General features: G+C 38.8%; 2 protein-coding genes and 1 long non-coding RNA gene across 5 annotated transcripts; 1 reads left to right on the forward strand and 2 right to left on the reverse strand.

Moving 5' to 3' along the window:
• Positions 1 to 51,769: 51,769 nt before the first annotated feature.
• On the reverse strand, positions 51,770 to 84,268 carry Cav1 (caveolin 1). 3 transcript variants are annotated; one of them, XM_047560264.1, is made up of 3 exons: positions 84,127 to 84,268; positions 82,583 to 82,747; positions 51,770 to 53,990 (listed from the first exon to the last, which is right to left on the reverse strand). In XM_047560264.1, the coding sequence occupies exons 1-3, from the start codon at positions 84,154 to 84,156 to the stop codon at positions 53,649 to 53,651; spliced, it is 537 nt and encodes a 178-aa protein (XP_047416220.1). In that variant the 5' UTR covers positions 84,157 to 84,268; the 3' UTR covers positions 51,770 to 53,648. The 3 variants fall into 3 exon arrangements, with proteins under 3 accessions (XP_047416220.1, XP_047416219.1, XP_047416221.1); XM_047560263.1 differs by lacking the exon at positions 84,127 to 84,268 and adding an exon at positions 83,596 to 83,712; XM_047560265.1 differs by lacking the exon at positions 84,127 to 84,268 and adding an exon at positions 83,420 to 83,568.
• Positions 61,745 to 120,836, forward strand: LOC124990335 (uncharacterized). Its single transcript, XR_007109748.1, has 4 exons — positions 61,745 to 61,838; positions 69,088 to 69,228; positions 71,730 to 71,871; positions 120,530 to 120,836. It is a non-coding gene; the product is annotated as an uncharacterized LOC124990335 (long non-coding RNA).
• On the reverse strand, positions 101,463 to 109,185 carry Cav2 (caveolin 2). Its single transcript, XM_047560266.1, has 3 exons — positions 108,839 to 109,185; positions 108,334 to 108,521; positions 101,463 to 103,867 (listed from the first exon to the last, which is right to left on the reverse strand). Exons 1-3 carry the CDS (start codon positions 108,986 to 108,988, stop codon positions 103,717 to 103,719), a joined length of 489 nt encoding a protein of 162 aa, XP_047416222.1. The 5' UTR covers positions 108,989 to 109,185; the 3' UTR covers positions 101,463 to 103,716.
• Positions 120,837 to 121,896: the final 1,060 nt, after the last annotated feature.

Consider the following 121,896-nt stretch of genomic DNA (forward strand, 5'->3'; position numbering starts at 1 on the left):
TTTTTCATACATTACTCATTTTATGATTTTTTTTTGTAAGAAATGGACTAAGAAAACTTCTTACAAGTTTTTTGCTTGAGTGATTGGGTTTATGTGGATGCTTTTCAATAAAAAAGAAATATCAGATTGGGGGAAGAGTTTGATGGATTTGTGTCAAATTTGGGGAATCAATAAGATTGCATATGCAATGAAAAGGGGGCATGACTAAGTTCAAACCTTTTAGGGTAGGTAAGAGACTCTTGAGAAAGAAACGGAGAGGAGAAAGGTTATAGGAGGAAGTTAGAAGGGTTATAGATGCCAACAGGAGAGTTAGGGAGAGAAAACAGTGGTGAAGAGTGCCTGATGGTGCAGAGAGGTCAAGCAGAAATAAGAGCCGAAATGTGTCAGTAGGAGCCAGGAGCCGGGAGATCTCGTGTAGAATCTTGTCACATACCATGTGAGTGTTGAAATGGATAAAGGGCTAAGGGCATTGGACCATATGGGATGAGCACGTTTCCTGGAGTTTTGTAAGATGAAGAGATTTGTACTAGGCTCTATTTTCTACTTTGAAATTGGAGGCAAGGCATTCTGAGTAAACTCTAGTACTGCAGTGAATGTTTCATGAACTGATGGAGGAAGTGTTATTGGAAAGCAAGGGAGGAAGAGCCTGTCTCAGGATAAGAGTATTCTGAGATTTGATGTGGGAGGATGCATTTCAGTTGGACTTTGTATGGTGAGCAGTTTCAGGAGGCAGAGAGTGGAACAAGTGAAGACAGGCACAGGCAGGTGAGAAGAGCGTGAGGCTCGACCTCTGTGTGAAATGTCCAATGGAAAATACTGAGGGTACTACTGGAAATGGCAGTACAAAGAAATGGACATTCGTATGACTTTTGACTATTTAGCAAGTACTCTGGCAATGAAAGACCAGTAAATGCTAAATTAAGACTTGGCCAGCACTGTGCTTAGTGAGATTTCTGGGGGTGGCGGGGGGTTTGGGGGGTGACTACATGGAGGACTGATTGGTTGAATTATAAACTAGAAAGAAAAAAAACAGATCAGGAGTCTATTGAGGAAGGCAAGGGACTAACTCAGTCCAGAATCCAAGAGCTTTAACTGGGGAATAGCTGAGAAGATGGCTTAAAGGGGAACCACAGGGGTTTTACAAAGAAGTGACAAGAAATAGAGTTGAGATATCAGGGAGAAAAAAAACAGAGTTTACACAAGCTGATTTGAGGGTAGTGACCCCATTATTAGAGAACTATGGGTAATTTAAGTTTAGGAGTATTTTAATCAGCTTTTGTGTGACCTAAATACCAAATTTGAACAACATAGAGGAAGAAAAATTGATATGGGGTGCATGATTTCAGAGGTCTCAGTCTGTAGATGCCCGAGGCCATTCCTCTGGGCCCAGGGTGAGACTGCATATCATGGGGGATGGGCCCAGTGGAGGAAAGTTACTCAGCTCATGGAGGGGTCAGGAAGCAGAGGAGGCAGGAGAGAGCTGCAGGAAGAATAACCATTCCAGGGCAGCCCCCAAATGACCCCCTCCTTCACCCACACCTCACCTGCCTACAGTTACCACTAGTCAGTCCATTCAAACTAGGGTGGACTGATGAGGTTACAGCTTTCACAATCCAGTTATTTTAGTTCTGATAAGTCATGCCTTAATATGAGAGCTTTTGAGGGACACCTCTTATCCAAACCATAACAAGGAGGAACTTTAGTTTTAGACCATTAGAGCAATCTTAGAAGATTATAAACTATTGATTCTCATCTCTTAAGTCTCTAACATAGTAGTCACAAGTCCTGGGTACTTTATATATGCAAACTACTATGTGGTGGGCTTTAAAATGGGCTCTTGTCTAGGTTCAGGACCGCTTCTGTAACCAGTGTTTCTGTTCTGCTTATAGAGAAATAGAGGCTCAGAAAATCTGTCCTATGGCAGAGGTCCTACAACCTTTTTTTTTTGGTGGGGGGTAATGGGGATTAAACTCAGAGGCACTCGACCACTGAACCACATCTCCAGCCCTATTTTGTATTTTATTTAGAGACTGGGTCTCACTGAGTTGCTTAGCACCTTGCTTTTGCTGAGGCTGGCTTTGGACTCAGGATCCTCCTGCCTCAGCCTCCTGAGTTACTGGGATTACAGGCATGTGCCACCGCTCCTGGTCTCAATTGACTATTTTTTAAAATATATATATTTTTTAGTTGTAGATAGGCACAATACCTTTATTTTATTTATTTATTTTTATGTGGTGCTGAGAATCTAATCCAGTGCCTTACATATACTAGACATGGACTGTACCACTGAGCCACAACCCCAGCCCTCAACTGACTATCTTGTAATTTCTGGTGACCAATGACCACATCTTGCGCTGCTCCACAACTCTCAAACACCACAGGATAAGACTTGCTCAGTTTAAGTAGTCAATTAGAATTTGTTGAATGAATTGATGCTGAGGTCTACTTAATGGTCCCCAAGGGGCTTGAAGAAGTTGAAACTCCTATATTTACCAAATAAATATGTGCTTGAACTTAAGAAAATACAGCTGGTTGCCTCGGTTGATTTCAACATGAAATTAATGAGGTCAAGGTCATAGGTATAACTCCCTCGTGGGTCAGTTCACTTTGCACTATTTTCATGTTCTCAATCTTAAACAGACTTTCTGGCAAATGCAAATACATATACTTGGTCCCAAGAGAACCAGCAAAAGAAAGGAGAAGGAATGATTCACTGCAAATCCGTCACCACTGTTGGAAAAACACCTTGAATTCTGGTACTTACTCTGGTAGGGTAGATGTCATTCACTTTTACATGTGAAGAATTGCCCATAAGTGTGATGTATCCTACTTGAATTTGTTGGACTGAAGTTCAAATTCAGATATGTACCTTAAGTAAAAGAAGATTTAAAGCAAAATATTAAAATTATTTGCCTAAATATTAAATTCATTTGCCTAAGAATTTACAGTGTTTAAGGGAAAATAGTTCACTTAAAAATTAATTCAATTTATGCACAAGAACACTTTTCCTAAACTAAGTGATATCCTTCTGAATATCTCCCTAGTCATTGTAATGTAAGAAATTTGCTTTTGGAAAACAAAAGAAAAAAATGAAGAAATAGAAACTCAGAGTATAAGGCATGGTGGTGGAAAAGTGACAATGGCTTTTCAGGCAGATATTCCTGGCTTCCAATCCTGAATGTAAACTTTATTTTCTATGAAATGAGACGACTTAGTTTTTCCGAGTCTCAGTTTTTTACCTGATAGATAATACCATGGACCTACTGAAAGGACGTGTGTGAAGTACCTCATATCCAGGTAGTCATTAAACAACTTGTTCCCTTCCCTCTTTATTTCACAAAGCACCTCTGAGTTTTTTCCTTTGAATTGTAAGTGTTGTGAATAATTAAATAGTTGTGAAACAAATAGTAGCCCTGAAAAATAAAACCTGTGTTTTTATATTAGCATCAAATATATCTTTGAAGTGGTTGATTTTTATTTTAGTTGGTTCATGTTCTCTGTGTGGGCAACATTTGTTTAAGAAATAAGGAAGTACAATTTCCTGTATTGATTTTTACCTTTCCTTATGGCAAAGGGGAATTTTATTTTTTCTGATGTAAATATAAATTGTAAGTAGGAAGAGAGACCTTTCGAGAAAGAACACGTTTCATGGCACTAGTTTTAGAAGACTCATCTTTGTGAGGCATCCTATAGTGCAGGGTTTAGATCATTCCATGTTTATGAAGAACAGACATCAGGACTCAGCATTAGTGTCTGCTGGAATCAACCACGCATTTGGAGTACCAATATCATTGTCTTCAACAAACAGGCAAATTAGTGTCTTTGGAAAATTAGATTGGTCACCAACTCCAAAGAAAAACATGTTGACTAATATAAGACACAGAGCTTGCTAAATAAAGTATTTGGAAACAACCATAGAAAAGCAGGGATCTGCCACAGTAACCTCTGGTGTCCACTTTTCTGCATGTTCAATATGCTTCAATTCTTCAGCACAGAACACACATGTTCTGAGCCCTGAGGCTCTAAGTGGTTTCTATTAATCTCTGTTACTCATATTCTCATTTTTCTGACTGATGCTGCTCTGTCTAAGAACATTTAGCAGAAGAAAGAATAAAAATGTAGTCTGTCAGGGAGGGATGGGGAAAATGTATAAAATAGATGGAATAATCAGAAAAAAAATCAAAGGGGAAGCATTAAGATGAAGAATTTATGTGGCACAATTTTTCATGAGTTGTATTGACCAATAAAGAAAATGAAAAGTTTGTGGATTAATATTTTAAACTCATACCCTGAATTAGAAGCCAGCAAATCAATGCCAGGAACCAGAAAATGTACTTAGCAATTAGCAGGAAGGGGGGGAAAAAAAGTGAGCTAGTTCATCAGCTTTAGAACCTACCTTGGTTCAATTTTGCTTTCTGACCAAACAGTTTCAAACTAGTTGTCATTTACTTTTAAATTGCTGGTACAAGGAGTTTGCTGTAAATAGAAGTACTAATTGCACAGACTGGAGCCAAGCACACATACTGCATGCCGTGTATATTTGTCTTTCTCTGCACAGCTCTGCCAACCAACCTGTTCCTGCTGTTCTTACCCTTTCCTTTCTTGGACACAGCACACCCATTTACTAAGCTCTCAGTGTGATTGTAGGTATGGAAGAATGGTGTGTGTGTGTGTGTGTGTGTGTGTGTGTGTGCGCGCCTGTGCATTCCTGTGTGGTTGGTTTGTGGGTGTAGATTCTTATTAATGAATAATAACATAAGCTTTCAAAACAATTCTTTCCATTTGCTCCAGCAGCTTCAAATCTATTTCCTTAAATGGGGAAGCCTACTGGGTTAGCCTCATGGGTCACCTATATCCGGTTGCCATTTTCTTTCTTTCACAGAAGCCTTTTGTTTCTCCTGTTTGGTTTTCCATAAAAAGTATAACCGATTAGCCATTATACTGCTCTGTGTTCTCTCTCAAGCTGCTGCTTGTCACTGAATCACTGAGCTATATACCAAGAGAACCCTTTATGTCGACTTGATGGAATTGCTGATAATCAGGGGCTGGAATGTCAGGTCTCAGGTTTGGACAAGCCTGAAAGCTGTGCAGAAACTGAAAAGGGTATGATCATCTCCACCTAATTGCATCCATACATCTAGGAAATTCTTGGAATGTGATTTGTTAAGTTGTGAAAAGAATTGTAAAGAAATGGTCGATACACGCCAGGTACCGATTGGCAAGGGTGACATGGCTTTCTATTCTTCTTTTGTCTTTACATCCAGCTTACTGACAATATCTTCATAATGTGGACTAATTGCAGCCCAAGAAGAATAAGCAAGTCCATGAATGAATTAACAGCAAACCTTGTTTCCACGGTGGCAGGGAAGGTGCCATGAAGGGAAAGGTTAAACCTACAAAGTTAGTGCATTAATTACTGTTTATTTCAAAAGTACTCTATTTTGTTATGATATGCAGTTTTCATCACCCAGACAATCTGCTCCTTGGGAAGGCTGTGCCAATAAAAGAAAGTCAAGGCTCAGAAGTCAATATTGAGAGTACAGCATTCAAACTCAAAGCAATGCCTCCAACATTGCCCACTATTTGGCTTGTGTGTTGTGTACTTCTCAGACACTAGGGTACATGACATCACAGAGATTTTATATATATATAAATGAACTGGGTCCAGAATTAAGCTCTCTCTGAATTGTTAATAAACTCAAATCTTTGACACTACCTTCATTATTCTAAATCAACTCCAGGATTATAGAGGAGACTTCTAACAAATGAATTCTGTCTGAACACAAAGGAAAAACTGGGATTCTAAGATGTCTTGTTACTTCATTCTCTAGTTGCTGTTAGTGAGCATCCTGAGCACCTGCAATCTCTAGATGTAGAAAACGGAGCATAGCCTTTCCCATTTGTTACTAACCAACAATGAAAGATCTGCTACTTGGTCATCAATGATTAGGCAAATTGATCTTATGAATCACGTATTTAGCAAATCCAATATAGCCTTTTCTCGTTTAATTAGGACTCTTTAGGTATCCTTTTTCATGCTCCTGTCTCCACTCTAAATAGAGATTGAGAAAATCAAGTATAGAGAGTAAAGAATTTAAGGTTGAAAATTTAACTCTCTCATCCAAAGTTTATATATATTGTGGACACGACCTCAGTCATTGGACATGGAAGAGATGTACTGCATCTGTCCCACTGGACAAACCACCAATTATTAATGATCTTCTGGCTTACGTTTTAGTTGCACTAAGGATGTCAGCATTTCAAAAAAAACCGAGGCTGCAAAGGAGAAAGACATTTAGAAGAATGTGTATTTAGGGGTACACTGTTTTATAACTCTGAAATTAGAAAGTAATTTGAAAAGAAAAAATATTTTCCCCTTAGAAATTCACATTTGTGATCAATGTGTACGGATCAACCAGTCTTAAAATGAAGAGGATGTATGTAGAAATATATATTCAGGAAACTGTCTTGTTACCCCTTCATTTTGTAGAGTTGGTTTCACATTGATGATTTTAAATGTGCAAACTCAGACTGAATGATTGAATGAATTAATAGCCCATACTTTATAAAAGTGAAAGCACTTAATTTTTACAACTTTTTACTCTTTCTTTCAAAGATTATAAATAATATTTTTAATTACCTACTAGTTTAAATAATCCACAGTTAACATCCTCATTTGCAAGCAGTTCTTTCATTGCTACCCATTAGCTTTTTATACATAATATATCTTTTGGTCATCATGATGTACTTATATAGAGAAATTAGGAAATAGTCTCAGTCCTACCATCTCAGTAGCATTTGACACAGAAGATACCACCCTCTATTTATTTAACGTTCATATCATCCCTCCATTGGTCATGTACATTTTTGGCTCTTTTCTTCCTTTGTAAAATTATTTTGCCCATCTTCTGTGCTTTCTTACTTAATACAGAAGTCTAGAGCAGAGGTGGGTTGTAGAGTCAAAGACACAAAATAGCTATAGAGCCTTACTAAGGTCCTTATCATGCTGGAGTTGCCAAGGTCTTATCATTGCCCAGAGTCTCATAGAATTAGCTACCTGATAGTTTTCATCTTCCAAAATTGATTGTGTGATCTTTAGCCTCATGAAAAATTGCACCAGAAGCTGATGATTATAAACTACACTAAGTTAAAATGACTGTGAGATAGGCAGGAGCCAAAGGGACTGGATATTTCCATCTTCTGGGAAATGCCTTCTCTCTTTGTGGCCAGTGGGAAAGCCAAGCTACCACCAGCGAGTTGTATAGTGAACACAGGGCAGGAAAACAAGAAACGGGTTCTGCAATTAATCTTCACAATGAGGATGCTTGTTCTTGATATGGATTTGGGAAGGGTGTGTTCTTGGGCCAAGGTTCCTTCTCCTCTGGGGTAGTACTTGGAGCTTGGATGAGCATTCTACTATTTGCTTCTTCGGATCTCTTTCATCTCTGCTCCATTAGCTGATTTTCATCATACCCGCTCCTACTTTATGTCCCCCTCACATCTTGCTCATATCCTCGCACCCTCAATGATTCTTATGAATGGTGTTATAACAGTTACCAAGAATACTTCTATCCTCTGAATTATAAGAAACAGATTGTATAAAGGATAATTAATTCCATTACGTAACTCTCATTTGCAATCCTAAATCCATGATTTCCAAAAGAAATTATGCTTGCCATAGGTATACTCCCTTCTCTTCTTTCTTTGTGCTACCCCTCCTTATAGTCACAAGATGTTGCACTCACAAAATTTCAGAGGCAGATCTTCTCTCTGCCTCTGGCCTGCTATGAGATCTTGGGGGAATTATTTATACCAATTGGCTTTGTTTTTATTAGCAAACTGAATAATAATAATAATAATATTCATCTTTAAATGACTTTGGCAATGTTGCTAATTTCCAAGGTCTCATTTGTAGCCACTTATTCTCTTGAGGTCCTAAACTTTGTTACCAATTGCTTACTTAGAAACCACACCTGATGGCTCACAAGGAATTTAAACTCAAAATGTTCTGAAAGTGAATCTTTTCTCTCTTCAACTGGATGCTTCTTCTCTTTAATGGGATGATACAAGGTATTGTGTGGAATTATTTCAAAATTGTGATTAAGATTCAAAGCTATAAACAAGAGATGCTAATTAGTCCACATTCTAAGAGTGGAGAGCATACTCTTGGAGTGGGGTACTTCCCCTTGAGTTTAATGAACCATTTCTGCAGTATCTGCTCTCTTCCAAACCATATTCCACATTCCCAATTTTTCACCTGCCTTCATCTCTCTCTTATTATCCTTTTTCTGTTACTGTTACAAAATACCCCAGGCTTGGTAACTACAACAACAGAGATTTGTTTAGCTCACAGTTCTGAACATTAAAGGGCATGGTGCTGGCATTGACTTAGCTCTGGTGAGGACCTCATGGAAGATAGCATCACAAAAGCAGGACTGCATGCAGGAGAGAGAGACATGCGTGGCCGGATAGGAAGGCAGAGAGCAACTGAGGTCTCATGGTCTGGAGCCATTCTGTAAGGATACTTCTGCCCCTTCTGTCCCTCCTCCTCACCTAAGACCAGAAGGAAAGCATGCTCAATGAGGGTGGGGGACTTGTGTGAAAGAAGCCAGGTCTCCGTCTTCCATGCCAAACTGCTAGACCTGCAACTCTCAAGTGGCACAGTGGAAAAGCAGTGTTCAAAAGAGAACTTTAAATCCACATGACGTTGAGATTTCTAAACTATCAGGACTAAACTTAAAGAAACAGAATCAGACTGTTCTGAGAGTAAAAAAGCGTTAGAAAAAAAGTCAACAGTACTTTGGAATTATCTTGCAATGGTGAAGATATTTAGATCCTATGACCCAGTAATTTTATTCCTAGGCATATATTCATGATAAATTTGTGAATCTGTATATTAGGCCACTGGGACAAAAACATTTGTAGCAGCTCTATTGGTAGTACTGAAACCAAACAAAAACCTGGAAATAAGCAAAATGTTCATGGCAAAAAAAAAAAAAAAAAAAAAAAAAAAGAAAGAAAGAAAGAAAAAAGGTTAAAAAATGATGCATTGAACTATTAAGCAAGAGAGGAAAGTGAATGAACTACAGCTATATTCAAAGATTTGAATGATAGTGTAACTGTAATGGCTTCCATCTGGAATGTTCTCCAAAGGCTCATGTGTTGAAGGCTTGGTCCCCACAGCAGCAGTGTCCAGAGGTGGGGCCTTTCGCAGACTGATTGGACCATGAAGGCTCTGACCTCATCAGTGCATTAAGTTCATAGCTGATGGCATTATTGGGAGGTATAAAAACTGAAGGTAGTAGGATGACACTGTAGTAAGTAGGTCGCTGGGGGTGCCTTGGAAGGGTATGTCTTGTCTCTGGACCACTCTTCTCTCCCCTCTCTGTTACCTGTCATGAGCTGAGCAGCTTTTCTGAACCACTCCCTACCACCATGATGTTCTGCCTCACCTCAGACCCAAAGCAATGGAGCCGGCACTATGGACTGAAACCTCTGAAACTCTAGACCAAAATAAATCTTTCCTCCTTTAAGCTATTCTTCTCAGGTATTTGTCACGATGAAAAGTTGACTAACACAATAATGTTGAGGAAAAAAAATTCCTGTTCTAATAGCTTATAAATTTATCACTGTTTTAAATTAACATTTGTAATAAATTATTTTTAAGAAGGAAGAGGATGAGAAACATAATTTGGAAAAATTGACATGTTAGGTAAGAGATGACAAGAGAGAATGGGGAGGGGAACAAAAAAAGGATGTAATTTCTATTACTATTCTAACTATTTTGTTGGATTATTAATTTATGAGTTGATTATATTGTTAATAAATAAAAAGAGCCATGACTGATGGAACTATGTAATAAGTAAATGTTCATTCTTTGTTCCATGTTGTTCTCCTAAAGTCTATTAAAAATAAATAAAAATAAAAGTTATGTAGCTGAGTGGGGATGAGGTGACTGAGGGAGCATAGATGAAGGTAGTTACTGGGAAAAAATAAGTCCTGATATGTTTATTCCTCAACAATATGATGAAATATTAAAGAAATGTTTTCAGATGCACAAAACTACCATTCTTCCAATTGTGCAACCTGGCGACTGAGTCACCCTCTTTATTACCACTATTCAGTCCAGTGTTTTTAAACCACAGGTCATGACCCAATAGATTATGAAATCAGTTTAGTGGTTTACCCTCAGTTTTTACATAAAGCAAAAGGAATAAAAAATAGATAATACTAGTGGGTATCACCATAGTAAGAAAAGTGTTTTTTGAGACTTTCATTTCAGTTATTTATGTGTAGGTGTATATGTTGAGTTGTGAGGGAAGTAGAGGTTAGATTTTTTTAAAAAGTACTTGGTAGCCAAGTTTGATAGCTTTGTTTGTAATGAATCTATTCCCTCCCCCCTGTCTCACTGCCCCACCTGTGGGCAGGTGCTCATTATTCCACACCCACGTATCTCAATTCCAGGTTGTCCTCTCCTCAATCTGCCACAACTGCTGGAAGAATCTAGCTGAAACACTGTTTGATTGTTACTGCCCTGCTCAAAATCTGACAATAGATTGATCTCCCTTTTGTCATCTGTTGAAGTCTAAAGAGAGTCACCATAACCCTGCTGTTAAAAATCTGCAACTTATAGTCCAGACCCATTTTTCTAGGCTTGTCTACTGATTCCTTTCTAAAGCCTCTCCAGATACACTCAATTACACACAATCATTGTAGCACTTCTAATTTTTACAATAGTAATTTGCACACCTTTTGTTCTACTATTTGAATTCAAGTTCCTTGACATGAGTGCCTAGAACGGGCTTTGCACATAGTAGCTGTCCAACAAATATTTATTCACGTGAAGAATGGAACTTGCAAAAAAGTTCTCAGAAATTTATTTAACTAAGACAGGGAAACATTCAGAGCAGTTTTGTTTAGATCCCAAACAGCCTAGACATCCATCAACAGAAGAATGTATAAAAATCCTGTGGTAAGTTCATGCAATGAAATGCTTCTCAACAGCAAAGAAAATGACAGATACATATGATGATGTGAATGAATCATTAGGTAGAAAGATATTAAAGAGTATATGATCTATGATTCCATATTTATGAATTTCTTGGATGAGTAAAACTAATCTATAGAAGAAAAAAAATAATATCAGTGGCTGCTTTTGGTGGGGTGAGACAAGGATTGCCTGGGAAGGGACATGGAGGCCTTAGGGTAATGTCAACATAGACTTCACAGAGAGGTGGATGCATCTGTTAATTCATCAAATGATGCACTTAAGATTTGCATATTGTATGAAAATTTCCCCCCAAAGTATAAGAAATGAATACAAATTTTAATTAATTAGTAAACACTGTGAATTACTTAGGGAAAGGGTATAAATGTCTGTGATTTATTTTGAAATTAATACAAAAAGTGGATTTATGAATGAATAGAGAGATACATGGGTTGCTGGATAGTAGGTTAAATAAGAGTCATAACAAGTTACCAGTAGAAGCTAAGTTGAACATGTGTTTACTATGTCATTTTTAAATTTAGAAAATTTGTATAATGACATGTTAGGTGGAGGAAAGCCAGGTAGGACAGTTTTAAAAGCCTCTAGTTTTGAGATCTTTATTAGCAATTGATTTTACTCTTTACGTTCTGTCTGCTCTAGGGAATACTGGAAGAGGGAGGGAGGGAAAGTCCTTCCAGGAAAAAGGGGCAAGTGTCCAAAGAGAAAACGGATGGGAGGGGAAAGGGCTGGATAGCAGATGGTAAGGTGCTGAGCAGTGTATCAGTCAGCTTTTGCCCAGAGAAACAGAGCCAGTCAGAGATATATAAGAGGTTTATCAAGAAATTGACTCAGGCAGTTGCTGACTGGGCAAGTCCAAAGTCAGTAGAGACGATGCTTTAATAGTTTGAATGTGTTCCCAAAGTTTATGTGGTAGAAACTTAATCCTCAAATTTGTATATCAATGGCATTTGGAGATGGGGTGTTTGGGAGGTAATAAAGATTCGATGAGGTCATGAGGGTAGGCCCCCAGGACTGCATTAGTGCTTGCTTTCACCATGTGATGCTCTTGTCACATTAGGATGCAGCAAGAAGACACTCGCCAGGTGCTGAGCAGGTGCCAGCTCCATGTATTAGGGTTTTCCAGTCTCCGAAAGCATGAATGAAGTAAAACTCTATTCTTTACAAATTACCTGGGTCTTTGGTATTTTGTTATAGCAATAGAAAATGGACTAAGGCAGCACGTCTTGAGAAAAGGCAGGAAAACTCTAACACAGGAGCTGATACCACAGTACACCAGTGGATTTTCTCTTTCAGACTCAGAATTCTTAATGATCCAATTTGTAATTATTTAATTATAGGGAGCTGTGGGAAGCCTTCAAATGAATTTAGCCAGTTACAAATTCTGAAATTTGATCTTTACACAATTATATTAGGTGTTTTGAATGCAAATGTTATCTACATTTCTCAGTTATTGCTAATTTATAGTACATATTGCAGAAATTCTTAAAAATGAGAAAAAAATTTAAACATTTTTACAATGAAGGTTTTCTTAATATAGAACAAAGACAAATAGCATTTGTAGTAATGAATTTGATTCTTTTAAACTTATCCTGATTGGCTATCTGATTAAGGTATTTGAAAATCACCTTCATTCATTTTGCCTGAGTAAAAAAATAACTGTAATTTTCCATCTTAAGAAATTATTTAGCCACCCTGTTTTTATTGTGTCTTTTGAAGAAGAATAAGCATTATGGAATCCATTGGCAGGTATTTTATACAGACATTAAATTTTTTTTCCAATTCTATTTTATAGGCCAGCTATAAGTCAAGTTATTTTAGTTAATGAAATTTGCTTTGATCAGAGGAGGGCAATCATCCTTCAAAGCATTGTTGTGTTTTGAAATGCAAGCAAGTGCCTAATAAATTGAGGCTACTGCAGCAGTAACAGATCAAAACAGAAGTTGATGTTTCATTAGATCACATTAATACCTGACAAAAGAATGGCTACAAATCAGTGGGGACGTGCTGTTACCATGTGGGTCAGCACAGTCGGAAGACAGACTTTCTCCCTCCACCCCTTTCCTCTGTCCCATTCTTCTTTTCCTGTCTCTTTTATTCATTCCACGGTTTTACAAAAGCATTTACACTACAGAAGTAGTGATTTAAGGCCTAATATTCTTTATCTTTCACTAGGTGTTCACAATACTAACTATTGCAGAGGGTTATAAGACAATGATAAAGAATATGTAAAAAGAAATATTTTGATTGATTTTTATTTTTATATAAAATCTTTATAAGTTCCCACCAAATACACATATATTTTTTTCTCTTGAGGAGAGTCTTTCCTAAAGATGCCTACTTAACTGCTTATGAAAAATTTCAAATATGCTTTGTATAATAAAATACAGATATATTTTCTCATTCAAAATAGTAATAGATGATTGAGGAAAATTCCCATATTACATTTTTTTTTTTTTTTGATACTGGGAATTGAACCCAGGGATGCTTAACAACTGAGCCCCAGCCCCAGCCCTTTATTAAAAATACTTAATATTTTTAATATTACTCAGAGTCTTGCTGAGTTTTTTAGGGCCTCACTGAGTTGCTGAGGCTTGCTTGAGCTCGAGATCCTCCTGTCTCAGGCTCCTGAGCTGCTGGGATTACAGGTATGTGCCACTGTGCCCGGCCCTATACTACATTTTAAGTAAGAATTTTCTGTTTCTTTTTTCTAATGACAAGAAACAAGTTACCTCCAAAGCTGTAGGGAACATTATGCCATTCCTACCTAAAATTATCCATCTTTCTTCTGAACTTGATTTTTAATCATTGGGAGCATGGTTCATTTTATCTTCAACAATTAATTCTCCAATTCTCTGACACCAATGGGGTGTCCTACAATTCAATTCAATTCTCATCCTACCTGGGGTTATCACAGACCCTACAAGAAGGCCCTGGTTCTAGATAGTGGCCATGAGTGACTACCCACACTTCTGACAAGCCAATTAAAAATTTGAGTGTTCCCATGACCTCCAACACCCAATCAGGTTCAACAATTCACTAGAGTGAGTCACAGAAGTCAGGAAGGTATGGTACTCATGATGACAGTTTGATTATAAAGAATATAACACAGGAACAACCAAGTGGTGATGGCGGTGGCAGCAGTGGTGGTGGTAGAGGACTTCCATTCCCCGTTTCAACTTCACTCCCCACCCACCATATTGGTATGTTCACCAACCTGGAAGCTCCCTGAGTCTCACAGAGTTTTACCGTGTAGGTATAGTTGATTAAATTATTGGCCATTGGTGATTGAACTCAATCTCCATCCCTCCCCCTGCCCAAGGTCAAGGATGATGCTAAAGGTTCCAACCTCTAAACATGTTTGGTAGTGTGTGGTGTTTCTGGTGACCATCTTCTCTCCTGAAGCTATCTAGGGTCCCTGTCCTGAGTCATCTCATTAACATAAACTCAGGCAGGGTAGAAAGTGACTTGTTATGAGTAACAAAAGACATTCCTATAACTTAGAAAATTCTAAAGGTTTTAGGAACTCTGGGCTAGGAAACCATGGCAGAGACCACCCCCTCACATTTATTTATTCATTATATTTCAAGCATATGCCCTGATTGTAGGGTTCTCCTGTCTTATTCTACCCTGTGCCCTTAGCTGGCATCACCGGAAATCAACTTATTTACAAGAGGTGAGGTTAAGATATTTCTCTGTGCACACCTGAGGTCCCTGTGTGAAGGAGAATTGACCCAGGTAACCTCACTGGGTCACGTTGACATGTGAATTACTCAGAACAGAGCCTGGCGGACAATGGCTATAATTATTTTTGTTGCTATTATCATTACCACCATTCTTCATTTTGCCCTCGCTGGCCCTTATATACTTGAAATCAGTGTCTAAATTCTACCTTCCAGTGTGGAGTTGGATGTGGCACTTTCAAGAGCTGAATTTGATTTGGGGGCCTCAATTTGGTCATGTTTTAAGCAGCCACAGAAGCCCACATTGCACAGCACTTTTTAGGTACCACATGCAGAGAGCTATTTAATAAATACCTCTTGATGATGATCATGATGGAGTTTTATGGCTGTTCTCAGCCTGTACGATGCATTGAAGTAGCATAATCACCCTGTTTGGAGCTTTGTAACGGAACAAGAATTTTCCTGCATTGCCTATTAGAGTCTCATAGAAACAGCCAGTAACTTGGACTGTGATGAAAATGAGTCTGTGATGATAGTAATTTAATGAGAAAGTTACGCTGGAAGCCAACTTGCCTTTAAGCTGCCTTAAATTTTACCTTTAATGTCTCATTGCTTTTTGCATCTGAGCTTGGCAGTTAATGGTCTCTGTAATAAATTCAGAGCAGAGTTGAAAACCGTGGGGGCTGAATTTTCCTCTTTTGTGTCTACCTGAGACCATTGAGTCATCATTACTTAGCTCCTGCCCTAATGTTCACCAAGTGGGTCTTTCTACCTTTCTGGTTATATAAATAATAATTTATTAATTGGAGTTTGGATTAGGTGCTGATAGCAGATAGCAATTTACACTGAACAATTTGGATTCCTTAGCTTGGGTTTCCTGGTTCGTTGATACTTCTCACAAACTTGTAAGACTTCTGAAAACACAAATTCAAGAAAGTGAGAGACCGTATCTGCAACCTCTTATTTTTTTATTATTAAAACTATCTTCAAGTTTGTCAAGTATTGAAAATGGAAGCTGCCTTGAACACTATTTTGCCTAATTAAGATTGCTTTAAAACTACTTATTTTCTCTAGAGGAATTGAGGAAAAGGTCTTCAGTAGTTATGTGCTAAATATCACATCATAGCTGTGTTCAGTCTGTAAGTTTTTAGCACTCTTGTTAGTCCTTTGCCTGAATTCTTTCATGCACAGCAATAAATGAAACAGGAGAAAAAAGACGATGCCCACAACTCCTTCAGGCTGCTTCTATCCTGGAGTCGTTGACCTTCGAAGAGATTATAAAGGTTTCACAGGCCCCTCCCACTTTCTCAACTGAACTATGAACAAAATGATAGTCCTAATTTAAAAAGCATTACCCAATTTACTGGAGATTGCCTCTAACTGATTCTATCTGTGAAAAAAATCACTGCAATTTCTTGTCTTTACTAGACTTCTATTTGTAAATAATTGCCAAAAAAATTAGCTTTCAACCAGAAACAATGTTTAAAATGTTTAGATTCATTGAGAGAAGCATGCTTCCATAAATCAAGCTAGTCACTACTACTTTAGGTAACAAAACTTTCAGTCTGAAAGTTGGTTCAACAACTGGAAGTGGCATTAAACCTCCACAACCTCAAAAGACTTACTGAGCACCCATCATCTGCAGGGCCCTGGAAGAGTGGCCATGGGTGGCAAGAGGGAGTGTAAAACAATCTTAGCTCTGTGAGACTTTGCTGGAGACACATAAGCAAGCTTCAACCATAACACATTAGTCAAACAGGAATTAACATGAGAATGCAAAAAATATTTTGAGTAGGTACATGATTTATCAGAGGCAGGCAGAGACTGGAAACTCGCTTAAGCAAAAGACATTAAATGGAACACATTAGATGGTTACAATTTTCCTCCATCAGCCAAGGTACACAGGGGCAAGCACTTCTGTTCATATGAACAGAAGTAAGTTCACTGACCTGATGTTTGGGTAGAGAGAGGTGGATGTTGTGAAATTTGATTGTGTTTTTAAGGTACCAGTCTGTGTAGTTGGTCTATAGCTTTTATCTTTGGGGCTATTGTTTTGTCAACATTTGAGGGGTGGATGTATAACTTGCAGAATAACATAGGACTATTGGAGCAGGCTTAGAAGAAGAAACATGGGAATTTGGAGGTACGGGTTGAAAAAAAAAACATAGTGTATTTGTGTTCTCCAGAGAAATAGAACCAATATGATACCTCTCTATCCATAATCCATCTGTCTGTCTGTCTACCTACCTGCCAATCATCTATCTTAATAAATTATTATATGATTGTGGAGGCTGGCAATTCTGTAGAGTAGGAAGATTGAAAGACAGGAGACTGAGGGAAGAGTCAAAGTTGCACCTTGAGTCTGAAGGCTGCCTTCTGGGAGAATTCCCTCTTTCTTGGGAAGGTCAGTCTTTTCTCTTCTAAGGCCTCCCACTAATTGGATGAAGCTCATCCACATTATGAAGGGAAATCAGTTTTATTCGAAGACTACTAGAAGGTACCTTCACAGAAACATCTAGAATAATGTTTGCCCTGATATCTGAGTATCTTGGCTAGCCAAGTTAACACATAGAATTAACCACCACCCACAGCAAGATCTTTGCAGGCATGGTCTGGGTTACCCAATGGCCATGGAGATCTGTGAGGAATCTGTCAATCAAGAATCAAAGTCCTAATTGGTGGTATCTCAGTCATATGTCCAGTTCTCCTCTACAGCAAAGTGAGGACAGGAGAGAAAATAAAAAGTACAATTATTTTCTGTGTGACCTCATGTTTCAGAAGTTCCTTGTGTCTAACCTATTTCTTCACTGAATACTCAGAGGCCATAGATTTTTCTATTTACTTATTTAGCATTTAATTTTCTCCAATAGAATGCAAGTTTAGTGAAGACAGTGATCTTGTTTGTTTTGTCCACTGGTGTTTTCTGCAGCACCTAGAATTAAGGCTGACACATAGTAGGTATGCAACATATATTTTTTTAGTAAATAAATACATGAATAAACATTTGATAGTCTGTGACTAAATATGTAGGTTATGTGTCCTGCCTGACTTTAACTGCCTGCTTCTATGATAATAAATAATAAAAATAGGGCTATCAGAAATTTCATTCTTATATTTTAGCACCATAAAGCCAAAATATTTTACAGTAAGAGTTCATCCATAGTCACTCACCCACTCCATACCTATGATACATGACATGCAGAAATAATTACTAAACAAATAAAACTTTCTGGTTTTGTTTTTAAAATATGTCTATACAGAATGAAAATTGATCCCATGTTTATGGGCCTTTGTCTTACACTTTATAGACCTTCCTAATTCTTTCCCACTGTTCAGACAGTATCTCATCTCTCGTGCACTATTATCTGTGCAATGGGGACTATTTATTAAGTGTTCTGAGTGTAATCCAGACCTAGGAGAAATTGTTTTTGTCTCACAAGAAAATACAAAACCTCAGTATGATACTGATAAAACTTTTTCCAGATGATCAATGTTTTTCACTAAAGAATTTAAAAAATATTTTCCATGGCAGAGAATTCCATATCTAAATTTTCCACTGTTACCAGTAAAAGGATTTCCCAGTCCCAGCATGAAAAATACTCAGCTAACAATAAACTAGTAATGTATGTTGAGTTCTGTCAGCTAAAAATTATGAGAGACTCTTGGACATGGGTGAGTTATGTGACAGAATGTACTTTCCAGCATTTTGATGCTGTTTGCTTAGGGTGACTAAAACCCTTGATTTGGGGGTCTTTGATCTCCTGTGACTCCTGATGGCCTGCCTCAGGATATCTGTTACTTCATGACAAGTCACACCAGACTTACTGGGGGTGGGACAGTGGCCATCTTATTGTGTGAACTGATTCTGTTGGCTAGAAATTCATGTAAGGCATGAGCAGGGATGGCTTCTCTGCCATTTGCTACCTGGGACATCAGCGAGGAAGACAACCAGATGAGGGGTGACTGGAATGGCTCAGGGCTGGGATCACCTGCAGAATCCTTACCTGTGGACTGGAATTATCTGGAAGGTCTATGTTTGTACCTGGGCTTTGCTGAGAGGGTGATTGAGAGAATGGGTTCAACTGAGCTATGGACAGGGCCTCTCCATGGTTTGGGCTTCCCACAGCGTGGTTGGGTCCCAGTAGGAGCACCCTGGGAAGAATCATTTTCTTTGAGGCACATGGCGTAGTGGAATCAGACATGGATTTGAGTTTCTGTTGTCCCATGAGCTAGCTTAAAGAACTGAGATAATGTTTTCCTTTCTTTCCTCTCTTCTGCCTTCTTTGTTAATAACTTCTCTGAACTTGTTTTTTTTTTTTTTTTTTTTTTTTAATCTGCTTAGATAGATTCTGGCAAAAGAGAAGTTATCTTTTTATTTCTTACTATGAGATGATCTACAATCATTTTCAGTTCTGGGCCAGGAGTTGGTTCCAGACTCCCAAAGATACTAAAATCTGTGAATGCTCAAGTTCCTTATGTAAAATTGTATAGTATTTGCATATAATTTATTCCTATCCTTCTGTGTACTATAAAACATCTTTAGATAACTTATAATACCATACGTACTATAAATACTGTGCAAATAGTTGTTATACTGTATTGTTTAGGGAACAATGACAAGAAAAAAAGCCTGTACATGTTCAATTCAGATCATTTTTGCTATTGTTGAATATTTTCTATTTGTGATTGAATCAGGGCTGTGTGTCCCAAATAGTGTCTTAACTATTTGGGAATAAGGTAGATGTGTTAGTGAGATTTTACTCACTGTGATCAAAACATCTAATGAGAACAACTTAGATTTGGGGCTTATGGTTTCAGAGGTTTCAGACCATGATCAGCCAAATCTGTGCCTCTGGGCCCAAGGTGAGGCAGAGCAGAGGAAAGCAGTTTAGGACATGGCAGTCAGAAAGTAGGGTGTCAAGTTATAATCCCCAAGAGCACACCCCCAGAAACTGACTTCTTCCAGTCATGCTCCACCTGCCTATAGTTACCATCCAGTTAGTCCATTTGGATTATTAATCCATCAAATAGATTAATCCACTCATTAGGTTTCAACTCTCTTAATCTAATCATTTCACCTCTGAGCATTCTGCATTGTTAACATGGGAGCTTTTGGGAGATACCTCATATCTAAACCATAATAGGTAGTTTTGTAATTTTGCATAAGAAGCCCAGAAGACTTCTGGAATGGAAGAGATCAAAACTACTATTGCCCTTGCAAGTCTAATCTTCCTGTGGTTCTTTAAGCAAGCTTATCAAAGTGAACCTTGAGCAGAGCCCAGGGACTGGCCTAGGTGCTGTGACTCCTAAAATAAAATAATGGAGCGTGTAGACAGAGAGGAGCAGTAGGTTGGTTGCAACCACTGGATGGGGGGAGTGAAGGAGGCATGTTTTTGCCTTGGAGGAATTTTTGTATGAACCACTTGAAGGGGCTGCAAAGTAAGGCAGGGAGGTACCTTCCATTCTTGACAGAATGTGAGGATGGAGGGGCAGTTTGGTGATGGCAGAAGTACAAGCATGGATTAAACAGGATCAGTGCTTTCAGGAGAAGCTCTTTCAGCTGTTCATCTGGTTGAGAATTGTCCTTCACTTTTGAGGCAGCACCAGGAACACTGGTTAACTCTGCGGTGATACACTTCTGGTGTCAATTATGAGATTCTTCAGGTTTAAGAAGGCACTTCTGAGTTGTAACTCCAGAGAAATCAATAGGTCTGGGCCTCTGAATGTTTTAGATACTAGCAGAAAACCTTGAGCATATCAAGAGGAGGGTGGAGGAGGTGTGGAGTAACAGGTGGGGGTTAGATCATGTACTCTGGGACCCTCGGACTTCCACAAGAAACTGCAGTTACAGATGTAAAGCAGAACAAAAATGTGAACCTTATCTGTTGTTGAAAGAACTAAATAATGGCACACAAGTGTGATCCCAGTGACTCAGGCAGCAGAGGCAGGAGGATCACAAGTTCAAGGCCAGCTTAGTGGAACCCTCAGTATCCTGGTGAGATCCTGAAAAAAAACAAACTTAATAAATGGAAAAGCTTCTCATATTGAATATATAAAAGAATGAAAATGAAAAACATATAGAATGTGCCCATCCAAGAACTTGGCCTATATTAGGAACTAAGTTAACAATTAGGTTTCCTTCCTGCTCTTTTCTATTTCTCTCCTCTCTTTTCTTCCTTACAGGGGAAAGCATAGGTTTGGGGGTCAAACACACTTGATTTTCGAACTCTGGCTCCTCTATCTGCTATTTCTGAACATGATCCAGTCTCTTAGCCTGTCTGAGACCTAGTATTTTCATTAGTGAAATTGTTTTAAAAAAAAAAAGCATTTCACTTCCTTATTAAAATTAAAATAAGACAACTGAATAAAATGGTATTTCCATCTCTTTTCTGAATCTTTTAATATCTTCTTCTTTCCTACTTCACAGAAATTCATGTCCATTTTATAGTTTCAACTTCCAGGGGAATTTTAAATGTATTCCCCTGGATCTTTCCTGGTTGGCTCGGGATTTAACAAGCACTTCTTTGGGACTATCCATATATCCTATACTGAAATTCCCCAAATCTCCTTGACTAACAATCCAAGTGGCCAAAATCACTTCCTTCCTTCATCCAGGGACAAGATCACCTCCTGTTAATTTTGGAATGTGTCCATTTGAGGCCCATTATGCATTTATGGTCACCGTTCAACCTCTACCTAAGGCTGTAAGTCACATTAAGCTTGCAGGTTTTTTTTTTTTTTTTTTTTTTTTTATCTTGGTGGCAAATGCATTGTCTTCCAGGACACTAAAACAATTAGTGCCCACAGGGGGCATCCAAGTTCTCCTCATATCCCACAGTCAGTATTAACTGGGTGACCAGAAGCTGAAGGGCTCCTTATTATCAAAGTAATTAAGCTCAAGGGCTCAGACTAGTCTCAGAGTTTCCCTTAGCCAATCCCTACCCTCCAGCATCTCCTTGAACTGAGAGCAGTTTCACTTCAGAATCAGTGTCCCATGATGCGAGAAAATCCACTCCAACTCTGAATTCTAGATCTGAAACCCTTGGTAGTTTTAGGGTTTTCCATAGCTATCCTGCCACTGGCCAGATTCATTATCTAACATCAGTTGATACTGATGGGAATTCAGCCTCCCTCCTTTGTTCTAGCTCCAGTCCGAGTGCAGCTCCCCCGACTTATGCAACAGTCACTGTCTTTTATTTGTTTATTTTGTTTTTTGACACTCTTGAAGAATTTTCTAAGTGTTCCTTGTGCATGCAAGGTGTAAGGGTGACATTGGTATGACAGATACTGCCTTGCATTGTGAATAGAAAATTCCGTTATTTGGGACGATTATCTAGATTTCTCTTATAACTACAGAGCTCAAGTATTGGAAGGACTAATTTAGGCACATGCACACAAACACAGAGACCCTTAATCAGAGACTAGGCAAGAGGAAACATACCAACTTTGCTCGTTTATTTTGCGATAGAGTCTCACTAAGTTGCTCAGGCTGGCTTGGAACTTGTGATCCCCCTGTCTCAGCCTCCTGACTAGCTAGGATAGCAGATGTGCACCATGACGCCTGACTCAATCCTATCATATTCGGACATTACGTATTAAAGAAGAGGATTCTATGGTATAAAGGCATATGCTTTAAGGGCAGTTCCCTTTATATGTTGGTCTGGAACTCTCCTGTATTAGTAATAATAATCTGTTGAAGGTCACTTAGGAAATGACCAACAGAAAGGACTAAATGGATCTTTAATTTTTCACTCTTCAAAGTGAAATTGGAGCAATGAGACTGAAATGCTGTTGATTAATAGATTACTTTTCCCTGGAAAGAGAAGTTTCATGTTGTCCCTGGAGATTTGGTTCTTTACCTGGGATCTCAGGAAAATAGGGATCTTTGGATGGGAGAACCAACAACCAGACAGGCAGGAGGAATGAGCTAAAACTCACAAGATAAAGGAAATGACAATACATGTAAATATCTGGATCTGTGCTCCAGAACCTAATATTGGGTGATTGGATTGGGCAGACATGCCTTTGCAGTGATGGGTGTGAAAAAACCTTTTGTGTCAAGAGATGATCATGTGGCAGTCAGGTAGAAAGTAATAGAGGAGGTGGGTCCTGGTCTACTCTGAATCGGTCACATGATACCTGTGATCTGCTACTCGTTGCAAACCAGGGGAAGCAAAGGGACAAGCATGGTTAAGCATGTGCAGAACAGAATGACTAAGATGGTGGCAGTTCTTGATATCATGTCATCGAAATATTGAGAATCAAGATTGATTGGGGGAAGAGAAGACACATGGGCTCATTAGTGTCCCAGCTGAGAGGCACTTAACATGGAGGTTAAACTAGACTTGTTCTTCTAGGCTCCATAGGGGTAATGACAAACAATAGGTAGAACCTTAAGATATTTGATTTAGTCAGGAGCTGTGGAGCATGCCTATAATCCCAGAGGCTCAGGAGGATCACGAGTTCAAAGCCAGTCTCAGCAAAAGTGAGGTGTGAAGCAACTCAGTGAGACTGTCTCTAAATAAAATATAAAATAGGGCTGGAAAGGTGGCACAGTAGTCGAGTGCTCCTGAGTTCAATCCCTGGTACTACTTCCCTAAAAAAAAAAAAAAAATTTGGTTTACTTTTTTACAAAGATGTTTAATAAAGGCATAATGGATAGTTTAAAAGACAGTAAATTTCCTGGCACTGGGAGTTTTGGCTCACAAGCTGAAATATCAGTTAGAGAGGGATTTAGGCATAGGAAATATGGTTGGACTAATAATTTCTATGTTCCATTGAGGCTGGAAATCCTGAGTATATTATTCACACATCTGACTGAACATTTGTTTGTTAGCTGTGAAACACTTGAATCATGATGAGGAAATCCCAAACTCAAAGTTTTGCAAACAGAAGTTCAGGTAATTTAGCCACAGAGTGTTGGTAGTTTGGAATGTGTAAGGGGATTGTATTTGACTGGAGGTTCTGAGTTCCACTTCCATCCCACATTCCATTCAGCAGTGTGCTGGAGCTGGCTCATAGCAGCTGGTGGGAGTTGACTATGAGCATCTATCCCCACCTTTGCATTCAGAGCCTTTGTGTTGGCAACTTGAAACTGACCATAGTGGGAGTATTTACACCATGGGAAGTGGCAACCACTACAAAGTGGCAAACACACAGGCAGCTGGAGAGCTGGTTGTTAAACATTTGCCAGTAGAACGATTTTTAATAAATGCATACTTTTATTCAAACTCCAGTATAAAGATATATAAAAGAAGAATGAAACTAGAGAAAGGTGGCCCTACACCAGACACATTTTGATTCTTCTTGCTACCACATGACCTTCCCTCATAAAAGATTCTGTGGCACCCTCCAATATCATGGGATTCAAAAACCTCTGGAAAATAATCCTTTTGGCTCACACTCTGTATTCTTTTAACTATTGCTTCCTTTTTCCTAGATCTAGGAATATAGACATAAAACAGCAGGGTTTCCCTCGGTTTTATGAGATTGTTTTCAAGTGGAATGCCAGAGGGATCACTCCCAGAACATTGGAAATCTGATTCCTATAAATACAAGAAGAAATGTAGGTTGGAATTGTGAGTGTCCTCGCTTTGTAAATGTTCTAAATGGAATTGTGGGGTTTCTTTTCCAGATACAGGGCCAGTTCTACGTGTAGTTGTGAGTTGTAAAGCTACCTCAAACCTTTCCATAGAGAGTATTACCCCTTTTTCTTTGTCACACTGAAAATCTGATGCCCTGAGTGATTAAGAAGTGAAAATTCTAACATGTGAAGGGGAGGACCTATAAATGGAAGCTTTAAATTACCGTCAGATCTTTGGATAGGTTCCTACAAAAGGGGTGAGGGTGGCAGCAAAATTCTCCCCAGCAGGACACTTTGTCCACTGGCTTTTTTTGTGCTGCATGGTCTGTCTGCAGAAGTTCCTGAAATGTCCCCAGGAGAATCCTGTAGACAGAGGTTGGAAGAGAAGCCCAGGCTCCATCCACCAAATGCTTGGTGGACCTGATGTTTTCAGGGTATGCAGGTGCCCAGGAGTGGCAGAACCAGGAGCACGAACAACATGATCGCTGCAAAACGAACTGAGTCCAATTGAGGTTTGTCACTGTGGAATTCCTTCTCCAGAACCGAAGTGATTTCGTGTGCACGTCCTTTATCTAGTTCGGCTTATTTTCATCGTAATTTTTCTTGGGCGCTGAACTTTTTTTTTTTTTTTTTTTAAATCGCACCTTTCCCATTTTACCGGGAATGACAACGGGTTCTTATTTTCAGTCTTCTGACGCTATCACTTCTTTTCTGGACTTTGTCCCCTGATTTCCCTTCTGTAAAGTTCTCATCTTCAAGGGAGGAGGAGTGTCGCGGCTGGCCAGCTCGCTGCCCTTATCTCTACCCACACGCCTTCCTGTTCCCTTCTCTTGCCAAGCTTCCCTCTTCACTCTGCCCTTCAGCACCGGAGCTGGCTGTGGACTCAGGCTTCTCTGCCATGGGCAGCCCGGGTCGGAGCCCCTCTCCTAATCAGTACTGCCAGAAATGCCCTCTTTCCTCTACTAAATCCTCCCCCTTACCTCCCTGGGCTTCAACCTGCTACACTGTCTTAAATCTCCATTTCTTGCCTTACTCACATTTGTGTATTTTCCCTTAAATTACCTAAAGCCAAGACTTTTTATATTCGCCCTGGAGCTATGACACCTTACAGATATAAAGCACACTTCACAAGATGAGATGTAGTGCCACTTTCAGTCTCTATAGTTGAGAAGCAATGAATATTTGTCTTCTTTTCAAATGCAAAGAAGAACAATTAAAAATGTTCCCAAATGATTACCAAAAAATCAATTAAACTTTATGAAAAGTAAATAGCCTTTCTTAGAAGAGAATCATAAGCAATCAGAAGTGGGGACCTGACTGATTATATTGCTCCAATCCACAGGGACAGCCAAGTCAAGCACAACCACCATGTCAAGTCATTTTGCAATGCATTTGGGGAAAATGGATGAAACCCACATGTAGAAACTCTTGGGTTCATCAGGTTTAACTTTTTCAACCTGATGATGTGACACCTAGTGTTAATTTTGAGTACTGCTAAATAGTTTACATATGAAGCATGTATATCGAGAGTATCCATTCTTTAAAAATTCCATTGAGTTTCTTTATATAACTTGTGAGATTTATTCAGGCTACAATATGGTCTCAGACAGATTTAGCTTACCTACTGGTGTTCAAAATGCACAATTGGACTTGAAGTCTGGATGCTAGGTTCTAGTTGTCTTCCAACTAGTTCCTGTGACCTTGTGCAGATTTTTTTCCTCTTTGAGCCTGAGCTCGCTCACTGGTAAAAGAACAGTGATGGTCAATATGGAGCATAAGGTCTCTCTCTAGAACTTTTCGACTCTGGCACCCAACATGTTATCTTTTTAAAGCAATATCTGTGTATGCCACTTCCATTTTAAAGCTTGGGAAATGTTCCACCCAATAAACCAGAAAATAAAAACAGTTGTTAATTTTGGGAGTATGGCTATTGTTTCATGAAGAAAAACTTATGTTACAAGTTTTAATGAAGAGTCCAAATAGGATTTTAATGAGTTATAGTAATACCATCAAATAGAACTTCTGTTAATATGAAAATATTTCAGATCTGACCTGTCCAGCACTAAGGCTCCAGTCACATGTGGCTGTCAGGTTCTTGAAATATGGCAAGTGGTAGTGAGTACTAAAATTTAATTTTATTTAACATAATATTTTATTAAATGTAAGATTAATTTAAATTTAAGTAGATACATGTGACTACTGGCTTCAATCTTGGACCATATGAATTCATGGGTATGGAGATATGGGGGTTTCTTGATGAATTTGGGGTTGTATTCACCAAAGAACTTAATTTACCTTCCACACCAAATGGCTTTGTGTTAAGCATTATTTCATATTCACTTCTTCCATTTTTGCCTGAATTTACCATATAAATGCTTTAGCATTTATTCTATAATTGTGTCTTCTCTCACGGATTCAGCTACATTGGTCTGATTTGTTTGGATTTTGGTAAATATGGGTTTTTTTTCTGTTTCATAAATAAGGCTCGAAACATGAAAAAAATGGAGACCACATCATGCATACTAAGGGTAAACTTCAAAGACTAGCCACTATAGCTATTTTTCTAAGCTAATGCTCTGAATATGAGAGATCTTGTTAAAAAAGAAATAGGTTTCTCTTGTGAAATGAAAATGTATTATTTTCTATTTATTATGTTGTCTATAAAAATGAAATATTTAGATGATTTTGTAAAATTTAACTTAAAATTTACCTTTCTTAAAATCTGTCCAGAAAATACTCAATAATTTGGATAGAAACCTCATTCCATTTTATTCATTCCAAATTGTTTGTCTCTAGATGTACTTTCTTTTGGGCTCTTGAAATTGAAATTAAACCACCCATTTAACTCTTTCACATAAGCTGTCGTGATTTCTTCTACTGGCTTCATCCAAGGGACTTTAACTGCTACTACCAGATGAACGATTCCTCTAATGATAACATGTGCACTCATGCACACATGTGGATAAATACACATGAACACACACACACACACACACTGCACATACACACACGTTTGTGTACATGAATATTCGCCCCTTTAAGAGTTAAGATTAATGGGCTATAACTAAGCCCAGTATCCCCCAGACTTCTATCTTATTTTAAAGCTAGTGTGTATCCCCCCAAAGAATGTCACTTCCAAATTTGCATATTAAATTTTACTAACTAGTTACTTTGTACATTTTAATGCAAAATCCATATGGTCTTCTGCAGTCCAAAGGATAATGCTTATATACCTGTAGGAACATTAGGTAGAAAGCTTAACTAACCATGTTTTTAAAATGTTATACAAAAGTATTTTTAATAATGACACAAGGTACTTCTGAAACCAAGATTGAGATTTTTATGAAAATTTCAGCATTGTGAATATTACTGAGTTCAATTCCTTAAAAATTGGTAAATTTCTGGTACTATATACAATTGTACAAAAACTTATAATGCATTTTCAGGGTATGTGATTAGACAGAATGTCCTGTTCTGCTATTGTTTTGGGAAAAACTGAAGTTCCACTTACCAACGTTTATTCCACCCCATGAAGTTCTGAATTATCTCTGTTCTTTTGCCATATCAAGGAACCACAGTTGGAAAATCATTTTATTAGCATGAATGGAATGATTCTGCATTTATCACAGTGACAAATATTGTTCTGCTAGTGGAAATACAAACTCCTTAGGAACAAGAATTTTCAAACCAGCCAGGTGCCATGGTTCACGCCTGTAATCCCAGCAGCTTGGGAGGCTGAGACGAGAGAATCATGAGTTCAAAGACAGCCTCAGCAATTTAGTGAGGTTCTAATCAAAAAGTGAGACTCTGTCTCTAAATAAAATATGAAAAAAAAAAAAACCCAAAAACTGGGAATGTGATTCAGTGGTTAAGTGCCCCTGAGTTCAACTCCCGTACCAAAAAAAAAAAAAAAAAAAAAAAATTTACAGACAAAAATTTTGTTTTCCCTGTTTATCCCATTTAGCTATCCCAAGAGTTATCTTTCTTATAAAAATTAGTGTCATTTGTAATGAGTTTTTCTTCTATAGGTCCTGTTTGTTGCCCAATGCACTTGGTCCTAGAGCAGCTTAGTGAGTTTCATATTATAAATATCCAGTAGATGGCAGTCTATGCACTGGAATTCACAGAAGATCCTCTTAAATGCTAACTGCATTTGCAGGAGGTTGAGTAACTTTAAGCTACTGCTTCATTTTTAATCTTAGACATAAATGAAACTTACATCTGCTTTTTTGTTTCATTGTTTTTGACAAAGATTTTGGGACAATAAGACAAAGGAAATCATTTCTTTAAAACATCCATAAAGATTGGAATAATAAAGACAATAATCCAAATTTCTTTAAGTTTTCTTGATTTATCAGAGAAACAGACTGGAGGATGTGATTCACAGTCAAGATGTTGCCCTGTAAATATGACCAGCAACGTACTAGAGTTTCCTCTTACATTGAAAACACAAGTCATGGGTGATATGTGAAAAGTTATTTGCTGTAGTTTGGATCTAAATTGTCCCCAGAGTCTCACATGTTAAAGGCTTTGACCCCACCTTTGAGCAATTGGGAGGTAGTGGAACCTTTAAGAGGTGGAGCCTATTGGGAGACTTCAAGTCATTGGGTAGTGCCCTTGAAGTTTACTGTGGAACCCCAATCCCCTCCTCTTCCCTCTTTCCCTTCCTGGCCATGAAGTGAGTGAATTTGCTTCTTTATGTGCTTCCTTCATGATGTGCTTAGGTTCAAAGCAACAGGATCAATCAATCATGTGCTGAAACCTCCAAGACTGTGGGCCAAGATAGTTGTTATCATTAAATACTACCAAGTGGCTCATGTACAGTCTTCCAGTATGATTTGTTCAAGAGAAAAATTTGGAAGAGAATAGAGAAGGGAGCGGCAGAGAGACAGAGACACAGAGAGAGGTCCCAAGGGGACCTTTGCCTTTAGGGTTGTTCTTATATACCTCAAAAAATTTAGGCTGGGTAAAGTACCTACCCCAACCCTCTAGAGAACAGAGAGAGGAAGAATCATTGTTTCCAAGAGCCAACGCATCCAGGGAGTTCAACAGACCAGAAACAAATAAATGTGAGAGGGTCAGAGGTGGAAAAGCTAACACATTAGAGGAAGATCAAGGAGAGACCTATTCTGATCAAAAGACTAGGAAGGTACCAGGGGATGTCAGTGACTGTTTAAAGCTAAGATGTATTTGGTGTGATGAAGAAAAGCAGGTCATACAAAACAGGGAAGGTGAGAGGAGATGAACCAAGTGTGTCTTCACACGTGGCTTTTGTTGGGCTCTGGATGCTCTTCTACCCTCTACTGGTCACCAAGTCATCTTCTTCTCATTCTTGAGGTCTCAGACTCATAATAAATATTTTTTTCAAAAAATGATGAATAGCTGAGAATGCAGAGAAAAATCAATATTCCAATATCAAGAATTTGAAGATACAAAAGAGGAGCAACTACAGTCACAGTAGGGGCAGAAGAGGGAGAACTCTTCCCTGGGAAGGTTAGCAAACTCTTGCCACTTAAAAATACCACATCGTCTCTGTGGCCCACTCCAAAGAGGCATGGAAGTCAGGATGAGAATCTAAGAAGAGGTCAAGACAATCTTACTTCTGGGTGTACACAGAAAAGAACTGAAATTGGAGTCTCCAAAAGAAGATATTGGCTCTTTCATGTTCCACAGCAGCATTCTTCACAATGGCCACCACAACCCAAATGTCCATGGAAATGGATGGATTGATGGATGGATGGATGGTGAATAAAGAACCTGCAGTTACACCGCCAACCCAATGCTGTTCAGCCTTAAAAAGGAAGGACATTCTGACACAGGCTACAATGTGGAAGAAATTTGAGGACATTGAGTCAAAGGAATAAGTCACTTACAAAAAAACAAATATTGAATGGTTCCACTTATATGGAGGTACCTGGGGCAAACAAACTTATAGAAACAGAAAGTAGAATGGTGGTTGCTAGTGGCTGGGGGATGGAGTAATATACAGTTGTTTAATGAGTATAGAGTTTCAGTTTTACAAGGTAAGAAGGTTCTGGAGACTGGTTGCTTAACAAAAGGAATATACATAACACTATTAAATAATCACTTAAAATTATTAAGAAGGTAAATTTCATGTTATGTATTTTACCACAATTAGAAGAAATACTAAAAAGGAGAAAAAGAAAGCAAGCAAGCAAAAAATAAATAAATAAATAAAGAAAGAAAGAAAGAAAGAAAGAAAGAAAGAGCTCAAGAGGAGATGAGGCAGGGCAGAGGGCTTTAGCAGAATCTGCAACACTCTGCTCCACCTGTAATTCAGCTTTGCTTTAAGTCTTAGGGGTTAAGCATTTTTAGTTTGAACCTCATGGTACCTAGGTCATTTGACCCTTGGTCTCATGTTGTCATCTTGTATTCCAGTTTTGTTAACAGGGATCTCTCGTCCCTTAATAGGCTCTGGCCAGATGCCTCTAGGGCTGGGGTCTTGCCTAACCTGCACAGACCCTTCTTCCACATCTCATACTTATCCCTGAGTAGGATTTAAACTTGTGACCCTACCTTCTTGCTAACTGACATCCCTACAGATACTTTCTGCCTGCATTGACTGCTTGGACTATCTGCTCCAATTAGGGTGATGTAATGTCTGGATTACCCAGAACTGTCCCAGCTTTAGCATGCCAAGCCCTACATCCTGGGAAATGCCTCAGCATGCTCAGGACAACCTAGGACAGTTGGTCACCCTGTCTGTTCCTGCCTTCTATCAGCATGGTCCTCATGTCCCACCCTCCCACACCTGTTCCCTGGCCCTTAGTGGACACAGCGTAAGCCTAGCTAGGGCCCAAACGCACAACCTGGAGTTTGAGGCAGTGCCCAAAGCAACATGATACAGGGTACAAAGGATGAAGAAAAATAAGTATTTGGAAGGCACTGAAGTTCAAAACTGGGAAGCCACAGAAAGGAAACATGGTACTACGAGCTGACATTTAGGAACTATGCTGAGATTTGTACATGAACAAGTTCCTTTAATCCTTATCATCTTATAAATTATACATGATTATTATCATTTTACAGACGAGGAAACTGAGACTTAGAATAGTAATTGGTTAAAATTATTAGACTTTGAACTCAGGTCTTTTTCTAGTATCCCAGTGGCCCTGGGAACTTTCAAAACACTCCTGGTCTCACACCTAGAAAGCTTGATTTAATTGCTTAAGGTATGGCCTGGGCTTTGGGAGTTTCACACACTCCCCAGGTGATTTTAATGTACACCCAGTGTTTAGAACCACTGCGCTAAAGCCTGGTTTTCTAATAGTTACCTAATTTCATCTTCCGTGAAGGTGAAGGTTCAGAAGACGGGCATTGCCGGGAAAGTCTGGATCAAAACAGAGATGGAAATAAGGAGATCAGGTTCTCAGGTGATGGCATGAGTGCAGCCCCAACTACATGTGCTGCTTCCTTTCATTAGCTGCTCACCATAGGTGGATCGGACTGGACTGCTTTAGACGTGCATGGTTAGGACCCATGTCTTTGGTCTGTTCGTTGCGTCTCAACATCTTCCCCAGATATCATGTCCTATGTGCCTACCTCCATACCTGCTTCTTGCCACTGTGCTAGATCAAAATCAAGTCCTAGCCCCTTCCAGAATTCCTGTCTTATTAAAGTTATCTTAGCTTACAAAAAAAAAAGAAAAAGAAAAAGAAAAAAAAAAAGATGCTTCTCCTATCTCATCTAACTCTTTGCTTTTTGCCCTGTGAAAAAAGTCAAACTGAGGACCTAGATTTTGAAACTTTACTTGGGATGGTAAGGGTTATTGTCTCCTTGAGGAAAATTAGCAATACATACCTCTTTGAGTTATTTATTAACCTGTGTTCTATTATCAGATTGGTAATCCTTTTGTTATTTTCCCAAAGAACCTCAACCAGGTACTGTGACCGTAGAGATGTCCATACTCCAGGGGGTGGGGGCACCACTCAACTGACCCTTAACATTGGCGCTTAGGCAAGAACAAGTTGACTACCAGGACCTCACCTCATGGACACTACCTACAGAGCTTTTATTTGAGTACTTCCAGGAGGCCAAATTCTATATCATGGCCCTGAAACACAACCTAACTATATTCAAGAAAACCAGGTCTTAACAAAGGGCACATGGTAGGTAAATTGACTAAAATTCCAATTCTTGTCAGTAGATGCAGGAGTTTCAAGAAATTACATTTTCCTTCATACTCAAACTTAAAAGAACATATAATCATTTCCACATTTCCAGTAACCTTCTTTTTCCTACAAACTTGGAGCTTGAGTTGATAATCCTGTGGTGCTGATAGAAATACAGAGAGAGAGAGATAGGTTCTCCTTCTCTTGCACAGTCTTCCCTGGCCAGGAGAGGGTTTTGAGACAGCCTGTGGGGTGAAACCCAGGATGGTGTTTGTAAGCTAGGCATCATTGACACTGGACACTAAATCAAGGATCAGCAAATTATGGGCACAGGGTAAATTTGGACTGCTACCTCCAGTACCCTCACTGCTACCTCACCTATTTTTTTTATCCCACTAAACTAGAGTTTTATTGCATGACAGCTATGCACATTCATTTACTTATTGTCTTTGTTTGCCTTATTGGGAACATGGCAAAGTTCACTAGTGGTGACAAAAATCCTATGTCTTATAAATCTCTGAAATATTTACTGTCAGGCTCTGAAAAAGTTTGCAGTGGGTTATTTACAGAATTAGCAGAGAGTTGGTTGAAGATATTCAATGTCTCTAAACTTTTTGGGGGGGTGGTCAAGACCTAAACTCAAACAGGCCACCACTTGACTTGAATGAGGTACTTGGGCATAAGTTTGGTTCCTCAAAGACTGCAGTGAGACAATGCTGGTGTCTAGTTCGCACTTAAGCCCTTTTCATTTTTCAAATATTCATTATAAAAATAGGTTTATGTTTTTTAGAACCCAGTGGAAATCACACTAGTATTGGGTATAATTTGGGACAGTGTCTAGTAAAAAAAAATAAATAAAAAGCTTATTGGAGGCCTCTTGGAAAACTTTTTCCGGACTGTTCAGCCTGAAGGAATGAATGACTAGTTTTTTCTTTTTTTTTTTTTTTTTTTTTTTTTTTTTTGTAAAACTCTTGTCCCTGTGGGTCTTATTGTTCTCTTTTTTTTTAAACTAGTGAGTCAGAGTCCTTTTGCTACAATGAGAAAACCGTTCGGTCTCATAGGCCCTTGCTGTCGTGAGAGATGGCATTGAGGCACAAAGATGTCACTGCAGGAACTAAATATAGTCCCAGCAGTGCATTCCTCCCAGGCCCAGCTATTTTTCTGTAGACAGCCTTGGCACTTGTCAAGAACCTCCTCCTCTTTCTCAGTCCTGAGCTTTTTTACACCACTCTGAGGAATCTTTCTCCTCAGGGTCGGGCTGATGAGGTGTTCCTGAATTCCCCAAGGACACAGGAGGAGAGCTGAGCCCTTTTCTGAAGGAGACAAACTGCTCTTGGACCAAGTGCAGAGCTGGGAGCCCTAAGACACCTTGCTTGAGCGCGTTATCTTTCCCAGGTCTTCTGCTGATTTGCCCTGCATTTGGGTGACAGCACTTAGTTGGCAGTATGAGGATGATACGAAGGGCAGAACTTCTCAATTTGCTTCTTTGTAGAAATGAGCTGGGCAATGTGGTTTACGGATTCAGTAATGAGAAGGAACATTTCTAATGATAGGAAAAAATTGATGCAATAACATCACTTGGAAGAGGGAGGGAGACAGCACTATATTTAAATCCAAAGGCAGTCTTCTAGCTGATTTTGTTTCCTCACTTGTCTGAGGCTGGCGTACTTGTCTTCCCAATGGTCTCCCCAGAAGGTAGGATCCTGAGCTCATGACCCTTCTTGTTATTAACCACCCCCACACAACCCTAGGAATAGCACTTAGACTGCATCTTACAAGAGGAGAGATGCCCTAGTAGAGGGAGGACAAAAATGTTGGCTTTACTCTGACTCACTGTGTGACCAGGGGAAATTCTGATTAGAAACCAAATGGAAAAGTCAATGCTTTTCCCTGGAGAAAAATCTCTGTCAGTGCTTCCCACCCATCTACTCACCCTATATTTCTGAACTGCCTCTGTAGACAGTAAAGAAGGCTAGGACCTCCACAACTGTGAGTGAGAGGGAAGCAGGCTCCGGACAGCTGGGATAACTCCCTTGGCTGGGAGCCTCGCCTTTGTCATGGATGACTGTTCCATAATGTGAGTCCAGCTGCTGTAACAGATAAACCCTGAAATCTTCATAGCTCAGCTCAGTGGCAATTTCTTACATAAAAGTCATTAGCGCTGGAGAGTGGGGTGGGGTAGGGGATAGAGCTGCCCTCTACTCCATCTTTTGAGCACCTAAGCTAAGAAGCTTTGCCGTTTCAACATATGATTTTTGTAGATGCCAACAGATACGAAGATATGAAGCCAACAGATAGAGAAGGGTGTAGGATCACATATGAAATTTTTATGGTTCAGATCTGGAAATAGAACTCATGATCTTTTCTTAAGTTCCAATGCCAGATCTTGCAGCACATGGCCAGGTCAGTAAAGGCTGGAACTGGTAGTCTAGCGTGTTCCAGAAGGAAAAATAAAAAAGTTGCATATACAGTTTGCCATTTTCTGTCTCAGTGGCTAAAGTCTATTTCCCAGCTTAGCTACTATTAATAGTTGGTCCATTACAGCTGCTGGTCTTCAGAGCAATGGGGAACCTTAGAGCCTTGAAGATGGTGATTGGTATACCTGCTTCCAAAAGAGTCTGTTTAGTTTGAAGAGTTCAGTGACAGAGGAATGGAGAGTAGAGTTCAGTGCCCTGGAAATAACTGGGAAGAACTAGGCAGGGTTGCAAGGTAGGAAGGTCGTGGCCAAATTATCTGAGCCCAAACAGGTTCCGATCCTGGGAGAATGCAGAGTGATCTCAGAATCCAAGGTGGAAACTCAGTTGGAATTGTACTTCTTGACATATTCAACCATTTAGGAGGAGTTGTAGTCTGGGCTCTAGGTAGGTGCTCAGGAACTGGAACAAGTGTTTTGGACATAATATAGTAAGTGAAATTCTGGACAATACCTCCTAATGGAGAAGGTTCTTTGCTCTTCCAGACTTTGTAAACTTAACCCTGGAGCTGAGTTAGTTAAAGGACCCCAGAATTTCCAACTGATTGGAGTGGAAGAAAGCAGAATCGCATCTACCATTTTCCTCTTTCATTGAATGTGGTAGGCATAGTGGTGGACTCCTTAAGTTTTATTCCATCATACCTCCAAACCTGTCTTGGTAACTCTATCCCATTTTCTTAATGGGTCAACTTGGCAACCTGTGAACCATGATCTCCCATGTGAATCTGCAATTGTGTGGTTGATGAGGAAGTACTAATTTTTCAGAACCCCTGGACCCTCTGGAATCACTTCACAATTATAAGTAATGTTTCCAGCAGGTGAACATTTCCCAGCATAGGATGTAGAGATGCATTGGATTGGACCATCCTCAGTTTAAGGAATCCAAGCAATCATGGATCTTTAGCAAATTTCCCTCCCTCTCATTATGACCGGTTGGAGCCGAGTTGATGCAGCTTGAGTATCCTGGGGTGAAAGTAGGAGGCAGAGTCTCAGATGGAGGGGACTATAGTTCCCTTCTTCCTAGCAAGCAGAGAAAGCCAAGTCTAGAAGAATGGGCTAATTCAGAAACTATGCAGGAGCTCATGGCTCTGAATTTCAAGCTCACTGCTGAATCTAGAAGGGACCAGAGGCAGGCACAGTGAGAGTATGTGACTGATGATTCAGGGTCAGAGAAACTAGAATAAGCGGCTTCACATCTGCCAAAATTAGGGTCTCCTCCTTGATCTATGTAGACTGTTCCTATCACAAAACAATGGAAATTTTAGAATAGTCAAAAAAGTTTCCCACTCTTCATTGTTGCAAACACTAGTGCCCCAACAATGCTTGACGTTACTCATGTTGCTTTCTGTCCGTCATCTTACCTGCGTCCTCAGTCCAGGAAAGAACTGACTCCCAGGTGAATGTGTGGGGACAAGCATGCAGAGAAACCCTGACCTTTTAGATGAGTCTCTGTAGGATCTGGTCACCTGTGCAGATGCTGTGTGTTCTGTCCATAATTCTTGGACCTTTCAGTGTCTGCATGTCAGGGCCCAAAGCCCAGCACTGGAAACTTCTCTGCCTAAGAGCAGGCAGGCCAGAAGTATCAAAGGATTAACACCTGACCCCAGCGGTACCCACCAACTCGAGAGCTGGACATGTGTACTTGTTCTCTTGTTCCTTGGGTGGGATGATTCTGCCATATGTGGTTTCTTCCTGTGTTTTCCCATGTATATGAGCTGACTGCGGTAGGTAACTGACTTAATAACTACCCTAGAGCTGATTCCCTTCATGTATCACTTTCCTAGTTCCCAACTAATACCCCCTTCCCTTCTTAAATCAACCTCTTGGCCTGTGGATCCTTGCCTCAGGGTTGGCTTTTGGGGGATACACACTAATATTCCACTTTTCCAGAAAATGGCCTGGGCTGCAGGAGGGGATCATTCTGACACTTTAGTATTTCCCCAGGTGGATGTTTTGGGATCATGATAAAATTTACTCCCAACCTTTCTCCCTAGTTAGTTATGATAGATATATGGTATTTCCCATTAGAATTTTATTACACTTTGCTTTGGACTCAAAGAAAATTTATTTCCAAATAAATTATGGTAGTGGTCTAAATTTTTTTGTTATTATCTTTCATAAGAAATGTGCTTTATGTTGCAATATTACACACACTCTGAAACCAGCCTTATTAAACTTACCCTATTACCCTTGCTAGCTGGGATCTATTCAGATATTTTTCCTCTCCCCTGTGCCTCCTCCTCATTGTTTTTTAAATCTCCTCTCCTCATTTTCAGACAGTCATTACTCACTAAATCATTTTCACAATTCCATAATAGATGCTGTGATCTAAATGTCTGTGTCCCCTCCAAATTTGTATGTTAAAATTTCAACCCTCAAGACAATGATGTTGGGAAGTGGAGACTTTCAGAGGTGATGAGGTCTTGAGAACCTCAAAATGGATTAGTGCCTTTATAGAAATGTTCCGAAAAAGCTCCCTTGCACCCTCCTCTGCCATGTGAGGACCCAGCATCCTTCCTCACAGTGACATTGTCAGACAAACTCCTGGTACCTTAATCTTGGACTTCTCAGCTTCTTATAAGTTCCTGTTATTTATATACCACCTAGTCCATGATATTTTGTCATAGCACCTGAACAGACTAAGGCCATAGGTCAACACTCCGAATTGGATCAACACTAGATGAAGAAGACACAAAACAGGGAAGACAAACTGAAATGTCAAAGAAAGAACATTTTAAAAAGGGGATTTGCAAAAGAATGATTTGTTTTCCCTCATAGATATTACTGCATAGTACTGAGAGCCATTCCGTAAGCTTTACTACTATTCTCTACTCCTAGAAGAAAGAAAAAAGTCAATACATTGCAGTACCAGGATGTTCAGCTCCCAAATGGGTATTTTTCCAAGTATTCCCATTCTGGGGGAAAGAAACTGGCAGATTGGAGGACTCTGAAGGTTTGGAATGACACCACTGGGTCTATAGTTACTCTTAAGGATGGTTGCGTGCATGTTCTGGCTGTCTGGATAAACCAGGAGCTGGGTGTGTGCAAACTGTGTGCTCACAATGATTTTGCACGTGTGGTATCTAAAGCCGGCTTCATGGCTTGTTTGTCTGGGAGACCTAGAGGAAAGACAATGACGGGAAACACTGAACTCCAAGGTCAACCTCTGTATCCTGTAAGAAGCAAGAGTTCAAACCTCTCAGCGGTTCACAGGAAGAACTCTTCTGAAGGGAAAGCAGCCCTATTATATTCTCGGTGAACTATTTTATAATCCTTTCACAGTAACAGAGGGCTGTGTGTGCATTTTAGAGTAAACCCTTTTCATAATGGCTGGCTGAGAAATTCAAGCTCCAGTGATCCTCAACCAGCGTCTGAAGGACCTTAACCAGACTTCTGATTATAACACACTTCCGATGGACACGGAAAGTTTGCTGGGTAACAATCACAGATGCTAGAAATAAATATTTATTGGTGACATGAATAGTGATAAACACATGGAGATTAGCAGGGAATATTATATAGACATTTCTGCCCTTGTGTAAACAACAGGGAGAATGAATCTAGAGAGAGCTCCCCTGGCTACCCGCTTCACCTGGGCATTTTTGGTTCATGGCTTCATTCACGAGTGCAACAGAGCGATTTGACTTCTGATCAGAAGCTTTGCTGAATTCATTAGGATATTGACGCACTGCCTTGAGGGACCTTTTCATGCATGATGTTGCCTGGGACTCCATTGTGCTCACTGTCTGGGGACATAGTTGTTTTGGAGCCTACTTTGAATGAGTATTTGAACACATGGCATCCCTGGTCTCAAATATGCCTTCCAGATAGTCTGTTAACCAGTAATAAGATTGTGGAGGAGCAGAATTCTAATTCTCTTCTGTTCCTGTCTGCTAGAGATGATCAACATCTGCCAGAGGAACCTAAGATTTGTGAATAGCAAAATTTGCTTCAGTCAGTTCACTAGGTACACTCCCTTGATCTAAGAAAATGCTTGAGAGTTAGAGAGAAATGCTCGTCTTTTGAACACAGCCTAATGAGTGCAACCAGACTTTGCCCTTGCAGTTTTGCAGCGTTGGGGGTTGTGACAAATGGTGAGTCAAACGTCCACCTCATAATGGTTCCTGTAAAAAATGTAGAGTGGAAGGCAGCCCTGCTTTGAATCAGTCATCAAGCGGCAAGCGATATGATTTTTCTTTTAAAACACAGGATATGAGTAATATTACATTTCTTTCCTTTCTCTAAATAAATTGAATATGCTGCAAACCCTCATTTGGCCTGACTGGTGGAAAGGTCAAGATTTATCATGGTGCTGTCCTTCATGGTGCCATGTGGATGCCAGTATCGGGTCCCCAAAGACCACTGTTGAAGTGCTCAGACTTCAAAGCTGAACTCTTCTTTAGGGATGGGGGATCTGCTGGGCTCCCATCCTAGAGCACGGGGGTCATTGCCAAGGCTCCATGGGAACTCTAGGTCATTGTTTCCTACTGGGGCCTCACATCTTGGGGTACAAAAAGGGATCAGGGCACAGGCTGCCAGTTCTTGTGGAGCCCACACGACTTTGCTCTCTTCCCAGTCTTGGAGGATGCTCCCCAGATTGCTTTCTGGACTTGCTTTTCCATTCCTTTTATTTCTTTGAGGGGCCTTTAGAAACACAATGGGAACCATTCCTTCCAGAAGGGTGACTGGGAAAAACAATACGTCAATACTGGCTGCGAAGAGGATCTCTACAGTGTAATTCACTTGGGCAGACAGAACTGTGTAAATGAGGTCCCAGTGCTTTGTAGCTGAGAGCTGTTTGGCAGGATGTAGGTTTATGGAGGTATTAAGCATGAGTAGTCATTCATTCATTCAGAAACATTCAAGCTACAATATGCCAAATATCATCGTAGACACTATTGCTATTCTGTCCAACATAGTAGCCATGAGACACAAGGGGTTGACTTAAACTTAAATTAATTGAAATAAAATAAAATTTGTTTCTTCAGTCACAGCCATAATTCAAATGCATTGTAACTGGTGGTTCTCATGGAACTGTATATTTATAGTCTTAAAGAAATTAACTTTTCAAAAAACTTTGTTTCCTATAATACCAACAGAGCATCTCCATTATCTTAAGAAGTTCTATTGTACAGCACCACTTCAGAGTTAAAAAGATTTCAAGGAACTGGACTTGGTCCTTCCATTTGAAAGATTTGTAATTATTGTCTGCCTATGACAGAACTTAGTGTTGTAACAGTGCCTTCTATATGATGGTAAACTCTACAATAGGGTATCAGTTTAAATTAGCAGATATTTATTCTACCAGTCATTATACTAAGTTCTATGAATACAATTATGCACAAATTTTGGTCTCTCCACCCTGGGAGTTTATAATTCAATAGAGATAAGAATAGAATATCTCAAGGCCTGGGGCGCCAGAGCAACTTTCTTTGCCTGGGAAAGTCATAAGAGGGAAACATAATTATGCCCATTTCTTCCTTCTTCTGTATCAACATACATGCCTTGTTTCTTGAACAACACAGAAAATACTTTAATAACTGTATTATGTAATAAGCAATTATTATAATTTCACATGGACATTCTCAAAGCACTGGGCTCCCTTTGCTCTATTTTCCAAATGAGCGTGGACCACAGGGTGGGAACCGTGACAACTTCCAAATTTGCTTAGCAACATTAATCATAGGGCAGGCAATTAGACCTCATGCCAATGATGTTTCTCACTGCACTCTCTTGCTTAAAGCTAAGAGAACCTCCCTTCCGGCCCTTGCCCCCACCACAGGTCAGGTGGAGGAGACATTTATGCTTCATAATGGTCCCACAGTTCTAAGGGTGCCCAACAGCAATCTTTTACTGAAACTTCTGGTGGTAGCTATTTTCTGTCTTTTCTCCCTTTAGTGTGTTTCATTTGAATTGCATAGATAATGAAATAGTTACGTCCTTTACAGTAGGATATCTCATTTATTTGTGAGTAGTGACTGAATATTAACTGTGTTTTCTTGTATGAAAGAGACATCTATTTATTGACTGAATTATGGGGTCAAGGGGGAGAGGCCCTATTGTCACTGGGACTGGGCCAAAGATTTAACCCTCAGGTTCCTTCCTCACTAGTGTAAATGTTCCTCTATGGAGAGGAAGTTGCTGAGGAGTAAAAGCAAAACTCTGTGGCAACAGAAGTCTATTTTAAGTTGGTTTCTTTCCTATTCTAGTGACCTTGGATAGTTTCTTCTTTTCTTTATACTTGTGCCACAGCATTTATCATACTTGGTATATGTTTTCAAGTTTTTGCAATCTTAGTTGTTAGAGACCAGACAGCTTAATATCTTAACTTGATATTATTCCCGTTTCACCAGTGACTCAATGAATGACCCTGGGTAGGTAGGTCATTTATCCCTGTTGACTTATTCTTCCCATCCGTAAAGGGGATTAGGAGTATGCTCCTGTTATGATTTAGGTATGAGATGTCCCCCAAAAGCTGATATGTGAGATAATGCAAGCAAGAAAGATTAGAGGTGAAATGATTGAGTTAGGAGAACCTTAACTTAATCAGTGCATTGATCCTCTGATAGGGATTAACTGGGTGATAATTTGTAGAGCAGGCCCAAAATGGTTGTAGTTATGCTCCTTTTCTGAAGCTTCCAGCAGACTGTGTTTTCAGTGTGTAGTCAAGGTCATAAACACTGATTCAGCATATGGAGTCAAGGTCAAAAACATTTGCTCATGAGCATGCACACACAGACGTAACCTGTAGGCAGTATGCCTTCTTTGTCTGGCCTGAAAATAAAAGAGACCTATGGAAATGGCTCAGGGGACTAGATGGAATAAGCTGGGGCTAAATGGAACTGGCTGGGGGCTGAAGCTATAGAGCCGGGGGCTGGCTAGGGATTCTTACCGCCTCCAAATAAACCATGTCTACTATCCCAACTGTCTTGCCTCTTCTTTCACCTTCTAAGATCCTGAATCTGTTTACTGGGCCTGAGCCCCAGTATGACATAACTGTAGGCAGGTAGGGTGTGACTGGAGGAGATGGGTTCCTGGGGTCATGCCTTTGGGTATATATTTTGTCCTTGAAGAATGAAGCTCTGTCTCTACTTCCTGGTGGCATTTTCTGAGTTGCTTTTTTTCAGCCATGATGTTCTCCCTCACCTTAGGCCCCAAATTATGGAGTTGACTGTCTATGGACTAAGACCTCTGAAATTGTGACCCTACAATGAAACTCCTCCTCCTCTAATTATTCTTTTTAGATCTTTTTGTCCAAGCAGCAAAAAAGTTGACTAAAATGCCCCCCTTCCTATCCCATGGGAATATAGGAGGAAGCATGTGGGAGAATTTGGAAGATTAAGGCCATTATGAATATTTAGACTGTAATTAGACAAGTTTTGCAGTTTTCTTGCCACACCCCTATTTCTATTTAACTTCCCCATCCTCTCAGTGCCCTTGAATGAGTGATCCTTCGAACCATGTGACTGTGCTCCCACACCTGTCACTGACTGAAACAAGGATGAACAGCAAATGTAGGAGTCAATATTTAATCTAGTCTAAGTCAATCAGATGTCCTCCGGGGGTCCCTGAAGTAAGAACACAGAGATGGAAGACAGACAATGAGGGTCCCTGAGGTAAAAGCTCATGCAGATTTTGAGAATTTTTTACTTGGGCTCATCATCCATATTGATGGGCACAAGAAGAAATCAGGTCTGCAAAGGGAGGCATGAGAAAGACTTGGATGTGTTAAGAAAAGCAGAAAAGTGACCCGGCGACTCTAGACAGTGAGTTAGGGACAAGGAGTAAAGGGCTGCCTGAAATTTTCTAATTCCCATGAGGTCCCAGTTTATTTTAAGTCTTTTCACTGGCACTGGTCTGATGAGGTGGAGGCATTATGGTCACTGAGTTGGAGAACATAGTTCTAGGTCTCATTTGGGAGCACACAGCTGGTTCTTAAGTCGGTTGGGCATTTGATGATAGGTTCCTGCTTCCAAGTTCAAAGTCTTTTCTGCTGCACAATGGCTTATTGTCTGCTTTTATTATTGTTTAAGGTTCAAGTTTGAAAGTGAAATAAGAAGATCTGAAGAAACTGTTCTAGTCCAATGTAAAGATGGAAAGCTGATAGTTCATTTGTAATTTGCCTGAGCATTGTTTAACAGCATTCCAGATATCTGTCTGAATGCCAGTGGGCTTGCTGTTAAATTTATTTTTTCCTCAGGAATGTAAATGACACTACCATGTTTCCTCTACTCTTCCCACTCAAGTCATTACTCACTTCTGTTAGAACAAGAGTGTGAGAGTTTGCAAGACTATCATGTATTTTAATTGGTATTTACTCGTGGTTTTGATAGATATTTTTTGTGTTTGGTCATCTACTCTGTTAAGCCTGTATCTTCAAAAAATATTATTAATGTGAATTTGAGTGGTAATGATGAAAGCAAGCACCAAAATTTTGTTTAAGATCCAAGCAGGTATAAAATATGTACTTATTTCCCCCAATCAGTGGCTTTCAAATTTGTTTGGCAATGGAACTGTTTAGTCAAATAAAATTTAATGCTGAAAATTAATAAGAAAAGAAGTAAAACAAGAACTTGTCTACTTGAGGAAAATTGGTGGACACCATTCCTTTGATCTTTACCTCTACTCCACCCCTGCCATCTTAGGGGATTCTGTAGGCACTGTTTTAAAGTCACTGTTTTAAACTATAAAATTTGCTGCCAATATTTTTTATTTAATAAATCATTTTCTCAGAATAAAATAGCAGAATATGAAGTCCATCTTGAAGTTACTTCATAGATGCTTCACTGACCTCCACAAAAGCAAAGGCCTTCAATTGCTCATCTTTGCCTTATTTTTATATTCCCTATAGTAATTGCTCCATGTAAGAGCCTGTTGGAGGAATAACATGAACAACTTTGTTAACAGCCCCACAGACTGGAAAATACTTTATTTATGTGACTGTTAAGCATTTACTCTTCTTTTTTCCCTCACTGATGACATATGCTGATGGTGTAATACTGCCACATGGTGCTATCCTGAGCGCCTAGTGAATGTCCTCATGAAGAGGAGATTTGAAGCTAATAATCTCAGGTGTTAAACTCATTAGGTAACCTAGAATATGTTATTTTATCTCTCTTAACTTCTATTTCCTAATCTCTAGAACAGAGCAATAGTATACACTTGACCTAGAAAATAACATATAGGACATAAGGATATAGTTAGTAATATTTGTTAAATGTTTAGCCTGGTATATGGTCTGAGCTCAATAAATGAAAGCTTTTATCATTTTGAGAGCAATATGAAAGGCAATGAAGTAAAAGAAAAAAAAATCAGTGAGAAAATGCCAAGTTTCTAAAAAGTCAAGTTATATCCATCAATGTCCATATTGTGCTATGCAGTCAGGGTGATTACTTGTGCAATATAGTCAACACAGCTTTCTGTTTTAGAGTTTTCAGGTAATTAAATCTTACCTTTTCCCAGAGATTGTGCAATGTGATAGGGGATTTAAGAAATTTCCTCTAGAAAGAATGTTGACTAATGCCTAGGATAGTTATTATCTTATTAATAGTTGGCATCACATAATAACTGCAGGCAAGGAGTAGGTTTCTGTGTTGGTCATTCATAGAGCAGCTCACACTGGCAGCTGTTGCTTTTTTTATGACTGCCTTCTTCCTGTTGCAAATACCCACCCCTTATTGTCAATTTTCACATGTTTTCCAGTTGTTTCACTGAAATTCTAGGTAGGTGTCCAGTTTTTTCCCTTTGACATGTATATTATTTAACTTTCTATAGTATCAAATCTCTCCTCTAAGTGGATTTAATTTTCAACTTGCTCCATGTCTAACTGTTCCCATTCCTCTCTCATCACAATAAAAAAAAAAAAAAATCCCTACTTCCTTAGTTGTAACTTTCTAGATCTGTGGAAGTTAGAGTGACTCATTGCATAGTGGAATTGATGAAGTCAACAGCTGCTGGAAAAAAAACATCTTTTTCCTTAATAACTGTATCAACATGTGTTTGCTATTATTCAAGTAAGAAAAATACATATATCAAACATCCATGGTAGTCCTTGCTAGAATTTTCGTTAGAGAAACTCATGCTTTGATAATAACAAAATGTTCTGATGGGTACAATAGAGAAAGCTCTGTTGAATAACAAAATCATGGAGAAATTCTGTGAAGCGGAAGAAGAAAAACAAGGGGTAGTGTGCTGTTGATAATGCTGCAACTTATTTCAGAACTGGTTAGGTGACTTTCTTTGTGAAATTATTAGAGGTAAAGTTGAAATTTGGCAGTTTGTGCTTGCATAGACCCCAGGGTGGTCTGACTATTCATATATGCTTCTGTTCAACAAATATTAATTGTCAGCTATGGTAAAATCTCTGCCTCATGGAGCTTAAATCCTAAAGGGGGACTAGACTAAAAAATGTGAACAGTCAAATAAAATAATTGGTACATGCTCTGATGGAAAAACAAAAGAGGTTAAGATGGAGATTAAGAAGGAATGACTTGCTTCAAGTAGGGAAGACCTGAAAGAACTCCCTAAGAGGTGACATTGAGGCTGGGCCTAAAGGACAAGAAAAAGGTAACAAAGTAAAGAGGACCAAATGAATTGGGCACAGAGCAAGAGTGGAAACAGACTGCTAGCACAGACCAGGATTTGAATGATGCTTGTTTACACTGAGGTAATAGCTGTAGAAATGAGGCAAAAATGTCAAAGCAAGATGTATCATGGAGAGGGAACTGATGGAATCTTCTGGGTTTACTATAGGGATTGTGGTAAGAATATTTCAGGGAAACTGCTAGGTTTTTTGCTGGAGTAACTGCATACATGGCTGAATAATTTAAAATAATGCAGAAAATTTTGCATGTTTTATTCTAATATTAGAGTAAAAAGCACAAAAGTTGAAGTAACCTAGTAGATGGCATAAATATTGACATAAAAGCAGTTTAAGGATGAATTAGTTCACTGAAACACCAAAATGAACCCAGGGACACTTAACCACTAGGCTACATCTCCAGCCCTTTTTATTTTTTATTTTGTGACAGAGTCTCACCAAGTTGCTTTGGACCATGTTTACTGATGCCTTGCTAAGTTGCTGAGGCTGCCTCTCAAGAAGTACCAGTTTTTGGATACTTTGGGAACCACTGAAGGAGAAAATATAAAAATGAAGAGAAGAAAATATTTGAAGAAGAAATATGGAGAAAAATTTCTACAAGAAGAACAACTATAGATTGAAATGAACTACAGAGGATCAAATGGGAAATATGTATCTCTTTTTTTTTTAAATCACACACAGATATATTTTTAAATCTTACACTAAGACTTAAAAATATCACAGACAAGGAGAAAATGATAAATGACACAAATGATCTCAGACTATTCAATAGGGATACTGAATGCCAGAGGTAGCTCAATAATCTTTTTTAAATACTAAAGAAAAGAAATTTGAAGATAGAACTTTACAAGTAACTAATTTGTCATTCAAATGTGTGATGGCAATAAAAATATTACCAGTCATACAAAGCTTTCCCATAAAAAGACTCATATTGAAAACACTGTTAAAGTAAGTGTTAAAAAAAAAAAAAGGAGAGAGAGAGAGAGAGAGAGAGAGAGAGAGAGAGAGAGAAAGAGAGAAAGAAATGAGGGGAAGAAAAATAAAAGAAATTACATCAGTTAACTCAGGAAACCTTGGTAGACTTGCTATTTTCTGAAGGGAGAAGAAGTTAATATTAAGGAAATGAAAAAAGAATACCCCCGCCCCATTTGATATGTCCAGAATATCTCTCAGTTAAACTTCTGGATAGTGTCAGCATGATTGGTATTGCTGGTGTAGGGAGGCCAATGTCATAAATGTGTTCTGAAATTCTTGTCTAATTAGAGTAAGATATATAATCAGAAAGTATCAAAAATAAACAACAACAACAAAAAAATCAACTAGAACACTGGCAATAAAAATAAGAAAATAGAAAAAAGAAAAAATATATCAACAACCTTAATGAATTTATTTATAATAAACTGAATTTGCTACTTAAAGAACAGACTATCAGGGTAAAAATACGCCAGCCGGGAGTAGTGGCACGTGCCTGTAATCCCAGTGGCTGGGGGGGGGGCGGTGCTGAGGCAGGAGGATCACGAGTTCAAAGGCAGCCTCAGCCACTTAGTGAGGCATTAAACAATTCAGTGAGATCTTGTCTCTAAATAAAATACAAAATAAGGGATGTGGCTCAATGGTTAAGTGCCCCTGAGTTCAATCTTCAGTACCAAAAAAAAAAAAAAAAAAAAAAAAAAAAAAAAAAAAAAAACTCCAACTTTGTGTCATTTATAAAAGACACATAACACACAAAGCATAAGGAAGTGTGGAAAGTTGTGCAGAACCCAGGAAATGCCATTCATGTGGCAGTGTCTCTGTTGGCACACTGAGTGATTCAGTGTGTAGTGGTAGAGTTTACTGCCAGTACTGCTGTGCATGGTAGCCTTAGGGGTAAAATACTGGGGAAAAAAAATACATCAGAACAGTGCTGGTGTAACTATGAGTGAGCTGGTATAGTCACATAAATATCTAGCAAATTAAACTTTAGGAAAAAGCAATTTATTAAAGATTGAAAGACTCACTAATCAAAAAAGATTCCTCAGTTAGATACAGTATTTCTGACTAGGCACCAAATGAAGTAGTTTATATATTCTATATACATACATATATATACACACACACACACACACACACACGTGTGTGTGTTCATGTGTGTGCATGTGTGTGTGTGTGTGTGTGTGTGTGTGTGTGTGACCATTCTAGTTCTTTGATTTGGGGATGAATTCATAGGTATTAAGGATAACTAAATAACAAAATAAATGAAATCAAATCAAAGACAGCTTCCTGAGGAGCAATGATGGTATTGATTAATGACTACACCTATGTCTGGGCACCTGGAGTAAAATGTTATTTTAAAAACCTAGTTGGCTTAAAAATATGATGCTAGCTAGAGTAATTTAATGATGTTTAGATAACGTCTATAGACAATTCTTCTAATAAGTTTGACTATAAAAGAAAGTAAAGGAAATAGTTGATCAGAGGAAGATCTGAGGACAAGAGAAGTGGGTTTTTTGTTGTTTTTAAGAGAAAGACAGACATAAAATGTTTGTAGGATAATGGGAATAATCCAGAACACAGGGAGGAGTTGATAGTAAAGGAGTTAAAGGAGATAACAAAGGGAGGAAAGATTTGGGGAAATGAGGAATAGGACTCAGGACACAAATGGAAGAATTGACTTTTCGTGTGAGAGGGAATCATCCAATTTAGCAGAATGAAAAGAGAAGATAGGAGCAAATATAAATAGATGGTTGTGAATTCTGGGAGGAGAGAGTTTGCAATGATGTTGCATTACTGATTCAAGCAAGTTGGGTAGTGAATAACACCTAGAGAAAATCATTGTTCTTCAAGCAATTGGCAGTTTTGAAATACAAAAGTTGAGTAAACAATGGAGATTTCCAGAGGGAAAAAAAAAGCAGTTCTGAATATTAATGATAAAATGGTTTTATCAGTTATCTGATTTTTTTGTCTAAATAAATATAAACATTATGGTTCAGTTCAAAATGGGTGTCAGTGAAATATCTCTCCTGGAGTTTGTACATCATCTAAACTTAGTCATTTTATGTTCTCTGAAGTCATTAAGCTGTGTGATAGAATATACTCTATTATGAAACAATTTTATATTGTAAAAACTTTTATTTAAATCTTTAAATCATTGATTTTGTAAATTTGTGAGAGCAGTTTTAGTTTTATATTTTAAATGTAAAATGTTTTGATTTGCATTTTAATTACCACCTATGTTTTTAACCATTACTTGTTCTTAGTAGAAACACTCATTGTTCTCTGCTTTTTTGGTATTACCACTAACTACATGATTTGGTGTCCTGGTTCAGCTCCTAGACCCTGGAGTCAGACTCCACAGATTCAAAACTCAGACTTTACTGGCTGTGTGGCTTTGGGTAAATTACTGGATTCCTCTGAGCCTGTTTCCTAATCGGTAAGGTTGGGATGTTAATGATAATACATATCATTGGAGGTTACTAGGAGGATTATGTAAACTAATATATTTAAAGTGCACAAACTTGGCACTTAGAGAATATTATAAGTTTTAGTTACTATTACTTAACTGTTGAGAAAGTTCATTCCAACTCTGCTCACACTACTTACTTATTATATATTTCAAAGTGGATGAAATAATTCTATAAATCTATGGGAATAGGAACCTCCATAAAGATGAGGAAGGCTAAGGGCTCAGAAGCCATACAGAGTCAGGTGGAGGAGTGGAATGAGAGGAGCATGTATGCCCAACAAGCAAGGTTTAGACAAGAGTTCCAAGACTCTCAGTTATGAGCACTGGTGATGCAATACAACATTAAATCTTATTTGCAAAGTGAGGACATCAATACCTGTTTTGAAATTTTGCACACAAGCAATAATGCCTATAAATTATCTGACAGAAATTCAGAAACAATGCAATAATTTGAAACTCCTCTCCCTCCCCATTTTTTTGTAATTTTTTACAGACTGCATTTTGATTCATTATACACACAAATGGGGTACATCATTTCATTTCTATGGTTGTGCACGATGTAGATTCATACCATTCCTCCACCCCATTTTTTAAAAACAAAAAAATTAGTAGCATAGTTCACATATAATTTTTATCTTTCTTTTTTTAGTTAACATTATCAAGAATATATTTTCATGTCATTATTCTATTTCATAAAATATTGAAATGCTAAAAGTAGCCTATTAAGTTTATATACCAAAATTTAACTGCCTCCCTGTGTTTGTGTACTTATGTTGCTTCCAACTTATTATACTATTGGCAATCAAATAACAAACATCTATGATGATGAGTTGTGGATGCCTGTTATTTTTATTTAGTAAATAAAATTGTGGGATTAATCATATGCACATTTAACTGTCCACCAAAGATCCTCACAGAAGGAGCGGATGAGGGTGTTGCCTACCTAAATCCTCATCAATATGAACATTATTTTTATTTCAATCTCTGCATAGTTAGGTGAAAATGCTATCTCATTGCTCTGCTGTTTTTACCTCCTAACAAATTTTTCATGTGATTGTCATGCATGTTCTTTTGTAAATTATCTTTTTATATATTTGCCTATTTTTCTATCGACAACATCTTTTTCTTAACTTATGAAAGGTCTTTATATTTCAAGTATATTATAATGTTTTTCCTTATATATGTATCTCAAATGCTTTCTTTTAGCACCTTTTATCATTTCTTTTATACTTGTTTCTACAGTTTTTGATATATAAGTTCAGTATTTTAATGTATTCATAAAATGAATTTTTTTAATGGTTTCACCCTTCTGTATTATGTTAAGAATGTCTCTCTTTACACTCATCCACTCCAATTCTAGCAGTATGGATAATTTAGAAACCACAACATTTGAATATCAGTGTCCATACCTGGGAAAGTGAAAACCAGTTATTCAGATAGAGCCCCACTCCACTGGGCTGATGTGTATTATTATGTAACTGACATTTACTGAATGTGTGAAGTATGCATTTGTGATCACCCATAGAGAGTCGAAGTCTTCCAAAATCACCTAATCATTTGTGTATCCAGAAATGGAACTGTTTCCTCTTTGTGGCTAAATCACAATATAAATAAGTCTTCATTTTGTTAATGCACATTCATTTGGGGACTCAAGATGATTTTATCTAAAACCAAGAGAAAGAGAATACTTGTTTTAATTCACTTCACTTATTCTGCTCGACCTGGAGATGTAACTTCAGCCTGGATCTCAAATGCTGCTGTGACCAGAAGCTCAACATTGTGTCTTCATATGTATCTGGAAAAGGAATTGTTGGGTAAAAACAAATCCCAGAGTGAGGCAGTCTCGATACCTCCTTGGAAGTCCAAAAAAAAAAAAAAAAAAAAAAAAAGATGAACTCTGTAAACTTTATGAAATGAATTTCAGGATGAGAGACATTAGAAGATCTCCTTTGCAAAATTTGGTTTGGAAAACATTATTCTGGATATTTCTTTGAGTGTGTTTTTGAATGATAGTTACATTTAAATTGTAGATTGAAGCAAATGCCTCACCTAAAGTGGGCAGGCTTCACCTAGTCAAGTTGAAGGTCAGAGAAGAAAAAAAGACCAGTGCCCTCCCATGTCAGAACTTATTCTTGATCACCTTCAATTGGAACATGAGTTTTTTCCTATTGGATTCAAAGTGAAAAATAGGGTTTTCCTGGGTCTTGAGCCTACTGGCCTTTAGCCTGGACCTTCAATGTCAGCTGTCTTGAATCTCCAGCTTGCTGGCTCACACTATAGATTTTGCAGTTTGTCAGCTTCCATAATCGTGGAACCAAGTCTTTATAATAAATCTCTTGTTCTTTTATTTTATCTCTATTGTCTCTATCTCTAAGTCCTGTGGGTTTTATTTTTCCAGAGAATTTGACTAGTGCAGAAATCCTGAATATAAACTTAGCCAAGGATCAAAATAAATGATTACCTTTTGATAAATCACAGTTAAGACCTGGCAAAGTTCAAGGTTTGACCTCCTGAATGCAAACTGTGTCCTTAACCAAATGACTGCGTTGATATCCATCACATAAGGTTGTTGAGGGTTCAGATTAGATAGTAGATAATAAAACATTGAACCAACTGCTAAAAAGCCTTTGTTATTAATTACAATTTTATCTGAAGTAACTCATGAATGGCAATGACTTTAGCAAAAAGATCCCAACTAAATGACTTGGTAATAATTAAAAAGTAGAAGACCATTGCTTGCGCCCCAACACAGTACAAACGTGCATACCTGCAACATACATGCACACTACACACAGACACAAACACACTGACACACAAAAACCTGTTTTGAGGAAAAAAATAAAGTTGATGGTTTAACTGTTAAATGTTTTTATTGTGCAGATTTGTAACTTTTATTGGACATGCAGGATAAAAAAAGTGTAAAATATATCAGTTAGCATATAAAATTTCAGCAATCTTTTGGACCAGCAATTCATGTGCATGAGGGACTAAGCATCTATACAGAACAGACATGTCTTGGGATATACAGTATACAAACTGAATCACAAAGCCGTTTCCCAAGTGATTTTCCTCATATAAAGATAAAAATATCTTTACACTTAAAAAGTATGCAGTATAGTACATTTTTCAGTTATGTACACTGTTTAAAAGAAAAAAAAAACTATGTCCACGCCAGTGTCTGTTTTAAATGCAAACAGTCAAAGTAGGTAACAGGTTGGAAATAAAAGTGTCAAGAAAACTGGAAGAGGCACAAAATTAAGCAGAGTTCCAATAAGTGTATGAAAATAAAAATAAAAGCATAACTGGAGGTTAAAAAAAATTCCCAGCAGCAGAATTGCAATATGAGAAGGAGGAATAAAAAGCTTTTGGTTGTACCAGGCAGCTTTCTGAATGAGTCAGGTTTACAGGTGAAATTCCTCAGTTTGAGTTCAGAAGAACTTGAACTTATTCCAGCGAAATTACCTCAATCTTTTATTACTGCCTCCTCCCCCATCTTCTCTCTGAGCAAAATGATGCTTGGATTAGGCCCAAGGCTCCTGGCAGGGGGAGGGGCGGAGTGTCACAGCGTAGCAGATGATTGTAAGGGCTTTACTCAGAAGGGGTCATGTTTGCAGCAGCCCTGACAGTCTCACACAATGGCCTCCATTTTGACAGCCCTTCCCCAGAGGCCCACTGATCAGCTGAAAAGGGAACACAATGTTGAGCCACTAAACCACCCTGGTGATGGATTAGCTTGGATTCAGGAAAGCGTGATTATTCTTGAAATAAACGAAGCTGAATAGACATGCTGACCTCATTCAGCTGATGAGAGGCAGGGAAAGCTGGCGTCTACTCCTGCCAGCCCAGAGAGGGCTCAGCCCCATTCGTCCACTTTGGTTCATTGTATCAGGTTAATGTTGACCATACTCGATATAGATAAAGATGCTACATGATCAAATGCAGATCGGAGCTTCCCCAGGTTCTGCATCTCAGAGTTAGAAACAAGAGTAGGATGCTGGGTAATGGGTTTTCTATTTTGGCCTTCAGGGAGGCTGCTGACCTAATGACAGTTGATGAGTTAGACCCTACTTGTAAAGGGACATGTGAAAAATAGAAAGGCACTTAGTTAGGTTTTGTTATCTCTAAAACAAATACTGAGTCACAGAAAATTTCAAGAAGAAGGAATAAGTGGGGTCATGCCAATGCAGATTATGCTTTCTAACTTGATAGGGATCATAGATCCCACTGGATTATTAAAGTGAATGGAGGCAATTCACTAACCCTCACATAATGGGGGAAAAGTGTGCTTAAAGTACTGCCCACATACTGTACACACATGGCCATAGCCTGGAATTCTTCCCTTCCTATAAAATGATTGATATTTTATGAATAGGCACTTGAGGTTATTGGTTTGCTTTTTTCTCTCCTCAGTTCTTCATATTTCTGTCAAATTATCTTTCAACAATATGTTCATATCTCAGCCAGTAAACCAATGATCCACATGCAAATCAAAAGGTAAGAAAAAACTGGAATGGTTTTAAAAAATTCAGATCACCAAAAATAGATGACATAGCTCAGAAGAGACAAATAACAGTTATAAAAACTGAGAAAGTGATTTCTTTGTTCTGAACCATGATAAATCACTCATAAATTGTTGCTGTACTAGTAACTTGAAACTTGGAATTGGCACCAGGAAAATTAAAAGGAAAAAAAAAAAAGAATCAGGAATACTTCTATTCTTGAAATGTCATTTATATTTCTTTCTGCGTGTTGATGCGGATATTGCTGAATATTTTGCCAATGGCTTCAAAGAGTGGATCACAGAAGGTGTGGACGTAGATGGAATAAACACGACTGATGCACTGAATCTCAATCAGGAAACTCTTAATGCACGGTACAACTGCCCAGATGTGCAGGAAAGAGAGAATGGCAAAGTAAATGCCCCAGATGAGCGCCATCGGGATGCCAAAAAGGGTGGACAGTAAGCGGTAAAACCAGTATTTTGTCACAGTGAAGGTGGTGAAGCTGGCTTTCCAGATGCCGTCGAAACTGTGTGTCCCTTCTGGTTCTGCAATCACATCTTCAAAGTCAATCTAAAAGAAAGAAGTGAAAGAATATGAGCATGGAACAGAAGAAAAGAGGCGGGGGAACACTGCTCAGAATTTATACACATATATTAGTTATGAACTAGTCCTTTGTGAGATGTTTGAAAGTAAACAGCAGCAGCAGCAGCACCCTTTAGAACTCATGGGGAAAACATATTTGGGCTCCACTTTGACCTTATTGTAGCTATAGGGTGGAGCTCAAAAGAATTTTAATATGTTCCCCAGGTGTTTTTTTACCAAGCCAAAGGTTGAAAACTTGTGCTCTAGGGACAACAAAGTGGCTGTGACTAAATATCTTGCCTAAAATTCAAACCCAGCAACATGAATAAGGACACTGGGAACTCAGTAAAATAGGAAGAACATGAGTAGTTAGTTTGGAATTGATTAATGACCCTTCAAACACAATTTGCAGTTACTTCAGGAAATTCAATCATTGTGGGCTGTGAGGCACTGAGAAGACCTCATGGGATGGTGAGACTTGAGCAGGGCTTAGAAAGTGGGGTATGACTTGGAAAGGAAGGAAGAAGCGTCTTGGAAATGTTGGGGGGCAAAATCCAGAAATTAGCAAGAGCGAGGACAGTGAGCAGAGTAGATCCAGACTGGTGTGGCCAAGGCTGGAAAGACAGGTTGAGGCAGGACTAGAGATCATTTTCCATATGGTGGGGATCTACTGAGAATGTTGGAGCAGGGTAGTGCAGCCACAGACACTGCAAGGCAGGGACTGAGGCTCCAGCCCAAGTTGGAGACTGTAGAGCGGAGCTGGAAAATGGTCATAAAAACAAACAAACAAATAGAGCCAAAAAAAACAAAGGAAAGAAAAGAAGGGATTCCAGGGATATTGAGGGAAGAATTCACAGGACTTGGTTCCTTCAAAGAGAGATAGATAGAGAAACTCTTGATGAGCTTTGAGTTTCTGATCTGAGGACAGAGGTGACATGAAGGAGTAAATTAGAAAAAGAAGGTAGTTAAAAAAAAAAGACAATTAACCAGAGCTTTACTTTTAAATTAAATAAATTGAGAGTGAAGTTTTAGATAATGACAGACATAATTATCAGTGTTCTACACCTAATGAATCCCATAGAAGTCCCTTCGGGTGGGTGTTAGGAAGTAATGAAATGAGATTGCAATCACAGCACTTAGAGCCAGTAAATTCTTCTCCAATGTGTCATCTGCATGTATGTCTTCTGAGGTTTCAAAGCCATCGGGGATGGTAGGTTATTGTAATTTTGCAAAAGAAGAAAGTCGAAGACCACTTAAGCACATAGCAAAGGAGGAACCAGAATACAAACTTTTCCAATAGTATCTCTTGTGGGCACCTGTTCACCAACACAATTAGTTTTTAGGATTTAAAAAAACTAGCCTACGGCATAGAATTAATAAAAACAAAATTATCAACAGAAATTGGGGCAGAACCAGATCAGTTGCTTAGGGGTGGCAGTTATAGGAAGGGATCTAATGTAACTGGAATCCAAACAAGTCAATGACTACCAGTAGAGATCCAGCCAAGCACAGGATTAGGGAATGAGGACTTGGATGATTTTACGCAGTTGCTTAGTGCCAAAGAGTCACCTTTAATTCAACACAATAAAAAGTCTTTTGGAAAAAGTACATGATGCTTACCAATTTTGAAAGTTTATTTTCTAGAACATTTTGTTTCTTGACCTATTGCCCAATTTCTTAATAGTGCAATATGCAAAAATGGTATGGTTACAATTCTGTACATGAAGTTAAATAGAGTTATTGTCATTCTAACATTTTTTGTCCATTTTTATTGAGACTCAGAGGTAAATGTTTACTTGTGTTTTTTAAAACACATGAGGCAAATTGGATCAATATTTTAATGAAATTTTTGTACAACCTAGTTAATTATCTGTAATGATATTTTGTTCTGACACTGCATGCTTCCCAAGGTTTTAGACAATAAACTTGTGATTTTCTTTTATTCCACTGCAAGATACCCCCACATTTTCATTTTTAAAAGATGAACTTATTTTGTAAGAGAATTTGATAAAGTCAAAATTAGTGCATTAGAGGAGCAGTCTTGACCTGGGGTCAAAGGATGAACAATGGTGGCCCATGAATGCCCAGAGATTGGTATATGAGTTTTGAGAGTACAAAGTGAAAGTGATCATCACTTTTATTAGAGAATAAAGTCTATTACCAAAGAAGGATAAGAAGTGGTTTACTGGGGAGAGGCAATTCCTGGCTTCTACAAAGCAGGCTCTTAGCAAGTCTGCCTTGAGAGTCTCTTCCAAGGAAAGGAATCGTTCCTAACATTTACTGACTGGCTATTACAATCAACTGTTCTCATATAACTCACAGCAACTCTATAATAAATTATTTCCACTTCATAAAAAATATGAGGTTTCGAAATGTTAATGAATCACACAGGCAAATAAGAGGCTTGAATCTGGTCTAAAATACACCAATGCTTTCTTTAATACCACACTTGACAAAAATATTTTTCCATATTTTCCTAGTATTTCATAGTAATTAAAAGGCACATAAATAAAAAAGATTTAACCCTCTAGTAACTAATAATCCTCCTAGCATGGACTGTGAGGTCAGTGTTATATCACATACACAGACGATCCATTTCATATAAGCATATTCAGTTCCTGAAGATATCTATGAACATGAGTGTACCAAGTATTTCTTGACAATAATTTTTCCAAACATAAATATAAATACTTCCTTTAATGATCATGTTGGAAATTCAAATGCTTTCTTCTAAGTTACTTAGTAAACTTCTGGGAGTCTGTATTTTCAGTACTTTCCAGTAAGGGTTAGTGAGCATCATTTAACCTCACACATCCAAGTGAATTGAGAGCTGGTCTCCAGGGGTAGACAGCAATGAGACCAAAATAACATGTTATATAAATATACTCAGTTAGTTGCTGCTTAAGCCTTGAAAATTTAAGGTGACTTAAAACAATACTAAAAGTACAGTCAATGAAGTGCAACTGGGAAAAGAAAGCAAGGCAGTCTGAAGAGACACAATGGAGACGGAAGGAAAACTTGGTTCCACTCTATCTCTATTTCCACATCAGTAGCACACTAGGTTTCTGTGAAAAGTGCACAAGATAATGCATATAAACTACTCGCTATGGGCACAGAGCACTGCAGTATACTAAATGCCCAATGAGTAGTAGTGTTAACTTCCTTGCCCTGGTTGCCTAGGCTTTTTAATGGACAACTATAATAAGAGAGATTCTCAATTGCAAAGCACACAATGGTTGTGAATTGAACCCCACCACTGACTCAAGACAACTAACTTACATTTGCAATCATCTTCATTGCAGTCTCTGAGGCACCTGTCATTAACTCCCTTTTACAGATCAGGTACTGAGGGAGGTTAAGAAATTGCTCAAGGTCATCAGATGCTAAGCAGCAAAGCTGGGACTTGGCATATTTCAAGTCTGCACCTTTTGCTTCTGTTCTGTATCCCTAGGGCCCTTACAATGATCTCAGTGGCATAAATTTCACCCAGTTAGACGGACTTCCTAAAACATCACATTTTTGATTATTAAAAGAATGACTCTTGCTAAAGTTTCCACTTTAAGTCAGGACATCTAGTAACTAGGATGTTTTGCAGTTTGGGTACTGATCATATTTTTATGGCTCTGAACAGTACGTACTCACAATCCTGGGCAATGAGCCAGGGACTCTCACTCTAATTGGCAGATATGGAAACTGAGGCAGTGGATGATTAAAATGGGCCAGACATTTTCAAGGTCCCAAGTGAGTCAGTGGAAAAGCTGAAATTAGAACTCACAATTCCCAGGCCCATGTCCAACCTCTGCACCACATTGTTTCCTTAGGAACTTATTCTACCCTCTCTCTGTACCTTCTCTGTCTATCCCACTCATTTTTCTACTTTCTTATACATGCATTGTCTTCCAAGTCATGGACTTGAAAGGTATCACTGCATAAGCTTAGGAGTATTACCCTTTTCACAAAGTAAACACAAACATATTTATAAATCATCTACAGTGAAGAAAACTGGGAGCAATAGTTTTAGAAATATTTTCATTGTACCTTTTGATTTGTATTCAAAATGCATTTTACCTTTTGATTGGTATTCAATAAAGTTCTGCAACATGCATGTCATTAAAGGCAGTTCAAAATTCCACAAAATCAAAGCACAGTTATTTCAACAGGTTCATAGATATGAAAAGCTAAAGGATCCTTAAAGAAGTGGAGTCCTGTTGGAGACAGAGAAATTGATGGCTTCAGCTGTCAGATGCCTAGGTTAATAATACCTTCCCATTTAAAGGCAGACCCAGGATTGGAACTCAGACTCAGGAACTGTCCTCTGCTTTCCCATTATGGCTGCTGTCACTATCCCCCATCAGTCTGGCTGCCGTGTTGTGAACAATGTGAAAGGTAGCTAGGCTTGCATCTGACCTTAACACTCTTGCTCTCAAGAGACCCCACAGACCTATCCGTTGAGTGAATGATAGTGCCTCTTCCTGCCAGTTTCCAGTGTGTTCATTGCTCACATGCAACATTAGCTTGATGAATCTCTCATCAAAACAATCGTGATGAGTCCTGCTTCCTAGGGGACTTTTCCAGCTGCCTATGAGGACTTTGCCTGGAGCAGCACTTTTTCTGTTCACTTAGATTTGGAGAAGCACAAGAATTAGAAATTTGTTAAAAAAAAAAAAAACAAAAACAGGTGTAGGTGTCCTATAGTTTCTTAGAATGGGCATGAGATGCCTCCAATGAAGCTGAGCTATTCTTCCCATAACTGATTTTCTGTTCCATAATCCATGGAACAAGAGCCCTTCTGGCAAGAATCATTATGCAGACCTTAAGACCAAAAGCATGCATGTGCTTCAGTGATATTTCTGTCTCAATAGATGCTTTATAAGGAGTCGGCAGTTTATATTACTAGATTTTTATAAATGATGTCAAATACCTTTATACAGCATTGGCTTATGATGCTTCAATTTCAGAAACATAAGTTAACAAAAAATCTAGCAGCAGATGTCAAGAAAAGCAATCTGTCTTGTTGTGTTTTGATAATACTTGGCTGATGCAGTAAATCTCAGAAGATTTCAGCCTGTTAAATGTTATCTGAAGGCAATATTTTAAAACAGTTTATATGTACACATGATTAAAAGAAGCAGTCATTTTTTGTCTCAAAATATGGACATTTTATTTCCAAATAAGGAATTTTCAAGAAGGAATTTTTAAATAAATCTAGGATTTCATCCACAATGATGCTTACACATTCTGTTTCTATAGAAAGATATAGACTCTTTTCAGACTCTTAGTGGAAACTGTGATTGTATTGGAATATATAAAATGTATTGTATTAAAACATTATTAAACATTGTTGGACTGTACTGAATATATAGAAACATATTTTTAAAATATTAAAGGTAATTATTTTCTGTTATCTGCCCAGCATTCACAGTCCCATTTCTGTGCCACAGAATCCTAATCGATTCAGGTAATTGGAATAATCCTTTGTTCTCACAGGAAGTCATGGTTGGTTTACACTTAACATTGTCACATTAGTCTTTTTGGTGAATGACTGATTCAGCATAGACATGTGACTTGGTTCTGACCAATGAGATTTCAGAGGAAGTCTGCTGGGCAGGACTTGCTTCCTTATGAAAGGAGACAGAGGTCTTGTGCCCCTTTCCTTCTGCTTAGAATTGGGTGTGCGGCCTAGATGAAGAGAGTCAACTTGTGACCATGAGGTGACTTGTATGATTAAAAAGACAAGAGATTAGAAAAGACACAGATTTTGCGATTATCAAGACCCTGAAACGATGCAACAGTGTTGGTCCCCTGACTTCTTTTGTGATGCATACACACTTGTTTTCAGTGGCCTGTGGCTGGGACTATTCCTAGAGCACTCTTTCCATTGGTTAACATAGTGGGTGCACATCTCCCTGGGTAGAAATATGGGTTCCATTTCTAATCTCACCATTTCCTTCCAACACTACTAGACCCTATCCCCACAATATGCTGCCTAATCCATATCAGAACATGTTTGCTTTTAGGAAAGCATAAGTAGGATGACAAACTATGCATGAAACTGTTTAATATATTTTTTTTCTTCTAGAATATTCCATTTAGATGTGTTTGGCAGTATCTAAGAAGTGTTTCAATGATTCCCTTTCCTGGAATTCATGCCCTGCGTAAAGCCTGCCCCATGAATGCAGGTTAGAATTTGTGATTTGCTTCTAAATAATAAAACATGACAAAAGCAATGGGGTGTCACCTCTGAGATGAAGTTGTGAATGTCTGGTATCTATCCTGCTTGCCTTTCTTGCTGTCCAATTTATTTTGCTGGAAGCCAGCTGCCATGATGTGCATTGCCCTGTGGAGAGGCCCAGGTGGAAAGGAAGCAAATGAAGCCAACAGCCATAGAATCACCAAGGCCCTCAGTTTTACAGCCTAACAGGAGCTGAATCCAGCTCTGATGTGGATCCTCTCTCAGCTATCCTTTTAGAGGACACCAGCCCTGACACTTGGATTGTAGCCTATGAGAGACCCCAAGCAACTATTCAGCTAAGTCATGCAGATTCTTGACACACAGAACATATAAGGTGATGAATGCTAGTCATTCTATGTCACAAAATTTGGGGGATAAACTTGTTATGCTGCTATAGACAAAAAATAGAATTTCAAAACAAATCACTTTGATTTTGATTATCATTTCTTATTTTCTATTTTATGTGCTTACAGAACAATGCGTACAACAAAAGTCTTAGAATTCCTGTGGTCTGAAGCAAAGTCCAGAAATAAAAGGAAACATAGCATTTTCAACTTTCTATAATTCACACCAAACAAAATATTAGAAAAAATTTAGGCTATTGCTAGTATTTGTGTAGCACTGTTCATCCATATATCCCAAATGCCTTGGTTTTATAACCAGATATGTTCCAAGGATTAAGAGCCACTTCCATCTAGAAAATCCATCACCAAATCTAGATTCTTAAATATGTTGCTCCTGAATGCATAGTGTTGGGTTCTCACTTCTCAGAAATTCTTGACAGGAGAACCGTGTGGCATAAGAACCAGCCAGGGAGGGATGCATGTTAAAATGCAGATTCTCAGGCCCCACTTGTCATGGCTCAGACTTTCTGGGGTGTGGCCTGTGGATCTGTATTTTTAACACCATTTCTCCCCTTTCTCATGCAATAGACTATGCTAGTGTACGCCATGATTCTTGGGATTTAATGACAGCTCCTTTTTGTCCATGGCACTCTCTCTACTCCATGCCTCACAGCCCTGGGTTGCTTCCTGCTTCTTCCTGGGAGATGGTTGTATGCTGGGTGGCCTCTGGACTCTAATGGATAAAGGAATGGAAGTGCTCTTGGAAAAGCTTTTCCTTTTTTTAAATCTACAAATGTTTGTTATTGGACAAGGATAAATTACCATTATTTGTTATGAAAAACACTCAGACAATAGAATTCCTAAAATAAATAATAATTTATTTTCATTATTCTACACGCAGTATAAACAAATGCATGTTTTAAAAAATCAAATACATATTTCTAAAATTCTAATGTATGTACCAAACTGAGTCAAATGGAGAGGGTTTAGACCAATTTCCAACTCCTTTCTCTGTTCCCACACATATTTCCAACATGTTGAGCTGCCTTTGAAGCTGATGGAATAAATATTGTGCATGAGTGTGTGGGTGCAGGGAGATTGAGAAACAGTACAATTAAATGTTACCAGAACACAGGAACTTTGCTCTAAAACCCATGTGTTCTCAGGGATAAGCTTCACTGGGCCAAACTGGCACAGGCTGGGGAAGAGGCTGTTGTGTTCTTACAGCTCATACTGAAAGCAGGAGGCCTGGATTGAATTGTAAGTGCCTGTGAGTACAGGAATCTCAGGGTGACCCATCCATAGTTTTAGAAAGACTGTAAACCTGGGGTAGGAATATTGACATGTGTTCTTGGACTTGAAGGTTGGCTCCCTTAGAGTGGCAGATACTAGGCTACATCATCTTACACAAGATTGCTTCTCAGGGAGGAAGGAGAAGGATCCATTGCTAACCAGGGCTTCAGTGGAAGAGGGCAGAAAGGTGGGTATTTATTTACCTCTGTAAGTGAGTGAAAAGTTATGGGGAGTGGAGGAGCCTGCAGTCACAGGCCTTGGCCTCCCACTTGGGCCAAGAATGTCTACCTTTGGACTGACCTGCTTCTTGTTGCTTCTCTGTCATCATGGTGGCCTTGGAATAATATTTTACATTTACAGTGCCCAATCTCACTTGTCTGTTTCTTATTACAAACTTAGGAAGTTCTAGGTTATCTTCACAATATGAATCATGTACCGTCTATTATTTCCTATTATTTCCATAAGACTATGGAAAGGTCACAACTAATAAGTGACTGAACCAAGACCAGGACTTAGGGCAGGGTCTGTCTATTGCAACCATCTGCTGTCTTCCATAATGCCTAGCAGTGCCATGTACATGGGAATTAGCAAATATACATTTCTTGGTTGCATCGTATTTTAAAGGAGCCATAAGCATCTATCTATTGAAAGGAAGAAGGGATACATGGCACTTCAAGAGCCATAATATCTCTTATGAATTCTTTGGTATCACACATGCACTTATTTATTTATTTATTTGGTTCCTTTTTTATTCCAAATAACTTTCTCATTTACCATAGTTCTATACCATCACCATTTTCAACAGGAAATAGAGGTTGATTATCATTTAAGAGACTTGGTTAGCCCGGGAAGCCCACACATAGAAGAAGAGGCAATTTAAGCTGTAAGTGTTCACCTTCAAGGAAAAATTATTTTGAAAATATAGATTAATACATTTTTCACTCGGTTAGGTTTTGTCCCAGTGATCTGAATAACTATAATTATGTAGCCCTGGCCTGAAAGTAGGGGGAACTTGCTGGATTGTGAGGAGGATGGAGCCCCTGGGAGGAGGTAGGAGAAGCAGCCAGGCACAGCCCTGTTGGGGAAGGGCTGGGGAAAGACAGTGACCTTGTCATTTGGTGCCTTTAGCCTCCACTTTTCTTCATATTTTTTCTCTTGTAATTGTGTGTGTTTGTGTGTGTGTGTGTGTGTGTGTGTGTGTGCATGAAGGCATGTCTGTGTGTATGTGACCCAGTGTGGGAAGAGAGGCACATAGGGAACTTGTATTTTAGAATGAATTTAGGTGCCTGTTTTCAGTCTTGTGCAGGGCAAAGGGAGCATCCTCTCTAGTTGTCTTTTTGAGTCATTAACAGGCTGTAGGCATCAGTGTGGTGGATATATCCTGGGGCAGGAGAGTTTTTCAGAGGTCTTGGAATTGCAGTAATTCACATTATTAAGCACTATGTGTCTCCAAGATTCACATCACATCCTATATGTGAAGAAATAGAAGGTAGGTCCATTTTATAAAACGGACAGAACCCAAAAATGTTGTTCCATTACTTGCACCCAGACTTTCCATCCAAACTAACAGAAATGCATCCCCTGACTCCACAACTGACTGTTTCCAAAAGGAAAGGGTGTGTGATCACACAGGAAGAAGGGGCTGCCCTAAACCTTCACTTTCAGTTTTACCCTCACTCCCCCATAACCTCACACTTCTCTAGTCAGTACTGTTGGACATTTACTTTGACCTTTTTCTTTGGGCCAATGGTTCTTAAACATTATCATATTTAAGAATTTCGTGGAATACTTTTTAAAATATAGATTCCTGAACCTTGAGTTTGAATCAATGGTCTGAGGATAGGGTCCATCTGTCCCTCCTTCCCTGTTATGGTGTGGATCTTCAATGACCACAAAGGCCCACAGGCTAAAGGCTTTGTGGCCAGTTTGTAGTGCTATTGGGATTGGTAGAAACTTTAGGAGGTAGAGGCTAATGGGAGGAAGTTAGCTCACTGGGGACTGGCCCTTGAAGATGTGGAACCCCAGTCCTTTCCTCTCTTTCTTTGCCTCGTGAGCACCATGAGGTGAACATCCTCCTTTACCACATGCTCCTCGTCATGATATGCTGTTCTGCCACAGTCCCAAAGCCACAAGGCCAAGTGACCATGGAGTGAAATCACTGAAATATTAGCCAAAAATAAACCTTTCCTCCTTTAAGTTGTTTATCTCCGGTATTTTGTCACAGTGATGGAGACCTAACTAACACATTTCCCCATTTTTGAGGCAAGCAGTCTGGGAAGGACACTTTGAGAAATGAAATTTGACTTAGGTTTCATTCTCTGCTAGGCAAAAGCATTATAAAGCCTGACACTCAGATCTAAGTGACTGTAATACATTACTGCACTGCTTTTTAAATTTTATTTTATTTTATTTTGATTCATTGTACATTTGAAAGTACTTAGAAATGCAGTATGATCATCTCCTGATTAACAGTGTAGTGGCTGAGTTTGAATCCCTGCTCTGCAGTGCTATCTCATAAATGTCTAAACATTTTTGTGCCTTGGTTTCTTATTTGTAAAATGTGGATAAAATGGCACCAGGCTCCTGGGGCTGTACTGAATATTTAATGTGTTAACTTATGTAAAATGTTTAGGACAGTGTCTGCTACACCAGGAGCTTTGGCCCAAGAGCCCTGGCCAGGACTAGTGGGGAAATGTCAGGACCTTCAGTAACAGTACTGGGAAGATGGAGAAGATATTGTGGAAAAGAACGTTTTGGTATTCTTAAAATTCTTCCACATAGGTGGCTCTTATTTTGTGTTATGCTGTGAAATGAGAATGAAGGATTAGCTTATCACCAAGAAGTCAATTAGCCCTCTTGGAGTTCAATACCATGAGGCACACAGTGACCATAAATACTGCAGGGCTAAAGATGCCCCAGAGGAATGAGTGCAGAGATGTGTCAGAGAAAGTGACAGTAATACCAAGTTCAGGGGCTCTCTTTCTTTTGGATTCTTTCTTTCTTTCTCTCTCTCTCTCTCTTTCTTTTTATCTTATTCCTCTTTCCTTTTCCTTTGCAGGCAGACATGAGACTTCTCCATCTTTTGCTTTTCTTAGGAGGGAGTATGATTTATTCTGGGGTTCAGAACACACTTTGAAAATTGAAGCTGAATCTCCCTGCTCTGATAGCATGGACACATCTTCCTAGTTTACATCCTTTTTGCACTGAATTGTGTTCTCTCCACAATTTCTGTTGAAGTCTTAATCCCTAGTACCTATCTCAACATGTGACCTTATCTGTTCACAAGGTCATTGTAGATGTCATTTGTTAAGACGAAATTATACTGAGTAAGGTGGGCCCTCATCTAATATAACTGGCATCCTTATGAGAAGATGGCATGTAAAAACACACAGGAGAAAGCCATGTGACAGGCAGAGACTGGAGTAGTGATCCAAGGAATGCCAAAGGTTGCCAGCAAACACCAGAAACTGTGAGGAGACAAAGAAGAGTCCCCCAGAGGTTCCAGAGGGAGGTAGCCCTACTGACACCATGATTTTTGGAGTTCTAGGCATCAGAATGATGAGCTGGTAAGACTCTGTTGCTCCAAGCCACCCAGTGTGTGACATTTTGGAGGGAAGCCCCAGGTGATGCAGAAACGTCACCTTTGTACGTGCTTGAAACTATCTGTAATAAATGAATTTGGGGGTTTCAAGGTATTTTTATAACTCTTTGTGCAGGCTGCCCACCCTTTCTTAGGATGTTCCCGGGTGGGAACCTAAAGTTACACTTGGTGTACTGGAGACGAGTTGAGCCAGAGCCTTCTTTGGAAACTTGGTCCCTCTTGTCCACACAACTTTGCATTTTCATTATCACAAAAAATGTCCAGTCGTAGATGACTCAGTACAAAGCAGGTTGCACATCTCTGGCTTCCTTTTTCCTTTTTTTTTTTTTTAACTCCACAGCCTTCTGGTATCTATTTGGTGACACTTGTTGATGTTGAGTGTCACCAAACAAGTGACATAGAACAGAGAACAGTGTAAAAATAGGCTGAGTGAGGGCCAGCGATAGGAGCACAGAGAGTCAGTGAACTTGGAGAGAGAGAAGTGGCACTTGTCCTTACCATCCTTGAAGAGAAATAACTATGGCCCTTCAGAGTGTTGAAGTTTCTGTCCCAGATAGAAAAATCCTGCCTCATTTAATGCATGGAAATCTTATTTTTTTCCAAACATGCAATTAAAAGATTCATCCAGAAGTCTGGCTTGCTTACTGAATTTTGTGTTTACACTTAGGAGTTCATTATTCTTTAACCCTCTGGGAGTGTCACGGGACAGATATGAATGATTACCACACTAAAGAAAATAAAAGCTCTTTCTGTTTTATCGGAGACACAAGAAACTGAAATATCTTCACCATTTTTAAGCTACCCCTTGGTCCACAATCACCTTTCTTTGAACTAGAGCTTTTTCAACACCATTAACTTCTTTTCAGTTTCTACAATACACTTCCTGGGGACAGAGGTTGCTTCTGACTATTCAGTTAAGTCAAACCAGGGTTGCATCTTACCTCACTGCTGGGATATTTTTCCCTGCAGTGCTTCGAGTCTGTTTATTAAACAAATAGAAAATGAATGAAATAAATCTCTGAACACTGCTTGGAAAATGGGGATAGGATATACACCAGGGCTCTTGCCACATCTAAGCAAGGATACGCTTGGCCCCATTGTACAGGACTGTCTGATATTCCATGGAAGGTGGCTATCAGGACAGAGTCCCCAACTTCCACAATAGAGTTTCTTAACCTGGTCACTACTGGCATTTTGGGCCAGACAATCCTTTGTTGTTGGGGCATGAGCAGGGTCACTGTGCTAGGGACTCTAAGATGATTATCAGCATCTCTGTTCTCTACTCACTGGATGTCAGTAGCAATACCCCAAATTATGACAACTAAAAATGTCTCTAGACATTGTCAAATGTCCTCTAGGAGGGGAGGCAAAATTGCATATGGTTGAAAACCCTGCTCTAGAAAATCATAATATGATGTAATTAGACAGGACCCTAAGTTTTGAAATACCTGGATCCTAGAATGCTTTGCTTAGGTTTTGCAGGAAACTTGGGTTTACACTACAGTGGCCTTGTGGCTTCATCCATTCATTCATTCATTCATTCAATATTTGGGAGATACCTACTCTTTGAGGATCAGGTTAAGGTTGAAGGGCTGGTGATGGCTATGTTATCACAGGACAGTGCAAATAAAACAAAGATGACCTTTGGCTGTTCGAGCTCTCTCGGGAATTGTTACCATGGAGGGCAGGTTCCTAGGTTTGGGATGCATTCACTTATTTATTTTTTAAAAAATATTTTTAGTTGTAGATGGACACAATGACTTTATTTTATTCATTTATTTTTATGTGATGCTGAGGATCAAACTCAGTGCCTCACATGTAACCAGGCAAGCGCTCTACCACTGAGCTACAACCCCAGCTGCATTCCCTTATCTTTAATCTAAGAGATCGAGTCATTTTCTTGCCTGCCTTCACAAATTCCTACCTTCTAGAATTTTGACTGGAATCTTGAATAGTTTCTCCCAGGACAGTGCCACAAGACTTTTTGCCTCAGAGTTGCCCACTTGTTCCTGGTTTGGCTTGGAACACGCCTTCCATTTCTCCTCACCTAGATAATTCTGAGTTATTTGTAAAGTCTTAACCTAAATGTTCATTCTTCAAAGATTTTTTTTTTCTAACCCCCATGCTTTTATCTCACCTGGACCTTTTCTTCATGCAGCCTATCATAATTTATATGATATAATTTTGATTGTGTGTGGTTATTGTTTCTGCTACTGACTAAATGCTTCTGAAATGTAGGAGCACTAAACAAATATTGCTGAATAAATGAATGGCTTAGTGAATGCAGCCATTTTCTAAGTTATCTCTCCCTCTGTCTCCTATTTACAAGAAAGAGCACCATCCTAATAATATCTCCTTTGGGAAGAGAGCTCTGAATGTGTTCTTCTCTGGTCCAAGGGTTAATAATTGCCTTCCTTGATTGTATTCATTTTTTGTCTAACCCAGGCACACTTTTCATAAAAGAGTCTAAAAAGGGTGATGAATCACAGGGAAGATAGACTATAATTTTTGTTTATCATAAAATTTGTATTCAAACCTACAGATTTTGACACAGTTTCACTCTAAGAGAAGATAGGTTCCGAGAAGTGTTCAGGAGGCCTGGAATTCAAACATCATGTTTACCTTCAGAATCATACAGTTGGGGTGCTATGTGATGAGATTAAAACCATACAGAGCCCTAAATGCCAAACTTTGTATGGGTCAGACAGAAACAAACTTTACAGCTGGGTAATAGGAAAACGTGACTCAAAGTAACATTGTGCCTGGTCGCTCTTAGTCATCTGATCCTATTGCTCACAGATGGACTGTTAAAAGAACTACATGAACACGGCCACATGATCGAGGTGAATTTGACAACTGTCGGCACACATGAGCATTCTCTATTAGCTAGACTTTTTTCAAACTGTTCCTGTAATTAAAGTTGCAAGTAACTACACATTTCTCTGTTATGTGAATTAAGGTGAATTGGCTGGTTGCAAAAAAATAAAAATACTGCAGGTTTGTAGCCAACTTTGGAATTGACTTTCTGGTCCATCTTGGAACTTAAACCTTCAATTTGGAGGCAAGGGCAATAAAAGGAAAGACCACAGAATACTGAGCTCAGATCAGAGGGGGAAATGAACTCTGGCACTTGATCTTCCTTAGTACCAAGTGCTCACTTGTGGTACATTAGCATGCAGTGGGCCATTTGTAAGCTCAGTATTTCAAAGAAGATTTAATTAAATCCCACAGTCTGAACAGTGAGGATGCCAACCAGTAAAATCTAGGAAAAGAGTAATAAAAATGCCATTGAGGAGAAGTCCTGCCATTCTCCCTGTGTGGGCCACTGTGCACTCTATGCTTCCATCTTTTATGAATACTGGTCCAATGGAATCAGTTCTAGAAATGAAAGCAACTTGGAGATTGTCTACCTCTACATTTTGATTCCTGTGAGTGAAGACACTGCTGTCCAGACAGTATATGTGACTTTTTGAGGCCCCAGGTAATCCTGGGATCCAGCCCAAGAGAGGACTAGAATTCAGATTTTAAACTGAGGCTCAGTTTCCCCATCTGCTCTGAGGAGTGATTGACATCAATAAAGTACTTCTCAGTGACTTGGAGTCTCTTCTCTGCCAGGTGCTGGACAAATGAGTGACACCTGTCTGTCCCTGAGTTCCCCGTGACTGCTGGCACTGCAAGGATTTTGCAGCACCATTAGGAGAAAAACCAGCACCTATTGCAAGCTTCATTCCCAGTATGCCTGAGCCACGAACACAGGTATGCAAAGAGGGTGGGATGACAGTCTGGTTGAACCAGTAGAACTTTTTCTTGTGGAGAATAAAAAGAATAGGCAAAGGAAAGGGAGAAACAACAAAGCTGGATCACCAAGTGATGAGCTTTACACTATGTACAAAGTATATTTTATGCAGTTGCTATAGTAGAGTTCCAGAAATTATTTTTCAATAGGAATTTCTGTGACAAGTATCAAATACCAGCAAAAAATGTTAAGACCCCTTCATGAGAACCTAATGAAGAAGTAATAATTATACACCCCACTTTGGCTCTTATGGTTCTTAAAGTTCTTATCATGATACACTGTTTTATTATTAGGAAATTCTGACAGAGTCTAAATCAGATTGAATTCTGGCCTTATATTTGCAGTACCTGGGAGCTAAAAAGATAAGAATATGTGGTCCTGGGTCCCACCATAGACTAATTACATCAGAGTTTCTGGGGATAGGTATGCACAGCAGTATTTGAAAATGTTCCCCAGATGATGTGCAGGCAGGATGAGGAACCACTAATCTAAATTTGCAGAACCACCACCCTTTGCCAAAACCACAGTCTCACACGAGTTTTTATCACAATGGGGTTTATACAAGCTGCAGAGTCCTGTGAATATGCAATGTGTAGGAGGGAGTGGATGGGCAGGCTTGCCATAAAGATAATGTTTCATGCTGACCTTTCAATACATACAATGCATGCATTTTTCAGTGTTCTGGTTGCAGATGTTTACCACTTGCATTCTGAACCACTGATTAAAACAGTGCCACATCAACTCTCCTTTGCCCCCCTACAAACCAGGTATCCTGCTGGATTAAAGGAAAGTATTCCTATGTGTGCCTGTGTTTCATGAGGAGGGTGTGTGTAAGGGTTACTGTACACTGAATTATAACTCTAGACGTAGAAACATTTGGGAGCGATATAGAACAGTAAGGAAGTTAACACACAACAATTACCAAACAACCTCTTATGACTTCCTGGGATTAATAACTGTTGTTACTTGAAAAAAATTTCCCCACATAACAGTACTTTTTTTTTTTTTTTTTTTTTAAGCTGAGCATACTAGTCCGCACCTTTAGTTCTTGTCCTGAATGGTGACTGTGTTGGAGCAATGTTTTCTTATAAGTCTCACAACCTGGCAATAACCAAAGGTAGTTGCCAGTCTGATCCATGGTCTGGTCCACGTTTCTTTGCAACACTTGGGACAACTCATCTAGACAAGCAGTGTCAACCCAGTGCCACCTGGGGATTTCTCTCTTTATCACCTGTATTTTGCTCTCCTGGGGGGCTTCTCCAGAATCTTGGCCTCCTCTTGTCTTAAGTTCAAAGCAGAAGCCCATTTACAATGAGTCTGAAGATTGTAAATAAGTTGGAGCATCTTGTGCGTTACGATACTTTTGAGATTCTTCATTGTTTTCTTTAAAATATCAGTAGCCGGGCTCTGTAGCACACGCCTGTAACCTCAGCTAAGCAGAATGCTGAGGCAGGAGGATCACAAATTTGAGGCCAGCAACTTAGTGAGATCCTGTCTCGAAATAAAATAAAAAATGCTGGGGATGTAGTTCAGTGGGACAGCACCTCTGGGTCCAATCCCAGTACTGTAAAAATAAATGAATGAATGAATTAAACAAATAAAATATCATTCCATTATAGAGGCTAATGTTCTAGAACAATGACAGACTTAGTTTGGATTTCTCATTGTCTAAGTACTGTGCAGTGTGGATTCATCTAAGGATGTATTTACAATAGTGATTTTCAACCCAGAGATCTTGGTCCCTTGGGGGCTGTGGAATTATTACAAGGAATTTCCTTTTCTTTTATGCTTACAAGGCATCTTGGTTTACCACATTACAGACTCTCTCCAAAATGACATTCATCTCCTGATATTTTCTTATTTTTATATGTTTATCTATTTGTTTCTTAGTATCTATATATTTTATTTCTCATACTCTAAAATTACTGCAATCTGTATGGGTCTTTATCTTATTTTTAATGGGCTATTTATAATTCATCAGTCACTTTGATATTGTTTTTATCATAGATGTGAACAAGGTCATGTTAATTGGTGTCATTTGTAAGTTGAGAGTCCTCTTAACTTGTTCACTCCAGTCCCTGATAAAATATTAAATGTGCTGGAACTGTGGTCCTGGCTGTATGTTAGAAACGGAGTCACACCTAAAATTGACATTACACATCATCACTCTTTTTTAATGACTGCTTCCTAGTCCTGCCTATTCTTAACTGAATAACAATCCAGATATTTATACTTAGCCTGTTGATAGGGAAACTATTTGGGGTCAAATCTCTGAGTCTTTTATACACATTATAGTAAATCCATCTGTATAACAGGGAATAGAGACGGGAGTCTTCTGGGAAAAGAGCTAACATTCTCTTCAGTTGGCACAGACATCAGTAATAAATGAAAGTTAACTGATCCCTTCTAGAGACATTTAAATGTTTTTCCTACCTTGTTTTTCTTGTCTTTTTTCCCTGAGATCTGTAAGGGACCACCTTGGAAGTAGAAAGAAGCCTCCCAGCAAGTAAAATCTCAGATCTCTGTGTACTAAGCATAGAGAAGTAGTAAAGCCAAAACAGAAGGAAGAAGCTTGCATCTCCCAAAGCTGTTATCTCCTCCAGGTATGGAAGCATTTGGAATTTTCTTTAGGGCTGTCGCCTGATCTAGTCATTACTCTGAAACCTGTCATTTTGAAGGAGTAGATAGTGGATCCCCTAGGGAGTCCTTCCATCCCTTTGTGACAAGTGAGTTCTCAGGTGACCTGAGATCCGACCCCAGCCACACTCATTCTATTCTCACTTGATGGGCAATGCCAAGCAGCAGCTAATGGCATCCTGGGAATTTACCACAGATACTCAAGAGATTAGCCTTATCTTCCAGGAACCCAGGAGCTTATTACTGGAAGGCTGAATAGAGATGTACTTGGGTCTTTTTAAGACTGGGGATTTAAAAACAATTTTAAAAATGAATATTCTAAATATAATACATACACACACATACATACATACAAACATGCTTTTCCCTTATGTAAGTAGAGTGAATATTCTTTATATTTTTATTCATTTTTTAGATTTTTAAAAAAGTCTTTAAAATATGGCCAATGGAGAGAAAAGAAGCAAAGGAGACCATTCAATAATGTAGTCTACTGAGCCCTTTCATTCACAGCAGACATGAAATCATTTAAAAAGTGATTTCAGAATGTTGATTCATTCAGCCTCCATTTTCTGATGGCTGCCTCCATGTGGGAACTTGGGTCCCCCTGTGGGCACTGGGCAGCTACAGAGTGTAGGAAAATTGTCCCACTATGAAGGACATGGGCAGAAGCGGGGTGGAGGAAGGGGAAAGAGGAGAGTGGATAATGATGGACAGCAAAGCAGAATAGTTGGGAGGTTGTGACAAATGCTACAGCCAGGATAAAATCCAAATGTAGTGGGAGAAAACAGAAGAAATGGCTGATTCTGAGGAGGCCCAGATAGCGGAGGCCAGCCTAGCAGATGGCCAAGACTCCAACAGTAAGACTCATGACCTGCTCTGTGACTGGTAAGGAATTTGTGCTTCTTAAATACTGGTGGAGTGTACTTTCTGGAGAGCACAGTGCATATGAATGACCCACATTCTCTGACCTTCATAACTAGAGAAATAGATGGGCTAACCCAAAGTGGTTCAGTGGATCAGTGGCACCTAACAGTTCTAGACAATTTCTCTTCCTATTAAAGAGCCTGATTCTCAGGATCAAGTGAAGAAGAAACTGTTGCTGAGGTAACAAAAATCATTAGTCATGCAATCTGATGGATACAATTCCCATTCCTTGACATATTTTGGTACACCCATTTCTAGCCCTATATCGCTGCTAATAATGTAGAAAAGGCCAGCAGTGAGTTATGATTGATGGAACATTTCAATTGTTCTGAGAGATTCATGATGCTTTGTGAAATACACTATTCTGTCTGTTTTCACTTCTGGTGTTTGTTTTTTAGAACAAATATGTAATTCCTTTGGAGGAAGTCTCAGAGAAACTGAGGGATTCAATAGGCATTTCTCTCACCAGCATAAAACTAAGGTTTCCCCCAATTGCTTCCTGTTTTTACAATGGAAGGCTTGGTGGCATGAATGTCTGTAGAAACTGAACAGACAAACTGAACACCTTTCAAAGAAGCTGGTTAGTTCCTGTCAGGACCTGCTGCACTCTCTCACACTTACCTTCCCTGCAACCGGTTGGATCAGCCCCACCCCAGATACTCTGACTACGCAGGGTGATCCGGGCACTTTGAAGAGACAGGTAATTCAATGTCAGTTAGCATTGCAACTTGTCTGGTTCCTCTTCTCATCACTGAAACACACCCCTACTATGTACCCTTTTCTGCTGCTCTTTCCACTGGGACCCCTTTCTTTGTGGATGTGTGTTTTGCTTTGGAGAAGCTGAGAACTCTCTGCATTGTGTCCACCTGGGGCCTATCCTTCAGTTGTATGGCCCTTTCTGGTCTTTGGGACTTATCTTTCCAGTCTCTATTTTCCTTGACATCTGGGGTTTCATCTTGGTCATTTTCCTCCTTCCCCACCCACCTGCCAGGATGTGAAGTCTGATCCTAGGCCCATGAACCTGTTTTCCCCAACACAAACCACAGCTAGAATCCCTGTTGCCATATGCTGCCCGCCACATGTGAGGACACCAGTACCTCTTTCAGCAATCTGGACTGTGACTTATTACAGGGAGGTAAGGGAGCACAGTGGTCAAGAAGTCAGGCTTTCAAATGTCACCATCTCGGTTCAAACCCTGATTCTCCTACTTTCTACCTGTGTAATTGAGCAACTTGCTAAGCCCAAGTTTCCAAACCTGCAAAATGAATGTGATGGTGATGCTAATAATAGTAGCTGCCACACGGGGGCCATTGGAGGAGTAAGTAAAATAACCTGTGCTACCAACCCAGCCTGCAGGTAGTGTTGGAGGAAGCCTCCCACATCCTGTCTCACTCCTCTTGCATGTCTAGCATTGGTGCACTAAAACTGGCCACTGAAAGGCTGCATCCCTTCTGGACACTCCCTGACCCAAAACCTCTCAGTGGGTTACTGTTGCCTACAAAGAGACAAATGCCATGGCTGGGCAAAGGAGGCCTTGCTGATCTGGCTCCCACTTGTGTCCCTGGCCCTCGCCACATGGACCTAACTGCTAGTACTCAGAAAGTGTCAGGCACTCTTATCTTTCTTGTTGCTCCTGCTTCTCTTTCCACTGGAACCCCTTTCTTTGTGGATGTGTGTTTTGCTTTGGAGAAGCTGAGAACTCTGCATTGTGCCCAAGTGGAGCCTATCCTTCAGTTATATGATCTCATTCAGATTTATTTACATGCATGTTTCCCCACTAAATTCTAAACTCCCTGGGGATCAAGAGCTATGACTTGACTACTCACTCTATACCTGAGTCTAATCAGGTCTTTGGACATGATAGTAGTGTGCAAAGAAATGAATGAAGGGAATCCTGGAGTTGGGATGTATACAGTCCAGACCAGCACAGAGCAGATGAAAGGCCAGGGACAAGGACCCTCATGGAACTTTCTTCATTTTTGCTTCTTTTCCTCCCAATCTCTTACCTTTTACAGTTTGGGTTCAGCATCTTTTCATTATTCATTGTAAATAAGAAAATGTAACAGTGTTTGATAACTGTGACATTCATCACCCAGTGCAATCTCTAGACACAATTTATCATTTAACATAAAATCCATCAATGTCCATCTGTATTGTAATGTCCTTACTTGACATTACTGTATTGTAATGTCCTTACTTTTGATCTGTAAATGTTTATTGAATTCAGTTTTTAAAAATTTCATTTTTAAGTTGCTAGGAAATAGAATATTAAGCGCATACATTCGCCATCAAAATTCACTTAAACCACCTCAAATTAAAAATGCCTGACTCTTAATTGCCAAAACAACTAACAATAGTTAAGAGAAAACTTGGTTGTGTCTTTTGAAATATTTGCTTCCCCTGTCATGAAATAATGACCAAACAAGAGACAACGTCTCAAGGTTCAATAAGGAAAACAAGATGTATTTTATATCTGAAACATCAACACATTTCCCGTGAGAGGCAGGAAATATGTATTCTGTGCAGGTGTAAATCTGTTCTACCAGCTGATTCCCTTGGTAGTTGCATAGCACATGGATCATGCAGATTTCCTTTAAGACAGAACACTTCCCCCATGCTAAACAATGGTTCATATGAAAGCATGCCATTTTATGTTTCCTGGACTTGCTGAAAAAAATATTAAAACTATTTTAAACATTTTAATCTTTGAGAAGTTGACAAAATATGAGATGGAAGGATGTCAAGTCTTATTTACCCTGTGATTCAGGGAAAGAAGCTAAGGTTGGAGAATAGATTGGAGTTTCAGCGTTCCACCTCCGGGTTCTAGTGTAGCCTGACTATGGTGATGAAGGGCAGGACAGGGTAGCAGTAGAGAATGGAGATGGGGAGGGAAGAGCCATGACATGCCCAATATGTGGAGATTCTGTAGCTTTTTGCTAAAAAAGATTGTGAGTGGGGATTTTTGGTGTATTCCAAGTTCAGGAATCAGTAACAGGTCACTGCTAATGCACTGGTGACCATTATTTTTTCTTCCAAACTGTGACACTTCAGAGCGTGAAAGGGGCACTATAGGCGTTAGTTGGTGCTGATCTCTGTTAGCTGATATGGAACAACCTAGAACATATGGCCACCCCACTCCTAAGTCGCCCTGAGGCTCCAAGCTTACAGCTGGCTCTAAGCCCAAATGGCCTCAAAAGATGGAGAACCATTGAGCAAGGTTGATTTGAGAGCTCTTCATGGTGTTTCAAAACTCTCTGGAGGATGTAAAATGATCCAACTCTCAAGCAGTGTTCTGGCAGGCGATACGGATAGATCTCTACCATATGACTCATCTGTTCTCTTAGAGTGGAATCCACCAGGGTGTGTATCTTTAAACCAACCTTGGTACAAACATTTCTAAATCTAAATGAAAGAATGATTATTTGAAACTGAAAAATACAGATAATCAGGATCCACTCTAGATCTTCTGATTTAATAGATCTGGGGTGGGCCCAGACATTAAAATTTTTAAAAACACCTCTGACCATTCTGATTCCAAGACTCTTGGGTTTGTACAGAGGTTATGAGGTTTAAAAAGGCTGCAAATTTCAAAATGTCAATTGTCAAAGTTGAGAGCTAATATGGGAAGAGAAAATATTAGAGGAACTCAAATGTTTCCTACAATTTAATTACAATTTTTATAGAATTAAAATAGGAGCAAATTGTTTAAAATAATGGAGTTTCCTTATTTTGCCTTGTTCACTGGCATAAACCATCTTCTAAGCTCTGCTCTTTCCCTACTGCAAACACAGGCAGAAGGATCATGGGTCAGTGCACATGGCCTCTTCTCCCAGGGACAAGCTGTCTCTGGCATTTGATTATAGAAAACTGATTTTTAAAGTAGGGCAAACTAAAAAGCAGTCTCATTTGGAGTATGAAAGTGTTGGCTATTTTGTGAACTTGAGTGGGCAGGATGCATAAGCAGGTGGCTTTTGACATTACTGGACTTTCCAGGTGCTACTCACTATTGCAGTTGTTCATACTTTAGCCCTCTTAAAAATGTAGCCAATATGCCTGTTAATTGAAAGAATATCTTGCATCATGAAACTTTTCATAATTGAAGGATATTTGGTGTACCTTGCCTTAAATTTTAATAAATAGTATGCAATTATACTTAGTTAAAAATCAAAGTCGAGCTAATTCCTGTTTTTGACCACAGTTAAGAGAGAAAAAAATTTTTTTCTTTTAACAAACACGGATGCATGTCATTATTGACTAAACCTGAAATCATGTTGACTGCTTAAGAATTAATAATGTCTCCCATTATAATGTCATTCTTTGCTTAGTAATGTGAGAAAAATTTCCCACTAAAGATGATGCTATTTTACAGGCTGGGAATTCTGAATTCCATGCATGATTTCTTGTATGGAAGAATATCAATCACCATCTTGTGAAGCTATCTCCTAAACAAACAAACAAGCAAACAAAACAAATGCCAATTCCAACAAAAGAAAGTGTTAACATGATGCCAAGGACTTTGACACAGTTTCATAATTTAAATCATATGCTTTGGGGATAAGTATTAAAAAAACCCATAATTATATAGGTGATGATAATGCTGACATTAATCCCCAAATGCTGTAGAACATGCTTCAGTTGAAAGGAAGCATAGAGGCATTAGGTCATTATGTTAAAACCCAAACTGATCTAATTACCTTTCCTCCATGGCTAAGAAATATATTTTGGGCCTGGTGCGATGGCTCACACTGTAATCCCAGCAACTCAGGAGGTTGAGACAGGAGGATCACAAGTTCAATGTCAACCTCAGTAACTTAGTGAAGCTCTAAGCAACTTAGTGAGACCCTGTCTCAAAATAAAAAATAAAAAGGACTGTAGATGTAGCTCAGTGGTAAAGAACCTCTGGGTTTAATCCACAATACAAAAAGAAAAAGAAAAAAGTGAAAAAAAAAAAAGAATATTTTTTGTCTGTATACTTAGGAATCATTCAAGTTTTATAAGAGAAATGGCACATATTTTTATTTTTCAACAAAGACCTCCTCCCAGATGTTCTGATTTGTCTCAGTACTAATATCAGACTCATCTAAACTCATTTCTCCCCACGACAATAACCCATGACAATAGACATCATCTTGTCTATTCTTCTTTCATGGTATACTTTGGAATAAATGTTTTCAGCAGTAACAATTTGAAGAAAAGGGGCTAAATTTTTTAAGCTGCATTAGCTCTTTACTTCTATGAAGGTCAAAAAGGAGGAACTGGAGGTCAGACTGGTACCCATTATGTTCTCTAAAATTCTTAAAATGCTTATATGGTTCAATCCCCAATGCATGCACTAACTTTTTCATTTCACATCTGGACCCTGGTACAATTACAGATGCTCCTCCAATTACCATGGAGTTACATAAATCCATTGTAAGTCCAAAGTATCATAAGTTCAAAGTATATTTAACACATGTAACCTACCAAATATCATGCTTTTTTAGCTACACAGTACACTGTAGGATATCTGTCATTTCTCCTCGTGATCCTATGGCTGACCGGGAGCTATGGCTCACTGCCATCACCCAATATTACAAGAGAGCATTGTACTACATTTTGCCAGCCTGGGAAAAGGTCAAAATTAAAAGTACACTTTCTACTGAATGTGTGTTGCTTTCGCACCATCGTAAAGTCGGATAATCATGTTGAACTATTGTTAAGTCAGGAACCATCTGTACATCTTGACTCCTTTGCTCATCCAGAATGGCAATCTTTCGTCATATCTTTTGCCTTCATGAGTGTCATCTTCCAAAAAGCCCACCTTCATCATGCCAAGCCCAGGCCTCATGTGTTCCAGAGATTCCTACGTCTGATGTGAGAAGGGCTCAGGACTCTGCCATTTGTCCATGATCAGACCTTTTAGTTTTATCGCCTACCCCTCCATCACATAAATTCCCAAAATCCAATCAAAATGAGCTACAGAAACCTCCCTGTGTGAGACATTCCTGTCGCCATGCCTTGCTCACTTAGAATGGCCTCCTCTGATTGGCTCAGCTATTTGCATTCCATCTGTTCCCCACAACCCAACTCAGATCGCACCTCCTTCGTGTCCTTCATGAAACCATCAACAATGCATCTTGCTTCTCTGCACCTGTTGCCCTGTCCACAGTAGCGTCTAACATTTACTATAATACCATTCACTGAATATCAATACTGAATATTATACAATACTTGGTATTATTTACTTTTGACTTATTAAAGTATTTCTCTGATCTATTTCCAAAATAATGATGTGAAGGCTTACAATCGAGATCTAATAAAATAGTATGCCAGTTATAAAAAGAAGTGAAAATACAAAACCAGGTGTGGGAGAGAGTTAGTAACATGGGCTAATAAAAATTTAAATCTAGCTGTGTTTCCTGGCAGTCAAGGCAAAACTAAAGGAACCACAGTAATTTGGCAGAGATTTACCGTTGTGATTGGGGTATCTGCATTTTTTAAGACTTTTTAACTGCATACACCTTGTCTCACTAACTGTGATATTTGCGATTGCTGGGTTTTATTTTAGGAATCACATAGCAAAGCATCTAGTCTAGATATCATAAGATATCCTAACAGTTTGATGAATAAATTCATTGATGATTAATGTGACATAAGAATCATTAATTTGTGCTTGCCTTGCAAGCACAAGGCCCTGGGTTCAATCCCCAGCACCGCAAAAAAAAAAAAAAAAAAAAAAAAAAAAAAAGAGGAATCATTAATTTGAAGCCATTTTCTTTACCTAGAAATTCAAAATAAGTACATAATGAACATAGAAATGAAAATGTGAACATAAAAAACAACCCCAAAACTGGAAATCTCAGAAAGAGAATGAAGAATCTGAGATTGTTACCACTTCAATCAGTGGAAATTTATGAAAATATTCACAATCACAATATTTTTAGATAAATGTTTGTATATCATAATGTGGAGCAGCAAACTTTTATAAGATAACAAAATAATTTCATTGGAAATAAATTTTATATTTTAATTTGTATTATTATTTCTAGGGGAATTAGCGATAGTACTCCACCATCTTGAAATATAAACTTATGACATACACAAGTTTCTGAGATTCTTTTTTCCTTCCTAAATAGTTGTTTTATGGGACTGAAAGGATATGTACAGACACACTATGTTGTTCTTTATATTTTACATCAGGGTTTCATTTCTTGTACATCTAGAGTTGTTTTCTTTTTCTTAACCTAATATGGGGAAACTTAAAATACATGTTACACTTTAGCAGGGTACCGTCCAATAGAGATTTCTGTGGTGATGGGCATGTTCTACATCTTGTGACCAACTAATACAGAAATGTAACACATCTATGCCTCTAGCCTCACATTCTGGGCCCTTGAAAAGCAGCTAGTATGAGCAAGGAATTGAATTTTACATTTCACTTAATAATAATACGTGAAATTCAAATTGAAATAGCCACAAGTGGCTGGTGACTACAATATTGGACAGGGCAGTTTTTACAAGTCTGTTTGCTTCTAGAACAGAACTTTTCTTTCTTGATTGGTAAGTAAGTAGACTCCGTTAATACTGTCTCTTTATTATTATGTGAGGTTATGAGCTACCATTCATTTGCAGTAAAATTTTAGATGTCATTAAGAATAATTCTCTATTATTTAAGAAATAGTTGTCAAAAGTAAAATTTAGAGAAATGTATTATTTATTGTCACGGTAACAGGGAGAGGATCCTCCCTGTTTTATCATTACATTTGAGTTTGGACTTTATAAAACAGAAGTCTCCATATGGTGCATGGTTTGCATTTGTGGCCTTGATCTCTCTGCAGGGCATTCACTGAAGTCAATCTTCCTAGGCGGGGCATCTCAGTTAATGGTTCTGCCAAATACTTCTCTCAAGGTGGATTTTTCTTGTCTGACTTTCTTGTTTTGCTCACAGTTCTATGAGCAAGTGGGAGGGGTTTGGTTTCTTTAGGCCAGCAGGAGCTTGCTCTAGCTCTTATTTTAATTTCTTTAATTTGAGGATCCCCACACTTGCTCTTTGAAATGCTGTTTTGTAAACTGCTATTTCCTCCAAGCCTGTTATGCTTTTTTTCCATCTGTGTTGAAGGCTCTTTTCCCAGTGGGGCCTTTCTTTCTCAACTTAGTCATGCTATGTGTGGAGACCCACATCCACACTGCTGGCCTCTCTGACTCATCCCGGGAGGTTGGTTTGCTCCAGGGAATCCCGTTCACAGTGCAGTGGAACAACAGGGAGGATCCAGTGAAGTGAGCCCTTTCTGAAATCTGCCTCTTTTCCTGGCAACTCTCCTTCTTGTCCAAAGCTATATGAGAAGGGAAAAAAGCAAAAATGCCCTTTCCCCTTCAAGGTAATGTGATTAGCAAATAGTTTTTAGCAATTCGAACTCCCAGTTTATAAGGTACTTTTGTTGTTGCTGTTGCTTTTAAATATTCCATAATCTGGCTAGTAGAAAAATCTGGGAATGCTCCAATTTTCCTTTTTCCTCCACCAGCAAGCCAAGCAAGTCAATTCTGACAGCTATACTTTCCTTCCAGTTACAGATGAAACTGTTCCCCCTTTTGAAATGCATTATTCATAGCTGTGAACAGTCTCTGCAGCTCCTCCCATCCATAGATGGGAAGCAGGTGGGTGGGTGGAAATTGCTCACCCACCTCATTGGTTGCTCTGAGGTTGTTCACAACTGCGACTTCATATTCTCCCTGGAGGCCCGGATTTTCCTTGGCCTTCCCTGGCCCCTCAAAGAAATCCTCTGCCAGGGATGGCTCAAGTCCATGATTTCCCAATCCAAATGGGTTCAGACAATAAATTCTTCCAACTAAATTTGTTAAAAGGGTCAAAGTTGAATAACATCATGATAATTAAAAACTGACCACTGTGTCAGATTTAAGTTTGGCCAATAATCCAGACAATTAATCTATTTTCAATGCCTCCAAGCACATCCTGAAAGTATAACAAGGAACTGGAATTTCAAAGTCCCGTTAGCTCAGGGCAGACTGACCTAGGTTGTCACTACATAGGCAACTTTCCACACCAAGTTTGAGGTATCAGAGGAGAAATCAAGAGGTAGGCATTGTTTTTGGTTTTATAAATTGAATAACCTTTGCACAAATGTCATATTTTCTAATTAAAATATCTTTCTAGTTAAAATTTCTAGTTAACCTATCTTTCACATATACATACATAGCACATAAAATTTACAAATATATAATCTTTGTCAGTCTTCCACATGTCTATCATTTTGTTGTTTTTAAGAGAATCACTTCAGTTTATTTTAGCTGGGGTAACATGCCCATTCTGACTTGCCTGTGACACAAAACTTTAAACAATTATTTTATTGCCTTAATCCAATGTGCAAAGGGGACCCATCAGTAGAATTTCAACCCGGGAGTGCACTGCATTCTACCTGCCAAGAAGTGTGGGCCCCTCTGTGATTGAGGCCAGGAGGTTTATTTGTCAGGAGAAATGTGTAGTTTTATGAACTCCTACAAAACTTTTAGCTAAATTCCAAGTGAACCTAACCACAGGAGGAGAGGAGGAAATGTGACATTTCTGACGACCGCAGGAGTTCCCACAAACCAAGCCCAGAAAACGGCAAGTGTGTGTGTGTGTGTGTGTGTGTGTGTGTGTGTGTGCTGCAAGTTAAAGAAGGATGCACAGTTGAGAAGCCCTTGCCAGAGAAGGGCTGTGGGCCCTGACAGCGGCCCCGCGGGCACATCCCGTCCTCTCTGGCTGCCTGGGCTTACCTTGACCACGTCGTCGTTGAGATGCTTGGGGTCGCGGTTGACCAGGTCGATCTCCTTGGTGTGCGCATCGTACACTTGCTTCTCGTTCATCTCGTCTGCCATGGCCTTGTTGTTGGGCTTGTAGATGTTGCCCTGCTCCCGGATGGGAACAGTGTAGAGATGTCCCTGCGGAGGGCAGACGGCCAGAAGGGGGAGGGTGGCAATCGCAGTGCGAAGAAAAAAAATCAAAAGGAAAACCAAACGTCAGAACTCAGCCTGGCGGCGGGGTAAAAGGAGCTTAAAATCGAACGAACCGCTTCCACAGTTACGGCTTCGTTCACAGAAAACTCCTGCGCGCTGCAAGCTTTTTAAGAGGATCGAGAAGAGGACACCACACCCCTCGGTACCAGGCAGGGGAGCGCCTGCCTCCCCCGCCCGCCACCAGGGGTCAGGGCGAGCCCTGGTCCGCGCCCGCCTTGCCTGCGGAACCCGTGGGGATCCCAGGAGAGGAGGGGACCGATCTCTGCCTTCTCCCCTGCCCTTTTCTCCGCCACTTCACCCTCGCCCCTAGTACTTCACCTGCTTCATTTTCTTGTCCCGGGCCCATCACCCCTGCCCCCACAATTCCCTCCAGCTTTATTCCTAAGATCCAACTGGAACCTCCTGACCCATGAAGTATCCCCGTTTTTATTGCTTCTTGGCCGCGTCCCCCTCGCACCTGCCGGTGCTCCTCACTCCTCTACGCACTTTGTCCCTTCATGACTCCCCGCACTGCAGTGATGTCAAAATCCCACATACACCCACCTCTGGGCAGAACCATGTGCCAAATTCCCTAAACTCCCTACAACTCTGTCTCACCTGCGCAGCTCCCCTGACCCACCCTCAGGTCACTCTTAGGCTGCCGGTGGGTGACTGAACAGAGGCTGCTTTTGGGAAAACGAGGTCTCCACACCCCGGCTGAGCCGGAGTGCGCAGAGATGGTTGCCGGTGGTGGTAGCTGGGGGAAGGGAGATCCCCGCCACCCCCATGCGCACCTCGGAACACCCCTGAAACCTTGGCGATGCGGGAGAGTTCTTGAGATGGCCCAAGAACTTAGGAGAGTGCAAACACTCACGCGTCCGCGTCGCCGCCCGGGCCAGCCGCCTGGCGGGGACTGTCCCAGGCACTGAGAGTAAATGACCCCCCACCCTGCTCTCCAGTTCCCCGCCTTCCACCCAGTAGGAGATGGATTGCCGGGGTCCCGTGACAAGGGAACACCCTGGACCCATCCAGAAAACGCGTATTCGGCCCGGCAGATCCAGCTCCAGGACCGCGACCCCCTTTTCCGTGGTCTCCTTACTCATGGGCTCCCCTGATGCCCTCCCCCATAGGAAAACATAAAACATTCCTGGATTCTTTTCACCTCCCCGCCCAGGCCCATTCCTTGGCGGTGCCAACGAGAGAGGAGTGCTCCGAAGTGGAGAGAGGGCTGGGGCGAGGAAAGCAGTCGGAATATTTGGAGTGGGAGATAGCAGAAGCAGGCACTCCTTGCGCACCCAGGGCGGCGCGCCCCCACCCAAGCCTACCTCGGAGTCTACGTATTTGCCCCCCGACATGCTGGCTCGTGGCTGGATGCAGGCTGTGAGGAGGTTTCCCTGAGCTGTGATTTAAGGGAACTAAGGAAGGAAGATCTTGTATTGTATGGGGGGGGGGAAAGGCGCTGGCGGGGGCCGGTGGCTGGGAGGGAGCCTCCTGGCCGCCGGCCAGGGGTTTGTTCTGCTAGCAGTTGGCCGCGACGTGCGCTGCGCCGGGTCTAGGCACATCCCCAAGGTTCTGGCAGCAGAGGGCGGGGAGCGCCCACAGCGAGCCCAGAGCAAGTGAGAAAGCCTTTCACTAGCGCTAGGCTGTTTGGGCAGATATTTTAGACCTGGGGCAACATTTTCCCAGCTATGAACCACCGAGAGGCGTCCTGGGGAGAGCGAATATTTTCACAGTGCATCATCTCAGCAGGGGTGGAGGAGGAGCCCAGTAGACTACGGAGATACCCAACGTGAGCAACCCGGGCGGCAGATTGCGTTTTGCCCTGTGTTAAAGCCCTTCCCCCTGCCCACATTTCATTGCCTTCTAAGACACTTCTGCCATCCTGTTTCACAGAGGAAGGGATGAAAAATGGCTCAGAGCCTTTAGGTACATTTCACATCTAAACACGAGGAAGCAATCTGTGGGGGTGCCCGTGTGTGTGGTATGCTTTTGGTGACACTCGTTTACATCCAGTCGGTGTGGATGGAAACTTGGAGACATTTGCAGGCATGCAAAATTGATCGTTTCCCATTCTCTTCTTCCGAACTCTTCGAAATAAGAAGTGGGAATGTTTAACTTTGCTATGATTTTATTACTGACTTCTTCTGGAACAAAAGAAGTTCATACTAACAGGTTATGCCATATTTATAAAACACATTGAATATTTACATTTGTATAAAATTTAATTAGAGCCCCAAGTTTATTAGTAGAGAGGGTTTGTTTTTAGAAATGTGCTTGGATGTAAGAGATTTGATTTTTCTACAAATTGACTAGATTTAAAAAACGTATTAGTAATTAGAATTTCTGTTTCTGAATTTGGGGCCTCTCTTTTTACTTTATTAAAAAGCATCACAAGAAAAATTAAATAGTGATCAACGATTTTACTTTCTTACTATAAAACGTCAGGAAATTCTCTAATCAAAGGAAAGTATTTACCTAAGGATTCATATGCAATCACTTGAAATAAAAATAAAAAGAAAAACTGTGGATGCACATGAAGTCTCCCAGGTTAAATTTAAAATACTGTCTGTCCAAGAAGGGGAATATGAAATGGGAAAAAGGAGATGAGAAAGAATAGAGTCTTTAACACCAAAAATATTAATTATCTAACTGGAAAGAAGACATAAAAATGAGGGAACTGTTAAGGACAGAACTATTGTTGATAGCAAAAAAAGTCAATCCATTTTTAAATTAATTACTTTTGTTTAACATATAACAATTATATGAATTAATGGGGTGCAGTGTGACAATTCAACACATGCATACTCCATGCACTGACCAAGTCAGGGTAATTAGCATTAAATTTTGTTAAAAAAGAAAAAGATCAGTTTCAACTTGGAATGACAGAGAAAATGTCACAACTGTTGGAAGACTTTATACTGGCTATTCACTGTTAGAAGAGCAAAGCTTTTCCAAAAATTGAGTTTTTTTAATTATATTTCTTCCAAATTGCCTTTCTAAATTATTTGAACACATTGTGTGTTCACAAAGGATTTCAGCAAGTTCGATGTGTTATGCAGAGTCTCGTTCACCTGTGAAGATCGTTCAAAGATTGCTGTTCATATAAATCTTCCTTTATAAATATGTACTGCAAAGAGTCGGTGTCTGTGCTATGGAAAAATATGAACACCATTTCCCATCTATTGTTATTCAGTTTTCAGCTATGATGAGTAATCTTAACTGAGAAAGTCAACAGGAATGTAGGGAGAACTAGTCCTGCATTCCAGTAAGGAAAGGACTTTCTGGGGAGGCCCTTGGGTGAATGCTTAACTAGTACTGGGCAGAGGGAAAGCAACCTTGCTAGGGAAGCCCATGTCAATTGAATCAACAGCAGCACATGTAATCATAATGATCACTGAAGCGTTGTCAATGCCAAAATGAATTCCTAATGAATGGAAAAACCACAAACTGTTTAAGTAACCTGCCTCAACAAGAAGCTGGCACCAAAAAGAAACACATCCTGTTCTGGATATAATAGCTGACTTAGAGAGAGGTCCAACTTTATGAAAAATAAAGATGAAGAACTTTGTTAGCATAGGTACAAGATTTGAAATGAATAGAGAATGTAAACAGTTTTTTTCTTTGATACTCACATAGATAATTTTAGACTTGAAGGCAAGTCAATAACTTTCTCCAAATCATTTACTAAAATGCTATTTTAGTATTTAAATAATAATCTATATATAATACTCATATATACTAAATGACTAGAGTCATAAAGGACTTTGAGAGCTATGAAAACACTAAGCAAGTATTATATAATATATGAAGTATTATATTATATATATACTATATATGTTATATATGACTCTAGTTATTTAGTATTTAAATAATACTCAAATAGTATTTTAGTGGCAACTCGTTTTCCCTCTAATTTTTGTTTTTCTTTTCAAAAGCAGAATTAAAAGTCAGCCCATGTAGTACATGTGGCTAGAAATATAGAGAAACAAACAGGACCCATATTATCTAAGCCAACTCTCTTAGAGATAAAAAAAAACAAAAAACAAAAAACTAAGGTTTATATACACTAAAAATATTTGTTCCTAAGAAGTTTCGTTGAATAATGGAACATTTTAAAGTTGATAAATAACTGAAACACCTATTACCTTCTGAGACATGGGACTTTTAAGTAGGCTAGTCAGAGTTTGCTTTGTGGCAAAATGGTGAACTTGGTTCCTTTTGTTTTTTCTCATTTCCTGCTCCTTGTCCTCTTCGTTTGGCACTGTTTCCTCTTCCCATCTCTACTACCTTGGTTCTTTTCATTTCTTAGCTAGCTTTGTCTTATTCTTACTTTAGGATTAGGAGCCTACCATCTGACCACTTATAATGCTCTTAATGCCTTTAGGAAGCAAGCATCTTTTCAACACTTCCCAACATTCAGAAGCCTGTGAACGCCACCCCCCAAATGTGAGTGAGTTTAGACCAAGAATTCCTTTTTTTGTTTGTTTGGTTTTGCTACTGGGGATTGAACCCGGAGACACTTTACCACTGAGCCATATCTCCAGCCCTAATTTTTTTTATTTTTTATTTTGAGACAGGGTCTCATTAAATCCTTAGGGCCTCACTAAGTTGCTGAGGCTGGCCTCAAACTTGGAAGCCTCCTACCTTAGTCTCTGAGTCGCTGGGATTACAGGTGTGCACCATTGTGCCCAGCCAGAAAGGATTCTTGTGTGGGTTATAATAGAGGCTATGTCCAAGAATGATATAAATTTTATTTTATTTTCTAACAACCAGTATGGCAAAGCCATCACCATCTAAGGCAGCACTGTGACTTCCCTTGGAATACTCTGGTTAGTGCTGAATCATCAGGAAGTTTGGTTCCCTCAGGAGAAGGGCAAGAAAGGGCAGAGGGTACATGTCAGAAAATGGACTGTTTACATACAAGTGCATGAATGTGTCAATATTTTTACAACTTCTGTGTTCAACTGAATATTCATTCTGTTTATCACCATCACCCCCAACAAATTCCACAGAAGTCTTCTTCCCATATCTCACCATTGTATACATGGAGAGTAATGTCTTTTGGAAAGAAGAGTTGCCACATCACCTGAGTCCTTCCTACACTTGTCTGATTTAAAGGCACAAATGAAATCTTCCTTTTGTTGGGCCTTCCCACTTTGAGTATTTAAATTTTTTTTCTGTTTTCTTCAAAAAGCATATAAACAACTATATCTCTATTTAAAAAGAATCTTTCTGATCAAGATGCTTAGAATATAATATGTCCATACAATTTCTTTAAACTGGTTTAATTTTCCTTATTTAAAATGGGAAATGTAATTGATATCTATCCATTTGGGGCACTGTGAGCATTATTTAATGAGATGATACAGTTAAAGCACTGAGGTTACTGCCTTAATCATGATAAATGCTAGTGCTACGGAAACACATTTTAGTCCACAAATTTAGGACATGAATAAATATATATTTCACAGTATTTTTTAATCATGAAAGAGTTTAACCATCCAAAATATAGCAAATAGTAGGAGAAATATCCACCATCAAGCCTGATCAGACACAATCATTTTGCCTTATTTCTTACTTGCTTAGTGTTTTCATAGCTCTCAAAGTCCTTTATGACTCTAACTCTGTTTCTGTAACAGAACCTGCTTTCTTTTCTACATCCTCATTTTTTTCATGTGGCAGAATTTTCATCTCAGTCAATTCCCAGTTTCTTCCATTTTTTCAAGGTTGCACCTACATTCCAAGGTAGAGGAAGAGTTTTTTCTTTCACTTTGCAGTTTGGCATCTACTGATAAGTACATCACCCTGTCTGTCCTCATGTCTTAGTTCATTTGGAGACCACTGCACCGTCCTTCATGCTCCTTTGATATGTCCTTTAGACTCTACTATAGTTTGGAACTAGATTGTCCTACAGAGACCCATGTGCTAAAGGCTTAGTCCCCAGTGTGGTGCTCTTGGGAGGTGGTAGAAACTTTAAGAGGTGGAGACTAGTGGGAGGCTTTTAGGTCTTTGGGGTCATGTCCTTGAAGGGAATTGTGCTATCCCACTCTGTCTGTCTGTCTGTCTGTCTCTCTCTTTTATCCCTTGGTCATGAGGCAAGTAGTTTTGCTCTGTCAAGCTCTCTCACCATAATGTGCTGCTTTACCACAGGTCCAGAAGCAATGGGGCCAACTAATCAGGGATGGAAACCTCCAAATTAGTGAGCCAAACTAAACCTTTTCTCTTTATAAGTTGATTATCCCAGGTGTTTGTAACAGTGATGAAAAGCAGACTAACACAGGACCAGAGATGCTTTCTTGGTCTTGTCCCTTGCTTGGGGCTCTGCGGAAATCTGATAAACCTGGGTGGGCAGATCTGATGCAATATCATGGAGCCTCCCATGGCAAATGTGATAGAGAGAGCAGTTACTCCCCAAGAACTGCCATGGTACAGAGAAACTCTAGGGTGTTGCTACTTGAGTGGGGCCTACCCAGAAACATGATGTGGTTATGGCTTACATATGAGATATCCCCCAAAAGATTATGTGTGAGACAATGCAAAAAAGCTTAGAGGTGAAATGATTGGGTTGTGAGAGCCTTAACCTAATCAGTTGCATTAATCCACTGATAGGGTTAACTGGGTGGTAACTGTAGGCAGGTATGGTGGGACTGGAGGAGGTGGATCACTGGGGCTTTGGGTTTGCGGTATATATTTTGTCCTTGGTGAGGGAGGTCTCTCCCTCTGCTTCCTGGCTCCATGTCCTGAGTCACGTTCCTCTGCCAACTCTTCTGCTGTGATGTTCTGCCTCACCTCTGGCCCCAAAGAATGGAGCCAGCAGTCTATAGACTAAGCCCCAAACTTCTCTAATTTTTCTTGACAGGTCTTTCAGTCACAGCATCCAGAAGCTGCCTAAAACTGAAGCATTAGTATCTTCACTCTCTGAGCCTCCTAAATTATCTGGAACCATGCTTACAGGCACACACTTGTCCAATATTGCTTTGCTTTTTTCCTGTGTTCATTACCCTTCAGTAGGCAGCCTTGTTCTTATATCACCCACCATATGTGCCCTCAATTTCCAGGACCAAGGCTTTTGGAATGGAGAGGAGCCTTTTCAGCTATAATAATCCTTCCCCTATGTGCAAGGGTAGATGGGGCAGGGGAAAGCTCAGGGACAATCAGAAAAGGACATCAGCATAAATTTCAAAAGTAGGACCCTTTCATAGTTTCCTTCTAACCAAATCCTGCCCAGATTTTGCCAGTAATGTCTCTAGGATCTATGTAGTGTTTCTGAATTATAGCCAACCCTTGAACTCAAATTCCAACTAAATAATTTTAGAACTTCTACCAATATTTACTTCTTTGATAGTATCACATTAAGGCTTTTTATCCTTCCTATTAACTCACAATGCTGATAATGGAATAAGATGTTCATCTTCTAGCTTTCCCTATCTTAGTTTATAATTTTCTTATAAATATTTTGCTTTATATTTCCAAATTGATCTGTCTGAGTATTTCCTATGATTGAAATAAAGTCAATTCTTTAGAAAACTTTTGAGTAGCAAATCCTATGTAGAAAGTGAAATTCTTTTTTTGTGGAAATTGGTGGAGGTATGTGACATTGATCACAAGGCTGTTAGTCCAGATGTGGCCTCATGGTCCTGCCTACATGATATCACAACAGCTAATTGAAAATGAAAGTTGAAATGAACTAGTGTGGTTTTTGTTATCATATATTTAACACATATAGAAAACTAAATTTTAGTGTATATCCATCAATTATTGCTATGGTAATACTGAGTAAATAGACTACTACAAAACTCAGTAGCTTTAAAAAAAATAACATCATTTATTCTCTCAGACCTTTGGCTTGAGTGGACTGAAGCTTGACTGACTTTGGCTGGAGGAGCTCACTGCTTTTTGTGGCTCAGTGGTAGAATGCTTGCCTAGCACCCAGTATGAGGCACTGGGTTTGATGGTCAGCATCACATATCAATAAATAAAATTATTAAAAAAATATTTTTCTCCTCCCTGCCTTTCAAAGGTTAATTGACAGAGCACAGGTGCATATCCCGGGACAAAACTGAGTGGTGCCAGAGAAAATGCTCGAGTCTGCCTGCTACTTCTTCACATTTGAAATTAGTCTCTGTGGGGACACTGACTGAAACTCGAGCCAAGAAACAAACACCCAGTGGCAGAAACTTCCTGCACCACTTCCATTGGTACAGGTGCTATGAAGTGTCATTGTTGCTATTCTGGAATTAGAACAATGATTGATGAAACTTGTACTATCTTTGAAAATCTAGCAAATATTTTTCTAAAAGTAGGCATCTCAAGATTTTCAGCTTTGCTTTTTTAATCTGCAAGTTTTTATTCTTTGAGATAATATTTTCTTTCACAAATTTCATTTAAGATGAAATCATAGAGGCAATCCAACTTATCAACATGAAAGAAAATCTAAATACCTAAAAAATGCTAAATGATAAGCAACCCAAATTGAATTCTTTTATTTGTGCTTGAACTCCATGCAAAATTCTAGATTCATGATCTCCTCATGATGACATATAAGAAATCAAACAAGCTGCCATGAGATTGTGTTCTCGATTTAATCTATTTTAATAACTGGAGTGTAATAGCCCTTCCCAAAGAGTTCTACTACTCTTTAAGATAGAAAGTGTTAGTCCAAACTTAGAGTCAAATACTAATGTAATCAAAGGGCAATGTATTTGGAAAGCATGAAAGGAGAGGAAAATAAATATTTGACTCTTTCATCTGAGTAGATTTATATCAATAATAAAAATAAAACAGTTTCATGCAACTCAAGATTGAAAATATTTACTATAAGTAAGCCTGGGCATGGCAATTTTTCAGAAAAATTGGGAGTAAGAGGTGTAGCAAATTAGTACATTACATCTGGTTGAGAAATGTAGAATATTTATATATGTAATAGCAACTACATTTATTCCTATTTAAGCAATATAAATATGACAACCCTTTGAATATATGGATACCCCATAAATGTTATCCAAACTATGGCTCTCCAACCTAACAGGAGAACAAAACATAATGTAATATATGATATAATGAAATGTAATATAACATAACACAGTATAATTAAATTTGTATCTGAGATCTACTCATTTTATAGTATATTAACAGAGCTTCTTAATAACATGCTAGAAAACCACACATTCTACAATAAATGATTGAGTTTAAAAATTCCATTTTGATCATAATAAATGATAAAGAATAAAAACAACATGAGTTCCTGAACACTACCACAAAATTGTAGGGAGACATTATATATACTTCTATATTTTTCTTAAGCTAATGTAAATATTTGGGAGGAGTCCTCTACAAAAGCCCTTTGTTTTGTAACCCATCTGGCTTGAAGTCAGAGCTCCATTATTTAACAAAGGAAATTCTCTTTCCTTTCGGTCTTTTCCCTAGTAAATAAACGATTTACCAGGAGTTGATTTTACCTAGGGGAAATTTATCTCTATACTACTTTTTCTTCAGTAATGATGCTTAATCACAAAGAATTTCACTCTTTAAAAAATATAAGTATATATAAGTGTGTATACCCACACACATATTTCTTCCTATTGGCCATTTAGTGGTCTGACCTTTCCAGAGAACTTTACTTTCTTACATATAAGTTTATATTTAATTTCAGAAAAAATATGCCTTTGCAATGTCAGCTTTTGTTCATCCTGGAGGCTGGGGTTTAATTCTGCACTACTGGTTTTACCTGTAATCAGCTCTGCTCACAACAGAGGGAATGTGGATGTGTTTTAAAGCCAGTGTAAGGAATTGGAATTTTTGAACAGCCTGAAAAAATTTTTTATAAGGTCACTCAAACAAGTGAAAACTCTTCTGTTCTCTCTCATCTTCTCTCCTTCCACATCTGACTTAAGCTACTTATTAGGGCCCTGCTATAGCCTCAAAGGGCAGCCCAGGGACTTGCAGCCTGGGCATCACCTAGGAAATTGTTAGAAATACATACGCTCAGAAACAATCCCAGATTTACTGATTCCAACTTGACCTTTTAGCAAGAACCCAAGGTAATTCATATGCATGCTATCTTTGAGAAGAAGTGATGTAGGGGAAACTTGAAAACATTAAACTTGAAGGGGTTTAAAAAGGCAGAAGTTATGGCAGCAAACACCACTCTCCTATATAAGAACCATGAATGAAGGGAAAAAACTCACAAAAACATGCACAAAAGGGCCTTTAAATTATGGGAAGGACAATAACTGCAGCCTGGATGACTTACAGGGAATCCCACTCAACAAAAGGAAATAACCTACTATTAAAGTATTTGTAAGCAAATTGAAGGAAGCATCATTTACGGGGGAGAACCCTACAGGATAAGTTGGCCAAGTTGCTTGCAGGGAACTGGCAGTTCTTTCCATTTCTATAAACTGAAGTCTTCTTGGAATGTGAAATCAGGAATTACAGACTGGGTAGTGGCCAAGATGACTTTTTTTTTTTTTTTTTTTTTAACAAGAGGGTCTGAACTATGTTGAATATTCCCATTAGCCATACTTAAAAGGTATTGGTGATCCAAAGAGTTTAGGAAGCATCAGTCAACTAATTTTTTAAATAGACAAAGTAATTTCTTACAGACTCTTCAAAGTAGCCCAAACTCATTCTGTACCTTAGAGAGTCTCATGCTTTGTGAACATCATTGCAGACTTGAGAGCTGGGAGATTTTCCTTTTCAATTCTGAACATTTCTTCACGGAAATCTCTGAATCAATCCCCAGTTCATTGTGTAGCATGGAGCATGGGCTGCATCGTACCTGTCCCAGGTAGATTAATGCTGGCCATTGCCAAAGTTCTTCCAGGAAAATTATTTTACAAACTTATTTTTGCTTTTTCCTCTTATTTGAATATGCTTACATTCACTGTGTGTGTGTGTGTGTGTGCATGCGCTCACATGTGCCTACTCTAATAGGTTTTCTCTACCTTTAGTGAGGAAAAATAGTTTTAATATAAACCATTCTTTGCACTTTTTCATGTTTCATGTTACCCTTCAGGAACCTCTAGAACAAATAATGCCAACAACTCTCACTTTTTCAGGGATTTTATTTTCAAATCTTTGTAATCATAGGATCTTTTTCTTGTCTAAATAGAATTTGTATGATTTACACATTCTATTGTATGAGTGATTCAATTGATTGCATATGTGTTTCTCTAGATGATAATGGATTCTCTGGTTTTATCATCAGTGCTTAGCTTCTGCCCCCTTCCAACACCCCATCCCGTTCTGTCCCCTGCAGGGCCCATGTGATATCTAACCCTAATATGTGCTGTTCCTGTTGCCCAAAATGCTGGTGTCAAACTGGAGAGAAAGCGTTGGTTGCAGCTTATGCATCTTTTCATGTATTCTGGTGTCACGATTTCCCACATTAAACATTCTCTTCTTTGATATTGTCTGGTTTACTGCTATCACTTTGTGAGAAAATATGTGGGTAAAAATTATTTGCTATCATAGATACATTCATATTGTGATTTCTTTATTTTGGAGTGTGGTAGCCTACAAACTTGAATTAGAAAAAAAAATATTAACCTTTGTTAGATAGTTTAAGACAAAGTTCTAAAGAAATCAAGATCATATTGTGGGGCTGGGGTTGTGGCACACTGGTACAGTGCTTGCCTGGCATGCCTGAGGCACTGGGTTCAATTCTCAGCACCACAGATAAATAAATAAATATAATAAAGGTCCATTGGCTACTAAAACAATATTTAAAAAAAGATCATATTGTGTGCTCCAATTAGTTTTTCTTTGTCTGGTAGCACAATATTATAAACCCTCATCCTTCAAAGTCATCCAAAATATTCCATTTGTAGGACTGGGTGAGAAAGGGGATGAGGAGAAAGAGAAAAGGAAGAGAAGAGTGCATGAATCTGCGTTAGTCATTGACAGTACTGGGAAATATAATCTTGCTCTATGATAGTGAAACCGGAGTTTTGAGATGAGGTGGGCTTCTCCGCTTCTGTTGATGGATGGAGTTTGGGCTAGCGGCAGATCTTTGCAGCTGAAATAGTAGCTTTAGTGTTAACGGCTACACACACCAGGAGATAGCTACCAAGCATCAGCCCCAAGTGTCACAGCCCATAAAACTTGTCTTTTTCTGCTACTATCAAGCAGTAGGTTGCAGTTCTTGATGTTGCAGCAAACCCCAGTAACTCAGTGCCTATTTCTTTCTGGGTTTTTATTTCACAAGTTTGAAAAGAAAATCTATGGACAATTACAGAAAGGAAGAACAAACAGAGTAGTATTTATTTAAGTGAGAGAAGGTAGAACTCCTGATGTGCCGCAGGGGACCACATAGCAGGAAAACCCACTTTGGTGTGCTAGCTTAGGGGCTTATATATGGTTTTGGGTAGGACATGGAGCAAAATCTATGTTAAACAGGTATTGAAAAAGTATTGGCTGTGTCCTTTAGCTTGTTTTAATCCTCGGTGTAACTCCCATCTGGGTTCGCTCCTACCTCCCATTTTCCCACTTCTGGAACAAAGGAGCTGGCCTGGTAGTGTTCCCACAGGTAACACTAAACATGGTCGTTTATATTAGAACTAGGCCTTGATAGTGACCATCAATATTCCTACAGGTTAACCTCTTGGTGTGGTTTCTGCGTTTGACCAAGATTTCAATTGGAGCCTATCACTACTAACTGCTGACCAACGACTATTCTTATTCAATAAGTGTTTTAGTGAGCTTTTTCACTGCTGCACTAAAGGACCCAACCAGAACAATTTTAGGAGGAAAGGTTTATCTGAGGGCTCACGGTTTCAGAGGTCTTGGTCCATAGAAGGCCGGCTCCATTCCTCAGGCTCCAAGTGAGAAAGGAACAATATGGTGGAAGAGTGTGGCAAAGAGAAATGACTCACCTGATGATCAGAAGCAGAAAAAGAGTCCACTTGCCAGATTCAAATATATACACAAAGCCATGCCATTCCCACCTCCTCCAGCCACACCCTACAATTTCAGTTACCACTCAGTTAATCACTATCAGGGGATTAAATCACGGATTGGGTTAAAACTCTCACAACCCAATCATTTCTCCTCTGAACCTTCTTGCATTGTCTCATACATGAACTCTTGGGGGACACCTCACATCCAAACCATAATAATAGAAGTCCAGCATAATCATTATTGCAAAGCACAGCATTACTGTATTATATGTGATTAAATTAGAGTAAGAGATAATTATGGAAATTACAATATTCATTATACTATAGAAAAATGTTCATTAAACTTTTATATATGTAAAAGGGATACTATAATACCTAATACCTTAATAAAAATTACATATATATTAAATCTTACTGATGTACACTTATACATACCAATATCAATGATATGTAGAGAAACTATCATACATACATTGCTGTTGCAATTCTAAATTGTACACACCTGTTGAAAAGCAGTGTGATTGGAGCTGGGACTGCAGCTCAGTTGCAGAGCACTTGCCTAGCATGTGTGAGACACTAGATTCGATCCTCAGCACTGCTAAAAATAAACATATAAAATAAAGGCATATTGTTCATCTACAGCTACCAAAAAATTTTAAAGAAAAGCAGTGACAATACACAACTAAGCCACTAATATGCTTGTGTACGGCAATCCAGCTCTGCTTTTGAAGTGCTATCATAGTTGAATTATTCTACAGTGAGAAAAAACAATTCATGAATGACTTTCCTGGGGATTTCCAAGGTAACATAACTGACAGGATTGGAAAACATTAAAGGATATACAGATTGAAAAGACCTTTCTAACCAGAGGAAGAAAGACACAAAATATAGGTTCTATCTTGAAAGAGATATGTTTAGTCTAAACGGAATGCTAAACAGAAAGCATTCGTGTAATTATTAACATTTTCTGTATCCAAGTGTCTAGTAATGAGGAGAAAAATCATTGTCCTTGTGACATATTAGAGACTAATATGTGATGATAGTGAAATTTTATGAAATTCATAAAATATGGGAATATTAGCATTTGGAAAATATTTTTCTGACATTAAATGCAATGTATGTAAGGTGTAGAACTGAGATGGTAAAGGGAAAGAGAGGATGTGCCTGGAAAGCTAGGGCAGGGACTCAGGGACTAGAAATGCCGAGTGAGGAGAGTCCAGGGAGCCCAGATGCCAGCTTGGGGGAGATGTTACTTCTTGAGTCATGGAATTGGTTTCACTGATGGGAGACTAAAAACAAGATGCTTCTCAGATACAGGAAAGTGGATGTGACTGAGTGATAATGAGAAAAAAGATTTGACCTGGAAGGGAGAACAAGTTGGGCACACTTTCTAGGGAAAGTAGAAAATGACCCCCACAGTGACTAAGCCTATGGACTCTGGTGACAGATTGTCTTTGCTCAAATCCTATCTCCCAGTGTGACCTTGGGCAACATGGTCAATTCCAGGGCATCGGTTTTATTGTCTAAGAAGTGGGGATGTAAAACTCCCCAGTGTAGGGTTGCCATGCAGATTAAATAAGTGCCCAGCAGGTCAGCAGTGCTCCCCAAATGCCCCTGCTCCCTTTTTGTTGGTACTGAGATCAGAATTCGTCCGGCTGTATGATCCACAAAGATCACAATCAGTTTCCTCCTCAGTAACGGAAGTGTGCTAATCTTTGCCATTTGCCTCCCTGAGAAATGGCATGCGCATTCCTGCAACTTTCCAAATGACTCCTTGTTTCACTGTCCCAGTTAACGGAGACAGCAGTTGGCTGGAACTGATGTGCCATTCAGTCAGAGAAGCAGGACCTGCTTTCTGCCCTTCTCTCCCCTTTTGTTACTGGTCGGTGCTCAGTGACAAGTGGCTGGGAGGCAGGGAAAGAAAAGAATGCTCCAAAGATGACCTGTTGCTCTCTTCTCTTCCTGATCCATTTATGTCTGAGAGAAGTATTTGCCCTTGGCTACGTGCTGTTTCCCACTCTGAGTCATGTCTCTTCCTTTCTCTCATCATTCCCCACCCCTACCTTTTCCTATAATGGCAAAATGACTTCTCCAGCCGTGCAGCCAAGCTGAGTGACCTAAAGCGTCCAAGTGCAGGCAGATAGGTGTCTCTGTCCTATTTTTGGATAATTGTTGAAGTGGTGTCCTCTGATTTTTCTGACTGCTCTGCAGTCTCCTTTCTTTGCCACGGACACAGCAGCAGTCAATAGCAGAGAGGGGCAAGGTGAAAGAGACACAGGTGGTCACAGTTTTCAGCTTCAGTTTTGCTCTCTGAGCTGTCTTTAGGGTACATGGTTCCAGCAGAGCCCTCATGCCCCCTCCCAGGGTCCTTTTCGTTCAATAAGACAAAAGCCACTCTCCTCTGTGGAGATAAAGAAGTCTTTGCTGACTTCAACTCCCTCCATGCCTGTTCAGTTTGTGGTGACCCCTGCTCTAGGGATTCGAGGCAGGGGTGTCCAAAAGCAAAGCTGTGAAGGGTGAAGGTCATGTCATCGGAGCCTCCTGTTTTCCATTCTCTGTCCCAGCTTTCCCCTGGGTGGCATCTCTTTTCATCTGTGTGTGGTGCCCTCACACCGTGCTCAGCGCCCCCCGACGGGTCCCCATACAGGTTCAGTATCCCCTTCAGGCCATCCATTCACACTAAAGTAAAAGACGACTGCTGATCAATTGAAATGTTACCCCACTCAAGGGTACTTTGCACTTAAAAATCATCAAGGCAGAAGCTTTCTGTGATGGCATTTTGGATATAATCCAAAGAAAGAAGCTAGAGAGTGGGTAAAAAAAAAAATGATTTGAAATATGATGGAGGTTTTGCTCATTTTGGTATTTGGGGGTGAAGAAAAAGAAGACATTATAGGAGTACAGATTATGTTTATTTCTAAAATACTATAGTCTGAATATCTAGTATACCTGTGTATCTGAATATCTAGTAGACCAGTGTCCTTTGCCTCCTCCTTTGTCAGCCTCACCTGTCCTCCATACACACACACACCTTGAAGGTAGGAATATTTCAAATCCTGACTTAGGATAAATTACATTACTGGTGGTTTTCATTGAAACTCCACATCCCTTATTTTTAAGGCAGCGTGTAACCCTGTAAAAAATCTGTCTTATTACCTTAAACATTCTACAATAACATTGTAAACTAAAGAACTGTCCCATTATTTGTATTGTTTCTCTACTGTGATTTAATTTGTCCTGGAATTCAAATGAGACAAGATATGAGCCTCTGTTTTCTGAAATGTAAAACACTACAGAAACAACATTTCAATAGCATACATTTCAAAGGGAGAAACAGGACAGTAAAAGGAATGGCAATATTCTTAAAAGCATGCAAGTTATGTTACCAAATAATTTTTTAAGTGCCAGGTTTTCCTAACCCTGGAGCTCTGAAAATAGGTTTTGGGTAAGAGATTGGAGCCTCTAGAGGGTCCAATCTAGAGGGTGAAATACACCTATATACTTTATAGAAGTTTCATTTTCCCAACTTCATGGTGAGAAGGAAAACTGTATTCAAAAAGTGTATTTCAGAACAGTTTAAAGATGAAAAAAAATTGTCATTCATACCCCGACTTCTGCAATCATTCCAAGTTTTCTTCAGTAGTTATTTATTTTATTATTCATTCAGAAATTATTAATTGAACTTATTAAGCACTGGGCACCATTCTGGATCTCAGGAGTTGAGGATTTTTTTGGATTTTAAAGACTTTAGTAGTCTATAGGGTTAGTTAACAGGGTTAACAGATAATAGGCATTAAAAAAATTTATAGGAAGACAAAGAAAAGGCACTAAATGTCGAGGAGTTTGGAACCATGGGGGAGTTGGGTAGGCCTTGATGGGAAGAGTTGCTGGCATGTGGAAGGACAGAATGGGGTTAGAGAAGAGTAGCACAGGTTTTCAATAAGGCTATAGAAGAATCACTAACAGTGACTGTGGACTGATAGTGAAGGTCTTGGGTATGTCGCTCTAGAGTTTGGATGATCATTTTAAGGGAAAAGACTGGCAGTTCTGATAGGATCACTTTATTTTTTGAAGACAAAGAGGGACTGTAGATCATATTAAAGGTAGCAAGTGAGGCTTTTAGGAGGTTCTGGCAAGTAGACAGGTCAAAGATGAAGATGGTGTTGGGCATGGTGGTTTGCATTAGTCAGCTTTTGCTGTAACAAAATACCTGAAATAATGAACTTAAAGGAGCAAAGATTTATTTTGGCACACAGTTTTAGAGGTTCCAGTCCATGGTCACTTAGCCTTATTGCCTCTGGGCCTGGGGCAAGGCAGAACAACATGGTGGAAGCAGGTGGTGGAGGAAGCTACTCACTTCATGATGGTAAAGAAACAAAAAGAGAGAAAGGGGCCAAGGTTCCAAAATCTCCTTTAAGATGCACCCCCAATGACCCAATTTTCTTCCTCTATGCCTCACTTCCACCACCTCCCAAAAGTGTCCCAGACTGGCAATTAAGACTTTAGTATATGAGTCTTCAGGGGACATTTAAGATCCAAATCAAAACAGTGGTATAGCAACATTTTTGGTAGAAATATCTTTGAATTTATCCTAATCTAATTTAAAATATAGGGTAACGTTTTTTTTTTTTTTTTAAATCTAGAACCAACAAAAATCTAGGAATTACTGTCATAAAGAGAAAAAGTCACATATACCTGTAACAATCAATGGAAGAGAGAAAAATACATGTATTATTTAATGTATTCATAGTACGCCAACCCTGTAATTGACAGGAAATTCATTGCTTTTTTTTTTTTTTTAGTTCCTGAACTGAGCAGCTAGATTGGTTAGAAGAGCATAGCCAAATCTCTACCTATTGAAGTCATAGAAAACAATGAGATGGGAAGTTCTTGAGGGATCATTTGATCCAGTCATTTTGCTAGAGATAAGGAAACTGAAACCCAAAGGTTAAAGCATTTTCAGGAGTGACACATCTTGGATTGGAATCCAGAGGCCTGACTTTGTGCAGGACTTTCTTCATTACCATCCAAAAACTTCTAAGACAAGACATTAAAATAAGTAAGTAGGATGCAAATGACCATTAAAAAGAGCAAGTTTTAAAGTTCTTTGAAACTATCAAGACATTTTAAGAAGCCAAACACCTGCTTTATTATTAGAGGTTGGTCATTTTCCCAGATTAACTGACCACAAGAAAATCTATGCCAATATCAGCAAGTCACACATGTTCCAAAAATAATTTTGGACTTAAGTCTGGCTTCAAGGTACAGGTATGTAAGTCCATGTGATTTATATTGTTAATACTTTCATACTTGAAAAATTAGAAACAGAAATATTAGTTTTTTTAGCATTAGAAAGAAGAGACTATAAAGAAGATGAAGGATGTTGGGTTTATGAAAAAGTGATTTCATGCTACTTATCAAGTGATAGAAAAATTTATGTGGCACCTCTGTAAGTGCTAGAAAAACAAAGAATAAATCCCCATCTCATATTTTTAAAAAATACATTTCTGAATAAGCAATAACTCATGTATTTATCAATGTTGAGTTTTTAATAAGTTAAAACTAGTTTGAAATGTTTCTTATTCTTTTTTTTTTTTTTTTTTGCGGTGCTGGGGATTGAACCCAGGGCCTTGTGCATGCGAGGCAAGCACTCTACCAACTGAGCTATCTCCCCAGCCCTGAAATGCTTCTTATTGATCAATTACATATTTAATGCAATAAAAGCAACAATCAGGCTAAAATAAAACCAATGAACACATTTATGAGTTTTTAGAAAGTTTATTATGGATAATGAGGAAGACTCATGTCTTCCTTTTGCCCCAAATAAAAGAAATGACATGTTTGCATTTGAAACTTTGATTCACTTTATCCAAAAGTTGTTTTTTTGTTTCGGAACTAGGGATTGAACCCAGAGGTGCTTTACTACTGAGCTACATTCCCAGATCTTTTTATTTTTCATTTTGAGACAGGGTCTTGCTAAATTTTGGAGGCTGATATCAAACTTGTTACCCTTCTGTCTCAACCTCCTGAGTCACTGGGATAGTAGGTGTATGTCATCTTTCCCAGCTTTATCCAAAATTTGAATTTTTTATTTTCATGAAAACTCTCAATAAAAATTCATTTTGAAAGTAAACAATACTATTCAGAAATAAAGAAATCATGTTTATCACTTATACATTATTATAATTACATACTTTTGTATATATTTTGGCTTTAAAACTTGCCAAAAATATTTGATTTATTAAAATAGATATTCAATTAATCAATTATTTTGGGCTAGTCAACATATCTAAATGTTTAAAAAATTTTTTAAATACAAAGTATAACTATAAAGTCATGAGACTGATTGACCTTTTAAATTAACATAGTAAAATCTATATAGCCAAATGAGTGACAGTGCTTTGAAGGCATGATCATAAGTCTTTTCTAAGAATGTTACAAAGTCCTAACATGGTTTTGAAATGTCTTTTATGTCACTACCTTCAAAATGATATGAGCTCCATAATTTAATCATTTTCTTGATTTGGTTCCCAATAGTATTCCAGTTCAATTATCCTTTATACTCATCAGAACTGGTAATTTTGGAAAGATTTGTCACTTATGAGGATATTCAAAAGACTTATTTCAATTTCAATGGTAGTTCTGAAATTTGAGTATTTACACACTTTTAAGATATGTAAATTATAGTAGTTACTCACACTGTAGACATTTATTGTACATTTATCATTCCAGAATGGGATTTTTAAAGTCATAGTAGCTTGTAAAACTAAAATAGGACTCTATAGTTCAAAACCAATAATGATATATGGTATTACAAAATCTATATTAGAGAATATCTTAAAAAATTATAGCTGCTAGTTTTTAATTAATGCATGTAGTTCCACAGCATAGACCCCCCAAATTTCACAACCCTCCTGTAAACCTCTCTATATGAATCATTTAGTAGAAATTTATTGTAGGGTCAGAAATAGCCTTTATCATAAAATGTTATTAAATAGCACCAACATTATTTGAAAGTAAAATGAAACATTCATAGGAAAGCAGAATTAAATTTGCAGTTATAAGATTAAATTTGCAACTATAAGAGAGAAAGCATCTTCTAGACAAGATAGCAATTAGATATAAATTATCTTAAGATCAGTATCAGTCATAAAACGTTTTAGGATTTTGCTTAGAAAAGTTAGAAAGAAAAACCTCAAATTCCATTCATTTACATTCCATTCCCAAAGAGCTATATAAATGTTTACATAATCAAGACAGTACAATTTTACCAATAAAGTTACTTTGTGGGAAATACATTTACTTTTTCTATATATTAGTTCAACAAGATAACAAATATAATAAAAATGCTTTAAAGCAATTTGATTAGAGCAACATTTACATTAAGTACAAAATATACAGTAAAATGAAACAACTTGTTAAATAGGTCCATAGGTTAACAATATCTGAAAGGAACACATTGTTGTGAATCTATTTTCACATTTATTTATTATATTTGATAGTGATAGTTATCACTATTTGCTTTGCTATTTCAGTTTCTAGGATCTTGGTATTTGTTATCTCTAGGTATCCTTATATCTGTAAAAGTAATAGAAAAAGCATTACTCCCAGAGTAAAAATATATATATATATATATATGTATAAGAAATTCCACATTTTATGAGCAGTTGTGTACAAAGGTATTGTAGTGTTTTGAGAGACGTGTTCCTTAATCATAAGCTCATCAGTATAAAATGTGTATTTTTTTACTAAAGCAAAAACTGTCTCCCTTTAAAATTAAATGATGTCAACCTACTGTATGATTCTGGTTATAAAGTTGGACATGAAATTCTTGGCCGTTAATTAGAAAACCATTACTTGAAAAGATCTGTCCATAACCGTTTCCAAATGCGGGTGCCCATCTTAATAGTTTTCTTAATTAGAACAGTTGAGAAATGAAGAGAACAGTAGTGCTTTTATGTTACAAAAACAAAGAAGTATTACAGTATCCAAATCTCCAGACAGCAGTCTAAGTGCTCAGTCCTTGCTCAGTTGCACATTGACAGAAGAGAAGCAGCGTCCTATGCTCGTATACAATGGGGCAATGATAACATCTGTCACACTCTTCCATATTGTCTGCACTGAAGGTAGAACCATTAGGCAGGTTTTTACAAAAGGCATTATAATCCTGGAATGGAGAAAGAGGAAGGTATAAGGATTATTTGTGTTATCAAATAAGACCAATGACTCTTGTACATGCGCAAAAAGATACAATAAAGATGAAACTCACTTAAATTTGTCGAACAATTCAAAATAATGGACAATGGCCACAGTGATGAGAAGGACAAAAAACACGTTGCTTAAAAAATAAACAGGCATGTAGATGATACTACTCATACTCTTGCTAAATGCTATCCAAACCAGTAAAACACAAATAAACAGTGTATTTATCTTCCTGATCTCTGTCCCTTAGCCTGCCATGCTTTCCTAAGGTTCTACTTCCTGACTACCTCTCCTGGGGCCTCATTCCCCCTCCCCAACCCCAGGACCAGGTGATCCTCCCTCTTTGTTCACCTACAGTACTGAAACACACTTTCTAATCCTGAAATGTATCAAAAAGTATCATAAATAGATGCTTATATTTTTGGCTCTTCCTTCTGGAATATAAGTCCTTAAAGTGACTTGACCTTTCATAAATATTTGAGCAGAAATAAATTTTGCTTTCTGTTATGCTCTGGATTGTTAATTATGCTTCATACTACTGATTTTCATAGCAATTATATACCCTGAGAAGGGCTGTGTGGTATAATTAAATTAGCCCTGAAATTGACGTTAGAACTCTTAGACAAGAAAAATGAGTCTTTTTTCAAATTACTCTTGTATGTCTTTTAAAAAAATAACTTCATACTCTTGTGTTCCTCAGGATAGGGAATCTTCTATGTAATATTCTGAATGATGTTTTTTTGTAGTGTTCTTTGAGCACAAAAGTGTGTGAATTCTTAGGCATTGCTGGTAGCTCCAATGGAACCTTTTTTATACAAAGGAGTGAGGTTGATTATCTTGGTTTGCTGTTCAAATGTGACTTAAAGGTTTGCTGCACTTAGCCCTAAGTGAAGGGACAATCAGCAACTGTCTGATTGGTATATTTTTAGAGTACTAAATTATTCATATTGCCTAACTACCCAGACTGTATCTTGTGTTTTATCTGAAGTGCTAAATATTTGAAACAATCATAAGAAAACTATTTATGGATTATTTCAAAGTTAAGCAGTTGAGTAAAAACTTGAATAATGGTGACTTTTGACCTTTTATCTCATTTTGTTTCTCACTTGATATGTGGCCTTGGACATACACCACAAATAAGAGAGAAGAGGAACTCTCACAGAACTGGTTATCACAGTAAGCACTTAATGTATCCTTGAGATGTCCACATGATGTGATCTATGTGAATAATAGGCCTGTTTTGAAGTCAGAATATATAAGGAAAACAACTAGGACAAAATAACCTTGAACTCATAAATTACTAAGATTGAAGTTTAGATGGGAAAGTTTCCTAACCAAATATATTTCATTTAAAATATAATATACTTTCCACTTTTTCTCAGGCTAAAAAAATTTCTAGCCCCATAACTCTAGATCTCCATGTCCTCAAAAGGAATTAAGCACTGACAACAATGGACTTTAGTTCATGGGATATGATGAACTCATTTTATTTTCTTCAAATTATTATTCTCTCTTTTTGGATAAGAGAATCCAATAATCCTAGAATATGAAACTCAAATTGTGTTCTCATTATTGCAAATAGTTTTCTTCTAAAACTGTATACAATTTGGAATGACCCCAAATTTGTAGAGGCTCAGTGTGGCCGACCAGACCTTTCTGATAAAAAAATTTATAATGTATAAGAATATTTTTTCTTCCATTGGGTAATCTGGCTGGAGGTCAGGGATCTTTATTCAGCTTTTATTAACTATAGTATCATGCAGACTATACTGTCACAGAAATTTGCTATAGTTAAAATCATCTTCTAGAAATGAGATTGCTACCATTGCATTTTCATCAGTACAACATCTGTTTGCATTTCACCCCAGCAAAAATTAGATGTATAGATGGTCCAGTCACATTTCTTTGGTTATGATCCACTTAAGTCCAATGACCTTATTTGCCAAACGACATATATGTGTGTCCAACTGTGGCATAGAACCAAATTAATTCACTGGTCCTTGATGATCAGAACTTTGGGTCAAGGGTCCTACATCACTAGACTTCTGGTTTTTATTTTTGTTGTTATTTGTTAAAGGAATTTGAAATCAAGCTGTGCACAGTGGCATGTGCCTATAGTACCAGTTACTCAGAAGACTGAAGAAGGAGGATCACTTGAGACTTGAGGTCCAAAGCCAGTTGAAGCAACACAGTGAGACTTCATCTCAAAAAAGAAAAAAAAAAAAAAACCTAAAACCAGATGTGTGGTGACTTTGTGACTTGGTTTAAAGTGCCACTAATGCATATTTTCTTAGCTTTGGACACCATCAACCTCTTAGTAAAACAATAAACAAGCTTAAAAAGATGGAGAAAGAGAAGAAGAAAGCTTACCCAAATGGGTTTGCTCTTCTATACAGCCTCTTATCAGTCTGGTCTTGTGTGTCTTGGGAATGTAATCCAATAATGATAAATCTATCATTATTAGGCTTAAACTAACTAATTAGGCCTAAACTAATAATGATAAATCTATCATTATTAGACCTAAACTAACATTTAAGCATTTTTATTTGAAACTACTCCTCTACTTACAATTATAGCTGCTTGATGACAAATGTATGACAGTTAAATATTAATGTCCCACATGAACATAATTTGAAAACAAGTGAAGTTAAATGATATTTTGTGTATGTGTGTGTATATGTGTGTGTGTGGCTAAAAGGGAAGTGAGTTGATGATTCACCAATGCAAGCACTACACAAAAACCACCTCCTGTTCTCCTGAGAGCCAGGTGGAGAGGGGCATCACTTAGTTAATTATAGTATTACTTGTATCTTTCCACCATTTAGTAAATGAAAACCTTTCTCTTCTTTTTTTTCCCCCCAATTCTTCCACAAGAGCTTTGGGAAAGCCTAGCTTTGTCAACTATAAATAGAGTACTCTGCATTTCCAAATAGCTTCATAACACACATTTCATAGTATGCTCTGTGTCACTCAGTTTTCCCTATTTTTGAAATGAAAAAACTGACATAGAAGTTAAAATGCCCAGTTTTAGTTAATTAAGAATCCCAAATTTTGTGCTGATTTAGGCATTTAAAAAAATCCATGTGCATGTGAATATCAGAATATGAGATAACTATACATTTGGCCTTTGTGTCACATGTACAAAGGACAAGATCTTCATTTCTGTCAATCTTTTGGCACTTTCAAAGTAATGGCTTACAACCTTTCATGGTTAAATTGGAGTTCGTTTATTTATCTGGTGAATTTTTACTTCCTTTAAAGGCCTTTTTAGTCTTTCCCTCACAAAGTCTTTCCTGTTTCCCCCTGTTCCCCATTAGAGTTAACTGCATTCTCAGCATCCACCTCTTTACCTAGCCAGCAGCCCTGACACTGTGGGTGGCTGGAGGAAGATCCTATGATCAGTATCCAGCATAAAGTAAGCACTCAATAGATTTAGTCTGTGGAACAAACCAGTTACCTAACCGACCAAAGAAATTGAGATAGAGATGGTAAGGAGGAATGAAAATAATCTGGTAATGTCTAACAATGAATATTGAGCATGTATTGGCATGTGACAATCTCACAGAAGTGGCAAAGAACCCCATGGAGGCCTTTGGGGGTTGCATGTTTCTCTAGGACCAACTCCCAGGGCACCAGTTTGACTGCTGCTGTGATATTGTGGATGATCTTCCTCTCCGAATAAAGTGGATATCCCAACAACAAAACACCTTTAAAAAATTTAAAAATGGCCCAAAGTTCTATGGTGCATTTTGAGTGTAAGTTACTCAATACATCCTATGGATGTCGAGTGGGTTTCCCTATTTCTTTTCCTTCAAACTATATGCTATTGATGATATTTATTTTTCACAAGTGAAAAAGTAATTTGATGGTTTTCTCATTGCCTTATTTTGCACCTTGATCCTGTTCTTGCCATTTGTCAGTAGTAGGATTGGAGCAGCCTCCACAGCGCTGCTTGACCAGGCCTGATTTCCCTGTGCAATTGTATTGTCAGTGGCATTCTGCTCAGAGATCACTTTTGCTTACCCCAAGAACAGGTGGTGACTGCATAAAAGGCAAGGAAAGTAAGAAGAGTGTGCCCAGAACCACAGGCACAAGTCAGAACAGGACCCCAGAGCAGCCTGTAGCCGGAAGCGTGCTTGCAGGTTCTCACCTCCATACTCAGCTCAGCCTCATTCAAGTATGTGAAGGAAAATCACACCAGGGAAAGGGGCACATTTTTCTTCTAATTAAAGTCCCATCCCAAACTATTATTCTAAAGCAAGCACGCTGCCTTTCAGGGCCTGTCGGTTTTGCTACTGCTTTGGGAACAGAGGCGAGTTCTTCCCTCTGCAAATCGGCCTGGTAGAAAGGAAGCAGGGTGGGGGGCGGTCAGATGGCAAACAACATCACTACGTTGTAGAAAGCCGGTCCACCCAACGTGCCCCTTCTCACCAGATGTGCAGACAGCTGAGGGTGGCAAAGAGAATTCCTGCAGCAAAGGCCAAGGGAATGGCCAGGAACACGGTCAGGAACTTGTAGATCACGTATTTGCTGATTTCAAAGAGGGCATGGCTGCAGATCCACACTTTGTCGAAGGAGTGCGTAGTCACAGGCTCTGCGATCACATCTTCAAAGCCTAGCTGTGGAGGCAAGACGCAGGGATCCGAAATGTCACCCAACCTGTCGCCCCTGGAATGGGGAGCGTTAAGGGGCGGGAGAGGCAAGAAGGATCAACGTGGTTGAACTGTCCCCACCTTTTCTTAGGGTCACATAAGAATCTGAGGATTCCTGGCTACGCAGGGAGTGCGGTGGCGGTGGGGGACAGGTCCTGGACTCTAGGTGGAGGACCCGCAGGCAAGGGTGGGGTTGGGTGGGGCGGGATAGGGGCGTCTGCACGCGAGGCGGTGGGGTGGGGGACAAGCCTCCCGCCCAGGTTAAGGCCGGGCCGGAGCGTCACCTTGAGATGCGAATTGAGCCGGTGCGGGTCCCGGTCCTGGCCCGAGTCCACGAACTTCTCGGGGTCAGCGTAGTCGATGCCGCTGTGGTGGCTGTAAGCGTCGTCGTCCATGAAGAGCTGCACGTCCGCCTTCTCGGTCTCCAGCCCCATCGCGGCTCGGTGCCCGGAGGCTGCGGCGGGGCTGGCGCGGCGCGGCTCCCGGCCTGCGGGGCCTCCCCTTCCCGTTGCGCTCGGCCCCGCCCCGCCTCGCTCGCCTCGCCTCGCCCTGTGCTGCCCGGGCGGCGGCCGCTTCCCGCTGCCGGTTTTCGCTCCCGGCCCTGCCGGCCCGAGCCCCGCCCCGCCGCCCGGCCTGGGGGATGGGACTCGGCCGTTCCCGCTGCGTCCGGCCTGAGCGCCGGGAATCCTCCCAGCGAGTCACGTCCCTGCCCTGCCCTGCCCTGCCCAGCGGGAAGAAGTGTGTCAGCGGGGCCAGGCGAGGAGGGCCTCCTGGCTACGTTTTTGGACGCCCAGACTGAGATGCTTAAGAGCTGGCAGGTTGTCTCAAGACTATGAACGTGCTGGTTGCAGACGAGGGTATGGTTAATGGTGCCCGAGGAGGAGGGTCTGTGTAATCAGAAGGTCTCCCTTCACCCCCTGCCTCTGTTTACTCCGTGTGTTTTGGCCCAGTTGTGCTTTGGAGTTTTGGTCTGTGAGAATTAAATGTTAATTCGTGAAAAACTCATATGATCCCTAACTCACAGTAAACTTCCAGTCAGTGTTGCTGCGCTGCACTGAGAGGTGAGCAGCCACTACCTACCTGATTGTCAGCGGACCGCACAGGCGTATCAGCCATCCCAGTGCGCACAAAGAGTCTGAGCCTGCTGGAGAGGCAGGAAGTGACTGAGTTGCCTGTTTGAGACCTTCACCATCTCCAGGAGTTTGCAACTTCGTATTCTAAGGGGAGGTCTGCGCTCATCCCCAAATTACAATTCTTAATTTTCCTTTGCAAATCCTGTTGAAGATGTCAGGAATTCCTAAGATGCAGATGGATCTTTAATTACCTACTAACGAACCACACTGCCACACTGACCATTCAGACGCTTTCAGAAGGAAGGAGTTTGTATGTTCACAAAAGTATGGTGAACTTGAAAGTGTGTTTGGGGAGAAAGACTTAGTGAACATTTGCTAAAAGCAAAATAATGACCCTAGTCTTAGAAGAATGCCTGCAGCTTGCTCAGAGCCCAAGACAGTGGGCAAGCAGTGTTGCCATTTTGGTGTGTTTGGAGCTGGCTGCACGTATCAAATCCCCTTGGGAACTGGAGTTGAGGAATTATTTCTAAAAGAAAAATATCATTTTTGGAATATTAAAATTAATAATAAAAATTACCAAAAGAGAAAAAGAACTGAATGGAAAAAAAAATGTCTTGGAGCCCAAATTCTGAATTTCTTATAACTAAATAAAAAGATTTACCGAAGTGTAAGAGTGGTTAAAGTGGTGAATCCTGGGGCCACCTTGCCACACATGATTCTGCCTACCCTTTCCTATTCCCTTCTTTCTTACTTTTCTAATTTTATTTGTGTTGGATTAAGTCTAAAGTGATGACCTAGGCATTCTAATTACTGTTTGTTTTTTTTTTTTTTTGGTACTCCCTTACCTCCTCCATTGACCCAGGCAGACTGATAACTGAGAATTGGATAACTTCTAGAATTTCTGCCCAAGAACTATTTTCCAAAGTGAATGGAGGACAGGAGTCCTTGAGAGAGTTCCTAATGTCAATTACCAGGAAATAGAAGAGATAGTTTGTAGCCAAATAACATTTGTAAAAAAGTTTTCCTCAAAACTATAATCTCAAATTTTAAGATACTTTATCCAAAGAAGGAAGTCATTCCTGTAAAGCTAGAGTGGGCCCAAGCAGTTACTGAAATTCTGGCACCAAGGTTTCTTGATCTCACTGTATGGTTAAATAATACTTAAAGCATTTGACTTAAACCACAGTTTCTCAGCCTTGATTCTATTGACATTTTGGGTCAGATCATTCTTTGTTGTGAGGGGTTGTCTATTGCACTGCAGGCTGTTTAGCAATATCCCTGGCTTCTATCAACTAAATGACAATCACACTCCCCAGTAAGGACAACCAAAAATGTTTCCAGACATTGCCAAATGTCCCATGGGGCCCCAAATCACCTTTCTCCTCCTTCTTTGGGCTGAGAACAACTAGATAAGATACCACTGAAACACTTTCGTGTGAATGGGAAAAATTAAACATTTATAATCCCATGCTTAAGATGAGGCTCTGAACTATGACACCAATTTATCAGAAATTCCAGAAGTTTTGAAAAAAATTTTAAGGATATTTATCTGTACTGTAAAAATTTCAGCAGATAACTAATGATAACTAATTATCAAAGATGAATTGTGAAATTTCAATCCAGTGCTGATACTAATTATGGAATATTTAGAGGCCAAAAAGAAACACCTGTCAAACCCTGTCTACTAGGACTGTTTAAATAATTATATCTGGAAAATCATGGATTTGGAACTTCTTGATCCATAAGATTACATCTTAGGGATATATAAAATTCAAGGGTTTTCCACAAATCTCAGCACTGAATAGCTTTTCTAAGTGATAGGTGATCTTAAGTGAGAAATCCATAGACTTAGAGGAGGAACCAGGCAGGTGCTTATCAGGTCCTTTAAGCATCTCTTCCCAGGCTTGTTTAAGGCCACAAAGACAAAAACCGTGTGCCTTGTCAGAGGATGGGGGATGGTTGGAGGGTGAGGATTAAGTAGGGAAGAAATGAAAAGATGCAATGATAAAGAAGAAGCAGGGAACAGGGAATTATGCAAGCAATAGACAAATCCCCCTATGCCACAGGGTGGCTCATACATGAAACTACAAGTGTCTCTGAATTTGTCAAGTTTTGTCCCCTGCCCCACAGTATAAAGGAGCAGATAAGAAATGTCTGCTATTAAATTTATTCAATAATCAAGTTTGTGAAGTAGTGCCAGGTAGTCATATGTTATTTAATAAAGTTTCTTCAATTTTTTCCCTGCATACCACTTGTCTTTTTATCCACATTCTGTGTAAGATAAGCCTTGCACCAGTGAACCAGGAATTTCTAGTTTAATATTAAGGCACAGTAGCTTGTTTGTAATTGATGCCAGCTTAATCTTTTGGCTGTTTCAAATAGCACCTCCTCTGGCCAAAAAAATCTCTTCATACACAAGAATTTGCAGAATTACTTGGGTTTAGGAATGTTTGGCTATTAGAAATAGAGGGGAAGGTAAACTCTTAAAAAGTCCGTATTCATTATTAAAGCTAATGGACTAGTCATTCCATTCTCATTCAAAACATTGTATGACAATTAATTTTAGATTTATATTATCCGGTTTTTCAAAAGTAAAGGATGTTCCTGTTTAAATCTTTTGAGTATCCCATTGATTTCTGGAATACTGTGTATATAAATAAGACATCTCTATAGGACTTGGCATTTTACCTTTCTGGAACATGAATTAGGCACTTATTAACTTTTGGTGAGCACTAACTTTCAAGTTCAATTCTTAATAACTACAGCTTCCTCTCTGTTCATATGGGAACATAATTTCAGAATTAAGTGCTTTTCAGACACCAACTGAAATGTGTACAAGATTACTGGCTGCTAAAACAACTGACCTAGTGGTTATTTTCTTGATTTGGAATTTGATTTTGGACAACAGATTATTATAGCTCAATTTGAAGCTTTGTGTTCCGTAGTAGTTTTTCTTTTTGCAAGTTTTATTCTACTTTCATTTAAAGTTAATGCCAACTTTTAAAAATAACACAACTGATCTACATTAGCCAAGAGAGAAAAAGGCAGGGAAGATTTTCTTTTAAAAACAAGTTTTAGCCTCATTGCATATTTCCAGTAAAAAAAATGAAGACAAAAGTACAGAATGCCTTCCACCTGGGTCAGTGAATGTGTTAGTGTCTATCAGGGAGCCTTTAGTACTTGAGAGAATAATTTGTGAGAAGAGCTAAAGGGAACTTCACAGAGCAGATGCAAGACTGGGGAGCTGCCAAGGGCTGGGCAGAAGAATTTTTAGATTATATTTTCCTATCAATAAATATCTGGGAAGAATTTTGTTTCCCGAGAGTTTACTAAAAAAAAATGTTTGTCTATTTCTGTTCTATGGTGACACAAAACTGTAAGGCAGATTTCTACAGTACATAAGGGCATAAAATAAATGAGTCAATTTAGGTGCCTGTATTCATTCTTTTTTGGGCCACTGGAGCCCAGTGAGGCTCTTGCTGTTTGCCAACTGCTTATTAAATTCCTAATTTCTTGAGTAGAACAGCCTGAGGACTAGATTCAGAGGTAGATAACAAAGAAGTTACTCCATCAAATGCATTATTCATCTGGGCATCCTTAGTGTCTGAATGAGGTAATGCTTCTTCAGTTATACAATTAGTGAATGGATAAACTTCTTATTTCAAAAGCAATTTTAGTAGATGTCTACATTTTCTTCCAAAAAGGAGGAGAACCCTTCGAAGTTTTTAAAACATTTTCATCATACTAATAGCCTCAAAAGAAACTACATACTTTTCATTGCAATAGGCACCGTTTTTTATAACTTCTATATTTATGTTGGTATCTCACTTGGGAATTAATAACAATTATTTTTCAAATACAGTGACACCCCCCTTAATAATAGTGGATGAATATAAAATTCTGATTGCTGCTTATCAGTCTATGTTCATTCATACAATTACACATTTAACTAAAAAGTAAGTCTTTTCCTTTTATAAAACTATTGTGGTCTTTGGAAACTCTTGGATAAACAAGTTGCTGGAAATAAACTTAAGATAGTAAAACACTGTGGTCCTGAAAAACTGCACACTACTTTATTTGGAAATAGTAGAATTTGCAGAATGTAGCTGTAAAGGGCAGGCTACTCAAATTACTCGGTTCTGAAGACTTTTACTATGAAAGCAAAGTATTTTCTGAAGGAGTAGAACACAAATAGCTAAATGTTTGGGACAAAAAATAGAGTTATTATTTTATCATTTTTGAAAAGCCTTTCCAATTTCACTGTTTTTGTATTGCAAGTCTTTTTCATTTAAAAACATCACATAATAGAAGAAATAAGAGGTGACAAAGGAATGACTGATTGGTTTTAATTATTTATAATTATAGGATGCTGAAAGACTAAAACCCAGTAGTTTCCAGTAAGGTGTGGGATGACATATTAAGGTATTGAAACCTACTTTAGGAATCCACATTTATGCCATGGATCTAATTTACCTCTAAAATTTTTCAATGTTTTCTTCCTGCCAGGAAAAGTGTTTGCATGATAGAAATGTTTCCTTTTTCTTCTTCTTTCCTCCTCTGACCTCTTCTTTCTTGCTTGTTCCTCTTTCCAGTGTTACTTGTTCAGTCAGTCTTGCTCATTCACATTTTCTCAGATCTGGAATGAACTTAGAGGATCTAGACCAATGATTCACCCATCCATGATTCTTCAAGTATATAGATAGGCTCTGCTGGGACATTTTATCTAGGAGAAATTAGCTTATAAACAACTCAAGTATCATTTTAAAAGAAAGTTCTTCATTATTTTTGGCCAAGACCTATCTAAAATTCTTTCTTTCTTTCTTTCTTTCTTTCTTTCTTTCTTTCTTTCTTTCTTTCTTTCTTTCTTTCTATCATCTATCTTAATTCCTCCTCTTTGTTTTTTTTTTTTTTTTTTTTTTTTTAAAGTGTTAAAGGTCAGTTCTTGAATTGTCAAAGGTAGGTTGTTTTTTGGGTACCAGGGATTGAACCCAGGATGCTCAACCACTGAGTCATATGCCCAGTCCTTTTTATTATTTTTATTTTGAGACACTGTCTCATAAGTTGCTTAGAGCCTCACTAAGTTGCTGAAACTGACTTTGAATATTTGATCCTCCTGCCTCAGCCTCCAGAGCCACTGGGATTATAGGTGTGCACCACTGCACCCAGCCCAAAGGTAGTTTTTAAACACCAAGGCCTCAATTAAAATCTCTAAGTCTTTTGTAATTTGATTAGGTCACACTGCTAATATAATGAAATGTTAAGGTGAATCTAGGACTTTGACTACATTATTTCTATTAATTTTTATCATCCTTCGATTTCTTATTTTGACACTATTTTCAGTGTATTTTTACTGCTAATTTGAGTTTGCTTATACATCTATCCATAGTCACTGATAAAATGAAGGCTAAAGATTGAACACAGATTTATAAAGAATTTGATTTGATGACTATAAATACAAATATATGCTCATAATTTCTTAATTACTTTTTCTACCTGTGCTTTTTCCAAACTTTGACATCTCAAATTCATATGTTCAGAAACCTAGCTCTTGACTTCCATCCCCAAATCCATCTCTCTGGGCATTCTCATCAGACAGTTGATCAAACTCAGAACTCAAAAGTCGGAATTAATTTCTATTCCTCTCACTGCCCCCTTCCCCTTCAGGTCTATTAGTCTCACCTCCCAAAGCAATGCTTCCCCTCCTGGTCTAAGTTCAGCACTTACTGGAACCACTTACACAAGTTTCATGTTTGACTCCACTTCTACTCTACTCGCAGACATGGCTCTCTCCACCCAATAGTCAAAAAATCTTATAAGGATGCATAATTTAATCAATATTCTGGTTAAGGTATAATATATAGTCATAGAAAAGAGACCAGTGAGTCATCACTAGGGAATTGTATTCTCCAGCCTCTACTCAGATTAAGAAACAGAACATTACCAGGCCTCAGAATACTACCTCCACTGCCCACATCTTCCTCCTCAAAATTAACTCTGATCCTCGTATTTAACATGATGCATTAAATTTGCAGACTTAAATTTTGCTTGAGGGTAATCAGGCGAACTACTTTCTATTGGGTCTAGCTCATTTTAGTAAACATGGTTGTGAAATTCATCCATGTCGTATATAGGAGCAGTCCTTTCCTTTTCATTTCATTGCTGTTTGGTGTTTCACTTTTATGAACGAACCACAATTTATTTATCCATTCTAATGTTGATGGAATGTGGGTGGCTTCCTGTTTGGAGCTGCTATGAATAATAATACTAGGAACATTTCTGAATGTGGCTTTTGCTGCAGATATATACCCATTTCTTTTGGGTTTCTAACAAAGAGAAGAGAAGATTCTTTAAGTTAAAGGGTAGATAGGTGTTCAATTATAGCAGATACCTTTAGTTTTATAGGGTGATTTTACAATTAACACTCTCACCATGAGTGAAAGGGGGTTCCAGTTGCTCTACCTCTCTGTGTACATAGACCTTTGATTTCAAGTAGCACAATCAATTTAAAAAATTAAGTAATTCACCAAATAGAGGATAATATTAAGTTGTCAATATCCAAAGTAAAAGGTAACAAATCTTGCCTCTTATTTAAAATCATAAGGTAGATGAAAAACAGAAGTGGGTACTGGTTTGAGTCATTCTTTCCAATGGCTGGGTCACCTGTTGCGAACATACACTCAGGAAAACACGGGGACAATATAATCATCCTTGCTAAATAATGGGAACTAGAAAATGCATTCTACTCCCTATACTTGCTTCTTGGCAGAGACAGTATCAAATATTACAGGGGATATTTTGCATTCTAACAATGTCATTTTCCTGAACCAGTAGATTATTTTTATGTTAACACATCCTGTCTCACAATTCTGCATTTATAATTCTATTTTTTTTTTTTTTTTGTCTTTCCTGTCTCTTCAGTCTCACTACTCACCTCATTGATCATCTCCAAACATTTATGTTCCCTTTTAGGTTAACTACATACAACTTTTAAAAAAATCTTCAGTGCATTTGCAAATCAACAATTTTGATGTATAGTGGTGACAGTTGAGAAGTATATATCTAATTCCTTGGTGATTCTGATTAACCTTCATGGTGTAAATCCAGTTTTAGCTTCTCAAACTAAAACACATTTGAAAATGAAAGAGGGGACTCTGTTGATGGTTGCATCAGATGAACCAACCTACAGAGTGATGGTCCTGGGCAAGCTGGACCCTTTGCCATCCTAGCTTGATAACAGTCTACTTCCCTGTCTAGGGCTGAGGATGGTAGACTCTTAATCTGTGTTCAAACACTCAGTAGCTGTATAAATTTATTAGTCAATCTCCTTTATCCTTGGGTTTTTTTTACTGTAAAATGGCAATGACATAAGAATGAAACAAAAATGCTCTAAAATGTGCTTAACTCTGATTTCAGAAAAGATAAATTTTAGTCTCCTTTTAGGGTCAATACTTGCAGATAAGGGGCCAACCAAAGGGAGAGGCGATGGCCTTATACTGAATACAGTGCACTTCTCTCATATAACTCATAATTCCTAATATTATATATCTCTTTAATGTTTTTCTCCAAGTGCATTAACATTTGCTCCTGAAAACTAACCTGTGAAACAGGTGATTGTTATTATACCCATAGAAACAAACAAATCAAAGCTCAGAGAAGTTCATAGGTATGACAAAGTTTCCATGGTTGTTGAATGCTAGGCCCAGGATATAAAGTCTCTTAACACTTGATTGGGGACCTGTCAGTGAATAGCACACATGACTAGAAACCATTTAATACAATATTCAAGGTATGTTTTCCTGATGATATGCTCAGCTTTATTTTTTGATGCATGTGAGATGTTGATTATAGTTCTGGAAGAAACTCAAGAATAAAATCACTAACTTCATTATCTGCATATGAATTACACATTTTATGGTTATTCTCACACAAATGTTCATTTATGTAGTTGCTTTCTCCTGACTACTAGAAATACCCCAGATATTTTTATTTCAGTCCTCTTCAGTGAGAATATTATGCTGTGGGAGTGTTGATATTCTATCCAAGAAGGAACTCATTTCAATTTGTGATTAAAAGCACATAAATTAGTTCAAAGGCAAGTAAAAAAGTAAATTGTGGGCCAATTATTGCTTAGGATTACTCTCTACTGACTTTTTTGATGGATAGCACAAGAAAGCTAGAGTTAATGTTCTAAATAGTCAGGATTTTGCTACTTCAACAAACAAAAAGAAGTGAGGGAAAATGGTGGACAATGTCCCAAGTCAATGGGAGTGGCACATGCCTTTCTGAGGAGAGTGGGCTGACCCGGAGTATGGAAGCCATCCACAGGGGCTGCAGTTTCTACCCAAGTAGCTAACATGCCTTAGAAAACACCAGATGGAAAGAGTGAACAGATATGTATATAATTTGCATGATTTAGACACATGGGTTAAATGAAAATTGGAATCCATGTGGAAAAAATTTAAACTTATTTGTAAGTTTCTTTTTTTATGTTTTATTTTCTTTTTTTGAGATGCCGAGGATAGAAACCAGGCCTTAGTGGATGGTAGGCAACTGCTCTCAACATATCCAGCCCCCCACCTTTGTAATAACAGCTTTATTGTGCTAAAATTCACATACCATGCAACTTACACATCTAAAGTGCATGATTCAATAGCTTTTAGCATGTTAGCCGAGTTGTGCAACCATTACCACAATTAATGTTACAACATTTTCATTACCCCCAAAGAAGCCCTGTACCCATTACTATAAACCTCCAATCCCTCAGCTCCCCCTGGCCTAGGCTACTCTCTGTCTCAGTAGAGTTGCTTATTCTGGGCACTTAATATAAATGAGATCTCACAATGTGTGGTCATTTGTGGCTGGTGTCTGGTGTCTTTTACTCAGCATGATGCTTCCAAGATTTATGCATGTTCAATCATTTAGCAGTTCTATATTTCTTTCTATTGCCAAATAATATTCCTTCATAATAGTTTTCTCTATTCATTAGTTGATGGACATTGTGTTGTCTTTACTTTCAGATTATGATGAATAATATTGCTATCAACATTTTGGTACAACTATTTTTTGTTAGTTAATATGTGACAATAGAATCCATTTTGACATAATTATAAAAGCATGAAATATATCTTGTTCTAATTCAGTCCCCAGCATCTCTCTTTCCCCTCTTGTTCTGTATCCTATTCCCTTCCCTCTACTGATCTTTCTGCCATTTGCCCATAGTTTTTAGAAATTATTTTCTTGTGGATGTACGCAATACCAAGATTCACTGTGGTGTATTTATACATGTACATAGGCAAATTATGTCAGATTCATTCCACTGATTTTCCTTTTCCTACCCCACTTCTCTTCCCATTATTCTCCTTTGTGTACTCCGCTGAACTTCTATTCTTGTTAACACCACCTCCCCCTTACTGTGTGTTAGCTTTCACATAGCTGAGAAAACAATTGACTTTTTTTTTTATGGTTGGCTTATTTCATTTGGCATGATAGTCTCCAGAACCATCCATTTACTGGCAAATGTTAGAAAGTCATTCTTCTTTATGGCTGAGTAATACTCCATTGTGTATATATATACACAATGATATATGATATATATATATATATATATCTCACAAATTTTTTATCCATTCATCTGTTGAAGGGCACCTAGGTTGGCTCCATAGCTTAGTTATTGTGAATTGTGAATTGTGCTGCTATAAACATTGATGTGGCTGCATCAGTGTAGCATGTGGACTTTTAAGTCCTTTAAAGAGATACTGAGGAGTGAGATAACTGGGTCAAATGGTGGTTCCATTCCTAGTTTTTTGAAGAATCTCCATACTGCCTTCCAGAATGGTTCAGTGCAACTTTTTGTGTAGACATATGGTTTTGTTTTTCTTGGCTGTGTCTGTAGGCATGGAATTGCTGGGTCATATGGTGACTCTGTTTTATCTTTTGAGGAGCTGCTAGTCTGTTTTGCACAGTGACTTTCATTTTACATTCCCACCAGCGGTGTATAAGGATTCCAGTTTCTCCACATCTTCATTAAATCTTGTTACTGTCTTTCATTTTGACTACAATTATTCTAGTGCAGATGAAATGGTATTTCATTGATTTGTTTTCCTGATGGACAATTTCAGATTTCATATTTTGTACACAATGTTATCTCATATATATATATGCCATCTGGACTTCCAGATTCAAAGTTGAATAATTTTTCTTCTAAAATATTTTCTCCACCATGAAAGTCTTAGTTCATTTCATATAATTTACATTTCATAGTTATGTCTTTCACCTGGATTTGTCATGTGGCAATTAAATTATAGTATGTTGCCTTGTTAGTCAAATGAACAATGTATCATTTTTCTCCCAAAAGACAGTAACTCATAAGGGATAACATCTGTGCATCTTGTTTACTCTGAGAGCATATCAAGATCAAATAAAAGGTGGTCATGTGATTTGGGTTCAATAAGAATTTTCTTATTGACTGGTTCAGTTAATTTCTGATTTTTACTGGGCTGACTGAAATTAAGAATTAAAAATAAAATAATGACTAATATCTACAAAAAATAAACTTTATTAAATATATTAGTAATTGGATTTTACCTAATTAATTTTAATTCCTATGTGAACAGATTAAGTAAAATAATATCCCTAAAGCAAGGGAGTGGCAATCACCTGTGGGGTGGTGGGAGCCCTGTGCTGCTGTTTCATGGAGTCACATGGAGAATTCTTCTCATCTCTATAAAAGAATAAATAGATTAATAACCACAGATGTTGCTGGGGATATTTGGAGGCTTACCAAGGAGTATGTGAGCAAAGGTAGTTTTAAGGAAATTAGCTTTTGTTTCACTTTCATTTGTACTCTTTACCCAAATTAATTTGCCTCTGTTTGTGGTTTTCCTTTCCTATCTTTGCTTTCAGAATTGCACCTTTCCCGATTTATGCCAAAGAAATGCAGACTCATCCTGACCCACTCCTCTTGCTATAAAAAACCTCCAGAGAAGGAAGTCCAAAAAATGGGGGAAGACACAAAATCCTGGAGGCAGCTCATTTTCTTCAGCCAATGCACCATAAACACTATTCCTCTGTCCAATATATTTTAATTTTATGTTTAGTAATTATTCACTAAAATTTGCAAAATATTCATATTTTCTTGATTGATTATGTACCATTATTTTTTCAGATTTATTTTTAATTGACAAATAAAATCTACTATGAATACTTTTAATAGTAATCTCTATTATTTATTATTACACACACCTATTATTGCAATAATACCTCACTTCAGAAGGAAACCTATGATTCTTACATGTTTAAGACCACAGGCAATAAAAATTATTTTATAGCCAGGTGTGGTGGTGCACACCTGTAATCCCAGCAGCTTGGGAGACTGAAGCAGGAGGATCACAAGGTCAAAGCCAGCCTCAGCAACTTAATGAGGCCCTAAGCAACTCAGCCAGATCCTGTCTCAAAAATAAACAGGGCTGGGGATGTAGGTCAGTGGTTAAGCACCCCTGGGTTTAATTCCTGATAGAAAAAAGAAAGAAAGAAAGAAAGAAAGAAAGAAAGAAAGAAAGAGAGAGACAGAGAGAGAGAGAGAGAGAGAGAGAGAGAGAGAGAGAGAGAGAGAGAGAGGAAGGAAGGAGGGAAGGAAGGAAGGAAGGAAGGAAGGAAGGAAGGAAGGAAAGAAATATAGGAAAAAAAAGAAAAAATGCAGTGATAACAATATAAAACCAAAAAAACATTTTTTTCTGAACTCTTTCTGGGTGTATTCAGAAAAAAAAAAAAAAGGAGGAGAAGGAGGATAATGCGCAAGAGAGGGAGAGGGAGTAGAAGATTGCTATAGGGTACTTTCAAGCCCCTCAGGCTTCCTGGTCTTCTTTTTCCGTAATTTAGTTTCCTCTCTTATGCTATCCATGGTATTAAATTTTGATTGGATTTTACATGAAAATTTTGCTGGGGAACATTAGGGAGCCGCTAGAACCTGCCGCTGCTCCTAGACTCTGAGCACATTATCTTCTGGAAGTCATCCAGGAAGATGCTTCTTGAAGATTCCAGTGAGACATAAACCAAGTCTGCTTTTCAAGATCTTCTTTGAAAGCTCTCGATCTCTTCCAGTGCTACTTTCCTCATTTCTTAATAATGTTTTTGGTCAATATATTAAAAGCATCTTAATAACTTATTTTCAAGTTAAAAGAAAAAAATTATGTCTAAGTTGGAGCAAGTATATTTTCAGAAACGTGGCTGACATTTAGACATTGTGTGTATTGCAAGTTGGTAAGCATATT

This window comes from Sciurus carolinensis, chromosome 8, assembly GCF_902686445.1.
Source record: "Sciurus carolinensis chromosome 8, mSciCar1.2, whole genome shotgun sequence".
Taxonomy (NCBI): domain Eukaryota; kingdom Metazoa; phylum Chordata; class Mammalia; order Rodentia; family Sciuridae; genus Sciurus; species Sciurus carolinensis.

What these genes read in the sequence shown, in the direction of transcription:
- Cav1 (XM_047560264.1), bottom strand. Translation starts at nt 84,156, where the DNA reads ATGTCGGGGGGCAAATACGTAGACTCCGAG. An exon ending in GCAAATACGTAGACTCCGAG is followed by an intron (nt 82,748 to 84,126) that starts GTAGGCTTGGGT and finishes TGCCCTCCGCAG; the next exon opens with GGACATCTCTACACTGTTCC. An exon ending in TCAACGACGACGTGGTCAAG is followed by an intron (nt 53,991 to 82,582) that starts GTAAGCCCAGGC and finishes TCTTTCTTTTAG; the next exon opens with ATTGACTTTGAAGATGTGAT.
- Cav2 (XM_047560266.1), bottom strand. Translation starts at nt 108,988, where the DNA reads ATGGGGCTGGAGACCGAGAAGGCGGACGTGCAGCTCTTCATGGACGAC. An exon ending in GGCTCAATTCGCATCTCAAG is followed by an intron (nt 108,522 to 108,838) that starts GTGACGCTCCGG and finishes TTGCCTCCACAG; the next exon opens with CTAGGCTTTGAAGATGTGAT. An exon ending in CTCAGCTGTCTGCACATCTG is followed by an intron (nt 103,868 to 108,333) that starts GTGAGAAGGGGC and finishes TCTCCATTCCAG; the next exon opens with GATTATAATGCCTTTTGTAA.